At 46.6% G+C, this 129,626-nt stretch overlaps 2 protein-coding genes across 3 annotated transcripts; both read left to right on the forward strand.

The window, feature by feature from the left end:
- The first annotated feature begins 3,877 nt into the window (after window positions 1-3,877).
- On the forward strand, window positions 3,878-21,435 carry SLCO4A1 (solute carrier organic anion transporter family member 4A1). 2 transcript variants are annotated; one of them, XM_066199094.1, is made up of 12 exons: window positions 3,878-3,905; window positions 8,590-9,568; window positions 10,847-10,937; window positions 11,831-11,952; window positions 12,252-12,363; window positions 16,710-16,864; window positions 17,538-17,733; window positions 18,310-18,475; window positions 19,072-19,244; window positions 19,625-19,689; window positions 20,207-20,355; window positions 21,141-21,435. In XM_066199094.1, the coding sequence occupies exons 2-12, from the start codon at window positions 8,743-8,745 to the stop codon at window positions 21,288-21,290; spliced, it is 2,205 nt and encodes a 734-aa protein (XP_066055191.1). In that variant the 5' UTR covers window positions 3,878-3,905; window positions 8,590-8,742; the 3' UTR covers window positions 21,291-21,435. The 2 variants fall into 2 exon arrangements, with proteins under 2 accessions (XP_066055191.1, XP_066055190.1); XM_066199093.1 differs by lacking the exon at window positions 3,878-3,905 and having other exon boundaries at window positions 8,367-9,568.
- Window positions 21,436-50,076: 28,641 nt separating this feature from the next.
- NTSR1 (neurotensin receptor 1) lies at window positions 50,077-105,299 on the forward strand. The gene is made up of 4 exons (XM_066199034.1): window positions 50,077-50,763; window positions 87,272-87,473; window positions 97,973-98,063; window positions 100,453-105,299. The coding sequence occupies exons 1-4, from the start codon at window positions 50,095-50,097 to the stop codon at window positions 100,700-100,702; spliced, it is 1,212 nt and encodes a 403-aa protein (XP_066055131.1). The 5' UTR covers window positions 50,077-50,094; the 3' UTR covers window positions 100,703-105,299.
- Window positions 105,300-129,626: the final 24,327 nt, after the last annotated feature.

A 129,626-nucleotide genomic window follows, 5' to 3' on the forward strand; every position in this document is an offset into this window, starting at 1 on the left:
TGATGAGGCTGCTCTGCCTTGCCTGGGCTGGAAGGGTTTGCCCAGGGCAGATGTTGTGGAGCTTTATGTTAGCATAAGAATTCCCAGAAAAAAAGGGATTTCCTCACAGTGCTTTCAGAGCTACTTTATGGCCTCCTTGGATTGCTGAAGTGAATTCAGTCACTGAGGATTTAGATCTCTGAAGCAGATGTGGGTCTTGCTTATAGCAGAATCAGCCTTTTCTGGAGTGCCCATATAACCCTGAGAAACCTGTGATCTCTTTAGTGTTGCATATTCTCCTCTTATTTGGCAGTAAACCTTGAAAGGAGTTTAATTCAGAGGAATTGAATTAGAAGGAGTGAAAAGTAGGTAACCAGGCTGTGAGACACTGATTACCTGTCTCCAATATTCCTGTTTTTAAATAATTTAAATTTTGAAATACTGCCTTTTTTTCAAGAGGCAATGAAAAGAGTTTGCCTGCTACCACGAACCAGCCAATTTTTGTTCCCTTGGATTCCCTGTTGCTTTCTTGGAGAGCTCTTGAGGGCCCTGCTTGGATGCCTTGTGTGAACAAACACCACCCTGGCTCAGCAGCAATGATCAGGACCATCATTTCTTAGGGAACGTGGGTCAAACTGAGTCCTCAGTGACCTCCTTGAGCCGACGGCCAAGGACAAGGTTGTTCTGCTGGGTCCATTTCTCGTGGTGTGGGGGCTGTAGGATGTGAGCAGGTGCTTACCAAGGAAAGTGGAGAAGTCCCTGAGCCAGAAATGGAAATCACACTATGCTGCCGCATGGAAGTGGGAATCCCTTGAAGGCAGTTTCCAGATTTCCAAGTAAATCCGTCCCCCGGCAGCTGCTGTCTGAGGCTGTGACTCCTGGTGCATGAGAAAGGGGAGGGTGCAAAGCAGAGCAAGTGTCTCCCCTCTGCTCATGGGCAGCAAACCCCTCCAAATCCAGCAGATGTTTGGGGTTGACAGTGGGAACATTGCATGCCTGTTTATTCCTTTATCTGAGGAGGAAACACCATTTGGCACCAGTTTGTTCCCTGGCAGTTGGAATGACTTGCTGACCTGGTTGAGCACTTTCAGATGAAGGATGTGCCAGCCTGCAAGAGGGGCAGCCTGCAGAGCCTGTGGTGCTTGCAGGGAGTGTGCACTCACCTCTGAACACCTCTTTCTCTGTCCCTTGGTGTGGATATTGATGTGTGTCTGTGTGTGGAATTGCTGTTTCATACTGAGCTGGGGTTCTCAGAGAGGCCTCTTAATGCTGAGAGATATGGCTCAGCATTTTTCCACTTCTCACAGGAGTCAGCGGAGTCTCGCCTCTTCTGATCAGGGGAGATTTTTATTTATTTATTTAGAGGCATCCAGCCACGGGAGAAGCCAGCATCCACAGGCAGCACAGCCAGGATGCACCTGCCCATTTACAGTCCCTTGTGATTTGTGGCCAAGCTTGAGATTTTCAGTGCTTTCTGCATGAGATGTTGCTGCACCCTCTGTTGGAACTTGCAGTGCAGGGAGTTGCCACTGGAATGAATCTGAGGTTTCTAAGGGAAGTAGCATGCCAGGTTGGCTTCTTCGCACCCATCCTTGGTGGCAGTGGTCAGCAGCCCTGCATGCTGCCCCTGTGCTGATCTCCTGCTCTGCCCCAATTCCCCTTTGGCCCTGAGTTCCTGCCCTTCACCTCAGAGCTGCTCTAATTTTTGGTTATGGTGCTGGTCTGGGATTTTGAGTCAGAAAATGAAGAGAAGTCATCCCTTTGAAAGTGTTCATCATCTCCTCTCGATGACACAGATAGGGATCTGCCCTCTTCAAAGAAATCCCCCAATATACCACAGCCTGTCATGATCTAGGGTATTGCATGAGCAAATGCAAATTGTCTGCTAGCTGACATTCTGTTTATCTGAAAGTATGAAATAAAATGAAGTGTGATGCCTGTTTAGCTCTTCTTTAGGGGATGGATGGGGAGTACTTGGTATCAGGAAACTCAGAGGCTGCGGATGCCATGTCAGAAGTCTTACTGCCATGTGAGCCTGTGCCAGTGCTGGACCAAATTCCCTGTGCCACATCAGCTTTGTGCTGAATGGGTTAATTTTGCACCATCTGGCTTTGTGCTAGATCAAATATTGTTTCTGTTTTGGTAGCCAACATGAGGCCAGATTAAGCTTGGAGTAATATCCTCAGCTAATCCAAGAGAAATATGATTATGTACCTGTTCCTTTTCCAGATCATATCTGCAGTAATGGGTGACTTAGCAACACAGAATAGTCCTTGTGGAGACAGGAGAGAAGACTGAGGGTGGAGCACTTCTGCTGGGAATACAGGCTTTGTCAGCTGGGGTTGTTCAGCCTGGAGAAAATATGGCTCTGGGGAGACTTTGGAGCCCCTTCCAGTGTCTATAGGGAGCGGAGAAGGAATTTTTACAGGGCTATGGAGTGATAGGACAAGTGGGAATAGCTTCAAACTGAAAGAAAGTAGTTTCAGGTTAGAAATTAGGAAGGTATTCTTCACTGTGAGGATGGTGAGGCCCTAGCACTGGGTGCCCAGAGAAGCTGTGGCTGTCCCATCCCTGGAAGTGTCCATGGCCAGGTTGGATGGGGTTTGGAGCAGCCTGGGATAGTGGAAGGGGTCCCTGCCCATGGGCACAGGAACTGTATGGTCTCTGAGGTCCCTTCCAACCCAAACCATTCTGTGATTCTGTGACTTGAGAACTGTGGGTAACCTGAATGTGATGATCTCCTTGCAACAGAGACACGGGTTACGTACTTACCTTTAAACAGGTCATTATGAGACAAAAAATTGCAGTCCTAGTGCAGAATGACTTCCTAGGGAGTCACCTGAGGCACAGAAATAGAGGTGATTTAACTTTGCATTTTGCACACCCCAGTGACCTCCAAGGTGCTAATCTGAGGCTTACCAGAGCAGAACAGCTGGAGTTCTACTGCATTTTGAAGTATTGCACATTTCAAGCAGTGAGATCATTTGAGTGCTGTCTGGGAGGCTCTGCTGCTCCCCTGCTTGGCACGAATCTCAAGACTAATACCTAAGAGGATTAGGGAGCATCGCTGGATGTTAAGCAAGATCCAGGCTAAGTGGTGGGTGTGCACCGGTGAGCTCGTGCTCCCGGGGCTGTTTGGGGAAGCTGTTACTTGCTGATCTGGAAAAAACAAGTGGATTTGTGGGGAAATACCCTTCCCTCAGCTGAATCCTCGCTGTGTGTCTCTCATGCTCCCACCTGGCACCGTGTTTCCACCTGCCCATCTCGTGTTGTCCTGTGCTTGCTGCAGTGGTGAGTGTGGCAGGAGATGCTGATGAACGGCAAGTTTCTTTTTCTGTGATGATTTTAGCTCTTCTAATGTGCTCCACTGAGCTCTGTGTTGTGTGGTTGGACATCAATGAGTGGGCATCCAGCCCACCACCACAGGTCTGAGCTGGAGGACTTGTCACAGAAAGCTCAAGCTAAAGTCTGTCCTTGGCTGGTAGAGCAAAGTGACCTTGTGGTACATGATTTTCCCCAGAAAGTCCCCTTAGTGCAGAGAAGAGGGGCTGGGAGGCAGTTGTGTCTCAGGAAAAAGTGAAGTTCTAGGTAGTTTCATGGTAACATTCCAACTGGTTTTCTTGTTTCTACCTTCATATTGGTAAACCATAAGGATAAAAAAGTGTAAGTGCCTGTAAACCATGGTAGATGTCAACGTTATTAAAATACGTCTAATTCCGAACACAACATCCTTGAGTTGTGTAACACAGGATGTTGCATTTTTTGCATTTGAGTGCTTCGATCTTTAGAAGCGCCAGAGAATCACGTCTCACGTTCTTTATTTGGGTTTTGCTCATTTTGTTTAATTTCTTACATCATAAAGGATTTGTCTGAGTCTGCATCTTCTGCTTGGAAACAGAGAAGGGACCAGCTGCAGGAGCTAACTGGTAAGCCATGGGAAGAGCTGACCAGCAGCTCATGCAGAAAGACTGTGCTGAATATAGAACATTCTTTAATGGCTTGTAAGAATCCAAATGATGGAAAATAACACCATGCAGGGCGAGGGGTTGGGAAAGTGCTGGTGGTGTATCTGGAAACACCCAGCTCCATGGGCAGTGACAGTGATGGAGAGCACAGTGCTGTGCCAGCGCGGAAACCTTCCCAGCACTGGCCGAATGTATGGGTAGGAAAAAGACATTAAAGCAAGAGTGAGGTTAGGGAGGGGGAGTTAGGAATTATAGCGTAAAAGACCCTTTTGTCTGGTTAATCTGTGCTGTGGCAAAAACCAGTGTCCGGGTTAAATCTGCTCCGTACGTTGGCACTGCAAGTTTTTAAAGATGGTCTGAGGCAGCTGCAGCCAATTGTATTTGCACAGATAAGCTGGAACAAGTAAATAGACTCAGAAAATCTGGTTAGATTTATCTTCAAAGCATTTTCAAGCAGCTAATTGAAAATTATCCAAGCCACCTTCCTGATTTCTTGCATATTATTGCAATAATTTCCCGGTGAATGGAAAGCACTTGGAAAACATACAAAGGGTTTGTGAGTGCTAAGCTCTACTATTTGGAATTTATGTAATTATAAATATGTCCTTGCTCATGTGATAATTCAAAGCCAGTTTCTGCTGCTCTCTTCCATGCCTCGGACTCCAGTAGGGCTAATCATGAAAAAACAGGTCTCTGACATGAGGTGTGGGTCAGGATATTCCTATTGTCCCCCATTCCTAGGAACTTTCTCCCTCATCCTCTGTCTGTCCCTGCAGCACTGATGGTGAGCACAACATTTGGTACATGGTCAGCTGGCTGCTCTCTGGGTGTGTTTCTCATTCCTGAAACTTTTCCATGTGTGCAGGACCATGCTGTTCCCTCAGGAATTGCTTTCCAAAGGCTCCAGTCCGGTCTTGGTGCCAATTCCACAATAGCAGCATACTCTGTGTTGCCGATCCAAAGGGATGCTTTTTAAAAGTGGGCTAAAAACGTAAGGGTTACACCTGGTGTGAGCTGGGTGAAGCTCCTCAGCTGCCAGGAAAACAGTTCATTGTTACTCAGAGCAACTCACTCATCCCATTCTGGCTTTTATCTCCTTGCACTGAACCAGTGCCCTAAGGACAAGCTGTGTTCACAAGACTGGGAGGTGGATTTATCTCACTTCTGGGAGGCTTCCCCACTCCTAAAGCAGCCAGTGGATTACACTTGATCCATATGGTGTTTATCAGCCATGACAGAAGGAGTGCTGCTAATCCTCTGAAGCCAAACTCTCCGAGGAAAATTCAGTGTGTGTTACCAAGAGAAGTTAAATGGACAAACCCGGATGAATTTATCCCTCGCTGCAGTAATACGAGCTTGGTACTTGGATGTGGACTTTCCCAGATTCTAAGTACTTGATCAGTAAGTCCAGGCTGACTCATACATTGAGGGAAATGAAAATAGAGGAGACCCAGAGGAAAATAAAGGAGACCCATCACAGCCACTGGACATTGCCTGGGGCTGCTCCTCTCCTGTTTGCAGTAAACTTCCTGATCATTTTTAGTCCCTTACCCCTGTTCATTAGGAAATATCTCCATGTATGCAATAGAATTGGAAAAAATGCAAAGTCTGCTCATAAACTGTGCTCAGCTGTGGAAAGCAGAAGTTATGTGTAGATGTTATTTGCCACAATAATACCATATAAAAGTCAAAAACTGTAACGTGGAAGGGAAGATTAACTATTATTGGGCATGTTTCAGCAAATGGGATTATTTTGTATGTCAGTTATGAGTTAATTTGCAACATTAATCTCATCGCAGTCCTTGGCAGAAATACAAAATGTTTTTAATTGGTCCTGTGACTTTTTAAATGATCACCTGATGAAATGCTTGTAAGTTTTACTATTGATTTAATGCTAAATATTATGGAAGGGGGGGGGTGAGTCTTTACAGATTTCATCAGGAAATACAAATCATATGCTTTCATTGCCTTGCTACTTCTGCTATGTTGACTCGATAATGTTGGCACTCTGGAACCAGCTGTACAGTAGGGAAAAAAAAAAAGTAGAAATCTTGCAGCAAAATAGCAAAATGAGGAAATCTATGGCAGAGAGATAATAGCATTGGGATTGATTCAGTGTAAGCAAGAAATCACCCGCTGAGTCATTAAAAACAGAGATGAATGGGTGGCAATAAATGGATGACTTGGAAGAATATGAATGATTAGGAAGTGCATGAAGTTGCTTGGGTTTTTTTTCCCCTGAAGATTATATTTTGTCCTCTAAAGTGGCATATGGCTCCTGTGAAAGCTGATACCCACAGTGAACGTGTCACAGCCAATTTATAAATGCTTCAAGAGATGCCAAGCAGCTCGGGGGACAGCATGGAGCGGGAGTGGGCACCTTGCCCACGGCACCTGGGCACGAGTCATCAGCCCAGGTCCACTGGGATGTGTTCAGGAGGGGGGTGTTGGGGCTGAGAAGGCTTCTGGGTTGGGGGAAACATCTGCTGCCTGGAGGAAAGGCTGGCTGCTGTCTTGGGAGTGTTTCACCCTGTTTGCTGTTAACTCTCACTGACAGTGGCAGGAGTTGAAGGAGGGGATGATGTGGTCAGCTGGGTCCGGTGGCCCAGGCTGCTGCCACCAAGGAAATAAAACCTTTGATGAAGAGCTGTAATCTCTTTCCTGACTCATGAAATACCAAAATATCAATATAAATTCATGAGGTATCAAAGGAGAGATCCCAGTGTTTAGAGGAGTGTTTCCCCCAGGGTGAAGCTGGCCCAGTTTGGGAGCTCAGGGCTCCTGCTTGCATATCAGGTAGTAACAGAGATGTGCTTTTTCTGTCTGCTGAAATCAGTGAGAGCAAAATCAATCCCCAGCCAAGAAACCTTCTTTACGTGTGCAGTCAAGTGTAACATCAGACATGAGTCTGATACAAGTTTGATAGCAGGAGGAGGGTGCAGCTGCAGTCCTGGCTGCTGTGCAAGGAGGCGTTTGATTTACATGAGTATGAACCATTCCGCCCCTTAGAGCCTGATTCAGCTCCTAATAATCACTCCTGACTTTAACAGAGTGCTAAGGCAGGCTTATTTATTGCTTCCAATATTGCATCCAAAGATGAGAAACAAATTTAGAGCTGTAAGAGTCATAAGAACACTGGAGAGGCAGAAAAAAAGTGGAAAAAATAGAGCCTTGCACCAAGGCATCATTTTTTTGTGCCAGCACATTACAGCAGTCTGTCTCTGCAGCAAAATTTCAATCCCTGCAGTCAGTTTTTGCATTTACACTTTCCACATCGAAGTTATGTGGCTGTACTCAGCCAGGTAAGGTAGGAGTTACCTGCAGGAGTCCAGCGTGGAGCTGCAGGGCAGTGCCCTCCTGCCCGTTAGGCTCACCTGCCCTGCCCTGTTATCAAATCCCTTCTGGAACCTGGACCTTGAAATAGGAAATAGTCCATAGTCTGCTCCCCAGACAGGGTAATAAAGATAAAATTATTTGCAAATGAAAGTTGGACCTCATTTGTTTAACCTACTTTAAGAACCAGATGTGTTGTAACACTAACGGACATGAGTGTTTAAGATTTGGTAGCAGATAGCAGACGTGGGATGTCCTCTGCCCTTCTGAGGGCAGCACCTTGATGTTGCTCTGAGCATCACCTTCTGCCCAACCCTCCTGCCCCAGTGCCTGCAAGACCTGCTGGTGCATAGAAGCACATCTACTCAGCAATTGTCAATCATTTTTTTACAGCAACGTAAAAGTCTTCACCAAAGGCTGCCAACTGAACACAGTTCATTTCATCAGGGAAAAAAATGCCCTTTTCCCCTCTGCCATGCTGATGAGGCTGTCGTCTCAGGGGAAGCATTTTTGTGGGAACCTCTCGAACAGATATTGGCAAAATTATTGGGAATTAGGGGATGCTTTGAGGATGCTCTCTAATAAAACAGTTCTCGCCCAGCATTTGTTGCATATTTAAGACCAGTATTCAAGGGAGAACCTTATTATTTTCATCATTTATAGTTCAGCCAAGGCATTTAAGGAAAAATACTCTTGGCTGCTGGCACGGTCAGGTGCTGCAATGCACAGGAACAGGGTGAAAGAAGGCAGTCTGCATCGGTAATCAGGTTAGAGTCAGCTGCCTCTGCCCTCCAGCCTGCTCTGAAATGGCATGTAGTCTAATTAGTTATAGAAAGGATTTTACTGAATAGTTGTAAACAGATCTGAGGGCTTGGAATAAAATCAATCTGACTGTGGAAACTTTTCAGGATAATTATAAACTGTTATTGGCAGAGTGTGAAAGAGAGACCAAAGGACTTCTAGCAGTGGGAAACTTGTAGCTGTGTGGGCTGTTCTCTGCAGGGGGAAGACGGGGGATGGAGGTTGTGGGGGTCTCACCAGGTCTTTTTCAGAGGAGGGATAAGGGGCTTTAGTCAGTGGTGCCTTAGAGATGCTTTTCTTTTAAGGCTCTTGAATGTTTTGTTCTTTTCTGTAATGTCAGTAATGCCCTGACACCTGAGGTACCAGCACATCCCATGGTGGAAGGCACGTGACCACGTGAACTGCACAGTGAAATGATTATACTTATTAAAATAAAAGGAAAAAAAGAAGAATATTTGAGGGGTTTGAGCATGGTTTTATATAAAGGCACGTAAAAATTCTCTTTGCACAGATCAGAATGGTCTTGGCTCACACCTTCACCATCTCCCTACCGAAGTAAGTGCTGAAAGTTGCGTCTCCTGCGCAGGCCGGTCGTCGCTGCCCCACAAAGCCACCCTGGCCACCAGCCCGCCTCAGTCTGCCGCTGGACTCCGCGTTCCCGTTCATGGCAATGCCCCAGAACTCCACCAGAGAAAACGGCTTTTGTTTCACTCAGCCCCTCGACTTCTCCTGCCCATCCCCTCGTCCCGGCGAGGCCGGCCGGCCGTTGGGTGCGGTGAGCGGGAGGGATGGCTGCAGCACCCCCCTGAACAATGGCATCACATCCTCGGGGGCTCCCAGCCCCTCTGACTCCTGTGCCGAGCCCCTCTGCACACCCACCCCGGCCGAGGAGGAGACGCCGCTCCAAGAAGGGATTAAATACGTGTCTGCCGAAGGCGAGGAGCTGGCCTGCGGCTGGGGGGGCTTCACCCCCGGCTGCTTGCAGCTCTGCAACACATCCAAGGGGGTCTTGTTCTTCCTCTGCGTGGCCTCCTTCCTGCAGGGCATGACGGTGAACGGCTTCATCAACACCGTCATCACCTCCATCGAGCGCCGCTTCGACCTGCGCAGTTACCAGAGCGGGCTGATCGCCAGCTCCTACGACATCGCCGCCTGCGTCTGCCTGACCTTCGTCAGCTACTTTGGGGGGAACGGCCACAAGCCCCGCTGGCTGGGCTGGGGGGTGCTGGTCATGGGCTTGGGCTCGCTGCTCTTCGCCCTGCCCCACTTCACCACGGGGCGGTACGAGGCGCGCTCGGCGGCCCAGGTGGGCGTCTGCGGGGGCAACCAGAGCCTGCCCTGCTCCCAGGCTGCCTCCAGCCTCTCCGGCTACAGGTTTGTCTTCATGCTGGGGCAGTTCCTGCACGGGATGGGAGCCACGCCGCTCTACACGCTCGGCGTCACCTACTTAGATGAAAACGTCAAGACCAACTACTCCCCTGTGTACATTGGTGAGTGGGGCTGAAGGGGCAGCTCCAGCCCTTCAAAAGCAGGGTGATGAGAGAGAGAGATGATGGTCCCTCTGCCTTGGCCAGCCCACCCACACTGGGAACACCTCTCCCAACACTGCTCAGCTTTTTGTTCCTGTTGAGGGACGAGGTGGAAATCAGAGGGACGTGGCAGGTGTCGGGGAGGTTTTGATTATTTTCCAGGGGGGAAATTGTGAGCTCCGTTGGGTGTTTTTCCTCCCTCAGCTGGTAGATGAGGGTGGAAAAACACCCAACTGGGACTCCCCTTGTAGATGGGCAGTGCCTCCTGCTCCTGGCATGGGGCCAGCCCATGTGGCATTAGCATCGCTGGCAGACAGCCATGAGGCCATACCCCCATCTGTGCAAGGGTGCATAGAATCACAGCGTGGTTTGGGTGCAAAAAGACCTGTAAAGGTCATCCAGTCCGGTGGGAAGGGGCACCTTCAACTCGGGCAGGTAGCTCAGAGACACATCCAATCTGACCTTGAATGTTTCAAGGGATGGAGCATCCACCACCTGTTTGGGCAGCCTGCGCCAGTGTTTTATCACCATCATTTATATCTAATCTAAATCTTTAGATCGCCATCCCTTCAGGCCTCAGCACAGCAGGGATGGTCACTGGGCTGGCTCAGCAACTGCTGGTGCAAAGCACAGCCAAGAGAAGAGGCTCAGCTCACCCCTCCATATCACTGGGCACTCAGCAGCTGCCAAACACTTTCAGTCCTGTTCATGAAAGTGCCAAAAGGGGGATCTTTTAGCAATTTCAAAATGTATCACTCTGCCCACGCTGTATCAGAAGGCTGTGCAGCGTGGGAAGGAGATCACAAGGCTATCATCAGCAAGTTGATGATTTTTCCGTGTGTCCTGGTTTAAACAGCAAACTGAAATAAGTGTCAGTGGCGCTGTGTTTAGTGTAGACGTTTCGTGTTGTCAGTGGGGAGGGAATCCTGCTGCTCGTTGCTGCGGCAGTCAGGATGTGGCAGTGGCATCAGCTGCATCCCTGCTAAATAAGGTTTATTTCTGAACCAATTTTTCCTGCCCCGTACCATAAAACTTCTCAGGTTGGATACAAAAGCTTCCCTGGAACAGAAGTGTGAGAGGAAAACTTGTTGGAACGATCTGGGTTTGTGTCTTGGTGGTTTAGGGGGAAGGGTGTGAGGCAGCCAGAGGCTGAGCATCCTGAATCCAGGAGGGAATCGGGCTGGGGATCCCTGGCTGACGCGCTGCTGGTTGTCTAACACGACTTGTTTTCCCTTTCAGCTGTTTTCTACACTGCTGCAATCCTTGGGCCTGCAGCGGGTTATCTGGTAGGAGGAATGTTTCTAAATATTTATACTGAAATTGGCAGAGAGTAAGTCGTTAAAAAAAAATCTTGTTCCTTTCCCTTTCTGCTCTGTGTTTCCTTTGGGGTAGAAAAAAATAATAACAATGATCTGGAGCAATGAGCTGGTGGCTGGGTGGAAGTGTGCCTGGGGTGTTGGGTGGTGTGTCTGCAGGTGGGGAGGCTGGAAGGGTGGTTTGCATTAGTGCTGCTGCTGGAGGGAAATTGCTGACAAACCTGTCAGCTTAAATCCTTCCTCACGCCGCACTGCCTGTGCTAATGAGGCTGTGAGCAGCAGGTAAATTTTTTGAATGAGTTCCCTGATGAGGCAGTGCTCCCAGCAGTGCTGCTCACCCTCCCAGTCATCCCACCAGGATGCTTAGTCCCTCCTTGCTTTGTAATATTTGTAATTTATTCTTGTTTCCTTACAAGCTCTTTGGTAGATCATAGAATCACAGAATTCTTTGGGTTGGAAGGGACCTTAATGACCATCTAGTTCCCACCCCTCTGCCATAGGCAGGGACACCATTTACTAGACCAGATGAATGGATTTAAAAGGGACAATGGGTTTCCAGGGCAAGAAATGGGTTATTTCCACCGGTTTTCTTGCAAAGGGTGTTTTTGGGGTGGAACAAGGATCTAGGCAGCCCTCAAAGCACGGCTGAAAAGGAGTGAGGCGAATGTGCAAACCTGAGATTAAATGGGAATGAAATGGTGCAATTTCCTGGGCTTGTGAAGTGTTGTGCTCTGGTGAGGCAGGAGGGATGGTGAACGTGGCATCCCCATCAGATCACTCAGTCTCCTTGGCTGTCACCCCCCCGTGACCCCCTGTCCCCTGCCAGCCTCGGGGAGAGGCGCCCGGGGCTGCCCCGCTCCAACCACCTCCTCTCTCCCTTGTGTCCCTTGGGCTTCTCTTCCTGCAGGATCGACATCGCCCCCGAGAACACGCTGTGGGTGGGCGCCTGGTGGATCGGCTTCCTGGGGGCCGGAGCCGCCTCCCTGCTCATCTCCATCCCCATCCTGGGCTACCCCCAGCGCCTCCCAGGTACGGAGCTCTTCCTCTTGGGGCCGGGGCTGCGCCGTGCTCCCGCTTGCCCTGGGGCTTCCATCCTCGTGCACGTGTGTAGTGGGAGCAAAGGAAGAGCTTCCCGTGTTTAGGTTGTAATTCCTAAATGGATTTCACCCCTTTGCCTGACTATCTGCCTCTGTTGCTGCTTCTCCGCCGCAGCTGTTGGTGGAGGGAGGATGTCACGTTGCGTTTTCCCCCCTGCAAATCCGCGGCTTCGGTGGCATCCACATCCTGTGTCTGACACATTCGTCGTTCCCTTTGCCTCTCCCTTTCAGGGTCCCAGCGCTACATCGTTATGAGGGTGTCAGAGGCTCATCAGCTGAAGGATGGGAGCCACAAGAAAGCATCGGATCCGGACTTTGGGAAAACGGTGAAGGACCTGCCTCGGTGAGAAAAGCACACCACACGGAGCACTCCACAGAGGGGAGAGAGAAATGAGCCCAAGCTGAGCTTCCTTTCAGCCCTGCCAGCTCAAAGGTTTCACTCATCTTCAGCAAGGACACTTTCTTGTAGAGGAGGTGTCAAAGTACCTGGTCCTGTCAAGGTCTGGGAGCTCTTGGCAGAGAGGCTGAACTAGAGCTGGTGTTGGGGATCGTATGGGGGAGCAGGGGACAAGGGGCTGGTCCCATCTGCGTTTTCAGAAGCTCGTGTCCACCTGCAGTCCTGTGCCACACACTTGAGTTTCGCTGAGGGTGGCTTGATGCCAAGCTTTAGGAGATGGGAGATGCCCAGGCACTGCCAGCCCCCTCCCTCTCCCCAGCAGCATTATTTCTGCCTGTCTGCTTCTGCCTGGCCTCACCTGGCCCAATTGCGTGTTTCCAACAGCTCCTCCTCCCCAGCCCCTCGGGGCTTTATTCCTTTCCTCTATTTTTACTTGTGTTAGATCCCTGTTTTGTCATTTTTAATGAGAAACGAGATGAAACAGGCCCTGTGATTCTCACAGCTCCATTCCAAACCCAGGGAACAAGATATCCCACACTGTAACTTTCAGTTCCCTTTCTCTTTTTTTCTTGGTTTCCTTTTTTTCTTTTGCCTTCACATCTTTCAGCCACCTTTTATGTATTACTACTTCTTATCTCTCCAGCAAGGCAGTGACACAGCAACTTGCTTAATCCTGAGCTGCTGCTCAGCTCTGTGATGGGAACAAAGCAGGGGCCAAAATAAAATGCAATCTTTTAAACACAGAATTTTGTTACGGATTTTTGAAATACTTTATGATTTTTTTGTTATGTTGAATTGCATTTAAATGGGGGGCAGGGGGAGAGGTGCTGCTTTATTTATTGCTTGGGGTTAGCTGGCATGGAGGCTCTGGATGTTGCAGAGATACCTGGAAATTGATTCCTTTTGGAGCATGCAGTCAATAAGGGGATCTTCCTTTTTTTCTTCTCTTTTTTTTTTTTTTTAAATTATTTCTTCCAGGATTGTTTTTAGGGAGGAGATTTTATCAATTTGTGATGGCTGCTCCTGAAAAGGCAAACCTCAGGCTGCTGCCAACAATCACTTCTGAGCTTTAGTTGTGGTCTTTGTGGTGCTGGCAGAGGAGGATGGAAGCAGGTGCTCAGAACAGGAATTTTCAGCACCAGTCGAGCTGTGTTGTGTCAACACAACCGCTCACACCCATCTGAAATTCTTGGAGACTTTGTAGGAAGTTTACCAGGGGTTAAGGCAGTTTCATGAAGAATATTACATTGAACAGATTTCAGTGCTGTTATTAAATGGCATTCTTGACTGGGTGCCATTTTCCGAGGTCATGGCTTGTTCTCCTCACGGAAATTGAATTCATAACCTGCATTTAAATAACGATAAGGCTGTGGCTAAAACCAGCACAAATGGGGCAGCAGAGAGGGATGAAATTTAGTGGTTGGTGCTTTTCTTGCATGTCTGGAACAAAGCTCCCACTGTTTCTGCTGTCTGACAGCAGGAACAGAGACAATCCTCCTCCAGGAGCATCTTTTCACATCTCATTTATGAATAACAAATACCCAAAGGTAGGAACTGGTATCAAGACAATTCAGACCAGTGCAGTGTGGTTTGACAGCAGGAACCCAACAGACTTTTGTGGTCCCTGGTTTTGATTAATGAAAGGGAAGTGCCTTCAAGGCTTTCTGCTCTGGAAACTTGCATTAAAGAGAAGATCCCATCTGTGCAGGCAGCTCTTGAGGACACGTGGACCAGGCTGGAGGGTGAGGCCAAAGGACACTCACTGTTCCTGTTGTGTTAGTAAGGGATCCTGTGTCACACATTTTCTCACAGTGTGGGCAGTAGCAGTCTCAGGAAGATAAGCAGAAATAGTGATGAAATAAAATACTGTTCTGTGCCATCAGGTCCTTTCTAAGTGAGGTTAATGAATTGCTGCATTCACAGTGCTGCCTGAGAGCAGGAGCTTACAGGAATGCAGCCCATACAGCCTAATCCTCTGCCCTGGAGACACTGCTGTCTTAACTCTTGGGTTGAAAAGCCTTGATAAAACAGCATTTTCCTTTCTCTGCTTACATATGATTGCTCTCATGGAGTAACCCCTCCTGTCAGAGCAGAGGGCTCAAAGGGAGGGCATGTAGAGCTGTGCCAAGAGGAGGTTTTGTCCCTACAAGCTGCAGGGTGGAGTTAGTGAGGATCCCTCCCTGGCCTGGCAAGCCTTGATCTCCAGCACGAGGAGCTGTGGTCAATATTTCACTGGCCACTCCTGGATTAGGTGCAGAGTGGGACTTTGTTTCATTCATGGCTTTTCTGCAGCTTCCCCCCATTGCAAAGGGAGGTTGGTTTATGTTCCTGTGGGATGCACGTGGTGCCCTCTGTTCCCTGCTCCTGGTGACAGTGGGTGTCGTTTTGTGCTGGAGGAGCCCCCATTCACACACTGTAAAATTATATAAATACCCATCTATTAATGGCTCATTAGCTTGTGTCTGTACTCTGGTACAGTCTGGGGGGTCCTGGGCGTGCCAGTGTTTCTCAGAGGAGCAGGCTCTGATCATGCAGGTGGACCCAGCCTACTCAGAGAACTATTATGTGAGAAAGAGTTCCTGTATGTGCCCATATCAGTAAAGCCTTGGAGGCTTTAAGCTTTTTTAGGTGGTGGGATTCTTCTCTGTGCAGTTCTGGGCCTCCTGAAATCCCTTTGGTGCTGAGCACTGCCAGGGCTATTCAAGAGTTAGGAGATTGCTGGGTGTGTTTAAAGTCTTACTGATGGAAGAGAAAGGTTTGTGTTGTCTTTGGTAAGGTTTTAGGTGCCACAGCTCCTCATTACTACATCTTCTGTCTTCAGATAGATTACAGTGAGTAAATCCTTATTCTTAGTGCTGAAAGGAGTTCCTTTGCATTTTCCTACTTGCAAGTCCAGCCTGTAACTTTTGGGCAGAGGGCACAGTCACACTAGTGCCAGGGAGCAACTCTCTTCTGTAAAAAGGTGAAGGCACTGTCCATTTTCTGCCTCAGCCACAAGATCTACAAGCCTTTTCTCACTAAAATTGTAGGCTTTATGCTTCCAAATTAAGCACAGTCAAAAAGATCTGGAGAATAAAATAGTACATTAAACTAATCCCAAGAGCTAGGCAGTGTAAAGCCCCCTGTAATCAAAGTGTAGGAATGTGTGGTATTTCTGTCTTTCAGCTCCTTTGTTCTTTTGATGTAATGAAATTCTCCACTTCGTGTGAGTAAAGTTGCATAAATCTGACTCTGAGCCTCAGCACGTCTCTGCCTTGCTTGTACTAAGGCAGGTTTTCTCTGATCTCACATTTCCACCAGAGCAGGAGGTGGTGGCTGTGCCTTTCTGCTCAGGGAGCATCCCATGGCCTCGCTGTTGCAGGATTTGTGCCCATCCCAGAAATGGGATAACTCATGTCACTGGTCTGGGCTTGGCTATGGGGAAGTCACGGGGCTGAATTTGGAGCTTGTTACGAAACGTCCCCTGCAAAGCAAAGTCAGTCCTCTTAGCCCAATATCCGAGATAGTGAGAGATAATTGAGACCATTCCCTGTGCCCAAGGGCCTTTCTGCATCTCAGGGATGAAATGGTTGCTGGATCTGCATATAAATGACACATGGCAATTTTTCAGGCATATCTGCAGCTCTGCCCTAAATCCCAGTGGGTCGAAATAAAATGGAGTTACTCAATTTATACGTTAAGCTTCAAGTAGAACTGGGCTTAGATTGTGGCAGAAAGATTGCTTTCTGTTTTTCAGGTGTCTTGGAGGTGTTTCCTCCATACAGAAAGGCTTGCTTGGTATTTCCCCTGAGTTACGAAACATCCATGGTTATCAGAGGTTGTTATTGTTCTGAGAGTGTGGCTGCACAAGTAACATGTGTATGTGAAGATGTAGCACAAATTTGCTCTTGGTTGAGTCAGGAGTCCCAAGATATCTGCCAACAGGCACTAAAAAAACCTTGAAATGATGGAGATTTGGTGAGGAGTAATGTCCTTTCAGTATTATCCCATTTAAAAAGAGAAAGTGCTCAGCCTGACCCTAAATGTTGGAAAATTACTGCTGAAATCATCCATGTAGAAGTCGTGGGTGCCCTTAGTGTGAGTTATACCACTCACATACACTCTTTGTGTCACTAGCTGGAAAAGCTCTTTCAAACCCCAATAAGCTTCCTTTTGGTGTTTTTCCTTTCAGAGAGTTGCAGGATGATGGGGCTGCTGCCTCATCTCACCTGTGATCCTTCTGACTTAGAAAACCTGAAATCAAAACGTGCCTGTAATCGGTGATTCAATTCCAATATATTTGTCCTTCCCAGGTCAGTGCTGCTACTTCTGAAGAACCCCACCTTCATCTTCCTCTGCTTAGCAGGAGCAACCGAAGCGACCCTCATTGCTGGGATGTCCACGTTTGGACCCAAATTCCTGGAGTCTCAGTTTAGCTTAAGTGCCTCTGAAGCTGCCACCTTTTTTGGTAAGGAGACCACGTTTTTGCAATGTTTTCCCAACAAATAGAAGAGCACTTTTAGCTGGCTTAGAATGGGGACAGATGCTTTGCAGTTTAATTATGGACTGGTTATCCTCTTCAGCTGTTAGATAGGATCATTTCCTATCAGCACACCTACACCCAGTGCATTTCCAGAGCTGCATCTAGTGACATCAGGAGGAAATGTGTCACTTCTGTAGCCATCTGTTACCCTCTAGAGGAAGGCAAAATAATTGTAATTCCTGTTAGTGCATCACCAGGAAACATTGGCTAAACATTTCCTCTGAGGAGGGATGTCAGAGCTGGGGGGGATATTTTGTCAGCATCCAGAAACTGGGAGGATACTCACCTAAATGCCATAACAAAGACCAAGGAATGGTGTCCAACAAGCATCTGCACTCACGTTCTGCTCCTCAAAGAGTCAGTTTTAAGATCTCTGGGTAGGAAAAGCTGCCTTACCAGGCTCATGCCACATTACGTGAGCTGTTAGAGAGGATCACCAACTTCAGGAACATCCACTGAACTCCCACCAAGAAGCCACATAGAAAACAAGGGGTCATTTATATGCAAAATACACTGCAATTTATGTATTCCACCCTGAAAACTCCTTGCTGACATTTCTAAACTCACTTGTGGGGTTTTTTTCCCTCTTCTTTTTCAGGTTATCTGGTCGTGCCAGCCGGAGGGGGAGGCACATTCCTGGGAGGATTCCTCGTGAATAAATTTAAACTGCGCTGCTCAGGAATCATCAAGTTGTGTTTGCTTTGCACAGTGTCAAGTCTGCTGGCCATATTCATTTTTTTTATCCACTGCCCTAACATGCCCATGGCAGGAGTAACCCAGATGTACGATGGAAGGTAACAACAGCCTGTCTGTCTGTCTGTCTGTCTGTCTGTCTGTCTGTCTGTCCTGAGGGGCTCTGGTCCCTGTAGAAGGATAACTCAAACACACAGTGCTGGTGGCAGTCGTGTGGATGTGCTGGGGGTGCAAGTTGGTGCCTGGTCAGTCCTACAGGCGGATACTGAGGGTGAGACACAGAAAATAGATGTGCTAAGTTTTGCAATGAGATGGAGGTTGTGGAAGAGACTCCCTAGTTAGTCCGGGAGGGAAGATGAGCAGCACCAGCACGGGAGATGCTCCACTCTTCAGCTGCCTTTGCAGCAGTCCCCATCTCTGCCCAGTGGGATAAGTTGGACCAAAAGTGGGAATCTCCTCTCTGAATGGAAGTGTCATCCTAAGAGCTGGTCACTAAAATTCCCTTGGTGGCTGTGGGAGAGACAGCTGCAGGGCATGGTTAAAATTTGGTGGGATGAGAGCCTTCCCAAGCCTGGCTCTGTGCCCCTTGGGGATCCATCACAACTCCCACTGTCCCTTCCTCTCCCCATCTCCTCCTGTAAAGTGCTGCCCACTGACTGCTCCTGTGTTTCCCTCAGTGCTTTGCCTGGTGGGCACCTCAACCTGACAGCAGCCTGCAATGCCCACTGTGGCTGCTTGCAGGAGACCTACAGCCCTGTCTGTGGCACTGATGACATCATGTACTACTCCCCCTGCCACGCTGGCTGCAGGAGGGTGTCTGAAAACCTCAGGAATGGCAAGAAGGTAGGTCCGAAAGCACTGTGGATGAGCAGGGTAGTGGCACATCTCTGCAGTGATTTTTCTAGCTCTGCAAAAGGTTTGAACTTTGCTGCAAATCAGTGTAAAATTAGCCAGGGCAGGGTGGAGGCTCTCAGGTACCACATGAGATGAAGGCTCAAGGTACTCTGAGGTCACCCTTCTTTGCCTCTCTCCCTGGATCCAATCATCTTTTCCTCATTCTGGGTCAAAGTGTGCTGAAATCCATGGAAAATCACCCAGGCAGGCAGGGAGCTTGGTAAAGCACCTGATTTCTGTCCTAGTGCTCATTTTGTGTCTTGCACGAACGTGATGCATTCCCTCATCCTTCCAGCATGTTGCTCCTGGAGTCAGGCAGAGGCTTAGGAAGGGTAGAGGTGATCCTCAGCTGCCTGGCAGAGTTGATTTCCCTTGCTTAATTGACCTCTTTGGAAACAGAGGTGTGTCAAAAATGCAGCTTGATTTCCACTTCATTCTGGGAGTCTAACCAGCTGCTTTCTGCCCTCCCTGCTGTTCTTGTTTTTAAAGCTTTGACTGTCACCACGCTCTCCTCAGCAGAGCCCCCACCAGCCTTTCTTTCCCAGGTCTACCACGAGTGTAGCTGTGTTAACGAAACCCTCCTGCCTGGCCCTGGCACAGCAGAGGCAGGGAAATGCACCTCCTCCTGTGCCAAGAAGCCCTTGCTCCTGTGCTTCATGTTCATGGTCATCCTCTTCACCTTCCTGAGCAGCATTCCTGCTCTGACTGCCACTCTGAGGTAGGCACAGGATGGCCTTGCCCTCTGCCAGCACTGCAAGGAGCCTCAATGTCCTCCTCTCTGCTTTATCCTGCTGGATCAGGCATGGGATAGGTGTGGTGGGAACCACAGCCTGGAGACCTCAGGACTGATTCCTGCCCCAGTCTAGCTGGGAAGGGAAATTTCAGCCTTGGAAGCTTTGTCCTCTGCCGTGGGATGCACACATTTACAGCAGGGGTGGAGGGACATTACACTGGGGTGATCCTAAATCTCCAGAGGGGATGGAGGTCCCAGGTGTGCTGGAGGTCCCAGGCGTGCTGGACTCGAGGACGTGGAGTTGTGAAGCAGGGAGGTGCAGCCTGGAGCATTTTTAAACAAACCCCCTTTTTTTTTTCCCCCAGGTGTGTCTCTGACAGACAAAGGTCCTTTGCACTCGGGATCCAGTGGATTGTGGTACGAACACTAGGTATGGAGCAGAGGGAATTTGCGCAGCACAGTGGTCTGGTGGTTCTGGGAGGTGTGTGACAACTGTCACAGTGTGAATAAAACACACTGGGCTGGAAAAGAAGGGAGTAGGACACACAGTGGTGAAAAGGAGGATGCTTTCTTTCATTTGATGTCATCCAGGAGAACCTAATTCCCTTTGCATGTCATTTGAAAACTGAATAGAGGGTTCTGTAACACATCACAGGTGACAGAGGTTCAATGTCCTGCCAATTTGCCCTTATTTTAAGGAAAAGGAGCAGAGGTGTTGAAGTTCCTGTGAGCGTCTTTTGGCTCTTGTGCAACATGTTAGGTCAGGATGGCCAGAAGACCTGCTGGACTCTCAAATCTTGAAATTCAGCATGTTTTTGATACCTGGTGGCTCTGGATGCTGCAGGATGACTTCTCTTAGTCATGGTATCAGCTGAGCCTGGTGCTTTTCCGCAAGGGCTGGTGTGTAAGTGCTGCCCAGACTGAAGGTGCCCTCTCTCTGCCCACAGGAGGCATCCCTGGCCCCATTGCCTTCGGATCCATGATTGACAAATCCTGCCTGCTCTGGCAGGACCAGTGTGGTGAGCAGGGCTCCTGCTACGTTTACCAGAACTCGGCCATGAGCCGATACACCCTCGTGGCTGGACTGGTCTACAAGGTGAGGCTGCTGCTAAACTCCACTCCCTGATAAAACAGCCAGAGTCTTTAGGACACAATGTTTTGCTCTGGGAAAGAATTTTACAAAGTTGAGTTGCCCTGATCTGGCCCACCCCCAGACGAAATTAAATTTTCGCACAAGAAATTTCTCAGGGAAGGCAGAAGCCCCGTTTGCTTCTCGTCAGGTAATGGTGCTCCAGACACCATCATTCTGTTAAATTCCCATTATTTTCTAGGCTTACAGCTTCTATTACACCATGTGAAATACCTCCTTCCAACAGCAAGCAAAGTGATTTTTGCTAGAAATGGAGTAAAATATCTAAGTGCAGTGTATTAGTGAGAGTGGGGGATGGCATTGTGGGCAGGCTGTAAATAACCATTCCCCAGTCAATGCTAGAAAATAAGAGATCTTAGAGCTGTGGGTTTTATTTATTAGCAGAACACCATCATTTTAACTGCTCCCAAACAAGCACTTGCCCTAGACAGTAGTGTTTAGCAGCTGCTGTGATAAAGAGGTTTTCAAAAGCCTTCCAGAAGAAGGCTGAGGCAGTGTGGGCTCATGCAGCACTGTACTCCAAGTTTCTGCATGGGGCTGAACTTTTCCGAATTCCCATTGCTATAGGGCTGGCTAAATTCAGATTTTTACCCCCTCTGGCTCTGTGTTCTGTTCTGCTCCCCAGGCTGGCCAACATCTCCTCCTCCCCATAGTTTGGCCAGCAGAGATGTGAGGTAGGCACCTGGTTTTGGGGGAGAGCAGACAGTAATGGGGTGTCTCCATGGCTGCAGGTCCTCGGGACAACCTTCTTTGTAGTGGCCTGTTTACTCTACAAACCCCCACCCCCGGAGTCAGCCCCAGGCAGCTCGGATGCATCCGAAAATGGGACCAGTGACCTCCAGGAGCACAAGCCTTCACTGCCAGCTGAAGAGGATTTATAATGCTGTCCACGTGCAAGGGACTTTCTCAGCCTCAGAAATATCACGAGAAGACATTTTGCAGTCTCACAAAGGGGTTTTTAAATCAACAGTAATATTTTAAATTTCTATTCTTTTTTTTTAGTTGGAGATAAATAATTTAATTGACCACTGGTGTGCTTTGCTATTTTCTTAACGGCAGAAGCACATATAAAGTTGTGCGCTGGTGCCACGTGCAGTTATTTAATTTTATTTAAAGAAAGGGCTACTGTAGCTTTATTCTGTGTCTGTGACAAGCCAGGACCATGTTCTCCACTCGTGGAAGTAATCACTGGTAACTCCAATGGAGCATGTGGGGTTTAAACCACCAGAGGATCCGGGTCAACTGTATTGAATATCTCAATTGTAAAGCCAACTGTAGCAAAACTCCTGTTGGGACTTCCCAAGCCTGGGAGGAGCACTGCTGTCCTGCAGTCTGCATTGCAAAGGGGTCAGCTGGCCCTTGAACTGGTGCATGCAAAGCAGACAGCCCTGGCAGTGTCCTCCTCCTGCCCGTGACACACAGAATCACTCTGTTCAGGAGCAGCTTCTCTCATTATGCAAGTTCCTATTACTGGGAGAGGAGATTTGATTGGCAAATCCATCAGTACACTATGGGCAGCCATTCCCAGAGCTGCTGAGCACTGTACACTCACTGCCTCACTCATTGCAGGGTTTACACCGTGGTGACACTTCATTTGTTTTTTTTTTAATTTGTGTTGTTTAAAAGTGATGCCTTTTGTAATGTACTGTGCAAAACTTGAACTTCTTGCTGTTTGCTGGGTGTGGGAAGATGCGAGATACAGATCTATGCAATGTTTCTCTTGGGTTGTTCTGTAAAGACAGTGGGTTTGGGTAGATGAAAAGGTTGGAGTGAATTTAATTTGTCTCTAGACCAGTAGCCTGAGGGATGGGTCTGCCTTGTGGAAGGGGGATACTGGCTTGTAACTGGCCTCCTTGCAAGGAGAGAGGGCAGTGTTCCCAAAATGACCTTTGAATGTGCTCTTGCAATATTGATCAGGACCTTTCTGAGGGGCAGAAGTGGAACTGGGGCATGCGTGAGTCTGGCTTCCCTCTCAGTGCAGGTCAGGCCAGGTTAGTGCTTGGTGTGCCAGTGTTTGCACAGCCACATGATGCAGGTGCATCCCCAGGGGAGGCTGTGGCCAGCCCTGGAATCCTGCATTGTGTAACCTTGCTCACAGGGGACGGGACCTGCAACACTGCGCTGCAGAACTGGTGCTCCCTTTGTGCCAGCTCCGACTTTGTAGATGTATTTGTATATTTTGTGTATTTATGCTTTCACAACTGGACACAGGAGGGGCATTTGCTTCCTTCCTTAGCAAAGGACTGACTCTCAGAGTGTTCCCCTTGCAGACAGGGATGGTGGTGCTGGGACTGTGGATGATATTCAGGTCGATGGAGGAGAGCAGCTTCTTCCACCCACAGATCCCCTTCCACCGAAGGCACATGGTGGCATCCCTGCTTCCAAAGCCCTTGTTTCCCAGCCCCTGGCCCGTGCTGGGACAGATTGTGCATCCCCTGCCCCATCCCTGAAGTGCTCAGTGCCAGGTTGGGTGGGGTTTTGAGCAAACTGTCTAGCTGAAGATCTCTCTGCCCACAGCAGGGGATTGAAACAAAATCATCTCTAGGGTCCCTCCCAACCCAACCCATTCCATGATTCTGTTTCACTCTCTAGTAAATGCTGGAAAAACTTAAGTGATAAGGGCGAGATGGATGATGGCTTTTGGCTGCTTGTGGATGGGCAGCTGGTGCAGCTTTGATGGGGCACAGTGTGCAGGAGAGCCCTGTTTTACTAGGGAGGCAGGATTAGACCCACTGGTGCAGGATTTAACCCCAAAACTGCTCCAACACCTTCACCTGGGTTTGGAGCCACCGGCAAACACGAGCCTGTCTCCAGGCCTTGCCCTTCCCAGCTTAGACACCTTGGGTACAAGCAGGGATCTTAGATGGGGAAATGCATGAATGTATTTTGGGCATATTTTATGTATGATGTATTTATGAAAGGTTGAAGTTTTTCTTTATATGTATATATATATATACATATGGGTGTATATGTATATATATATATATATATATATGGATATTGCAATGCAATTTTAGTGTTTATAAAATGAACTTTATCAGAATGTGTTGTTTCCAGATCTAAACAAAAGCTCCCGGGATTTATAATGTTGCTGTGGAACTGGTACTTCAAGGATTTTAGTGAGCAGCAAAATGGCATTCCTGTTCCATAAACAGGCAGTTTAGGTGTACAGGTAATTTAAAATATTTGGAAGTATGTTTCCCAGTCTGATATGAAGTATTATATTGCTATAAAAGCATAGAAATATAACCACTCTTTCACAGGTACTTGTGTGCGTGTTTTTCATCAGTTGTCACCCTTTCCCAGCTGCAGTTCTTGGCAGGGGTGAATCCATGGTGCCATTTGCTGCAAGGTCATCGTGGGATCTCTGAGGAGGAAGGTTGGAACTCAGGTTCGTGTTTGATTTGTAGCATTTATTAAGCCCCTCATGGCTACAGGAGCTTCAGGCATCAGGTGACATCGAGGCCCTGTGGGTTGGTGCCTCCTGCTGACTTACCCTCTCCTCCTCAGACAGAGGATTGTTGCTTTTGAGGGTAGAAAGAGGTTTGTGCTTGCTGGTTTGTGCTTCTTCTGGGAAGAGGAATCATTTCCCTTCTTCATCCACAGACTGACCCCGTTAAAGCCATGGGGTGTCTGCCAGCCCTGTGCTGGGTAAATAAGGTCAGAAGTTCTGTGTCACCTGTGGTTTGCTCAGGGTGATTCACACTGCTGGGGACTGCAAACAAACCGTGGCTGGTGCTGAGGAGAGCCGCGGGGAAGTGCAGCAAATGAGCGCCCAGAGGGAGGGCAGGCAGGAGGAACTGGATGTTATTTATTGTGGGCAACATCCCAGGCAGTCGATGAGCCGTTTCTCTCTGCTGAGGAGTTTGTTTGGAAGCTTCCTGGAGGTTTTAAAATGCCAGTAAATAAAAGCTTTGAGTGGCACACAGATGGTTCTTCAGAGCCTCCCACCCTTCTGCTGCTGCCTCAGTCTCTCCTGTGCCTGGATGTGCAGAAGAGCCTCAATTGCTCCCTGTCCCAGCAGCTGCATCCTTTGGCTTCCCCTGCCCCATCCCTGCAGCCCCCAGCCAGAGACAGGAATGGCAGCAAATACTGACAATTCACTTTTTATACTTGGCTTCATATAACACAGAAAGGAAAAAGAAACACCAAACAAGAAAACAAACAGAACACGACTGGCATGTTGTGATGTGAGGAGGAAGAACCCAGCCCTCTTTTTCCAAGGCCGTGGGTCAGGGTTTTTGTGCAGGGCCAGGTGGGACTGGGGAAGGTGCCACTAGATGGCAACGGAGCACGGTGGCATGGCCAGCACCTCCGTGTGCTGGTGACTGCGGCTTCCCGGTGCTTTATGGAACGGACAGAAATCAAATCGCTGCGCCAGATTCCAGCTTTGCAACAGCAAAACCACTAGTACATGTTATGAGATCCAAATGAGGTCCAAAAGTAAAATTTTAGTATCTAGTGATCCATGATTCTAAGGAAAATACACAATTTGTAAGCAGAAAGCCGTGCAACAGGTAAGGGTTCGAAGAGAGCAGCTGTATTATTGCTTCAAAAGCTGGTAAATTCTTATCTGAAGTGTTCCCTTCCCAAGAGGGGATGGAGGGCTCTGAGCTATCATTCAGAGGGTAGTTTTTATATTTTGATTTTCTTTCTTCAGATGTTATAATTGGGGTTGCTATTAGCCTGATCCTTTCACCTCACTGAGACAAGCCTTCCTCTATTCTCCTGAAGTTAAAAGGATGTTTGGTTTGGAGCACAGGAATAATCCCAGGTGCTCTGGCCCAGGTGGAACTCCACGGTAAACCTTATACTGAGCCCAGTGGCCTCTGGGTCAGGCTCATAATTAATAATTTATCTTTATAACTTGCTTTAAAATCAAACAGAAAAAAGGAAAGAGGAGTAGTGGGTTAAGGGAAATATTTTACCAGCCAGGGCGACCTCAACCCAGCAAATGTGAGGGTGGCTGTGGCTCTGCCATGGGAGCAGAGCTGGGTTTCCATCACACAGTTGCAGGGAATTTGAGGAAGAACAATGTGCTGGCATTTTCTGCGGCCAAATAATTTTCTCTGGAACTGAATAAATGCCAGGATCTTCTTGTCTTCCCTCAAACTTTCATATTGACCTGCAAGCAGCAATTTCAGAAGAAGAAAATGAGATCATTTTGCTCCTTCTGATGGGGTGCTGCATGTCTTCAGCTAGGAACCCACTGTCCAATTTCCTAGGGATGCACAGAAGAATGGATCTCACATTAAATTAGAGTTTTCAGTTGTGTTACATGTCGCCTGCTTCATTATCAAGTAACGGTCTGTCAGTTAAGAGAGTCCTGAAAAACCTCCTAAAAGTGCATACAAAGGGATGAACCCACCACAAAATTTTTACAAACCTCTCCTTCTAGTAAGGGGGAAGCAGAGCTGCTGAAAAATGAATATTGCAGTAGTTCAGTGGAACACTGATGCACGAGTAACTATAGAAACTGTAGCTCCAGACATGAGTGTTCAACATACTAATGTGCCCTGCTTCAAACTAATGTGAAAAATGTGATCTCTTACTATTCTGCCTTTCTGGTTTAAAAATACAAAATCTGTTCCAAGTGGAGCAATGCTCTGAAAGTTGAGGAAGTCACAGATGAAACCTTGCACCTCAGCAGGGGGAAGAACTGAAAATCCCGAGCTACATGAGCCTCTGTGGCATTGCAGATAAAATCTGCCCTGTAGTGCATAGAATCATGGAACCATGGAATAGTTTGGGTTGGAAGGGACCTCAAAAATCATCTCGTTCCACCCCCTGCCATGGGCAGGGATGCCTTCCACTATCCCAGGGTGCTCCAAGCCCCGTCCAACCTGGCCTTGGACACTTCCAGGGATGGGGCAACCACAGTTGCTCTGAGCACCCTGTGCCAATTCCAACTGTACACTTATCACCTAAGCAGTAGCAATGAAAGCATTTTTAATAGAAAAAGTAAAGTGCTTGTTGTCTCTGCATGCCTTCATTCCTAAGGAGGGATGGCAGAGGATTTGTCTTGGGAGATGTAGACGCTTACTTTTGTTTTACTCTGTGAGGAAAAAAAAGTCAGTAGGGTTGAGCTTAATGCACCAAAAAAGGATGGATTTTTTTTCTTTTTTATCATCGAGGGCTGTCCATCTAACTTCTCAAAAACTTGCTGCTCCCTGTGCTTCTCCTGGGAGACAGCCCAAGCTGGTAAAGAAACCCAGTCAGGGCCTTCTGAGGTGTGGTTCATCTTTCTTTAACAATATCTTGAAACCTTTTTTTCATCTCTCTCTCCCTCTTTTTTTTTTTTTTTTCTTTTCAATTTTCTTTTTTAAATGTGATAATTCCCAATTCCCCACCAGCAATCTGGGAAGATCATTTGTGCAATCCCTTTAACACTTCTCTTGGATCTGCTCTAAGAATATTCCCTCATTAAGACATTGCAGTGTCTTTCGTTTTCTCTGTGCTGGGAGCTGGGCCCTCAGCAGTGTGTTACCTGCATCTGCATAAATCAGATAACCGGGAGGAAAATTGATGAAGACCCAATTTATCGGCGTTTTTCAGGGTTCTCACACTTTGTAGGTCAGTGGACTTGTGAGTGTTCCTGGCACTTTATCTGCTTCTTGTCTTGCTCTAAATCTTAGGATGCTCTTCTCTTGGAGATAAGGCTCCTCTCATTTTTCCATAGCTCTGTTATTTTGCTATCCTGCAGATCCCAGTAGCTCCACTCCTGGGAACGCCCAGTTGGGTTTTAGATTCCCTTTTTAGATTCCTGTGAACGCTGGAGAACATCTGCTCCTCCCTGAGCTCCGCTGGGACAACCCGCTCCAGCTCTGTGGGCACTGGGGAGCTGCCCAGAGCAGACTGAGAGCTGCCAAACCTCTGCCTCCGGTCTCAGACATTTAAAAGCCGTGGGGAGAACTAGAAATCTTCCCCTGCTGCTCTCCTGGGTGGGCACTATGGGGACAGGCATCTGCTCCCGGGGAACCGCCTCCCTCTGGAGCATCCCGCAGCCAGATGGGTGCTGCTTCCTGGGAGCACAAGCCGCAGAGCTGGAGGGGAAAAACCGAAGTGGCTGTACTCGTGTTTTGCTAATCTAATTAGGCAAAAGAACATCATTAATACTCTGTGTGTCTAATTGATTAACATTCCCGCGGAGCGCGGGGTTGCTCTCATTAGCGGAGCTGCGGAGCCGCGGATGCCTCTTCGCCCCAAGTTGCAAATGTGTTGTGTTATCTCGGTGGCAACATCTCCTCTCTGCCTTTGTGAAGTACTTTGCATTTTTACAGGGCTATTAGCGGTGAGGAGAAAGGGAGGAGATGGGGGAAAACCCCCGAGTACAGAACAGCAGAGAGTTTTGCACAATGAAGGTTTGTTATCTTTTGTGCCTCGTTAACAGTGAAAGGCTGAAAGATTCCTATTTTTTTTTCAATCTCCTAACAGTAACATCTTTTTTTTTTTTCCTATCCCAAAACATGACAACAAGATTTTTACATTCTGCATAGGAAAAAGAAACATTAACTGGGGCTGAAACCTGGAACTGTACAACTTGTTTCCATTGGAACTAATCAGATCTCTACATTTTCATTTTGCAGGTCTTCTTTCTTTTTTTTTTTTTTCCTTTTCTTTTTTCCCCTCAGTTTCATAAATATCTGTATGTTAGCTTTTGCTTATACCAGGAATTTTCAGTTCCTAAAAGGATGAATGTGAGGTGATTTATGTCTCTTGCCAGATGCACACTGACCAGAGGGATTTCCCAGGCTCCAGCAGCTGATCTGGGTGTAGGAACAGAGTTACATTTAGACCATCAAATTATTCCTTTTGCAAGCAACTAAATGCAAATTCTGGTCGTATTTTCCCCTTTTTCTTGTCCTACCTGAGGGATAAAAGAAGTTATAGAAATATTAAGACCTCCAGACTTGCTTAGAAAACTTACCAAGAGGCTGTTTTTTTCAGACAGCTTTGCTCTGTTTCCTAAGATTTTTTTTTCCCTCAGTTGTATTTACCTGGCCCAATTTTCCCCAGCAGGAGAAATCAGTCTGCAAGTTCCACATGGTCCATCTGAACCCATCCAGGGCAAATAAAAGCCCAGGGTGAGGCCAGTGCTGCAAAACCTCCCGAAATGTGGATCGGCCTCTGCATTCCCTCTCCGTGTTTGGTCTCATTCCCCCGAGTGGTGACAAATCCCCTGTGAATCTGGGTCACACCAGGACAGTGACAAAGGAGCAGCACAGGCTGTGTGTGCTGTGGCTTCTGCTCAAGGACAGCCCCTCTCCAGCTGGGAAAAATGGGTTTATTCTTCAGGAGTGCACATTAAAAAAAAAAAAAAAAAAAAAAAAAATCGAAGCAGATTAATGCAACCAATTGAGTTTCATGCTCACTTCCTATAGTCATTGTGGAATTTTATTTCTGTTTGTTTCAGGGGAGCAAAAGGCACTTCCAAGAAGCAAATAATTGTATTTACAGAATTATTTTTGTGTTCATGAGCTCCTGAGGGGAAGCAGTGGGAATGAATTGTGATCTGACTCACAGATAAACTGCTCAATGGACCCACTTCCCAGACTGCTGCTGCTAATTTAGGTTGGCATTTGTTTCTTGTTTGCCTTTCACGTTGCTCGTTTCCTCTCTAACGCCACCCGCCTGGCATCGCCTACACTTCTCATTTCAGCCGGACAAAGCATCCCGAGGCTCGAGATGTTAAGGGAAGGTCCCATCACAAATGCTGCCCCGTGCCAGGAGGCAGCTGCAGGTTATTAAGGTTTATCCTTGTATTTTTCTGGCTTCTCATTTCCAGAGTGACACAGCTGAGGGAACCCAGGGAATCATTTTTCCTACCTGGATAAGGAGTCCTGTTAGTGCAGTGGGAGATGGGACAGAAGGGGAGCAGCTTTGGGAGGTGATTTATTAACCCTCCTCCTCCAAACAGCTGCCCTGGGGGGCTCTCCCATCCACATCCCCTCCTGCCACCTCTCCATAGCCACGATGCAAGGAAGTAATCCCATATATACTCCTCTTATGTCTCTCTAGCTCAGGAAAAAGCACCCATTCTTTACCTGGAGTCCAGTCCTTTTAAAACACATATTTTTGCATGTTTTCAGCCTAAAGTAGGGCTGCTGTGGATTTAGGGGGTTTTACCCACATTTATGCCAGATTAGGTTTTGAAAGAAATAACATCTTAGCTTATTCCACCCAGGATCACAGCAAATCCTCTACCTCTTGAGAGCTTTAGTTACCAGATTTCGTAGAATTCTTATACAAATCCTGTCAGTAGATTAAAGGCAGATCTGAGCATTTTATACCCTGCAGGGCCAGGGCCCCTGGGTCCTCTTGTGGCCTGAAATAGGGGACAGCCCTCCCCAGGCACCCTGCAAAGGCTCAAAGCTCTCGCCCTCATCTCCTCAAAATCCCTGAAGAAAAGAAGCCAGGGAGGAGGTTTCCATCATCCCCTGGATCATCTCAGCATCAAGACTAATTGCTGTGACGCTGTGATTTTCCGTCTGCTCTATTAAGCCAACCTTGGGGACCACGGTCCCCACGAGGATGTGGCCTCCCAAAGGTTTCCTCTCACGTCTTCCAGCCCTTCTGGGGATGCCTCAGCTACCGTGGGGGGTTCCAAAGCAGCCCATGACGTGTGCTCAGGCACACCTGAATCCTTCCTCAAATGTCAGCCTCCTTCGGAAGCTTCCCACTGCAAAAATTCACCTCACTTTCCCTCTGGCATTAGGTTACATTGTGTATTGCAGGAGCCGTGAGCAGGAATATGCATACACACAGGGCTGGAGGAAGAAAGGAACACTTTAAATGAAAGATCAGGTTATGAATAAAAGATAAAGGAAATGTGATTACTGCAGAAACCAACTGAGAGCAGGCAAATGCTGAGGTGGATTAAGGAGGAAGCGCTCACTGAGCGTTGCCACGTTTGCTTCCCTAATATTCTGTTTATAGAGATAAAACCAAAAACAATATGTAGTCTGAAAAGAGCAACATTTAACCTCCCCCGTGCCAAGTGCTTTGATTTAGGCTTCTCTTGATGTGCCAGAAGTAATTAAAACTCCTGAACAGCTGCAGAAATAGTGGAAATCCATCCCTTCCTACCTGCAGCCCATTGAAGGGTGTCACTGGGAGCAGGTGGTTAAGAAGGCACCAGGGAGAGATCATTCCTGGTAACCTTTTGTCTGACAAGTGTAATGTTAGGGGCTTCCCTTCCCTCTCTCTGCTCCACAGCATTCCCCACCTCACTGCCTGGAGCTTTTTCCCTTCTCTCACACACAGGCAAGAAGTGAGACTGTGCAGCCGTGGGTGTCTGTGGGGAAATTCACCCTGTGCAGCCTCCTGACAATACACAGAGTCCAGAGCTGCATCCTTCTGCTCTCCTGCTGCCTAATTAGGTTTTACGTACCTGGGTAATGACATTAAACGGACCCAGACTGGAAAGTATCTTGGAAAAGACAAAAAAAGGTTAATTTTTGACTCAATATAACGTGACTACCATGGTAGATCAGCTTAAAACTCTGTACCAGACCCAAGTGCTGCTAAACCTTGACAGGTTCCGTTTTGAATTCAGGTAAGATCATGCAAACTTTGGTGCAAACACTTAATTTTAAAAGTTTTAGGTCTGAATTAAAACCCAAGGAGGGGTGGATCTTACATCTTCTTGCTCAGCACCTGAGCAATCCAGGTGACTTCAACCCCTGCAGGGTCTTGGTTCTCAGCCCCACCTCTGACCTGCTCCTAAACTGAAATTTCTGCACAAATCTTCCCAGAACTAAGAAGTTTTACTTGGCATTTTAGAAAATCACTCGAGGGAGACAGAGTTAACACAAAACACACCTCCCAGCCAGCAGTACATGTTTGAAAAATAGACTTCATTTCACTAACTCAGGTTTTTTAAGAACTATCCCTGCTGGAGATGATGGCAGATAGCAAAAACACATGGTGGAACCAGGAGCCGAGAGAGAAATGTTCTTATCTCATACTTACTCATTTATACCCTTTAAGTTCTTATTTACCCAATGTCCACCAGATGCTTTTCTACTAATTAATCCCCTTTGGAGGGCAAACCTTCCTTCCACCGCCTTCCCCACACACGGGCTCTTCACAGGTGCTCTAAACTCTCAGCTGTAATTAGATTCTGATCCACAAAGGCCAAATAAACAAAGAATCATCTATTTGGGGGATCCTGTAGCTGCAGGGATCAGAGGGGGCTCCCCAAATTGGTGTGTTTTCTCCTCCTGCCTGGGACAGCATCTTGCCAGGTCTCCATGGTATTTGTCTCCACACCTGGTCCTGAAAAGGTTTTCTGTGTGCTGTGCTCTCAGCTGCTAATTTGGATAATAGCATCACTGTAATTAGAAGGGGAAAATAAAAACCACGGAAAGAAAAGAAGTCCCGGGGTGTGTAGGGAAAACAATGAGGTTTCTTTGAGATTCCTCATCGCTTTCTTGATCTGATCAGTGGTTGCAGTAAATACACACACACACACACGTACATAAATTCGCACAGTCTAGCTTTTTCCACAGCCTACCCTCCACAGACAGAATGTAAAAACCATCATCATTTGATACTATAAAACTGCTTGACATTTTTCATCGTGAATATCAAGATTGTTTTCTTGCCGCTGCAAATCCCTGCGGATGCGTTATGCCCGGTTATCTCAGCTCAGCACATTTCACAGGGGGACATGTTATAAGAGTGGCAAGATTGACAAAAATAAAAATTCACTTGAATGTAGAAGGCAAATCTATTTCTTGTTTGGCAGGCTCTGGCAACTGGTGCTTAAACAGCTCCTCATGCATTTCGGATGCACTCACAGCACTTGGGCAGAGAAATCTCTGCCTCCCAGCCTGGAGGAGAGACAGGCACTTTGCACCACCCGTCTGATCGTGGAGCATCAGAGCTAAAGCTGCACAAAAGCTGCTGCTTAAGATCATCTCAGCCTGGGGAATTCAGAGCTGCCTTTGTAAAACACTCTACGAGGTTTGTAGTGAATCGGTTTAAGCATCGCCCCTACCCGGGGCAGAGCAGAGCAGAGCGAGGGGTGGTGGAGTTCCTGCTGCCTCAACTAAGCAAAAGAAATGGACATTTTGCACCAATTTTGGGTGCACATCCCTCTGCTAGGAATGGGGCCTGGGAGATCTAAAAGTCATTGCAGGACTCCAAATATTTTAAAGTATCTTGTCCAGCACTTCATTCTGGTGGAGATATGCTTTCAGCAGAAGATAAAAACCTACCAAGAGCTGGATAAGAAGAGAGCTGGTGGGACAGGCTGAATGCTTCCAGGGAGGCTGGTGGGACTTTGGTTTTGTATTCTCCCTGGACACTTCACCAGCCAGCTCATCTCCTGAGCTGGCCATAACGCCCAGAGACGTGGCAGCAAAAGTTGAGGTCCCAATCCATGGCCTGACGTAGCTGTGAGCCAGCAGTGGGTGGCACCAGGGTGTCAGCTACAGATACTCTCCAACTGTTCTCCAGATTTATGGAAAATGGGCAGGAGACCTGGCTGGCTCCCCTGGGTCTGGTGAGCAACAATCCCACCACTGAGTGAATCGCAGGAACAGAGTGTGCCTCATTAGAAGAGCTCCTCATAAGTTATTCATTGTTATTTAGAGTCAATACCAGACAGCAAAATTTAATCAGCCAGCATTGTGAAATAGCAGTGAGAGAAAACTGGCGAGCAGCTCCACATTTCCAGAGGCATTATGAAATGGTCCCTGTGGCTTTAGCTACTCATTTTGCCATGTTTGTTAACAGTCCTGCTCTTCCTGTGTTATTCCTGCCAAGCAGAGCCTGTTGATTTCACTCGTCTCCATCCCCCAGGGCAGCTGGGAAGGGTCCTTGCTCACCTGCTGTGACATGTCTTGGTGGGTGAGACCTTGTGATTGGTGGCACATGGGCAGGAGAAGAGTAACAGAGGGGTTTTGGTGAAGCATGAACTGACTGCACTGTGTTCACGCTCAAAGCCAGCTCACCTGGCCTTTGAACGTTTAAACAGACTTTCAAAGTGACCTGCCCCAAAACCACAATTATATGGATTATAATGCAAGAATATTACCAGTCTTCCCTCCTTTTGATCATGCCAGTTCAAGCCAGTAGCAGAACTTGAGTGCCATGGAGATGTAGCTTTTCTCTTTTCCCATCTTTTTCTATTTGCGTTTCAGGTCTGTAAACATGTTCTCAAGGCTTCGTTCACTTGACAATAACGTTGTATTAAGATCCTCATTCACAGCTCCTCAGGTTTTTCCTTTCCCTCAGTGCTGCTGTCCTGGGTGAACCAGAGAGTCCTTTAAACTGAAATGCTGATTAATTACCATCATTGCTAATAGATGCTAAATTTCCCAGTTGTGACTTGATGGCTTATTTGGTTTGAGAGAAGAGCAGAAAGGACCACTGAGCTCTTCTCACTGGAGTTTGAAAGGTGACATTTTAATGAAAGTTAGAGGCACGGAAGAGGATTATCCTGCCTCCAGTGCCAGCTCTGAAGGGTGAGCACAGCAGACGAATGGGCAGGGGGATCAGCACAAGATCACTGCTAAGCTGGGACACAGGGGGAGGGAGACACCCAAGCTGCCCCCCGAAGAAAGGCTTGGCAGCCACACCTTGCCTGCTGCAATCCTTACTTGGAAAAAAGCTAGGAGAAATCATAGAATAAACTCAGCTTCTGGATTTTCCCTGGAGCTCACAGGGGTTGCAATTGCTTTGGGGGAGATTGGCTTGTGTTCAGCACAAGTGGGGCCCTGACAATCATGTTTGACTTTCCAGTGCTGTTAATACCAACACACGACATTACTCGTACTGCCGGGGCTTCAACAAGAAGGAAAGGGAAAACATTCCAGTAATTGCTATCATTGGCTTGTGGCTATTTACAGCACCTTGAGGGGCAGCATGCCCTGTCAGAGAGCTTTGTGATCCATTACCTGAGTCCTTTCTTCAGTTAAAATTGTAGATACTCCCTTCTCATTTCCCTGATGTCCTTGGCAGGCAGCAAGCCATATGCTTTTTAATACCTGTTGGTTACAGAATTTCCGAGCGCCCCAGAAAGTCTGATATTTTTGTGTGCCTTTTTAAAATGGAGTGACACATTAATTCATTAATTCCAGGACTCAGGAGAAGCTCCTTGCTTCCCACCAACACAGTCTCAGGGCTGGTTCCCAGTACCCGTGTCAAACCATGCTGCATCTCTGTGAGACAAGGAAAAGGAGGATAGCAAATCCCCCTGAGCCTGAAAGGCTGATGCATTAGCTTATTGCCTCTCCTACCCTCACTAACTCCATAATCTGATGGAATTAGGAGAGATGGCCCCAAAACCAGGAGAGTGGAACGATTCCCTCCAAAGCCATAGGTACCCATGAACCGCTACGGCACATCTCCGCCTTTGCCGGGCATCTCGTGTGAGAGGGGAGGCAGCATTATCCCAGCAGATGTGGAGGAGCAGAGCCATATGTCTGAGTGCTTTATGGCTCCCGGGGGGGCTGCTGCAATCTCTGTCCTGCGGACAGCAGCCCTTGTTGGGAGAGAGAACACAGAGCGTGTCTCGTCAGGAGATGTTTCCACAGATGTCAGAAAGGGGTGTTTGAGGGCTCTGTGGGTGCCTGGGAGAGGTGACAGGGTTTTCTCACTGGCTTGGCCCATCTTCCCTTCTCCTATCAGCACTTGGAGGGGCTCCATCCTGCAGCTTCATCTGCTTGGCTTCCTTCAGCACTGCCTGTTCACAGCCAGCCTTCTGCTCTGCTTGCTGCTAATGAAGTAATCCAGCGTCTCTGCCAGCCACCTGGTGCCTTTGTTAAACGGGGAGGGAGCGGCAAACTGTTCTCATCTCGTTTCTAAGCTGACAACTTTTCTCATGTGTAGAGTCATAAATATGTAGGAAATTCAGCCGCCACATCGAATGCCTGATCCTGACTTAAACCTGGCTCTCAGAGAAAGACATGTCTGCTCAGAAAAGGCTTGTCCTGGACTTGGACTATTGTGCAGTGCCTGCTCTCTTATGTGATCTTTACTCTGTCCTCTCTTGAGTTCTCCCTAAATTAATAAATTCATACCTGTTAGTGCAAATTGAGTAGGGAACCCTGTACCAAATGGGGGAGAGATTTTGTGAATATTGAATCAAATGGAAGAACAATGAGAAGTCCCAAGGCATGCACTGTTTCAGGCAGGAGGTGATGGAAAGCAGGTGTGACAGGCTCTGCTGGTGGCTGCATTTGGCTTGGCACAGGGATTCCACAATGGTCTGGTGGGGAAATAAGTGGTGGAGAACAGAGCTGGACCACTCCATCCATCATCATTCAGAGGCAATTTTATGTACTACAAGTCTCATGCTCACATTGGTTTCCCACACATCTTGTCTTATTCATGCCATGAAGTTATAAATATTTGTCTGAGGAAAAGACTCTGGATGGGCCCTGATCTTTTTCCCAGCCTGCAGATAATGGTGTTCCTCCATTGTCTCCACCTCGGTGAGAGGGATCTGAATATGAACAGTGCATTTTGCATGCTGGAACAACATAAACTTATGGAGTCTGTCAAAGTTCACGTGATGATTGAATTGGGAAATTATAAAGGTGCTGGAAGAACATTAGATGACATCACATCTACAGGGCAACAGAGCTTTTAAAGAATTACCCCAAGCCATGACAACACTGACTGTGATTTGTTATTCATCGGCATTGGGGGAAAATATTTTGTCTAAAAACCTGCAGGACCTCTAGAACCGGAAGGACTTTCATTAAGACACAATGGAGTTCCAGCATTATCAATTTTCCTTCTTTCAGGAGCTTCTTCAAAGTCTAAGATGGTGTTTGTTGGTTTAGCTGGAATTTGGGCATCAATAAATAAAGATGAAGAATCCAAAAGGAAATGAGTTATTAACTGCATTACACACCCAGGCTGGCCCTTTGTACCCGAAGTGTAAGGAAAGTGGGGGAGTATGGGTTAATTACACTTGACCTTCTGGTTGCCAAAGAAATATTCATTTGCCATGCCATGAATTTGCCACTCTTTTTTTCTTCCTTAGTTTTTATTTTCATTTGCCTGTAACAGAGTTTTAAATACTGATTCCAAATGTAATATGCTTCCAAAGCAGCATTAGTGCTGAGTCTAAACCAAACATTATCTGATTAAATCTTGACCCAGATGAGTTTGTCTACTTTCTGTGCTTCTAAATACATATTTACCATATGTTGCCTCATATGCTGCTTTTGTTTTTTACTGATTCTTGGGTCCAAATGCTGTAATAATCATATGTTCCTTTTAGTGGTGAGTCAAACAAAGTTCCGAGTTTGCAACCACATTTGCAAGTCTGAAAGTTAAAGAGCATCAACATCCATGGTCAATCAACAGTCTAGTCAATCCTGATGCTGTCACATCTTCCCAGCTCCAGAATCAGAGGCCAAAGCCTCAGTGGACTTGGATTTTCCCTGTGCTGAGGCTGCCCGAGCACACAGCACCTTGCAGCCTCCTCAGGACCCCTTTGATGCTGCAAAGTCCTGTATTGGATAAATTTATCTAATCTTCAAACGGGAAGTAGTCCATGGCTCCAAGCAATCCTTGCTGCCTCAGGGAGGAGGTGATGCCTGCTCCTGCCTTGGATATCTCCCCTGTGAGGTTTTATCTCTTTCAGCCATAGGAAGGGCAGGGACAGAGCTGAGCAGCTCCTGAGGGCTGCAGTGCACAGGTCAGGAGACCCCCATGGGCACCCAACCCCCTCCAGCTGGGCAGTCTCAACATCACAAGTCTTTTAGCAGCTGCTGAGCCTCCAGCCCCAGGTCACACTTGAACTGTCAAATGAATCAACACAGAAATGTGTCAGATTGGAGTGAGGGCTTTGGTTGGACCTGGCTGGTCCCTGGCTCCTCTTCTCCAGCATCCTGCAAGGAAAATGTGTTTTGTCTGCTGGGGAGGGCTGTGTACCCCCACCTCTGCTTCAGCACAGGTTATAACCCTCTGCACACTCCCATGCAGCTTCCCTTTTTTGTCCGAATTTCCAGAGCAATCATGAGCAGGCTGTACGGATCCCATTTCTAGTTTGCTGCTTAAAAATATCTTGCTTTTTGGGCTGAGCACAAGGCTCACTAAGCTGCATATTTATACAGAGCATTCAGACTTCTTCATCAGCTTGAATCAAATTTGACAGTGCCTACAAAATCTCTGAGTATCTGGAAAATCTAAATCTTTTTAAATGTGTTTAAGTATTTGCACTGTTGAAATGAAAATGAACATAAATGCTGGTTTAATATTTATCCCTGTTTGTCCATGGATTTTATTTTCAGGTTTCTGTGACAATAACATAAATGTAAGTTATTGCTGATACATATTCACACTTAATTCCTCTCTCCCAAACCTCTCTGTACTCGTGCTACTTATTCTTGCTTGAGCTCTCCCTTCTTTTACCTGTTTCCTAGCAAATTATAGTTAGAGGTGAAGCATTTTCTAGTTGAAGCCAATTTCTAGAATTATTCAAGCATTTAATTTAAGGAAAAGCATGCAATTACAGCAAAGTACTTTGGAAAATTTTAATCCTTAACTGAGAAGCTGCCTTAGAGTTTCTGGGATGCACATCCCCTTATCACAGGCTGAACTGGAAGCCCACAACAAAACCCACTAGCCAACATTCTCCAGCTTCAGCCCTGGGGTTGTGTTGTAGCAGACTCAACATTGATTTGGGCTGCCACAAAGCTGGTCCCATTAAACACACCTACGAGAAAGCCTCCCAAGGGAGTGGGTTTCTGTCTGAATTGCAGAAGTTGCTGTGTTTAATTTAAACATTTAACATTGAACATCCTCTCACCCCACGCTCAGAATTGATTATAAACCCCAGGATTTATGTCTTCTTTCTGTGAAGGAAAATCCTCAGTGGGCAGAAGTGGGGAAGGAAAGTGAAGGCTGCTGCTCCTCTTTTGGGCTCAAATCCACATGTGCTGGCCAAACCCCTTTATGTATAATATTTACACATATTCTGCATCCCATCCATGGTCTGCCTTATTGCACTGCAGGTGCTCAGCCTGGCTCCAGGAGCGGCAGCTCTGAGCAGTAATAGCAGGTTTCCTGCAGGTTTCCTGCAACCTGCACCTCTAACCCTCTATCTTCATTTATTCCAAAACTAAAGCATTTCTCTCGATACCATCACACAAATTTAATTTCATTTATCTGTGTTGGGTTAGAAATTACACCCATGATTGGGGTTTGCTGTTGGAGTAATGGAAAAACCACTTAATGTCATTTAAGCCATCTGGGACAAAACCTCACTGTCAGGACACCCTGGAGGACAAATCCATGAGCTGCAGGAACCAGGGGGTTTCAGGGGAGGTTTGTTTGAGTTGTTTGCTCAGTGCCAAAAGCAGGCATGAGGATTTGCTGCTATTTTATAGGTTGGCAAAAAATTCTACATAAACACAAGCTGTAATAGTTAGGTTGAGACAGTAAGACACAAGTGCACCGAGTTAGAGGAAGGGAGTGGATTTTGGCCTTGTTGTTTCTCCACTCCTTTTGATTTAGATGGTGGCATAGAATCAAGGAACCATTAAGGCTGGTAAAGACCTCCAGGATTGTCAAGACCAATCTTAATGGAAATATGAAAACACGTTGGTGGTGATAGCTGAACCCGGCCTGTTATTTAGCTCCCAGTCAGCTGGGACGTGGCAAAAATCAGAAACTCCTGAATTCTGGCATCAGTCTGGGCAGCCAGGAAGGCAGGATTGGGCTCAGATGTGGAGCTCTGCCACTGATTCCAGATTTTGGGCAGAAGAGGAGCTCGCTGAGGCTGTGCCTCCATCGTCTCTCCACGAACTGGCTACATTCAAACCTAATTTGCCTTATCATGATTCTCATCTAATGTCTTTTCAGAAACAGCAGCAAAACATGTGACTTCATGAAGAGAAAATCGAAGATGCTCACAGGGGGTTCCTGTTATTATCTTCACATTTTGGGCTCTGTCTGTGTGATCAAATAAAGCAATGAGAATGATGATGGTCATTGCTGTCACTTGCAGCTCCTCTCCAGCACAACCTGCCCATGATCAATACCAGTGTTTCTGGAGAACCCTGTTCCTGCCGAGCCCTGGCCAGCCCATCCCCTGGGACAGCAGGACAAGGTGTTGCAGCAGGTCTGGATCTGCCCCTGCTTCCTCCTCCTGATGAAACACAGCACAGGAGAGACCCTGCAGATTGCTGTGCTTCGATTTTGCATTGCTGTGCGTTGAGTTTAGCAGGGAATGGGGGGCAGGAGTGCTGTGTGCACCAGACCCTGGAGGGAAACCCTCATCTGGGGGAGAATGCCCTGCTGATGCAGCTGGAGGTGGCTAAAACAAGGGCACTTCTGCTAGTGGGGAAAACTTCATAAATCAGAACCATGACTTCACATCCCCCTGCACGTCCTGGACAGTGAACTTGGGGTGACATTTATTTCTTTCCATCTTTATCAGCTCCCTGATAAAGGACCAGCAGGACCATTTCCTGTGGCCCTCTGGTGTGTGAGGAGTTGAAGCCCCATCTGTGAGGATCCTCTGGCTGGAAGGGTCACCTCCAGCAGCAGCTGCTGTTTGCCACGGAGCTGAGCAGGGCAGCTCCCCACCAGGCAGGAGAGGAAGAAAAGGATTGTCTCCATGAAATAACTGTCTCCTGGAGGAGTTATAATAGCAGGCTATCACCTGGTGAGGCTGGTGGGAAGGTGGGCAGAGCCCTGTCAGTAAAGAGTGATTCACTGGATAACTGTTTTACAGGAGAACTTGCAGCACTAATCACAACTTCTCAGTTGCTAATGGCTGAGAAGAGTTGAATGAAGAGTAAAAATAGCTTCATGTCTTCTGAGTCCTCCATGAGCATGGCACTTGTGAGGAAGTCTGCAATTAGGCAAGCTGAGAATCTATAGAGAAATGGATTTGGCTTATCTCTTCGACTTTTAGCACTTGAAGAAGAAATTCAGCCTGTCAAGAACTGAACATGAGACTATTGCGCCTCTCCTGGATTAGGAGCATCACCTTCTCCCAGATCCTCTGTGGTTAGGTTCAAAGGCCAAACAGGATCAGGAGTCACCCCACAAGCAAAAGAACCCACTTGAGCTCCCTGTCTCCAGCTGTCTTCTCCGTTTCTCTGAGGCTGGAGCCAGCCGAAGAGCTGTGAGCTGCCAGCAGGGTGATGTGCTCAATGCCCTGGTCAGTTCCCATCGTGGGCTGCAGGAGGGAAAGGACCCGCTGTGACAAGACCCTGCAGTGGGCTTTGCTGTGGGTTGGTTGGTTGGTGAGGGTGACATTGTCACATTTTCTGTCTCTATTCGCTGTCAAAATCTGCTCTAAACCAATTTTGCTAAAATTTGCAAAACTGCTTCTTCACATCATCCCTTTTACATCTTGAAGCAAGTGTGCATTTGATCAAAATCTTTCTTTTTATACTTGGAGCTCAGCCTGTGACATGTCACGCAGCTAATTCAATACCTACACATGCCCTTTTATTCCAATAAAAGACGAACAGATAAAGCGATCTCCTCATATTGCACCACAAGATGGATTTTATTTCTTGCAAGCTTGCCCTTTCTCAAGCATATCTCAGATCTCTTTATATGGCAGACTATCAGTTTCTCCTTCTAGCTGGCATATTAGGCTCACAATAAAATGTGTTTACATACTTATCAAGGAAAGCAGAGAGCCTCACAGAGGGCAGGGGTATATTTCTGAGCTCCTTGGAGGGGCTTCTGGGAAGTCAAGATCCCTGTTAAGGTACATCTGTACTACGCATCTTCCTAATGCATCCAAAGCTTAGCCCTCACAAAGGTGAATTTAGGACTCGCTGCTTGCTCAGCTGGTTTGCCAGTGGTTTCAGAGGCTCAGCAGTGCTGTTAATTTGTTATTCTCCCAGTTATGATCCACTGAGGTGTCTCAGGTGCCTCTCTTTCTCCAGGGAGACACTCAAATGAGACATCCCTCGAGACAAGCTTGTTTGGGGACAACAGGTGAAGAACTCCCAAAAGTCTTTAAAAAACCCTCAAAAAATCTTTTAAAATAACTCCTGGTATTTATGGTCAAAATCCCACATTTTTCATATACTCCATATTGTTATAGGCCCCATTGGAAAAGCTTTTCCAAGCATTGGCCTTGCTGTGCAAATTAAGCTGTAGAGGTGACAGAAAGTGTTGCCTGGAGACTTCTGCCCTCTAACAGTATTACTTATGCAAACAAAATCCGGGCAGATCCTGCCACCCTGAGTTCAGCTTGACTTTTGGCTTTTAATTCTTGAATTTCATCTCTCTGTTTCTCCTTGTGCCTCCCTGGCAGAGGAATATTTCTCATTGCACTGAGGTCAACCTGCTCATCTGTCCAGCACAGCTCCAGGTAAGACAAGGGCTTTAAGTGTCTCTGTGAGCCTCACACAATATCAGAGCCAAGCTGACCTGTGTCTGCAAAATTTGCTGAAGGATCAGAGCAAATTCTGAAGAATCAAATCATTTAAAGAAATAATTTTATTAATTGAAATCTGTCCAACTGCCTGCCAGTTCATCTCACAGCTGCTTTTGTGGAAGTTTCTGTCATTGTTTCTTCTTTTTTGCCACCTGGTGAAATTTGACTTCCTTTGATGACATGATCATTACTGAGGAAGAAGGACACCATCTAATTTTTCTAACCTATTTCACATCCTTGTCACACTGTGGCTTTACTGATGTTTAGCAATTTCTTGTATGAATGCACCCTTCTCCCCAAATCATTCTCCAGACTTTTTTCCTCGGGCATTCAAACCTGGGTTCAAGGCTGGGTGGGCAACTTTTTCTGTTTTGCTGTAAAATCATGCACTGCACTAAAAGTGAACTTGTTTTGGCTTCAACATCTGAAAAACTGCAGCCTGAGCCTGGGAAAAGAGAAGGCTCTGGAGTGATCTAATTGTGGCCTTCCAGTACCTGAGGGAGCAACAAGAAAAATGGAGAGAGGCTATAAAAGAGCATGGAGTGACTGAACAAGGGGGAATGGCTTCAAACCGACAGAGCACACGTAGAGATTAGACAGTAGGAAGAAATTTGTCCCTGTGAGGGTGGTGAGGCCCTGGCACAGGGTGCCCAGAGAAGCTGTGGCTGCCCCGTCCCTGGAAGTGTCCAAGGCCAGGCTGGAGTGGGCTCTGAGCAGCCTGGGATAGTGGCAGGGGGTTGGAACTCAGCCTTTAAGGTCCCTTTCAACCCAAACCACTCTATGATTCTGATTCAGCAGAGTTTCCTGAGGAGCCAGTGACCAGTTCTAGCAAAGACACCCCCTTGCTTTGGCATAAGGCTTTGGAATGATATTCACAGGTTAGGCAAGACAAGAAGCAGAGCAGGGAAGTCTCTAGAAGCAGAAATGAAAGGATGCTGAAAGAGAACACTTTGTTTTCTTTAAGATGAAAAAGCCCAACTTATTTTTTAACAGTGAAACAGTTGAAAATATTTTCCCTTGGAGTCAGAACAGTTTGTCTGTGAATTATGAGAATCTTTAAAAAGATAGCTATTGTCCAGAGATTTCCCCTTCTCAGTAAACATTTTTCCACTAAATCAACCAAAGATTTATTTCCCACAAGCTGGGCCCCTTTTTATTTTTCCCCACATTTCTTCAGTACCTGCAGTTCCCCAAACACCTCTGATGAGACTTAGGGAAAAAAAGATGTCAGGCACTGAATGCAGCCCCAGTTAGCACTGAAAGGCATTGAATAAGCTCTCTCTCTAACACGGGATGAAAGGAATTAACTTCCCTGGCCATTTTTTGGGTAGATATTTTTTCTTTTTCTCCTGCTTGCTTTGGTTGTTTTCTTACAGTTTAATTTAGAGCAATCCCAGGGCTGCTCTACATTGTAGAGCCTCTGGGGTTGGGGCTTTTACCTGAATATGGAGCCCTTTCCCTTGGGTTGGGTGCTACAACCTCTGAGCCATAATAGAAGAAGGAAAAGAAAACCCCTCTCCAGGGATTCTCTGCTCATTCTAACAGGGTTAATACTGTTTTTGTCATCCCTGGTTCAAGATGTTTGAACTGAAAATTGTCTGGGTAAATCTGACCAAGGGGAGGAAGGAAATCAGCCCAGCCTGAGGTATGAGATGTGGCTGGGAGGCATCAGGGTGGCACAGGGCTGGGAGCTGGTGCCTCTGCAGGTCTGCTGGGGTCAGCAGGACAGCGACTGCCTCGGAAACAAAGGACAGGGCGAGCCCACAAAGTGATCCCAGCAGTTTCCTGGCCACAGGAGTGAGAATAAACCATTCCTCCAAGTCTCACATTCACCATTACAGCAGCAGGTCCTGCAGTGACATCAGTGAGAAAACAGCAGGATGGAAACTGGGATTCTCCAGGCTGAGGTCAGGCTGTGCCCAGGCAGCTGCAGGGCAGGGATGGAGCTCAGAAGCCTCGGCAGCCTCTTATTCTTCCTCCTGGTGATGATGAGGAGGGACATTGTCATACCCTCAGAGACTGCAGAGCAGTGTCAGCACACCCTCCTCACACAGGGACAGGGACTCCAACATGGGTGTGGGAGCAGCCCAGGCTCAGGGTGTCAGTGCTTGAAAAAATAGGAGGATATTGGCTCTTAAAGGGAAGAATACCAGGAACGAGTCAGATTACAGAGAACCAACAATAAGCATTTGCACAGGTCACAGCGTGCTTTGGAAGACGTGATATGCCAAGTTTTTGAGTTTGAAATGTCACAGAGGGACCCAAAGCCAGTGTAGGGAGTCCCAGGAAAGTTTCCACTGGGAATCTTTCTGGAGCTGACCCTGCTGCATCCCACAGTGCTGTCTCCCTGAAAAGGAAAAGGATTTTCTGGGTGCAGGGGACCACGCTGAAGGGGTCTGAACACATCCTGTTGTTTGGTGACGCAGAGCCAAGGAAAAAGCTCTTCCAGCCCATGGCATTTGCAGCATATAATAAAAAAGCTCACACCAGGAAAGAGCACAAAGCATGCCCAGTGCTTTGTGTGTTTCCTGAAATCCAAGGCATTTAATCAGGACCTGGGAGTGTTTCAAACACATGGGAAGGTCACTGGGAAAAGACTGGGAAAAAGTAGAGAGTGTTTGGCTGCCAGGGATTTTTTGCTGCGCTGCTTTTTGTTTTGCATTTTACAATTGCCGGGCTCACCGAAATTTTGGGAAACAGCATCAATTACTTGGAGGAGGGCTGAAAAAATGAGGTTAATCTGCGGATTGAGTCCTGAGACTTCCTGCAAGATGCTGGTGAGGTTTGTGAGGCGAGGGGACGGCGCTGGGCTGGAGATGGAGCACCGCTGGCAGCCGGGGCTGCGCTCCGAGCCGGCACCGCTGCGCGGAGCTGTTGGGAGCACAGCTGGCAGAGCCGCTGCCAGGGCTGCAAAAGCAGATTAAACCCCTGGGGAGCAGAGGAACAGCCCATCTGCGTGTGCCCTGCTTGGGGCTGCGACGGAGGATCCCAGCCACAGCAAGTGCAAACTTTCCATTTAGACTCCTCTGTCAATGTTTTTTTTGGGTTTTTTTGGGGTGTTTTTTTTGGGTTTTTTTTTGATTTTTTGTATTCGCTCCTGGAAGAAACCCCAGGTTTTCCAAAGAGAAACCTGCGTGCAACGCGACTGTCTGTGTGGTGAGCACTTGTACTGCATGTATGAAGACAAAATGCATTTATTGCCATGAGGAATCAGATTTGGGCTTGTTGCAGTACCAGCCCAGGGGACCCCAAACTCCTTTATCTCTAAGCTAAAGCAGTTGGTATCTCCTGTGCCTGTCCAGTTAACACATCAGTCTCTGATGTTTGAGACAAATGCTACAGGGTCTGTCAGCCAGTACATTCATTCTCTTAGAAGGAGTTTTGCCTGAGTAAAGGACTGAATTTGACCGTGCAGCACACAGAATACAGGACCTGTAAAAGATGCATTGACACCTTATTTCTCAGTTCATCCTTCCCAGAGACTGAGCCTTCTTCAGAGTGATTCCCCTACCAATAGCACCATACACATCACAGCGTGTTCTGGGTTTTGGGCTGCCTTTTTCTTTTTTAAAGCTGCCCAAGAACACACATACTGGGGTGTGTGATCATTGCTCTGCTCTGGGCATGTCTGTCCACTTTGTCAACCCACGCACCGACATGCTCACACTGCACAGCCTCAGCGGGTGTATCTGCCATGAAAACCAGAGTCAATAAATTTCCTGTGTATCAACTGGGTTTGATTTAAAATACTCTTCTGAAATCAGTTCAGCCAAAGGCAGTAAATATTGTTTATTGCTCAGCCAAAGCAACACTTTATTTTGCAATAAGTTGAGTGTAGGAGTGCCTGTAAGTAATGATCCAGTCAATATTGCCACCAACAATGCTGATCGATGTTCCTTTTTCTACCACCCCTTTCTCCCTCACTTCCTTGCTTTTCAGGCACAGCATGCCCCCCAAAAATCCCTCTACACTCCAGGATTTTACCTTCCCAACCCATCTTAGACACTCCTGACTTTTAGGGGAGAGCCTGTCTATAGTGAGCCCACTGGGAACTGATTTTAAAGGTTTCAATCAGTCCAGCATCCCCTGCTTCATGAACCTGCTCTAACGGGGATTGGGGCTGGGTGCTCCATGGGAAAAAGGTTGATGCTGTCTGTCAGCACCGACCTCTTGCAGAGCTTTCCCTTTGCTGCTTCCTGCGCCCCTCAGAAAAATCCCGCCTGATGAAATCAGGCAGGAATAAGATTAACACGAAAATTCCTGGCTACTGGAATCGCTTGGAAAAAGAAAAGATGAAAAATACTTGAGTCTACATAAAGGGGAATGAGCCTTCACGTCTGAGGCACAGTGGGACCCTCGGCTCGAAGTCCAGGCAGTTTAAATAGATGAGGTCTTTGGGTGACATTTTCCTGCAAGATTTTAAGTAAATGCCTTGCTGTAACATTTGAGATCAGGCGTTTCTTTGGTTTCCATGATTCTTTTCCTTTTTTAAGCCGCAGACATACACACACAAAATATATTAAAACGAGCCCAGATTAGCTAAAAGGTCGGCTGGTTCCGAAACAAACAGTGGGGATTTATGGTGGAGGCTTTGGAGCGGCAGAAGGAAGTGGTTCATCCCCGCCTCTGCTTTGGGTGGAAGGGGAATGTGGATTAAAACCTTGCGGGGAGCAGAAGTGAAGGTGAGAAGAGATGCTTTTGTCATTCGTTTTGTTGAAAGGGAATTCACAAATTCCCCAGGGCATGCGCTGGCAGCGGGGAGAGAAGAGGTGCTACACAGAGAGGCAGGAAAGGGGTGGGTGTGGGATGGGAATATCTATGATGGGCTCAGGTTGGACCAGCCGCAGGTGCCAGCTCTGTAAAAGCGAGGTGAGGACAGAAGGGAGAACCTGCCTGGCCAAAAACTTTCTGGAAAGGGGGAGAGGTTGATCCGTGCCTGGGGAATGCAAGGCTGCATCCCCAGGGACAAGCTCTACGCTCAACACCCTATCTGGGAGAAACAGAGCTGTCTGCCCGTGAGAGTGAGAATCCTTCATGTGTGGCTGAGGCAGATCTGACAAGGAATTAATAGAATTTTACTAAATTAATTAGCTCATAGAAAAGCGCTGCTGAGGCCTTTCCTCGTGGGAGCACTCAGCCCATTTTTGGGGTGGTCCCTACCAAGTTTTGGGGTAGTACCTTCCCCATGCACTTTTAGGAAAGGAGAGATTTGGCCGGTACAAACTGCACCAGCCTGTTGGAGTGTTAATTGTAGATCAACAGCCACATTATTTCCAGGTACCTGCTATTTCAGTTTGCAATTAGAATTATTTTTAAACTGTATCTCTTGATAATCCCTGCCAGTAGTTGGCATGGAGGGAAAGTGGAGGAGGCAGCACATGGAGCACTCAGGAAGAGCTGCTGGGGCAATTCTCCCCTTATTGTCAGCTGTGCCTGTGTGCAGAAACATGAGGCAGCAAAACCCAAACCAGAGCATTTCTGCAGACAGTTATTGATATAAACGTGCACATTCACACTGCGAAATTAGACCAGCAGATGGGTATCTTGTTTGTGGGAATAGCAACTGCTTTTCACAAGGCCAAAACGAAGTTACAGCACCAGAAGGGACAATAACTCTTCATTACAGATAAAGATCCCAAAGGAACTCACTCGTTGCATCTGTGGGAGAGCTGCTTTAGTCCATAATTGTGGGTTTGTGCTTAAATCATGAGGTTCCGAACTCCCCCCAGCTTGGGGGTTGAGGGCTGGGGACAGTGGGGAGCCAGGAGGAGTTTGCATCCCAGCTGCAGCTCTCCTTCAGACATCAGTACACCCCGCCAGCTTACCTCATGTTCCACTTTCCTTTTCCAGGATAAATACTCTTGATCCATCCCAAAACCTTGTCCAAGGGTCAGCAGCAATGGGAGAAACCAGATGGGAACGGCAACTCTGGCAAACTCCTCTCAACTAATAGAAATTTCATAACAGAAGAGCTTAAATGGAAGGAACATTGGTGTTAAGAGATTATTAGTCATTCTCTAAACTGGAGTGGGATGAGTGCCGGAAAAATATTTCTCTCCAAATTGTTATGAATAACATGACTAAATAAATCTGATTTTGGTTAGTCTTCCATGGTGTTCTTATTGGATGGATCTAAGAGGAGCAAAACTGGGGGGAATATCGGCTCTTGGTGAATGGCTGGGGAAAGTTTGCTGTTTGTATTCAAGAGATGGTTTGATTGAAGAATTAGACGTTTTTCATCAGCTAAGTAAGCAATCTGGGTGAACACAGAGCCCACTGACTGTTGCAAACAAGGTACTCAGCATCTGCTAATGAACAGGAAAAATTATGACTGTCTGGATAAACCAGTGATGCCCTGAGTGGGATTTTCCTCCATCTTAATTTTAAAAGATTTTTATCCCAAAGGCAACTAAGTGGACAAACAGCTCACCAGAGTTTTACAGGGTGGCTGAAAGTGTAACCCCATCACAAACCACTCATCCTTGGGGAACCTTTCCCTGTGGAGGATCCATTTGTCACCTCCAGCACCACCACAACACCCCCACAGCCCCTGTCCCTGCAACAGGGAAGCTCATAGAGGAACTCACATCCCCAAAGATGAAGATATTAAGGGAAAAGTCACTGATAGGGACCAAAGCAAAGCAGCTGTGCCATGGCACTGAGAGTGCCCCAAGCAGGTCAGGGCACAGGAAGGTATTTTTAGGTGTGTTTTCCACTTCATTTACATGCATTTATCCTGGCAGCAGCAAGAGCTGTGTGGATATTTGTGAACCAGAAGTACCTACAAAGGTACAAGAGTGTCAGAGCACCTCTGATACCTCTCCCCACCCTGTGGGTGACGAAGGAGGGGGCTCAGACCCACGACCAGCCCCTCACCAGCCCTCACCTTCCACCTGTGTCTGTCTTAGTGAGGGATGGAGAGGGGGTGTCAGGGCTCTCCGTGGGGAGTGGCAGTGCAGCCCTGCCCGGGACCTTCTCCCTCCCTCTCTCCCTACACGGGCCGCGCTTTGGGGACCGAGCTGGGGCTAAAACCCCTCTCGGCGATGGGGCCGGGGGTGGTCTGCGGTGACTGGCGGGCAGGGGGCGGGTGTGCGGGGCGGGAGGGTGTGTGTGCGGGTGTGTGTCTGTACCGGTGTGTGTGTGTGCCTGTACCGGTGTGTGTGTGTGCATGTGTGTCCCAGTCTGCCCATTTGTACCGGTGTGTGTGCCTGTATCGGGGGGTGTGTGTGTCCCGGTGTGTGTGTGCCCGTGCCCCGGTGTGTCCTGGTGTATGTGTGCGGGTGTGTCCCACTGTGTGTGTGTGTCCCGCTGTGTCTGTATGACCCGGTGTGTCTGTGTGTCCCGGTGTGTGTGTGTCCCGGTGTGTGTCTGTGTGCCCCGCTGCGTGTCTGTGTGTCCCGGTGTGTGTGTGCCCCGCTGTGTGTGTGTCCCGGTGTGTGTCTGTGTGTCCCGGTGTGTGTCTGTGTGCCCCGCTGTGTCTGTGTGTCCCGGTGTGTCTGTGTGCCCCGTTGTGTGTCTGTGTGTCCCGGTGTGTGTCTGTGTGTCCCGGTGTGTGTCTGTGTGCCCCGCTGTGTCTGTGTGTCCCGGTGTGTCTGTGTGCCCCGCTGTGTGTCTGTGTGTCCCGGTGTGTGTGTGTGCCCCGCTGTGTCTGTGTGTCCCGGTGTGTGTCTGTGTGTCCCGGTGTGTGTGTGTCCCAGTGTGTGTGTGTGCCCCGGTGTGTGTGTGTGCCCCGCTGTGTCTGTGTGTCCCGGTGTGTGCCTGTGTGCCCCGCTGTGTCTGTGTGTCCCGGTGTGTGTGTGTGTCCCGCTGTGTCTGTGTGTCCCGGTGTGTGTGTGCCCCGCTGTGTGTCTGTGTGTCCCGGTGTGTGTGTGTGTGTCCCGGTGTGTGTGTGTGTCCCGCTGTGTCCGTGTGTCCCGCTGTGCCCGTGTGTCCCGCTGTGTCCGTGTGTCCCGCTGTGCCCGTGTGTCCCGCTGTGCCCGTGTGTCCCGCTGTGTCTGTGTGTCCCGGTGTCTGTGTGTCCCGGTGTGTGCCTGTGTGTCCCGCTGTGTCTGTGTGTCCCGCTGTGCCCGTGTGTCCCTCTGTGTCCGTGTGTCCCGCTGTGTGCGGGGCGGCTCGGCACACACATCTGTGCCGGGGGAGCGCGGGGCGGAGGCAGCCGTGGCCGCGGGCGCTCGCACCGAGCGGGGGGCGCGTCTCGCACTCGCACACGCGCGGCAGCCCCGGGACCGCCGGCTCCTCCCGCCGCATTAAAACCGGCCAAGTTCCCCGCCGGGGGCAGCGGCGGGTCCGGGCGGTGCTGCCCGGCGCCGGGGATGCACCCGAACGCCACGGCCCCGGCCGTGCCCGCCGGGCCGCTGCACCCGCACCCCAGCGGCTATGCCAACGCGTCCAACCGCTCCGACCTGCTCCCCAAAGTGCCCGACGAGGAGGACCTGGACGTCAACACCGACATCTACTCCAAAGTGATGGTGACCGTCATCTACTTGGCTCTTTTCTTGGTGGGCACCGTGGGCAACTCCATCACGGCGTACACGCTGGTGCGGAAGAAGTCGCTGCAGAACCTGCAGAGCACCGTGCATTACCACCTGGCCAGCCTCGCCTTCTCCGACCTCCTCATCTTCCTCCTCTGCATGCCCATCGAGCTCTACAACTTCATCTGGGTCCATCACCCCTGGGCTTTCGGGGGGCCCGTTTGCAAGGGCTACTACTTCCTTCGGGACGCCTGCACCTATGCCACGGCGCTCAACATCGCCAGCCTCAGCGTGGAGCGCTACATGGCCATCTGCCACCCCTTCAAAGCCAAGAGCATCATGTCCCGCAGCCGCACCAAGAAGTTCATCAGCTGCATCTGGATCGCCTCCTTCCTGCTCGCCATCCCCATGATCTTCACCATGGGGCAGATCTACGGCAAGGACCAGGATCCCGACTCCCTGATCTGCACGGCCATCGTGGACACCTCCACGCTGAAGACGGTCATCCAGGTGAGGGGCCGGGGCGCCGGGCAGCCGCCTCCTCCCCCGGCTGCCCAAACTTTGCGGAGCCGGGCGGGGCAGGAGGGGGAGGCTGGAGCGGGGACCGGCTCAGGAATGGGGATGTCCCGGGCAGCCCTGAAGGGACGCCCCGGCCCAGGGTGCGCTCAGGAGGGATTTGTGGAGGGTCTCGGCTCCGCTTGCTGAGCCCCTCCCCGCAGCCGCTCCTGCACCACCACGCTGAGCAGAGACTTGCAGCGAGGTAAATCCTGCTCCGTGAATAATCCGGGCCTGTGTAACCCTCTCCGGAGCTCCTTCCTATGCCCGGAGCTTCCCTTGTCCCGGTCCGGAGCTCCCGGTGCCGCACAGTCGGCCCCGTGTCGCGCCGGGGACTCTCGGGTCCCCTCCGAAGGCGGCAGATCATGCCCAGAAACCCCCAAATCTCCACCCTTTCTCTGCATTTTCTGCATCTCCTTCCCTTCTGCTGGAAAGCGGCCAGCAAGTTCAGGGGAAATTAAACCATCTCCCCACCTCTCCCAGTATCTTGTGTTGATCCAGAGCCCTTTTCTTAAGTGTAGTGACAGCCCCTAATTGCAGAAAGTTTCGGACACAGGGTGTAGCATAGGCTTCTGAAAAGGAGCTGCATCGTGGAGGCCAGAGGCTGCTATTTTTGCTGTTTTGGGGAAAACCGTAGCTGGTTTTAGCAGCCCCTCCTGACTTCAGCACGGCTTTGCCGCTCTCCACACAGCGCTAAATCCAACACGCCCATGCGTGGAATGGATTTCAGCATCAACACTTGCCGTGCTCCAGCGCTCTGGCGGGTTGAGGCATTTGTTTACTGGAGCATTCAGCTTGAAAAATGTAAGAGACACGGAAGGAGGGACAGAAGAGAGCAAGACACCAATCTCCACAGTCCCTTGGCTGCCAGCCTTGCATGTGATAGCTGCTCAATTTTTTATTTGGAACATGAATTTCAGGTGGGGTTAATCAGCGGGCAGTTGGAATTTAAAGCTGCATGTGTACTGAAGTCTTTGGGATGTTCCCACACTTGAAGGGAGGGAACTTAAATGGAAATGAATCAGAACCATTCCTTCCCACTAAAAGCAGGTGAGGGTATGTGCATTTAGATTTAAGACCAGGGTCAGTAAATGTTTAGACATAAATCTCCCAGTTTCCCCTCTGTACTGTTCCTGTAAACCAAAATCAAGCCCTGATAGGAGCTCTGGATTCCCTCTGCATTTTGTCATGATCCCTAACTTTCATCTGAGGTGGTGAGGGCTGCATTTCTCCTGTAGACGCCTGGAAGGTTTTGTCAGTGGCAGCCCAGTGTACTTAACCCAAATTCTCTGCTCTCTGAGGAGATGTGAGCCATCTGATTTGAGAACAATGGGACTGAAATGCATTATTTCCACTCATCTTCCTTCGAGGATTAAACTGATGCTCATTGTTACCATGGTAGGGCTAAAACCAGAGGATTATTTCCTATCCATATCTTTGGAGATTACACTTTAAACAATTCTCAGCGTACCTTATAGTCTTGCAGTTATTCAGGCTATACCTTATCCCATTAGCCAAGTCAGGAGTAGGAAGACATGAATGTATTATGTATATGTGAAATTCACCTGTGGGCTTTTCCTCATATATATATTTAATCAACTAGTGGGTTAATTTAAAAGTTAAAAGAAAGAGGCAGCTGTTGGGGGAGAAGGAAGAACCAAACCCCAAACCATGTCAATCTGCTCCTTCTCAGGGGATCTGGCTGCAAAAGTGGCTTTGCCAAGACAGGAAGGTTGTTTCGTGGTTTCACTCCATTCCTCTGAGCACAGGGAAGCATCACACAACGTGAGGCAGGGCCCTGGCCCGGGGAGGGCTCTGGAGTGAATAAGCAAAGCAGCTGCAAGGCAGGTTTGGAGTGCGTTAATGGAAACCATGGCACAGCGTGTGAGCCGGCGCTCTCACGGCATAAGCTGTGCAGAGGTTTAAAAAAAGACAAATGATGGAAGATCCGGGAGAGAAAGGGCAGTGCTGATGTGGAGTGTGACGTGCAGAGGTCTTGCTGGGTGGCAATCTGGAGCCCTGGTCTTTTGTGGTGGGTTCAAGCTGCTTCAGAGCATCTCTGCATCTCTTTGCATTCATTTTCTGCCTTTAAATTAAGGAGAGCAATGATGCACTTGCACGAGCTGGCAAATCACTTGTAATAAATCACTCAACATATTTCACTCCTATTCCTGTTTGGCAAACTGTCTAAAGCAAACTGGCACTTTTTTTTTTTTTCTTTTGGAAGCCATTAGCTCTCCAAGTGGTTTTATTTGTTGACTGATTGAAAGAAGTTCAAGTTCTGCTGTCCCAGAACAGGGCATTGCAACCATTTATATCATCAGAGACCAGTGTGAGTTTTGCTGGGATCTTGACAGGAGAATGATCCCCTCTGGACTGGAACAAGTTTCCTGGAAAAAGTATTTCACAGAATCACAGAATATTCTGAGTTGTAAGGGTCTGTTTGATTGTAGTAATATAACATCTCTGATTTTGAAAAAGTTCCTCTATATTTGCTTTGAGTATTTGAAAATTAATGGACATTCCTGAGTGAAATTAGACTGAATGTGAACAACCAGGATTCCTTGTGACAGTAATAAAAAAGTAATTATTCAAACAATACTCAGGATATTTGCTTCTTGCACGTATTAACTTGCACCACTTAAGCTCCACAACAACTGTAAGAGGTAATTACTGATATTTTTCTAGCAATTATGGATGGTTCAGGGCAGCACATGATCAGGAAGAGGAGTGAGCGAAATGTTCTGCAGGGTGACACTGTGTGTCCCCACGATCCATACGCCAGGCACATCTCACCTCTTGCCATCGAGGCATAAGCCCTGTGTGGCCTCTAATATGGAATTCTTAGAACTATTTCCCGGCTTTGCTCATCACCGTCCTTGCAGCTGCTTAAATCAGCCTGTGGATCTGGTTTATTGTATATTCTCCATTGCCAAGTGTTTTTGTGTTGCTTCTGCCAGTCAGCGATGTCTGCTGTGGATTTTGGCATCCACGTGGGATCTGATACCAGGAGTAAGTCCATTATAGCCACATTATTTAGGTCTAGTAAACTCTTTAGCTGGCAGACACCCTCTGAAAAGCACTGCTGCCAGTTTTAGGTTCTTTTTCCACATAGATTAAACACCTCTTAAAGCCATACAAGTAAATTCATGTTGTCATGGCACTTCAGATGGAGGAGGTTTTAAAACTCCTCGTTGTGGCAGCAATAGATATCAGAGTTCTGGGGCAGGATGAGAGGTTTTCCCTGTTCACTTATGAGTCTGTGCCTGTGGGGTTGGCTCTGGAACCAGCTCCCTCAGAACAGGATCCCCCTGAGTGTCCTGATCTACCATGTGCAGCCCTGTGTGCCATTAACATTGCACAGTCTCTGCCCTGATTTTCAAAAGGTCTGAATTTTACTGGCCAGATGCAGTGCAAATTGATTTTCCTGCTCATTGCTTTCTTGCCTTCATACCTGTTTTCTGGAGAGTCACAGGATCACAGCAGAACCTGGGGAAAGAGGGGAAGCTGAAGGAAACACCTGCAATCCTGTTGCAGCGTCAGTCTCCACACAGAGTGGGCAGCTCCTCAAGCTAAAATCCCAGGATTTCATCCAAGCCTGGACTGGGCACACATGCAAGGGGAGCTGGGTGTGGGCAGCTCCTGGCACCCCAAAATTCACAGGGGAAGATGTTTTCCCACTGGCGTGGCACAGCCTGTGCTTGGATGGCTCTGCTGCAAAATGTCCCCCAAGTTACAGCAAGTGCCTGGGTAGAGTGTCTGACACATGCTAATGTTTTATTTGCATGGACAGCTGGTGTGATCCCATTTATTAAAACACATGGCAGCAGGCCCTGCTCCTCCAGAAACTGCCACAGTTCCAGCAGCTCCAAGTTGCTCATTTGTTAGGGCAGCACTTGGGGGACTCCTTTGGACCTCCTCACCCTTTTGAAGGAACTCTGTTCTGCTGTGGATCTGCTCTGCCTCAGCCCACCCTGCGTGGCTGCAGCTCACCCATCCCTCCAGAGCCCTCGTTTATTATGTTTTATGAAGCCTGCTCGCAGTTTGGATGATTTGTAGAGTAAATAACTCTGCACATGAACAACTGTTTGCCCAAGTGGCTCCTCAGCTTTATTCCTGCTTGCATTTCTTCATGCAATGCCTTTGAAGGGACCTGCCAAAGAGCCCCAGGTGTGAGGGGGATGGAAAGGAAGGACCAGGAGTCTTGACATCCATTACCATGCTCTCTACACTCTTCCAAAGTCATCTATTCAATTTCCATTGAGTCTGAGAGGCTCACAGAGTTATTAATTCCATGTACGATGTTGCAAAGACTCCCTTACACTTTCCTCTGGTGAGGAGCACCTTGGCAGCGTGGTGGGATGTTCTCACTGCTCTGGTGCTGTGGAAGGCAGGGCCCTGCCCACCATCAGATCTGTGATGCCAAGTAGATAAACATGACAAACATTTCTCTGTATTACGTGAAAATAGCAAGCCATAAAACCAAGTGGCTGAATTGTCTCCAGGTTTGCTGGCAAATCCTATCCAGGATTAGTCAATGGTTCAAGAATCCTGTGTTTCGATGGTATTGACAAAAGGAATTGAAGCTGATTTTTCTTCCTTAAGTCACAGCCAAACTCTTACTGTGGCTTTTAACAACAGCGCTGTTCTCAATCACTCACTACGCCAGAGAAGTCCTGGGTGCCTCTCACCCCTCTGATGGCACCACAAGGGGCACCTCTGTGGCAGGACTGTGTCCCACCAGGTCACAGTGCTGCCACACCCTCAGGTGGACAAGAGAATGAAGCTATTGGGGTGTAAATGTGCCTGGATCCATCCCCACAGTGGTGGAGAGGGACCCCGCCCCAGCAGCGATGCCCATCTGCTGCGGTGGGAGCATCCCTAAAAAGCTGCCTTCTTTTCGTGGACTATTCAGGGAACCCAGGGCTTTAACTCAGCATATGCACGACAGCCCAGCCTGCCTAATCCCAGCCCGTTTACACTCTGCTCTGTCTCGCAGCTACATCTAATTTAAATAAGCTCTTGTGTTCCTTGCTTTACATAACCACTTGGCCTGCTGTGTTTTGCCAGTTCTTATGTAATTTCTTCTCTTCCCCCCCCCCAACTGATTTTAATTCACTTGATTTCTTTTTCCCTCCCCCTTCCCAAGATGTCAGCTGGGGAGATAATAAAAAAATGAGGAAATGTGGCCAATCGATTTAGCTCTTAGGTTTTCCTCTTACCAGCAGTTTGCGAAGGCAGAAGAGATGAAGGTAATCTTGTAGTTGCTTTTCCCAGAGAAAAAAAATCCAAAACCCTTCATCTGCCTTAATCTTTCAGATCATTTAAAACAGCTATTTAATTGTCATCTCCCTGCTTCCCCCCTCCTTTCCCTTGAAGACTTTCACTCTCGTCTCTGTGCAGCATCTGCTCGAGACTCACAGATGGCACTTTTGCTTCCTGACGTTCAGAAACGCTTCTGTGTCCTGCCCGAGGCAGGCAGGATGGGCAACATCCCCCCGTGGGACACAGGGGTGCCTGGGTGGGGGACAGAGGGGAATTTGAGCTTCCACGGTGTCCCCATTGCTTTCTCCCTGCTGGGAAATTGCCCCTTGCTGAGGGCCCCAGGGCAGTGCGTGAGCAAAGGGCTGGGGAACGCGGTGGGGTCCTGGGCTGACGAGGTGGGAAGCCTGAGCCTTACAGCAGAGAACACTAAATACCAAACCCATCAGTCCCAGTGCTGACTCTCCTCCTTTCCCTCACATGGAGCAGATGGATCTGTGTTTTTACATTCCCAGTCTGTCTGGTTGCTCTTTGCCCTCCAGGATGGGCTGCTCTCACCGTGTGAAGCTGGAGAAGCCTCCAATGCCCAGCTCAGCCATCGTGCTCCACTAACATCTCCCCCATGTCTTGCTTCCCATGGATACCACTTCTTCAATCCAATTGCAAAGTCTCTTAGGTGTAGGATTAAAAAAAAAAACAAACAAAAAACCCCAAAAAACAAACAAACAAACAAACAAAACCAACAACATATAATGATGATAAATCAGTTGAGCTGATGAGTTATTTGGGATAAAAGCACTTGTGTTTAGAAAAGGTGGTGATGGTGGAGCACTAACCCAGGGTAGGGAGCAAATTTCTGAGCTGCCAGTTCATTCCCAGTACTTTTCTGCATTCACTTGTTTTCTTGTATGGGAGGAAAATATTAGTGAGACAAATTGGTATCCCATTATTCAAGTGCCTTGTCTGTGGAGGTCCATCCTCCTCCTCCCTCCCTGGGGTGCCAGAAACTCCTCATCACCCCTGCTCCTGCCAGGACAGAGGGTGCTGTGGCACAGGGCTCTGCTGTGTGGCTCTCAGCCTTTGGAGAGCATGCATCTGGTGGGCTGGAGGAGCTGCTCACCTGCAGGTGCTTTCAGCATGTGACATTGGCTCCTCATCTCCTGTGGCTTTTTCACTTCAGTAATTCTCAGAGCACAGTGCACTGCTGGGCACGGCTCCATGGGGGCTTTTCCTCTCCTAGGGAAAGAACACAGAATGGACGAGGTCTTTGTAGCTGAACTTTTTCCTTTGAGGAAAAGTTCAGTGAGGTTTCTTTGAAGCTTTTGTGTTCTCATGGGCTAGGGGCAATTGTCAGCTGAAGACAGGAATCAAAGAGATGAGATTTTCCTAGTAGAAATGAAAAAAAAAAAAAAACAAAACCCAAGGGAAAAAATGTAAACTTTCATAAAGCCTAGCATTTGAAAGGGGAGAAAAAGCGTCTATTTTATGTAAAATGCTCATGAAAAAGCTGGGAGTACCTCTGAACTGAAGAGTCATAGAGAGAGTAAAAAGCATATTCAGAGTCACTAACTCAGGGAGGCAAGGGAAGAGCAGCTGTGCCAGAGGCCGTGCCCTGGGTTGGGTGGCACTGCTCATGGCTGTGTTGTCACCTGCAGGGGAGCAGCCCCTTGCTGGATTCGTCCATGGATGTCCCTGCTGCCTCCTCCTCCTGGGCAGCTCAGCCCTGCTGCTGGTCCCCTCCTGCCAGGCTCAGCCTGAGGTGCTCCCTGCTGCCTTGGCTCTGCTCTCAGGGCTTTGTGGGGTGTCAGGCAGCCAGAGGAGGAGAAATGTCACCCCTTAACCATCCTATTTTCTTCCTCTTTTAACCCTGAAAAAAGGGGTTGACCACCTCACCAGCTTCACCCAGCCCTGGCAGGAGGGACCTGCTGCAGATCTGCCACCAGCACTTGGATGTAGGATGACATCTGGCTCAGCAGACCCCTACTTTTGATCAGGGCTCCAAGGAGCTAATTAATATAGTCATTGCAATGCCACATCCTATTAATTTTAACTTAATCAAGAACAAAGGACATCTGCACTGCTGAACCAACTAAATGTGGTCTTAATATGTGGCAGGACTTTCGTACCACCTTGTTCCCTTGGAGAATTTGTTTAATAAGTCCATAACTATTTGAGTATGTTCAATAAGAAATTAACCCACTTTCCCCTCCTATTCAATGATTTTTTCAAAACCATCTTATAAAAATGCAGCCCACACAGCTGCTGGGAAAGTTTAACTCATTACTCGCATCACTATTGATTCCTCCTGCAAAGACCTTACATTTTATCCTCACGGGGGTAATTTATACATTTTAATATGCCCATTTAATTCCAAAAAGAAACTAAATCCTTTGAGTTTCCCATGTTTCATTTCTTATTGCTGTCAGTCACGGGCTTGTGACACTGTCATACTTGTTCCTTAAATCCAAGTGTGTCAAGTTTGATAAAGCACTGTAGGCAGAAGAAGGATGGGTTTAGACTGATAAAGAGATTATTTGACCTCAAGGTGCAATGATGGGGAGCTCTGTGTGCCCCAAACACTTGATAGACTGCACTCACTAACCCAAGGAGCAAACTCTGCCTCAGGCTTGTCTCCCTCACAGCTTTCAGGTGTTTCCTGGCCAATGCAGGATGGAAAATCCCTTGAAAAGAAAACAAGAAAAGGCAGGAATTTTGTCAGTAAGTGTCTTAGAGTGCAGCAGTCCAGAGGAGCCAGGCACATGGCCAGCCTGGCACTCTGAACACAGCCTGGAGATCAAACCGTGCCAGGTAACATACCCTGTAATACCTGAGGCTCCACGAGGCTGAAAGGAGCTGCAGCAGAGAAAAACACTGAGGAAAAGCAGCAATAAAGTAACCAAAAAGTTCACTTCTCCTTTGGGATGAATCATTTTTTCCTCCCTTGAAAGTCTAACTGAATTTTCTTTGCCACCATCCTCAGCAGCCCAAGGGGAGGCTCCAGCACAGCCTCCTGCCTGCTCAGCCTTTATGAAGAAAATCCATAAGCAGAGTGTGGGGATAGGGAGAGGGAAGCAAAAGTGTCCACAATACTTCCAGGACTCATAGAACTAGGGCTGACACCATTAACCTCACAAACCAGGTCAATTTCCCCCCCAAAAAAGAGTTTCTCAGGGCATCAATGATGGAACTTGCCACCATTTTTCCCTTCAGCAAGTCATGCAGATGAACAGAGCTGCGCAGTCCGCTGTTAGCAGCTCTCACACTTGGGGCTGCAGTCAGCAGGGGGACGGTGTTTGACTTAAATATGGCCTTTAATTTATTTATAACCGCATATCCACCACTCAGTATCATATTTAATGCAAATAACTTTCAAGTGAAATCCCCACTGAGAGGCACATTATGAAGATTAACAGCCTGGCTTTTCTATTACTCTGGTTTATACACTGTGGATTTGTGCCCTGTGCTTTGTAGGCAAAGGGCTGGCAATATTTGAGTCCAGAAACCTATATCTGAACCTGCTGTTTTGCAAAAATCAGTGCCTGAGAGCCTGCTTGTGATTCCACAGCCAAAGAAAAGGGCTGGAGGCATGAAAACCTCTGGGAAATGCTGACATCCAGGTAGGTGAGAACCTAGAAAGGCTATTTTTGCTGATCACGCAATGGGGCATTGGAGAGGGGTTTATTTCTTTTAATCATGTAATCCACTTTTCTTTTAAACAGGCTGTCAGGAAAATTAATCTCGCCAAGTTTAAGGTGATACTGAACATATTCTCATGCCCTGAAACTATCTGGAGCTGGTTTATTCCTTTGGATCTTTGTGTGGTGAATTTGTCAGGTGTAGTGCCACGGGCCCAGCACCCCATTATGGAATTTGCTAGTAGGGGGTTTGTATCTGTTTTGGGTCTGTTCTTCCCACTGTTCACCTTTCATGGAGGAGAAATGTGACCAACATCACACTGTAAAATGTAGCCAAAGCTGTTTGTTGCCCCAGCAGAGTGATGCCACTTGTTCCCTGTGCCATCATGCACAGGGATACAGCCTGTATCTCTGGCTCCGTCACTGCTGCACTTGCTGCTTGCTGAGAGCTTGTCTCTCGTGGCAAAGAGGAAGGGAAACCTCTCCCCTCCTTTCTCCAAGAGGGAGTCAAGCAGTGATGAGACTCCCAGGGGCAGCTGTGGCCTGAGGGCAGTGTTGGAGTATCAGGAGGGAACAACCAGCCCAGCTTGAACTGGAGAGAGGTCAGTGCAATGGCAGCAGGGCCAGAAACTCTGCCTGATGTGATGGTTGTTTTCCAAGGGCGTCCTGGAGCCAAGGAAATACCGTTTATTCTTTAGTATCTAGCAAGAAAGGGAGTCTGTTTGAAGACAGAGCACTAGCAGCTGCAATAGCCATTTTTCTGAGTCAAAGGAAACAGCAGACGCCTCTTAGACCTTGTGTCACTGCTGAATACTCTGCTTGGGAGCAGCAAAAAGCTCAGGGAATTTCCATCTGAGCTCCATTATGGGTACGTTTTCCCTCAGTTCATCATAAGCCAAAAAATGGGGGTGTCACCAACACCGAGTGTGTCCCAGGGCAGTGCTTGCAGTGAGAACAAAACCACAATTACCCAAAGAAAAGGGCTTTTCCAAGGGGCCAGGGCAGAGAGGGGATAATACAGCAAAGCAGAGAGGCTGTGGCTCCCAGCACCCACTGCCCAAGTTCAGCTCCCAGACACAAACCCCCCCTGCTCCTCCCAGATCCCATCACGTCCCACTGGTGCTTCCTGTATTGTCCTTTTTCAACAAGGTTTCAGCGTGGTGCAATCCCTTGCCAACCTGCTCTGTAGGATGGGCCCCACTGCAGGAGGGGCAGGCTGGCAGCTCCAGGAGATGCTTGGAAGGAAGAGGAGTGTTTCAGGCTAAAAACACGGATGGGGCTTTAGGATAGAGCTGTGCCTGAGGGAGCTGCTCTGCTTTTTTATGAGAAAGAACAAGCCTCGTGCTCTGCAGTGATATTAATGTTAGGGGTCCTGCAGGAAAAGAGAAGGAAGATGAAGTATGGCAGGAGCCATTTATTTTTGAGAATGAGATGCCAGCTGCATTACTGCTGTGCAGTTCTGTCTCTTCCCAGCAAATGAGTCTCCCAGCCCTGTCCCTCCCTGCCTAGCCCGAGTTCCTCTAAGAGGGGCTAGAGATGCGATCTGTAGAGAATGGTTTTATCAGGGGGAGATGAGGCAGAAGGTGTTTCCCTTTCATGATTGCTTTTATCTTCCCTCTCCCCCTTGTTATCAGTGGAGCTACTGCAAGGGAGACTATTACCCATATAGTGAACAGCCAGAAATAAAGCTTGCTGGTGTCTTCATTACTTTAAAAAGAGTGTGTTTGGGAGAGGGAAAATCGCTGGTCATACCCCAGAGGTTCTCTCATATCATATAGTGCTGTGCTAAACTTCATCCCTTAAATATTGCCCAGGCAAAAGTTGTTTTTAAGGGCCCTCAGGAGCTGCCCCCCTCATCGCAAGGTTATGTCTCTCTGCCCTTGCATAAACCACGTTCAAATAATGCTTCTGTTTTCTGCTCCAAAGGTGGCTGCTTTTTCCTCCCATGAAATAATGGAAAATTTTGTTAAACTCATCAACTATTTAGGGAAAAATGCAATTTACTCAGTTTCAATTAGAAGAAAACACCCAAAGCAATAAAAAACCCACTGGCAGCCTGTAAGAAGTAGCAGCAAAGAGGCAAGGGCAGAAACAGGGCAAGAAATGACAGTTTTATAAACCTCCTGCTGGGTAGGGATAGAAGAGGTCTTTGTGCCTGCAAAACAAAACTGTTTTTTCTTGAAAGCAACTATTGACTGGAGCTCTACAACTGCAGCTGGAGCTGCGTACAGCAGCCACACGCCTGCAAACAGACCGACTTCTTCCCCACTGAACTCAGAGGAGACAGGCAATGCTTTCCCTTGGTGCTCTAAATCAGAGCTGTGCTCTTAAATTCAAGAAAAAAACCCTAAAACATTCCGTGTGGTTTTTCAGGAGGAGTTAGTTCAGGTGATTTGCACGACTTCCTTCCCCCTCCCCCATTTTCACAGGGCTGCAGCAGCCTGGCTGTGCCAGGTGCTTTTTGCCGCGGCTGTGTCTGTCAGGGTGCAGTGCCTGATTTTTCCATGTGGATTTGCAGTAACACCTTTCCTGAGGCAGCTTCATGGCAGCTGAGAGGAGCTTGCTTAAAAGGCCACGTGCATCGATCGGGCTGCAGAGATGATCTTGACTTGTGACCTGTGGGTACTGTTGAGACCAGATTGAAACACAGCTGAAAATCTTCTGGGCATTAATTCCATTTCAGCATTGGGCTTCTTTCCTCTTTGGGAGGCTGGTCCACACCTCGGTTCCTGACACTTTTAAGGGTCAGTCCTGCTCCCAGGCAGTGAGTGATAGGACGAAGTGAAACAGCCTCGAATTGCACCGGGGGAGGGTCAGCTTGGATGTTAGGAAAAATTTCCATACTGAGTGGCTAAGCAATGATGATTCTGTGAAAACCTTTGATAGATAGCAGCTTTCCCTCTATTTCTGTCCTAAAAATCTGACAAATTTCCAAGCACACTTGAAAATCCTGCTTGTTCTCCATGGAGCCATCGCATCGAGCAACCAGATCCTCCTCTCCCAATCCAGCATCCTTAGGAGCAGTGCCGCTCTCCCCTGTGCCTGCGGCCTCTCAGGTCAGCATCTCAGCAGCAGGGAGACCACTCAGGTGAAGAAAGAGTCTTTCTGCCTGGCTGCCTTCACTTCTAAACAGACACCAGTCCCAAGTAGGGGGTTGGTGTTGAGGTGGGGCAAAGCTGGTTTCCCTCCTCGAAGCTGGGTGATGCCAGTGCTTGGGAATCATCCAGGGATGGGTTTGGCAACCAAAGACCTCTTCACCAGCGGTGAATCATAGAATCACAGGATGGTTTTAGTTGGAAGGGACCTAAAGACCATCTCATTCCAATCCCCTGCTGTGGACAACTTCCACTAGACCAAGTTGCTCCAAACCCTGTCCAACCTGGCCTTGGACACTGCTGTGCCCAGCATCCCAAGAGGCTGATGGGGAGAAAATCTGCCAACCCTTTCTGGGAATGAATTTGATGAAAATTATTACCAGGAAACATCAAGAAAGAAGCCTTGAAAAATTGCTTTCCAGGCTGTGGCAGTGCTTGTTTTGACAGAGTTTTGATGCTTTCATTCGAAATTCCATTGAAGCTTTGCTGGAGATAAGTGATCTCATAGAAAACAGAGCTTTTGTGTCTGGTCACAAAGAATGATTTGCGAAGACTGCTGAGGGAAATGGAGTACTTATCCAGGGAGACAAGAATTTCAGCTGAAAATAATCATGGCTTTTTCATTTATAATTCTAGCTGCAACTTGTCGGAAATCTGCCTCCATCCAAGCTGACTGGGCTGGAGATGGGGCAAACCAGTGATAAAATGTGGACTGGTCACCCCTAAGGGCACAGCTTGTTTCAAGACTAACTCACAAAATGCTTCCAGTTTCTCTTTCTGCTCACAACGTGGTGTGCACCAAAACCTGGGATGTTTTCAGGAGCACATGGTTAAGGCTGTAATGTAGATGTGTGGAGCTGCTGCCCTGCCAGCCTCTCACAGCTGTTGGGTGAAGTTTTGTGTTTAAGTTGTTTTAACGTGAATGAGACGAACTTGCCTGCAGCACCAGCACCAAGCCCAGCAAAAAATGGACTGATTAGATAAACTGAGATTTCCCTGTTATTAGTGCTGTTTAGATAACTTTGAAATGCGTATTTTTCAAAGTAAATGAATTACATAACCCTTTCCCCTATTTTTGGCTCTAGAAGGAGTCAGTGAATTTTCTGTTTCAGAGCAGAACATTTGTGCTTTTCACCATGATTCAGGGAACAGTTTTTTAGTCTGAAGCTGGTGTGTGGATGATTCACAGTGACACATTTTGTGCTGGCAGCAGGCCCCACCTCGAAAGCCTCGATGCACCATGTGGTCTGGGCTGTGACTCTCCAAAATTTGGGCTTGAAGCTGCACTGTGTCTGGGGGAACCAGGCTGATCCCTGGACCAGAGTGCAAGCTGGCATCAGAACTGGTCTGTGACAGCCTTTCTTGTCAGAGTATATCCTTATACTTGTGAAAAGTTTCATGTGCTGTTTTGCTTCCAGTTTTCCCTTTCTTTTTTTCTACTTCCTATCATGGTTTACATGTTGTCCTCCATTCTTGATGCTTTCTGGGCATCTTTTGGTTTGGAGCTCTGGAGTTTTTTTCTTCTTCTTCTTCTTCGTCTTCTCTCTCTCTCTCTCTTTTTTTTTTTTTTTTTTTTTTTTAAGCAAAACAGGCCGGGTTGGAGTGTGGGCTGAGTCTGCTTCCCAGAAGGCTGTGCTTGCTGCACTGGAAGGAAAATCATCTCCCACCTTAGCTGTCCCTGGCTTTCATCACTGAAAGTGAGAAGAGATGGAATGGTGGAAAAAAGAGTTGTGGAAACTGTGCTGTTTAACTCTCCCTTTAGTGTGTGTGATCCATCAAAGTAATTACATGCAGCTAAGGAACCTCAGACTGCTGGAACAATGGCATTCTCCTGTAGCTTTACGATTTCCAGCTAATTAAAACGTTATTGTTTCGTACATGTTAGTTTGCATTTTAAATAAGGAGATAGGGACAGAGTGGTTGATTGGTAACTTATTCTCTGTGTGAGTAAAGATCAGCACTAATCACCCTGTCATACTTGTGCTTTCCCCTTCCTTATGCATCTCAGACATCAGATTGCAAAAGAAGGGGAGAAAGAAGCTGGGCTTTGATGACACTGATTAATTTCCTCTGTTGGGTGTCAGGAGGGGAAGGTGACATGCCCTTGCCTGGGTAGTCACTGTCTGCATGTGTTGCATTTTGAGGAATGAAGGAATGTTCATCCCAAAACAAAGCTCTGCTTTGAAATTTCATGGGCTTCCATCTCCTCTTGCCTTTAAGTTTTGCTGTGTCTTATCACCTGCCTCTTCATTGTGCCAAGAGAGGGCAGAGAGGAGAGCAAGGCTGGGCACGTGTGGAAATATCCCTATTGGAAACATTGAAATAATCTCCATTAAAGCGCAGCGTGGCTCAGCAGCACCTCAGAGCCATGAGCTGCTCCCAAAACAGCCAGGATGCAGCAGGCACCATCCCCAGCACCCTGAGGAGGCTCAGCAGCTCAGGCTCCACCAGCCGTCCCCACTCCCTGGCCACAAAGCCCCTCAGCCACAGGGATGATGCTCGGTGGAGGTTTGGGCACATGAGTGGGGAGCAGAGGGGTGACACCCAGCCCAGCTGGGGATGGAGGGAGGATTGAGCTGGAATTCTGGCCATTTAAACCTCCCCCCTGCTCCAAGGGTTTCTGCAGCCCTGGAGCACGTGTGCTTTTGGAGGGTATTTTTAGCAAACTTCAGTTTGCTGAGGGTCACAGGGAAGTAGAGCATCAGCATCTGGAGGAGCTGTCATTCCACTTCCAGTCTTGCAGGAGTAACACATTGACTTATTTATGAGAGCAGTCAGCTCCCCTCTCCCTGCGTGTAACAATCTGCTTTACCTCTCCCAGCTCAGAGAAATAATTTTATTGTCAACCATTCTGTGCCTTTAATAAAACCTTTAAACAAGTTAAGCGAGCTTTGAGGGAAATGGAAATGTTCCCAGATTTTATTTTATTTTTTCATTCTTTCTAAAAGAATCCACTCTTTCACTATCTAAACCAGTGAGCAGTATTCACTGCTCTGGCCAAAAGGAGGGGGAGGAAATTACTTGTTTTACAAGACAACATCCAAATACTTTGTGCCCAGTAGGAGAAGTTTAATCTCTTAGCTGGAAAATGCCCGTGTCAAGAATGACTAATCTGAGACCAAATGATACCTGGAAAATGAAGATATTCAATCCTCCCTGCAGAGAAAGATCCATCAAAATGAAAGGACAGGCTGTTTCCTCCTCCTTTGTTTCAGTCCAGATGAACTTTCTTCATTTCTACACTTTTTTTTCTGGATAGGGGTGGGAGAAGCAAAATTCTCTGAAGGCACCGGTAGTTCATGTGGAGAACAAAGTTGCCTTGCTGTCACAACCTCTGCACTCAGATGCTGAGCCTCACAAAGTCACTGTTGCTTTGGGAGAAATCTTGACCTTCTCTCCATGGCAGGAACCCAGAGGAAAGTTGGGTCAGCAGGCTCCAGATGAGATCAGAGCAGGTGGGGGTTCCCCAAGGGCACGGTGCTCCCAGTGCTCACGGGCTGCAGTCGCTGCTTCTCCTTCCTCCTCCCTTTCCACTGGAGATGTTCCTTCTGCGCGTGGGAGAATGATGGGCTTTGTGGTTTCATAGTGAGCTAATTTGTTTTCAAAGGAGAAAAAGAAGCTTGGGTCAAACCAAGAAGATCGAGTTAAGAAATTTATCGGGGATGAGTTAAACAAAGCAATTAATTCGGGGTTGACCTACAGCACTTTGTGTGCAAATTAAGCTTCTAGTTCAAGCTGAGGTGAATCACTTGGCTTCATTTTGGGCCTATAACCCATCTTTTTCTTCTTTATCTTAGGACAGTTCTGAAATAAAGCAGAAGTTCAGCATATTTTCTTATTTAATATTTTGAAATGAAATGTGTTAGTGTTTCCAGGGAGAAAACAAGTGTTTATTTGAAAACACTGAAATAGTTCAACATTTCCTCTTTTTTTGTCAGTACTGTATATTGAATTATTGCAAGCAGCTTTTGGTTTCCTTCCAAAAATTCATTTTTGCATCAAATTCACCACTCTCTTAAGGAGATTATTTGTCTGTAACTGCTGCATTCCTAAGCAAGAGCTGTGTCCTGAGCCTCCAGGTTTGTAACTCCCAATCCCTCAGCCTTTGTGGGGTAACTGGTTCAGCTGCTGGACCTTGAGCCAGGGACCTCCAGAGGTACAAGCACGGGGTTTTATCCTCAATTTAGAGGCTTCATCCTGCAGGAGGGGTCCAAAAACACACTGCTTAGAGCAGCTTCAAGTTATAGCAGATAGTCAAAGCTCATGACACAGGTACAGGACATTTCTAGGGCCACAGGATTTGCTTCCACTTATTTTTATTATTTTTTCTAATTGTCACTGTGATGAGTCAAAGCACATCTGATTTGGCTTCATCACTCCCTAAGCCAGGTTCCACTTCTTTTAAGCATTTTAATTAATGCATAATAAATAAGCAAACCGATACTTAAGTTGTCCCCTAGAAGTTAGGCACAATCTTCTTGGCATTCTGTCTTGATTCATTTTGTTTGAAGTATCTGTCTTCAGTGTGTCTTTTTTTTTAATTTATTTTGCTTTTGCTCCTTCAGTGCTAAAAATCAAATGATTTTCCTTGCATGTGTCAGGTATAGACCAGAGAGGTCCTGGGGGAAGAGTTTTTAATAAGGTCTCTAATTTGTTCTAAATACATTAATCCAAATAGCACTCGAGCGGCTGGTGCCTCTCCCTCTTTATGTTTGGTTTGTGCTTTTTATTTTGGTTCTCAGGTTGTGAGACTGGCTGTATCATTAAAGATCAGACCAGTCCCTTTTTTTCATCTGTACGATCTCTGCTCTACCAAAGGCTGTGCAGCACAGCAGAATTTCTGGATGCCTATGCAGCAGCAGAGAAGCCCTCACCTGTGAAGTTTTGACACACTCGAATTAGGTTTGAACTCTACCTTTAGAATTAAAGCTGGTCCATGCATGTATTCATACAAACGACCTTTTTTTTCCATAAAGCAAAAATGGCTGTCTAATTACCCTGAAACAGGATTTTTGCAGAGCCAACACAAGTGCAGCTGAAGAGACCTGCATGTAGCTGGATGCCCACAAGTTTGGGCTGAGTGAGGAGGGACCTGCGCTTCTCAGCTCCCTTGTGTAAGCTGAAAAAGTAGTCAAAGTTGCCACAGACCTGTCACTGTAGCATTTTTCCAAATTAAGCAAGGAAATAGAAGGTAAAATGAACGAGAGCTGTAAGTAATGGAGCAAGAAGCAGCAGTGTGTGTTAACCATCCCCACAGGAAAACATCTGCAGCAGTGATAGAGTGATGCTGAGCAATTCCTCTGGGCGGGCTGAGTCCTGGCTTTGGTCACTGTGCTTGTCTCCATCACTCACCTGTTGATTGTAAACAGCAGCTCAGCAGGGAGCTGAGTTTTGGGAATGTTTAATTTCTATCTTAAACAAAATCCAGCGATGCCTCTCTGAGCTGGTAACTCAATACAGCCTAAATGGAGGGAATGACTCACCTGGTGAGGCTCTAGCACAGGGTGCCCAGAAAAGCTGTGGCTGCCCCATTCCTCGAAGTGTCCAAGGCCAGGCTGGACAGACCTTGGAGCAGCCTGGGATAGTGGAAGGTGTCCTTGCCCATGGCAGGGGGTGGGATTAGATGGGCTTTAAGTTTCCTTCCAACCCGAACCACTCTGTGAGTCTGTGATCCCCACCAGATTTACCTGCAGTGCTTCACCTTTCCCAGCATGAACTGCAGTATACATGAAGGAAGCAGCATTTGTCTCCTTGCTAACATCTAGTCTTGAAACCAATTAAAAGACAGGGGACAATTAGAAGGAAAATGTTCCATGACTCTTCTTTCTTTGCCCACGTGCCGCCTTTGCTGCGCGCCGCTTGCCTGAGATTTTGTGAGTCATTGCTACACAAGAGAGCTCAGAGTTCAGTGTGAAACCAGCACTTTTGTTCTTGCACACTCTCATTTAATATCCCTCCTCCTCCTTCAGCGCTTCCAGTGCCAGTGGAATAATTGAGAACATGGATGTTTTAATTTCCATGACTCGGTTTCCGAGTTGGCAGCACAGAGCAGCAGAGGAGTCACTTCTCCAAGGTACTGCAAATTCCTTTAAACAACCATGACAAGGCCCAGCTCTCTCTGCATTGGTGTAAAGGCAAGTTTTTGTCCTGAAATCCAAATTTTCCTTCATCCATTTATAATATTCATGCACTCAGTCTGCCAGCCTGGCATTTCAGCTCCCCTGTGGATGTTTTTATTGCCTTTAGTCAAGGCAATATTGCACAGGAGTTAGAATGAGGCATGGAAAGTCAGACTCTCCAGGGTCACTCAAAGGCTTCATTTTTAAATAAACCTTGCTAGAAAACAGAGAAAGTCACTGTGGAAATGCCTGGGAAGAAGAGGTTTAGGCCAGACCTAGTAATTTTCTGCCTCCGTCTATTTACCTGAAAAACAGGAGTAATAAAAACTTTCTTATACCCAGAAGGGAATGGATTGGTTTGCTTAATGAATCACTTAATATCTTTGTCCATAAAATTATGCATAAATTCATCATACTTCCACCATTTCAGCGCTGTGTACACTATTCTCTCTCCATGAAAATTCATTGCAGTACCTGAATGCTGAGTGCTAATGAGAATTCTCTGCACTTAAAGGGCTGAAATTAAAATACCGCAATTACCAAAGTATCTTCCATTAGATGGAATTATTTATGAGAACTTGTCACTTAAAAGACTCTCAGATTTTACTGAATCAAAAATCAAGATGTTTCAGGCCATTGTCATGTCTTTTTTACTACCAGGGTTGCACAGAATGATCTCTCCTACATTGCCATGAGTTATTTGGGAGAACAAAGTCCAGGTTTTTCTTATGAGCCTTCTCTAACCATTGTGGTGTCTCTGCAAACCATTCAGAGCTGAATTGCTACATTTCACCAGTTTTGATGCTCATCCTTCTCGTGTCTGGTCCTTCATGGAAAGTGAATCTGCAAGGGCTTTGCTGTCCTGGATTAAATTTAGTTCTAGGCATTGACCAGGGGCAACATGGCCCCACCAAATAATTACATTTTCCAGGTTTTTTGGCAGAAACAGACGTGAAATTGGCATCCCTGATCTATGGTCCATCTCACATCTTCAAAGGTTGGAGTTTCTGAGGCTGCACTCAGATCCCAACTGAATGGGGCTTTACTGCAAGCAATTCCTTTTCAAATGGAAGAGGTAAATAATGTCAGGAGTGAGCCTGTCATCCATTGTGAACCATTATTTTGTAGGCAGGGAAAATACCTTTTATTAAAATAATGAACTGAAATGAAAAGCAAGCAGACAAAGTAAAGATCTGGTGAGTTCCTGGGAAAGCAGGTCCTTCTTTGATCTCAGGTAGGAGCAGGCACCGCAGCTGTGTATCAGAAAATCAATCTCTCAGTGTAACTGTGGTGCAGAGATGCCCACACGAGAAGCCAAGGACACTCCTGGCAGCAGCAGAGGTACGTTTGAGGTACATATTTACTGTCCCTGGGGTGGGGGTGAGCTGGGGGTATCTAACATGCCATAAAAGCAGTGTCACACTCCATCTTGGGTTAGTTAAAGCACAGGCAGTGGGTCATCTCAGAAGTAGATGTTTATGCTCGAAATAAATTCCTTGGTTTAAGGGTAGAAAGGGTCACAGTGTATCTTGATTTTTTTATTAGCCTTTTGCAAATAGAAATTATTTAAAGAAATGGGTAGTGATAGTGCTGCTTCTCTGTCCCTGCCTTATTGTGGAAAGAAGAAAAACGACTGGAGAAACTAATTACATTTGAAGTGTACCTGATACAAAAAAAAATTTGAAGAAGTCATCAGTCATTGAAAAGAGGAGAATGTTTCATTATGAAGCCAATCTGCCCTTTATTGTGACTGATGTGTGCAGGTGTTTGCCTGCTGTCTGCCTCAGAGTTGGGCTCTGAGGCTCTGAGCCCTCTGCTCGACACTATGAGCCGATCCTGCCCCTCTTCCCACCCCACACTGACCCACATTCTCAAAATATCCTGGAGAAAAAATGGAGCATCTCTAGAACATTTTGAGACAGAAATCGGCCACCAGAGAGACCCACACCAACCAGGGCAGGGGCTGGAGCATCTCAGCTCTTCTGCTCCCCACCTGGGTTTCTGCTCAGGGCAGGGGAAGGGAGTTTGGCTCATCACCCCTGAGAGCTGCCAGTCCCCAGCACAGAGTTCTCCTTGGTCACTGAAATTGTGTCAAAGCCTGAATGGATGTGGGGGCTGCACAAGAGCAGCAAGAAGACACCTTGCTGTCACTGCCAGAGGGGACAGGGACCCTCCCATGGCCTGGAGCCTGCTGCCTTTACCTGGGACAGCTGTGGCCAAGGGGCTTGGGGCTGGCACTCTGTCACCCTGGGCAGGGTCAGCGAGCTCACAGGGTCACAGCCAGGCAGCACCAAAAAGGCTCTTTCCCCCCCAGCCCTGGGCAGCCTTTCAGCTGGCATCTCCCCTGTGCCAAGCTGGGCTTTGTCCTCATCGTGGCCACGCTCAGGGCGAGGGGAGCTGCTGTGTTTGTGTGGCTGTGGAAGCCAAAAAGCTCTGGCTGCCCGGGAGTTGGGGCCAGGCACTGCCGTGCCAGCCCCGCACGTGGCACCAACCCTGCCAGCAGCTGTCCCTGCCTTGGGCTGCCCTTGCTTTGTCCCCGTGCGGGGCTGGACGTGGCACATGCCAAAACAAGGGCAGTGCTGGCCAGCAGCCCCCGCCTCACAGCAGCTTTTTGCGAGGAGATGGAAGGAAAAGGATCAAAGGATGATTTCGCTGTTGAATTTTGTTCGGCGGCATCAAACAGAAGCTGGTGATGTGTCTGTTCACTGTTAGGTAGCAGAGCCAGATGCTCCCAAGTGCTTCAGATAAAATGGGCTCCATTTCATTCCTTCAGCTCGCTACAGAGCTGGTTTTTAGTAGTGAATTAAAAATACAAAAAAAATTAAAGACTACATGCTCGATTCTTGACTATGAATATTTATGGCAGTATTGGACTTGCAAATCAAAGGTAATTTAAATGTCAAAACTGGTGTAAAGTCTCTCCTTTGGAGGATAAGTCAGAAAATTAAACTTGATTACAAGCCACAACATTTGGAAATTAGCATCTTAGGGTGTCAGTGATAAACACTTCTGCACATCCCCTTTTTAAGGAATATATTTTTAAAAGATGAGAATTAATTTTAATAAAAAAATGGTCCCTTAATTTACAGTGGGGTAATTAACAGGGAAATCCTGGTTGCATTCACTACACTGTGATTACTTCATCTTGCTAAATCACTTCCTCTTTTGTGAGGAATCTGCCTCCACAACTGTTTGGACAGGAATGGTTCCTACCTGAGACAGTCTTGTGTCTGGGCAGCCTGCCTTGGGGATAAAAGCAGCAATTTCTGCACTGAAATTCCTGTGCTTCCAAAAGGAAATTATTTTGGTTAATGCATAGCAAAGTGTAAGTAAGTGCCAGCAACAGCAGCTGCAACGTCTCTGTGAGCAGAGGGGGATGAGACCAACAGCCACACTCAGAGCCTTGAACAGCACCGTGGCTTACTGGGTGCCTGCAGAGATTCAGCTCCTGATTCCTGCATTGCACAAGTCAGGAGGTTGGAAGCTGACACCTGCTCCAGGTCGACATTTGCAGCCATTCCCCCATGGAGCTCTGTGGTTTTGGGGAAGGTAAGCCTGTAAAACAACCCTCCTGTTAAGAGCCTCTGAATGTGCTGCAGAAGTTTGAGCTGCCATGGGGAAATGGTTGGAGATTCTTCTAAACCTGCGATCAGAATCTTGATTTGAGGAATAGTAATTCATACCCTTGCTCCATACAGAATCCAAGGAAATATTTAACCCAGCACCTCAGGCTTCCTTATCCATCAGATTTTTAGTCAACCTCAAGTGCTGGATACAGCCAGGTGGGTACCCCTACCTTTTGGGGTAAGGTCCAGAGAAATTTTTAACAGCAAAGAAGCCATTCCACAGGCAAAGCATCTTTCTCATGCCAGTCATTAGCTGGCTGGATTATGCTTTAGAGCAAAGCAGGTTACATAAAGTCTGTACCCAGTAATGACTCCTCAGCAGAAACAAATCTGACATTTGGCCTATTAGCCTCATTTGTAGTCTGGTCCGATAGCATTTGGTCTCACATGTTCATTTTGTACTTTAATTTGGAAAAAAGAAAATCAATTCTGAGAAATGGGAAAGCATTCAGGGCTTGCCTGTGCTGTGGTTTGCAGGAGAGAGCCGTGACCTTCTTGATCTGTTTTGCCTTGGGTTCATTTTCAGAAAGACCATGTGGATTTGGGGTTACGGGGCCTTCCAGCTGCCCAGTCAGCCTTTGGACCCACAGCTCATTAGGACCTGACCTGTTCCATTCAGTGGCTTTTAATTGGCCAACAGAGACATTGTCACCAGGGACAGGTGGCTCCTATCTCCTTCCCTCCCTATCTGTGCAAGATTTAGGATTTCTCTCTGCACGTCACTTGAATCCAACGTGCCCTTCCATACTGTCCCCACTGTTTGAGTATTTCCCTACTGATTTGTTTTCATGGCTCTGCGAGGGGGCAAGGCAGCAGCCTGAAACCAGGAGACCCTCTGAGCTCCTTGAAGAGGCCAGGTCTCTCTGGAACCCCTTGCTTGTCTCATCTCCCTGACAAAATGGCTTTTCTCCAAAAACCTGCCCCCCACGCACACCTCTACAGGATGACACCTGTAATTCTACTGTAAGAGCAGCAGAGTGCATAGTATTACTGTAAAAATATTAAATAGGCTCTTTCAAGTAGTCTGAAAGCCTGTGCATGAATAATAACCCTGGTGTCTCCTCAGGAGCTCATGGCTATCCATACAATAATGTTTCCAGACCCCAGGTGATGTCTCCACAGCAGCCCTGAGTTCCCATTGCAGCATAGATGTTGGGTGGTATTGGCTGTGGGTGGAGATGTCCAGGATGACTTGTGTCCACTGGAGACCCTGTCAGAGCAGCTGTTTTCCCTGAAAACCCCCAATCCGCAGTGCTGAGATACCCAAACCATTGCTCACCCTTGTGCCCCTCTGTGGCTCCAGTTCCCAGCTGGTTCAACCCTTGTGTCCATCTTGCAGAGAGAACGACCTGTCCCAAAGCTTCAGGCATGGAAACGGCTCACTCAAATGGAAATGCACAATTTCATCCAGTTCTTAAGCCTTCTTTGAAGAAAAAAAGGAGCACTGAATGTCTCTGGCTATGAAGCTTTTATTTGCATTCCTTTCCACATTTATCTGAGCCATTTGTATTTCATCCTTACAACACAGAAGAAAAAAAGGAAAAAAAAAAAGTGATAGACACATTGACTGATAGTGAATGGGCTTTTTTCCACCCTCTGGATTTATTCCTTTTCCTCCTCCAGCTCTTCACATCTTCAGTTCCCCAGCTCTCCTTTTCTGTAAATATCCTTCACAATGAATGGACTCAGGAAATGTACTCAGGAACACACAGTTCTGTGGAGAAACCAGCAGCCACACTCAGATCACATAGACTGGGCTAAGAAAGCAGCTAAAAGTTATTCTAATTATTAAAGCTCCTTCCCAGAATGAGAGGCTGCTCAGGATGGAGGTTGTTTCATCTCCTGAGGTTGCTGGGGATGCTGGGGCCAGGAGCAGGACCAAGCAGCAGCCACCAAATTCAGCAGGAGCCCTGGGAAGTCAAAGGGGCACAGTTTCCTTCTGACCTCCCTGCCTTGCCCCAGGAACACTCCCTGGATTTGACCACGATGTGCACAAATTTTCTGCTGGTCTGTTTTTTCCATAACAGCCATGGCACGTACCCTGCAGGAAAAGGAGCTCATTTCGGCAGCTCCCAAAGTCAGCAGGAGCAGACCTGCAAAACAACATAATGACAAGTCTGTTGATTTAAGTGGCAAGTACCGACACATTCCCGGGAGCACCAGAGGACCGTATTGCTCCCGTTTCACATTGTATTCCTATTTTTCCCCACTGGCATTCATCTTAAAAACTGGGGGCTGCAGTGTAATTAATGGGTGAAGCAGAGCTAATGTGTGATAGAGACAAATCTGGTTTTGTGTTCAGTTTATCTCTTGCCCACAGCAAGAGTGAAAGAAAAAAAAAACAACAGAAGGATTTGGCCACTCTAAAGGAGGTGCTCCATGAAATACAAATGTGCTTTCTGACTTCCAAAACAGAAAAAAATGCAGGGAAGTGACTGAAATTTTATCAGGTTAAGTAAGATCACAAAGAACCTGACACCTCCATGAATAGTGCCTTGATGATAAATCAGTAAAAGAAGTCTATAAACAAAATGTGCGTCGTGATTTGCCTTGGTCACACCGCTCAAGGGCAACAAAGGGAGATAATTTTAGTCTTCCTCAAGATGCCTCAAAATGCCTTGTCAATACTTTTCCTTGGTAGCTCATCCAATCACCCTGATTATGGGATGCTTTGAGGGGCAGCAGGGGAGGGAATCAGGGTTGATGAGCGCAGCCAATGCTGCTTGATCTCGACCCTTGGCCAGGCAGAACTTGTTGAAGGAGAGCTGGAGATCTCTCCAGCGCACTTCAGAGCCTGATGAGGTGAGGGACAGACAGGTACTGCCTCCTGGGAAGGACTGTCGTGGAAATAGGGATGTCAAGAGGGTCCTACAGCATTTCCTGAGAGAAAGCTCAAACCTCACTCTGCTAAATGGCACCACGGTCCCAAAGTCTTTATGTCAACCAGGAGGTGGCTGCCCCAGCTGTGGAGAACTACTTCAGGCTGCAATTAATTTGTGTAAACTGGGAAAAAATAAAAAAGAGGGAAAACAAAACAAAACAAACCCCCAAAGGAAACAAAAACAACCAAAGGAAATAAAAGTCCACACTGCCACAGCTTAATAAAGCATCTTGGGGAGGAACTGTAGCATTTTCTCTGTAAATTGAGGCATGTTCCAAACTTCAGCTTTAAAGTTCAGACCCCCAGAGAGATTGTTAGATTTTAATTGCTACCTTAATCAACATTTATTAGTGCTAACCAAAGCTCCTCATGGGTTTAAAATTCAACCCAATTGTCAACTACTAATTACTTTAAGCAGACAAGCTGTTATTTTACCAGCTGTATTAATGAGACTTTTCAGCATATGTGAAATATTACAAAAAGCTTCAGAGAAATTGATCCTGAAATGTAATTCAACAGATAAATTTTTTTTGTATGACATTACTTGTCTCTCAGACACTATAGCATCTCTTACCCTCCTCCACCTCAACCTCACTTGGCAGAAATGCAAAACTGGAATTGGGTCTTATGTACTTTTCAATAGGAGAATGATTTTTTTCTTTCCATTTGTTTGGGATTTTGTTTAACCTAGCTTTCCTTTGAATTGTTCTGAACTGGGTCTAACATGTTTTTCAATAGGAGAATGATTTGTTCTTTCCATTTCTTTGGGTTTTTGTTTAAATTAAGTTTCCTTTGTACCCTCCTGCCTCATGCATCAGGCTGAAGGCTCTAGTCCTCGGCTGGTTAATAACAAAGTCTTTATCTTAAATCTTGAGCATCATTCTGGGGAATGGAGCTGATTTATTAATTACCCTGTGCTCTAATGAGTTTCTGTTCTCCTGTCAGCCAGCTGCTGGTTGCATCCTCATTTTTTCCCCACCAAGGGCAGGACAGAGGGGCCGCTGCAGCTTTGCCCACCCAGCCCCTGTCCCCAGAGAGGGACCTGGCTGGGACACGGTGACAGAGTGGAGCCCAGCACCTGACTGCTCCACACTCATGCCCATTCCAAGTGTGAAACTGGAGTCTGGCAGGCACCACGTGAGCCAAACAGACCCACACTTCTCTCTGTCATGATCCACCTACCAAGAGAGTGTGGGAAGAAACAAAGCACCACTTGATTCAACTGTTTGCTGCTCTTCACAGGCAGAAATCTTTGCTTGTTATGCTCCAGTGCCTGTGTCTTTGGCTTGGTTTCCCTGCTAAAGCTGACTGCTTAGTTAGAATCCTGAAACAGTCACTGCAAGTGACTTCATACCCATGTGGGCAAAAGCCATCCATTTTGATTATGAGGGATGAAATGAGTCACTATTGCCAGAACAAGAAAAGTTGGGGGATAATTGACTGTCACCAGGGTTTGAATATTTTTTCTTGATGTAAATATCCAAGCATAACAATCTCATTCATGGTAACAGTCATCCAAGCATGAACCAAAGAAGATGGAATAACAACCACAGGTTAGAGAAGCAAGGATCTGGATGTTGGCTCACAAAATCATCTGCTGTGAGTTATTTATGTGGTGATAGTGCCCTCAGACACATATGCAGCCTTAAGGCTGTGGTGGCTGCCCCTCCTGCAGCATCCCAGGCTGCAAGAGCCACACAGGAGTGTCAGATGTGCCGAGAACTTGTGGCCAAGACCACAGGAAAGAGGCTGATTTCCTGGGGTTTGTCAAGGACATCATCATCCACGCTCAACAGAGAGCCTCAGTCTGCTCCATAGGAAGCAGCATGGAGACACTTGCTTTGGATGAATGTCCACCACGTGAGCCACCACAACTTGTGCAACCCAGCAGGAAAGGAGAACCAAAAGAGTACAGACAGAAAATAACTGCAAAATCTGGATTGGGATTACTCAGCCGTCAGGAGCATTAGGCACTGTATGAACATTTATTACATTATTTAGAGGGCTGACAGGAAGCAGAGCTGGAGAAACCCAAATATCTTGTGAAAGGCAATGGGCAATATCCCTTTGGCAAAAAGAAGCAGGAGCCAAAATACCAGCAGATAGTAAGAACTGAAATCCAACTGCACTGGTAAATTATTTAAAGCGTATTTCCAATCCGTCATTTGATGTTGAAGTATTATTTCCCCTTCAGTAGAACATAGCTGCTGGGGAGGGTGACGGGGAAATAGTAACAAAGGCCTGTGTGTTCAAAGGGAAAAGCATGAACATTATTCACTGAGTTTTTGTTCAACCAAAAATATTGCCCTAAATAGTGCAATGGATCTGAGGAGCAAGGCTGAGGCCAGCAAACTGACAGCATATGAATTGACTTTATTCCTGTTTGCAAGCAAAATTGGGTAAATTGAATTAATTTACCTTGTAGCTCACTGTACCAGTCACAGGAAATGAAGAAGGAAGGAGCTGTACTCGATGATCCTTGTGGGTCCCTTCCAGCTCAGAATACTCTGTGACTCTGTGATTTCCTGAAGGAGGAAATGGGGAGGATTTGCTGCTTTTGGGTTACTGATGATGTGATGGAGGATCATCACTGCTGCTCTGTCACTTCTTCTGTCCTCCCTTACTAGGTACAGGAAGGCAACAGCTGTCCCATGACAAAACCATTCCTTTTTAAATTCCACACATCCCTTTAAATCAGTGGCAGAAGGCCCTAAATTAATAGAAGTGAGATGTACAAGGCCCCAAATTGTCATCTTCATCAAGCTCAATCCTAGAGAGAACTTGGGTTATTTGTTTTTTGATATTTTTCTTTGGCGTTGGGCTTTTCTGATTACTCTTCCATTTTTCTAAGTAAACATTTTCCCTTCAGTTTTATTAAGAGAAAAAGCTGAGTATTCATGGCATACAGGGCACTTTGAGTGCACAGTGATAAACCTTAGAACCTTCCAATCTGTCTGTTCTTCAGCCCATTATTGCCAGGATTTCCTGAACTTCACAGTTTTTCTTTCTCTTTGGAAGGTGGAATCAGTAGAACCATTCAAGTTTTAGTTTGGTAAGCAAAGACCAGGAAAGGAGGAATTGTTCTCTTAAGAGCAGTTATAATGGAGTAGGCTCTCTGGCATTTAGGGAGATAATGAAAAGCTCTGAGGTCCCCAGGAAGTTCAATATTTAGGTATTACCCTTGTGTACAATCAGGAATAATAAGATTTATATGAAACACTTATGGATGAATCACATCTTTTGCTGTTACTTACAATCAGTGAATAAATCTGAAAATAGTTCAGGTCACAGCATTGTAATCATGCATAGAAATGAGGTTAAATGATCCTTCAGGTATCCAGTCATGTTCAGAAATGCCACAATTATTCAGTGCTCTGACATCTTTCCCAACCCATCATGAGCAAGGGACCCATTTAAGCTGTTCTGCATCAGATGTTATTTTTTATGTACAAATGTTTTCTCCAAGGAGGGAAGTTTATGAATGGGAATGTTTTTGCCATAAATATGATGGATGCTTTTTGTCAGTACGCAATTTATTTCCATCTGTTCTGTATCTGATTAACTCCTGCAGAGTATGTGATTAACTCAACTTCTCAACATCATTAGCTGCTCTGCATTCCCATTATAGTTCATCAGTGTGGGACCACACACAGGCTTGAAAATGGTACACGTTGGTTATTCTTAAAACCTTAATCCACACTGCCTGGTTATTCTCTGTGATGGCCACGGATCTACAGAGAGAAGCCAGGAAAACATCACTACTGTGGAGCAGACACAAAATGCTAATGAAAACAGAGTTTAAGCAGATCCTCTTTCTGATCTCAATGCTAGAGCTAAATTAAGCCCTTTGGAAGGATTCATGGCTGGTGTTATCCAGCTGGAGACAGCGCTGGAGGCATCCAGCCAGCACAGAGAGAGGAGAGGACCACTGCCCTGTGCATGGTCATGTCCTCGTGCTGTGCACCAGGTTGTAGGGACTGGCATCTCATAGATCTCCAGGTACAGCACAGACTGCAGTCAGTGCAGGCTGCCACCCCGAGCCTTGTAGTAACACGGATTTTCTTCTGATATAAATCTCTACCAATACAAAACCTGGAACTCCTCCACAGCATCGAGCAGCCAGAGCTCAAGAACAAGTCTTTTGCATTATCCTCTGAGTTGTCTTTGCAGGGGTTTTCCCTCAATGAGTAAGGCAAGTAAGTGGATGTGTCAGGAACAGATGCTCACATGTCCTTGCTGTGCAATTAATTGAGCTCCAGCCTCAGTGACACCAATGGCTGCAGGGCAGCAGCAGCATGGGGACAGGACCCAGTCCAGTGACTCCAGAGCATCCATCTGATAATTTATCTTCAGACTTATCTGTTCTCTTTCTTCACCTCAGCAGCAGTACCTGCAGTCCCCTGATCCCAGACCACATCCAAAGCAGAGATAAAGCCGGGGCTCCTGCAGAGGTCTGAAATACAGAGGTTTGGCCAATTCCAGCTTCCACCTGATGCCAGCTTAGGTCAACAAAACCTGCTGAGTTATTTAATCAGCAATGGATTGGACGGGATGAGCCTGTGTTCCAGGCTTTTCTTTGGGATTTTTTCCCCCTGGATGAAAAACTGTGGATGTCCTGCTCGTACCTGTGTTTAGATCAGGCTCACACTCTCAGCACTGCCCCAGCTCCTGAGGTTTAGCTGCCTGTGACTGCAATCCCCACGCAGCTGTGTCCTGGCTTCAGGCTTTGCTTCTGTAATTCAAAGCTGATCATACATTTTGACATCAATACCTGTGACTGGGAGCAACGTTTTACATCATTGTAACCTTTCTTTGAAATGTCTGGGCTTGATACTCAGCGCTTTTGAAAAGGTCTCCCTGAGGCAGAGGGAAGGTGCTCCTCAGTCTCTCCGAGCTTCTGCAGCTGCTGGGGGTGACCAGGGGAGCTCTTTGGGATGAGATCAGAGCAATTCACACGGCCACACGCTGTTACCTCGGATAATGTGTGTGGAATGTGTACTCACCTCTAGCTGGGTAGGAGAGGTACAGGGTGTACCGGGAGATAACAACCAGAGGCTTTTGTGGCCAATTCTCAGGGTGTTTCAAAGAGAAAAATACTAGCTGGGTTTTGCTATCTTGTCTTTGATCATTCATTAAGCTAATGATGGGATATTATATCCTAGATCTGCACAGATATTTGCATCCTGTCCCTCTTCAGGAGGGGAGGAGAGGGTTATTTCACACAGCGGAGCTCAGTGGGGTCTGTGTCACTCTGGTGCTGTGAGGGGACTCTGCAGGGATGCAGGATTCCACCCCACCCTCGTGCACCCACCAGAAGTGTCTGCACAGGGCACAGCCACGTCAGCAGCCAGCCTCTGTCCGAGGGTGACAGCTGTGTCACCCCTGCCACGCTGTCAAGGCTGCTGGAGAGAGCAGCCGCCCGAAATGAAGCGTGACAGGCAAACCTGCCCCGGCTAAAACTGGCAGCGTGTAAAGGTCGAGCTCCTGCTCAAATGCACTGGTAGAGCTCCAGATACACACACAAGCTCTGGCACTTGGCCAAATATTTCTATTTATCCGGGATTTGTGCTCCCTTTATCCAAGGTAAGGACCAAACCTTGCAGTACTAGTCCCCTCAACAAATTCCAGAAGAGATGAACTCCCTTACTAGGCTGTAGTTGTCCATCTTCCACGTTTTTCACTCTGCCAGTTGCTGGCTCCAAAAGCAGGGCGTATTTTCTTCTGCCACTCACAAACACTAACCTCTCCTGCCCTGTTGTAGCTAAGGAATGGCATCTACCTGATAATCATGAGATACTTGGCATGGAAAGCTGGAGAGCTATGTAAAGGTGGGGTTAATTAGATGGGAATTTATTTACTGTGGGGGAAAAAAAAACCTGTGGATTTTTTTTCATCAGACACATCCTGTGAGCATCAAACACGAGTGCCATTGCCAAATGCTCCCTTTGGCATCCCAGCACGATGTACCTTCCTCTTCCCTGCTTTGTCTTGCACAGATTGCTGTATCCTGGAATGCAGTGCTGTGCTTATTAACGGCTGAAATTATCCACTGGCTGGTTAAAAAAATGCTAATTCTGGCTACTGAGTGAGATAACCAGTAATTTTGTGAAGTACATTTAGTCAAATAAGATTTTTTGGCAGCCAAATGTTGTTGTAGCAGAATGTGCTTCCCTGATTGACATATGCTAACAATACTGCCTCCACAGTCAGGGGGAGGATAATTTACTTTCCATTTCCATTGGAAATGAGGTGAACCAGAATGTGGTGTATTGTTAAAATGTAGCTCTGTGGTTTAATAGATTTGCTCAAAACAACAAATCAAACGATGCGCTGTATCCTCAGTCCTCTCCCTCATCGCTTCCAGGAAGCCAGCAAGGACACATCTCCTCCTGAGTCAGTTTTCAGCTCCTTTGGGGTTTCTCACCTGTTTCCCCAGGATTCTCTGCACTGAGAATCCTCCCCAGCAGCAAAGAGGAAGGCTGCAGCCATCTCACAGCATTCCCCAGGTGTGCACAGGGAAACGAGCTACCACAGAAGCTTAGTGGGTACAGATGAGGTTTTACCAGCTCCTCACCATCCACACTTCTCTCCATTTTAATTGTCCTCCCCACAGCCCCAAAGAGAAAGGGAGAAAAGTCGCTCTGGCCATCCCAGCTCAGTGCTGGAAGGGGCTGTGTCCCTGGAGAGCTGTGCTAACAGGGACCAAGGACTGGCTCTGCTGTCACCTCATTTATCAGGCTACACGGGAACATCTCTGACCTCTGACACAAAGTCCCTGTCATAACCCAGGGTTAAAATTATCCCCTAATCTCAGCTGGCCCCCATGTCCACCCCTTGCTCCTGCTGGCAGAGCATCCCAGCTGCTGCTCCATGGGATGCACTTCAATGTGCTGCTGCTCTGACCAGCATTTCATCCTCCATTGCCTTTGGGGGATTTTTTAAATTTATCTGGAAAAAAAGGCATGAGGGAAAACACAAGACTTGTGTTCAAAAAAATTTTATGTTCTCAGTATTGGAACATTTTCTATTTTCTCATCAAAACTCTTTCAATTAAAATGTTTTGAGTAGTTCTGATGCTTGGCTGATTTTTCATCATAAATACTTACAGTGTTGAATTTGCCACTGTATCTCCAGAAGAGCCTTTAGCCTAACGTTTTTACTTTTAACCACTTAAGTTCTCCAAGACCTCACTCATTTTTTCTGTGCCTCTCCAAAAATCATGTGCTGATGGACCATGGGAACAGTCGGCTGTAGGTGGCTCAGGTGATGGAGTTTTCCTGGGAGCAAAAGTGACTCATAAACAACTGTAATACTCATAATTTTTACCCTCCTTGCCTTCAGATATATCTAATAAAAAGAGAGCTGGCTTGCAGTAGGGATCCAAACCCCATCTTTTTCCAAAGCGACCTTTTGAATCTGTTTTCCTCCAACAGTTGCCTTGGAGCACAAAAGAATAAATCATTGCGAGCCCTCTGATTTACAGGACTTTGTTGAAGCCCTCTGGGGAGTCCCCGTGTGGAGTTTCTGTGCTCATCTTCTCCATCACAGCTGCGAGGGAGCTGATGGCTGCTTTTAGTGGTAACCCAGGGAAACCACACAGTCAAATAATTTGAGGGACAGTTTGGCAAAAGTGAATCACGTCAGCAGGAAGCTCAGCAGAGTCAGGGGAGCAGTTTTCCATGAAAAAGGTTTAGGAAGCGTCACAAACCTGAGAAATGGGTTCTGCTTTTGTGTCCCTTGGTTTTGCTGTCCGTTCCCCCACATCTCTCCCACACTCTAGTTTGGAAGGAAGAAGCAAACTCACAAGGCTGAATCCTCTGTCTCACACAAAATCTGATTTTTGTTGAGTTAACTCTGAGGCTGACTGCTGCATCATTTTCCCTTCTAGAAGTTTGTTTCGCCCAAATTTCCATTTATCTTCTCATGAGCTTATGAGGCCCTGCCCTCAGCTTTGCTCCATCTCCTGTGTCCTGCAAAACCCTGCATAATTGTAATGATTCCCATTTCATACAAAAACCACCTTTGGCAGCAGATAGCCAAGAGAAAGGTGGGATGAACATTATCATTAGAGAGCCAGGAAAGCTCAGTGCTGGGGCAGGGCAGGACCCCAAGGCCTGATGGAGCTGACCTGAAGGTCATTGTCACCACCCTGGGGACAATGAAGGTGTTGTGCCTCTGAGGACTGGGTGGGTCACAGAGGTGTCTCTGCCGCAACTGACATCCATCAAGTGATCAGACACCTCAGAGGTGCCTGTGGGGGTTCAGGGTGTCAGTAGAGGTTTCTGCTGGAAGCTCACCCTCAGGTGACATCTGTGTTATCATTGTCCTGCTCAGCACAGCCAGAGAAGAGTGATTTGGGTCTCTGGCTGTCGCCGCTCACAGCAGTGGGAAGGTTGTTGTTCTGTACAAAACACGATCTGGTCCTGAGGATTAATCCCATCCCACAGATGCTGCCAGCCTGGTGCTTGAGCAGCATTTAGGATTGCACTGATTCCAGCAGTGACAGCAGCATGGAACTGGGTTAGTGTTTCATTCTGTCCTACCATCGGCTAACATTGCAATATTGGATTTTTTTTCTTTTTTCTTTGTTTGTTTTTTTTTTGTTTTTTTGTGTTTTTTTTTGTTTTTTTTGTTTTTTTTTTTTTCCTAGTGAGGATTTAGCACACAGTCACGGGGTTTGTGGTGTTGTGTTTGTGGGGGTTTTTAGCCTAGAGAGCAGCCAGGGCTGAGCCTTTCCTTGCACAGCTTTGGGCTCCTGCACTGAGCTCGTTCTGCCCATTGTGGTGCTGGGCTCGGTGGGTTCACTTTGGTGCAAGCACATCAGTTTTGAAGGAGAGGAGAATCAGACTGAACCATGCTTGGTGAGAGCAGAGGTGAGGCCAGACTCCTGTGTGTGCACCCAAACAAACCTGAGCACAGGATTAGTGTAGATCCAGCATCACACAGACTGTGCTTGCCATGGTGAGCCAACATAAATCCGAGACTTTCAGGTCAAACAGGAGCCTGCACATTCTAAACTCTCCTTCCTGGGGCCAGAGTCATCTGTAAAGATCTATAAAGCTCCAAAGGCTCCCAGGGGTGTTCACTGAGAGCTGTAGCCACTTTAGCCCACTGATGTTAGGAGACACTGTAAAAAAATCCCATTAAACACCTCTACAAATCTTCCTGCTCCTAAACTTTTGAATATGTAGTCCTGGGATCCCAGACCAGCTCCTCTTGAGCAAGTGGGGAATTTTCCACTGAGTTTGAAGAGTTGTTGGAGGCACCAGCTCTAGCAGTGTGCAAAGTCACCTGAAAATGAAGTGTTGCTGCACTGCTGTGCAGAGTGTGCTGGGCTCACAGTGAGCAGCTCAACAGAAAAACAGGGAATATAAAGGGTTTGCTCAGGAAAATTGGCTTTTCTAGCCCTTATGTACTTTGGGACTTTGTGTATGCAAGTAATTCGTAATTTTTTCAACAAATTAAAACATTCTGTTATGAGGGAAAATATTGACTTTTAAAATTTTTTTATTTTTAATTTTTTTTTTTTTACTGTATGAGAGTTTTGCTACAAATCAAAGCAGGGAAAAATCTTTAAATATAGCCTTTGAGAGAAAGTATGAATATTCCCACTTTTACCATAACAATCCCTAAAAGGGAAAGTCAATGCTATTCTAGCCAATTTCTTAAGCTCTTTAAAAGACTTCACAATGTAATTATGGAATGAATCGATGCTTTTAAGAAAGCTTGGAAAAGACTTCTAGTGTTCTGCAAAATTATATCAAGCAAGTCTAATTTCCAGCTAGGGCAAAATTTTAGGATGAAAACCAATAAATCCTGATTCTCATGTGGCAGAGTGAAGCATTTCCAGAGTTAAGTGCTGCATTTTGCTGATGTGCAGACATTGTTCAGCAGTGGGGAAGAAGAAGGGCATTCTGCAGCTAAAGCCGCAGAAATTGGAGTGAGAAACTACAGGGTTCATTTCTTAGTCTGACCTGGTAAATCTGAGCAATGATTTCACCCCTGTGTGCACCAGCTCAGCCCGGCTGCGTTGCAAAGGTTAAATAGCTGGTCTCTCCTGCTTAATGATCTGTCTTAGGCTGTGGAGGCGACTCCAAGAGAAAACTCTTCTTTCCATACAGGAAGCTGTGAGATCTTTTGGAAGCGTAGAAAACTGCTTTATACTTAACAAAAGAGGCCATTAGCAGCTTGTAGTGGTGGGGTGTATCTAGGAATTCACTCAGCCCGCAGAGGAGCTCTGTTATTATTACCAGCATAAACGGGAGAGGATGTTCTCACCATATGGGCGAGAGACAAAACCCAGCTGGTACTTTTGCTTAACGCGTTGAGCTCCAGAGCACAAAGTTGAACGGAGGCTTGATCCATCCAAAGAAAACCTGGGCAACAACAACGGCGCCTGTTTTCACCCAAAAACCACTTTCTGCTTCAGATTTATGGACAAAGAAAGTGAAGTGCTTCTGATGTGCCTCTGCTCCCATTTCCTTACGCGCTGCTCATTTCTTTCACGGGTGCCCTGCAGCATCTTGGGGGTGTGCTTGGGTGATTCCCACTCACCTCCAGCATTTCTGAACCCCTCTAGAGCACAGACCCCACAAATGTGCATCGGGCACCGGGTGTACAGAGAGTCCTGTCCACCGTGGTGACGGCCCAGCAGGGGTGGGTGGGTGCAGAGGGGATATCTCCATCCCAGCAGATGGAGCACCTGTCTCTAGATGTGCTTTTGCAGTCTGCAGAGGGATCTGGTGTTGGCTTGCAGTGCGGGGTTGTTCTGTGTCGTACATCCCTCAGGTGAAAGATAAGTCACTGTCTGGGGAAGGAGTCAGCCTGCCTTGGAGCCCTCCCACTGAGCAAATTCCCTCTTGAGTTTCGTGGTTTCATCTTTTTGTCATTTTATCACTTCTAATACAATTGCTTTCACAGCGATTTGAAGCACGGTTTAATTCTTGTCAATATTTTGAAACTCTAAAAACTTGAAGGGCTTCTGATTTGTTCCACACTCACCTGAGTGACGTGCTGAATCTTCTCCTGTGCCATCCAGCAGAGAGGATGAGCCCTTGGGCTTAGCAGAGCAGCTCCCCATCCCACCATGGCCACCTTGCAGATGTGCAGGCAAACCCTACACGTGCCTCTGCCTCCCTGGGCTGCCCTTTGCAAAGCTCAGTTCCACTGAGGTTTCTAAACAGCCCAAAAGCTTTCCTGCATTTGTCGTGAGCTGTGACTTCTACTTGATTCAATCACTGCCTAATTTGATCCTCCATTTAATTTTATCAAAACAGTAGTAATCAAATAATTTGTACTAAAAAAGCATTATGATTTCCACTTGTTTATTCTGATCAGTTTTAATCCTTGAAGGCACAAGGTTTATTTAACTTAGTTATGAGGTAACAAAACGCTGTCATTAAATCTACAAGGAAAGGACACAAGACAAAAAAAGATAGTTAAAAAGATCCTGAGGAGTGCTCATAATGCAGCAGAAAGACAATAACACACTGTTATTTAGAAGTCACGCCATGCATGATGAAAGCTAAGCAGCATCCTGCTGGTTGTGAGATGAAAAGATCAATGGCATGTTTCAGTCGAGACACTTCTGGCAATGAACTGCACTGAAAAGGGGAAAAGAATGTAATTAGATATGAATGATTTTGCCTTTTTTGGGTCTTGACCGACATGAATGAACCTGCGTCAGCAGTGTTTGAGTCCTCCCTCTGTACAATAAGCCTTCAAAACCAGCTGAGTAAGAGCAGGGAAAGATTTCCACTGCAGGCTGTTCCTCTGCTGCCTTGAAAAACAAAACCCAACCTCCTGCTGATGCCATCCATGACTGTGCCCCGTCTGTCCCTTGCAGGTCAACACCTTCATCTCCTTCGTGTTCCCCATGGTGGTCATCTCCGTGCTCAACACCATCATCGCCAACCAGCTGCTGGTGATGTTCAAGCAGGCAGCCCAGGAGAACCAGGTGTGCACCATTGGTGGCCAGCAGACCATGCTCAGCATGTCCATGGAGCCCAGCAGAGTGCAAGCCCTGAAGCACGGCGTCAGGGTCCTGCGTGAGTATCGCCTTCCCCCGGTGTGGAGCTGGCTGGAGGTGTCTAAAACAATACAACTTGGAGAGTACCAGGTGGGAATTGGAAAACACTTTCAGCCAAACACACCCTCTCCTTTTCGTCTTTGCTTGCTGGTTTGCAAAGCTAACGAGCAGACCTGCTCGCTGTGGAAAAGCAAAACCAACCCAGCATTTTAATGATTTAGTTGACAGCAATTTAAACCTTGCTCGTATTGTTTCATTACTTCCCTTTTTCTGCGGAGCTTTGCTTCAGACAGAGCTTAAATAAAAGATCCTGCACTCAGGAATTGAGCTGTACGGCAGAACAGTGGATGTCTTGATTAAATAAGCTGAGGAAAAGACCAAAGAATCTGGTAGCTTAACCTTACAGAGGATAAAGCAAAAGCTGTTCAAAAATAGTAGCCAAAATAGCTCCCAAAGTGTGCCCATAGTGGTTTTAAACATCAGATGGGGAGAATTTGTTAGCAAAAAGCTTTATGATGTTCTGGTGTTTTTAGAAGGGTTTGGGTTGGCAGGCACCTTAAACTTCACCTAGTCCAAAACTAGACACCTTCCACTATCCCAGGTTGCTCCAAGCCCTGTCCAACCTGGCCTTGGACACTTCCAGGGATGGGGCTTCTTGGTACTTGAAGTGCTTTGGCCCAGACCATGTTTCCAATGAGAGAAATCCCTAGAGAAGGCACCAGGAGCCTCCAAGGCATTTTTCCAGCTGTTTTCCCCATGCAGCACTCCCTGCCCATGCCATAGGTGAGCCACCACGTGCATCCCAGCTTCCAGCTGGGGCACGCCTACTGAAGAAAAGGAAAATAAAACACAGGGGACATTAAATTCACCACAATTATCTTGTTGGACTGTGTTTGTTTACTGTCTCTGCACCCCAAAGAACTGTTATCCACATGGTGGGTGAGGAGGGAGCCTTGCTTCCCCTACGGAGCCTACAAGGACTCTGCTCCTTGCTATCCTTTTCTGTTTTTTAACACTTCTGCCCGCTGCCATGAAGTGAGACGCTGCCTTTTCTCACTCGTGCTGCACCACCTCACACCTCTCTCTCTCCTTTTAGTATTGCCATCCTCTTTGATCATCAAGAAGAGAGAGCTCTTCATGAATAATAGCAGAGAAACCTAAATCTACACGTGGCATCCCTCAGCACTGGAGGAAGTGCACCCCTCACCCACAGGTCCACATCTCTGAGGCACTGAAAAACAGCCCTTCACTTTCTGAACAAAAAGCATAATTTTCCTTTTCATCTTCTTCTGCTTCCTCTTTTTCATCTCCAGGCAAATTTTTGGGTTTGCTGCGTGCTGCAAAAGCTGAGAATATTTGGCAAAAGTGAGGGTTTCAGTCTGCAGCCTGAGATGGTTCAAAAGTGGGTCAGATGTGGCACCATGGGGCCCCCCCCCGTGCAGCAATGCCCAGGTATTCCAGGCATCTCCTCAGGGCCACCCAGGCAGCAGGACTGAGCTCCCCTCCCTGCTGGGAAGGCAATGAGAGGGCAGCTGCTTGTTGCCTTTCTGTGCTGAGGAAGATCCAGCAAATAAAAAAATCCCCCCTCACTTTTGTCTGTGATTCACTCCACCGTGCAGAAATGATTTCTTTATCTAGCAAATAAGAGTGAAATCCTTCTGCATTTCAGTTTTTCAGATGCACTTGATTACTAGAGGTGCTTGATTCACACTCACATTTGTCACCTGTTCCTCATGAGTTATATTTTAATAACCCAGGTCTCTGAGCTGTCTGAAAAGTAGCAAAAACTACACAAGGATGCACATGATTTATCCTGGCATCCATGACAGCCAAAATCATGAACAGGGTCTGGCCTCATTATGGAAAAGGGTGGGAAAAGAAGAATGATACTTATAAAAGTCCCCTCTTATAAAACTGTTGGCAGACTATCAGGGCTTCATGGGGGTAAAAGTATTTTCCATTTCCAAAGTGAACTTTGGCCTGAGGTACAGAGGTGGCTGATTTGGGTTTAAGGGTGAAATGTTTCAGAACTTGTAAAAGTAGTTCTTAGAAAACAATTTTTTGTGGTTCCTGGTGTGCAGAGCTGCTAGATAAGATCAGAGCAGAAAAAAATTTCCTTGCTCCAAATGTACTGAGATTAAGTATTTGTTTACATTGAAATAAGAGCTAAAAGTGGCCAGGCTAACAGCCTCATTCTAAACATCCACAACAGTGTTTTCCTTCTTTTTGGTAGCATTTGTGTATTTTCTTGGCCCTGTCTGACTCTGGTCATGTACAAAATAATGAGGGTGATCAGAATCAAGGAATGTGTCAGGCCTGTTGCCTGGGAGCCACCTCATTAAGTCAGTAAGCATGAGATTCCTGATTGTCATTCCCTCTCTGCTGTCAGAGTTCACCAGGTGTGAGGATTCAAATTCAGAGGGCTCCAGGCACTTGCAGCTTCCCAGCATTTTTTCTCAGGATAACAGGGCAACCAGTTCTGGTGTTAAAAATATCTTCCAGTGAGAGATTTCATATCCTCCTTATTCCTTCCAATTCTTTCCATTAATTCCAATTTCTGTTGCTATTCCTTGGCTCTGTTGGAGGCCCAGGATGCTGAGTCTCCCAAAGCTGTGTGATGCTTCACAGAAGTGTGAACATTCTCTGATTGCACAACCTGATAGGCCCAGCACTTGATAAAATTCTAAATAATCCTTAAATACTCACATTCACACACACACACTAGAATAATCGTAGAATCATGGAATGGTTTGGGTTAGAAGGGACCTTAAAACTCATCTCATTCCACCCCTGCCATGGGCAGGGACACCTTCTATTATCTCATCCAACCTGGCCTTGGGCACTTCCAGGGGTGGAGAAGCCACAACTTCTCTGGGCACCCTGTGCCAGGGCCTCACCACCCTCACAGGGAAGAATTTCTTCTTAATATCCAGTCTAACCCTTCCTTCTTTCACTTTAAAGCCATTCCCTTTGTTCTGTAACTCCAGGCCCGTGTCCCAAGTCCCTCTCCAGCCTTGCTGGAGCTCCTTTAGGCACTGGGAGGCCTAAAGTCCTCCCTGGAGCCTTCTCCAGGCTGTACAGCCCCAGTTCTCTCCTCTGCTCAAAAATCTGGGTGTATTCGAGCTTGGCTCAGGATGAAAGCTCTGTTCAGCCAAAATCTTTTCTGGAAAGGGAACAGTTTGTGGATGGACTGGCACCCCCACCAATACTGTGCCTGCAGCCCCTTCTCCTCCAAGCAGCCCCCAGCACCTCCTGGCTGCCCGACGGGTCAGGCCCCACTGATGGGGAGGAAGGACGGGAGGAAGGCAGGAGTTACTGAATGGCACAGCTGGGCTCTGATAACCACACTGAGACAAACTGATGGACATCAAGGGGAGGCTTTGCAAGGGGACGTTGGCTAAGCCTATTAAAATGTCATCAGTTCCAGGTAGCGTTTGCTCTGTTACTGAAGCTGCTTAGTGAAAGCAATTATAAAGCACTTAGAGGTTTAACCAATTAAAAGAATACCCTTCAGTCTCCCGCAGCTGGCTGGGTGGTGTCTCAGTAAATGCTTTTTAGCCGATGAAGTCGAGCTGCGTTTTTTACTGAATGTCTGTGAATTTTTAAATTATAACTCTGGGACCTCTGCATTTTGTCAAGTAATGCAAGACAAAGGCCAAGAATTAATGATGTATCCATGTATTTCATTAATTAGTGCATTAATGATTCCCCTTCTGAACAAATACTTTGAGGAGTCCATTCATTTCTCCTCACCAATGCTCCAAAGTCTGAGTTGTTCATTTCAGGAGGAGAATATTGCCCGGAGATTTAGTATAACCAGCCTACAGACAGAAACAGTAAATAGCTCATACTTGCAATCGCAATACACAGAAGAGCATCAGTCTAAAACTCCTTAAACAGTTGTATTTCATAATTCCTATATTATAAGGAAAGCAGATTTATTTGTTCATGAATCATTTCTTTTCAAGAAAGGAACAAAATGCATGGCAGTTTGCATCTCTAATAAAAAGTCTGAGCAACTCCAAGTGGAGTTCAGCAAAACCCCTGTGGCATAAAACTTGAGTGGAAGCTGATTTTAACAGCTGAAGTGTCACACTGAAATTTGGGAGGATAAATTACCTATTTAACAGTTGTATATATTTCCCAGAGACGTTTGTAGTTGTAGGTTTATTTAGCAGCCTGCCAAGTGAGATAAAACGAGCAGCATCAGAGCACTCTATAAACACCCTCCAAGGAGCAAAAACCAGGGGTGGCTGCACCTCTTGGGGCAGGGAGTCTCTTTTTTCCCCTCTCCCAAGATGCGTCCCTTTGCTGGCACCACAGCTCTGCCTGGCACAGCATTCCTGCAGGAATTTCCAGGTTCTTGTGGTTGCATCTCTGCAGAAAACTCCAGGATTTGCCATGTCCTGAAAGCAGATTTTCCAGGTGTTAAGCTGTGACAATGTGAGTGTTTAAAAAGTTGACTAACGTGATTCTAAACGTGAAGTCTGGCCAGGGCTTTAGTCACTGTAGAAGAATGCAGTGAATATAGCTCCAGGGTCCCTTGGATGAGCAGAAACCTTTCTGGGAGGAACAAAGGATATGTGAAACTCAAAACTGGAGGAGAAAGAAGAAAGGGCTGCAGAGGAAGCCAGTTCAGGTTACACCTGATCTCACCAAATAGAAAGAGACTTGAACCTGGTGAGGGTAAGATGGGATCCCTTCTCTACCTTTCAAAGGGGAAATTCTTTCCCTTTCTTCTTCCTTCCCCTCCAAACATCCAGACATCCCCAGGAAAAATGGCGTGGATGAAGTTTAAAAGGAATCAAGCAACCTATTCTCTAATTTCCAGAAGATAATTACCTTAGAAGGAAACTTGGGAAGAGACCCCGGGTTGCACTGGGACAGTAGTGATGAGTGATGTGCTGCTTGCTAATGTCTGTTTTCCGGCCAGCTTTTATCTGTATTTTCTGCCTTTCTCCTTATGGATGAAACTGGTGCCAGGGGATGATTTAACCACTGGTGTGAGCTGGGGCAGGAATTCACGTCTATTTTCAAATCTGTCATCTGAAACCATTAAAATCAGGACTGGAGAATATAGACTGAGTGAAATATGTTGATTTTGAATGCCAAAAGGTTTTTCCTTTGCGCTTTCCACTGCGCTGTCTCACTTTCACTAATAAAGAAGAACTTAGGGGTTTTTTTCAATAATACTTTCAAGAGCATTAGGGGATGGTATCCAGCAGATGCTGTGTGTTTTCAGTGCTTTCTAAAGGAGCTGAGGACTTCCCAAGCTCATTGTTACTCCCAGTTTCTTCTTTGTTTTCCTGAGTACTCCTGGTTCATGTTAGTGTTTCCCAATCTCTGCTGATTGCTATTGACTTTTATGGAAATCCTTTGTTCCACAGCCTTATGACCCAAATACCAGCATAAGTAGTTTTAATTTTACTGGGCTCACACCTACCCTGGCAGCTCCTGCAATCCCTACTTTGGGGCCCGCTGATATAAATATTGCCAGCAGCCTGCCAGGTAGAACATCATGTTAATATAAACAGCACCTCAAGGTTTAACGAGGCAGTACCAGCTGTGCCTGCACTTGGCCCAGCTTTCACCCTCTCTCATATCAAACAGCATTTAGTGAGAGGTTCTTCTGTAAGGGCATCAACTAAATAAGTGTATAAACTGCAGGAGCTTGGGGTATACAAGGACTGTTTCTCCAAAACTCATCATTACCCTGACACGAGCCTGATAACCTTTTGTACACATCATTAGCACCAGCTGGAGCGTGTGCACCCCTTGGGCAGCGTTGGGGCTGAGTCTGAAACACAGAAAAGGCTGAGAGCCGTTGTTCAGGGAGGTCAATGCCTCCCCAAACAGCTCCTGCCTTTGCTCAGAAATTCCACCGTGCTGTTTCACGTTTGTATGTGGCTCAATTCCCCTTTAAAGGCAGAGAAAAAGAAATGAATTGGCTGAAATAGGACAAATAAATAAATTGGACAAAACTATCAAGGGGAGATGGATCTGATCCTCTCTGGAGGTCTTGGCAGCAGCAGAAGTGGTTGTAAGAAGGGGCAGCATCCCTTTTCTGCCTCTCCTGGAGAGAAAGGGGGACAGGACAGAGGGACACCCTCACCGAGGGCCACCCCGGGCCGCAGGGCTGTGACTCAGCTCTCCCAGAGGGGCTGGAGGAGATGAAGTGAGGAGGAGAACACCAGGCCAGCCGAGCACTTTGTGCAGCTCCCCGGGCGCCCGTGTGAGTCAGCGGCTCCTCACCCCGGGCTGTCCCAGGCTCTGAGTCACTCCCGACCTCACACGGCCCCACAGAGGGATGGGGGCTGGAAACCCCTCCTGAGCATCCCTCCTGAGCTCAGCCAAACCAGCCAAACCACGGGCTTCTTCCTCATGGTGCCTTTCCCCCTGCACATGCTAACCCAGGGGTGGTCCTGGAGCAGGGCAGTTCCCAGCCTCAGCCCAGGACACACACGAGGCAAAATAAAATACACGGTGTGATCTAACAGAATTTAACTTCCAGGATTGCTCCCACATCCAGTTCAGTCTGAGAATCGAGACTGGCACAGTTTAAATCTCCTGTGCAATGAGAAAGATGTCAGTCAGAATTGATGTTTCTCTCTGCAGGGCTTCCTGAAGGAAAAACAAACCAGGGCTCATCCTCTGCTTCTCCTCCTTCCTCCCCCCTTCTTCCCTGGCAGGCAGTTCAAACAGGCAGAGAAAAGAGGCATTATAAGACAAAATAGAAAGACACAGGATGTAATAATTCAGGGTTTAATACACATTTAAATTGGGAGTTTGATTTAAAAGGGAAGTGAGGGCATAAATTGGAGGAAGGATCATTCCCTGCCACTCCTGGCACACGGGGGTCATCTTGCTGGGGTCCCACGTCCACTCCCCAGCCCTGAGGTTTGGCACCTCATTAGCTTGAATATGGGAAATATCAGAAGCTCATAGTGCTCTGCTCCTATTAGAACCTTATTGAATTAATTAGAAGTGAGGGATGTGTCTGGTGTATTTTTAGTTCGAAAAATAAAGGCAGGAAATCTCCAACCTCACTAAAACCATCCTGGACAGTCACACATTGAGTCAAACCCTTCCCCTGCAGTGCTCAGCTCCAGCAGGCTGACCTGCTCCTTCTTGCTCCACCAAAGGAACCCATATGTCAAGCTTCTGATGATGAAGAACACATCCTAGGAGCTCATAACAACAATACAAAATCATTTTGGCAGACAGTTAGCCCAGGATTCGTTTTACAGCTCAACTGTTTTGACAGGTGCTCAGGGGAGAACAAAACAGCAGGAAAAGGAACCAGGTATCTGGGAGAAAAGGATATTTTCATTCTGTATTAGGTGAAAGTTAACAGAGCCTCGTGTTTCATATTCCTCCCAAGGGAGAGGACCCAAGAGGGCAGGACTGCCACCCTAAGTCTGCTTGATCCCGTGTATGATAAAATGAAAACATACGGATTAAGGGTGGCAAATTCAGGTCGGGATCTCCTAATCTGTGCAGCACAGAACTGCTCCGTGTGTCACCCAGCTGGGACTTCCAAATCAGACCATAAGTGTCTCCAGTGCACTTCACATGTTTAATAGAGTTTTAATTGTGGAGTGATTGCATGTGATATTACAGAATTATCACAGATTACTTAATTGCTGATGTTAAGCAGATACTTCTCTCAATATGTGTGTTTGTTACTATAGATCCATATTATTTGGCACAGCATTGCCTGAGCAGCAGAAGCAGAGATCATTTACCAGGAGAAAACCACTTTCATTTAACGTGTTGGTAAATTTAACAAGCAGATGTGTGAGATTCTTATAATTGGCTGTCGAAAGAATCTGGATCCTGCCGTTCCTAAAGAGCTGCACGCAGGGCTGAGCAGCTGAGAAGTGCCAGTGCGTGGAAGTTTCTGCAAAAAATTGTGATGTGCCTGAATGAACCTGTGTTTGGAGCCATTTGGGAAGCTGCTTTTGCAGCCTGAAAATCCAGCTAATCCTGTGCAGGCGCTGGGAGAGCAGATGGGCTGGAGCTGTGATGTTGGCTCGTTCCTGATGGCCTGAGGCTGACGGATGGAGGAGGAGAGGCTGGAGAGTTTTGCTCCTCCTGCAGCCCCTGGGAGGGATCTCCTGGAGAATCACAGGGGGACTGCTCCATCCAGGGCAAACTAAAGGCCCGTCTGACAGAGAAATTAATTTTTGGAGGTGGCCAAGAGTGGTTGCTCAGAAACGTGAAGGAGCAAGGGATGACAAGAAGTGCAGGGAAAGGGACCAAAACTTGCCCAATTAATCCTCATTGAAATCACAAGGTTTCATTCTCTTTCCTGAAAGAAAACTCTTCCTTTCAGGAAAGGGAATGAAATCCTTAAATCAGAGAACAAAGTCTAACAAACGCTCTGGAAAGGAGATATGATCAGAAGAAATACCAATCGAAAAAACACAGAAAATTTGGAAATGGAGTGATTACAACCAAATGGACTGAAGAAATGAGGGGCAGCGGAAAGGACCAGAACTTGACAATGTTACTCCAATGCAAATCCTGAAATCAGGGGGAAAATGTAAATAAAGAGAGAGGAGAATAATTGCAAGAAATGAAATGTCAAAAAAAAAACCCCAAAAAAAAGAAAAAAGGAAAAAATTCCAAAAACAAATGAAAACAATAAAAGTGAATGGGATGACAAGAAGTGCAGGGAAATGCACCGATGCTTGCCTAATTAATCCTCATTGAAATCACAAGATTTCATTCCCTTTCCTGTCAGGAAAGGGAATGAAATCTTGAAATCGGAGTACAAAGTCCAACATGCTCCCATCGAGCTTGCCAGGGGATGTCCCCACCTCTCCTGTGCCACACGACGTGCAGGGGCTCTCCCATCAAAGTCCCATCAAAGCTCCTCAGGGAAGGACCAGACACAGGTCAAATTCATTCACTTGATGGCATCTGCAGGGCTGCAGGCTGCCTAGTGATGAATTACATCTGTGATCACTGTGGCCAGAGAGCAGCCAAAACACAGTTTGAAAAAATGAATTCACTTGGACAAGAGAATAAAAACAGACCCTCCAGCCTTCTTTCCAAAACATGTCCCTTCGGTTGCTTAAATCTTTATTGGATAAATGGCTTTTGCAGCATTCTTGGAAGATGCCGTCATGCATTATGGAGCAGAGCCTTCTCCATTGTTAGCTGTGTGTTTAATGAGAGAGGGAGCTCAGGGAATTGGAGTGGGGCATGAGTATGGAGCTGGACACCAGGGATTATTTAATTTCTGCTCTCCTGTGCCTCCTGGCTAAACATCAGTGATGGGGAGATGCAGCCACAGCCAGACTTGTTCCTCCTGGACTACATTATCCAAGGGAAACACATCTTCTGCACATCTTCTCCTTGAGCTATGACATGGTCCCTGTGGGATAACGGCATCGGGGTTTGGGACATTTCCAGATAAATATTTTCAATTCCAAGGCAGAAAACATCGCAGCCTTTGGCCCCACGTGCCAAATCCACATTGCACTTGTGGTACCTCACTCTGGAGCAGAGCTTTGCTGCTTCCCAGCCCCTTACAGGTCACATAAAGGGCAAGAGTGATGTGTCCCTTGTTGTCTACAGAGAAAATTTGGGACCAAAAATTAACTTAATTATTTCATTTAGTCTTTATTTTCTTCTTGCCTTTTATTGTGTTATGTTTTAACTGAGATTTTTTTTTATTTCCTGCTAGGATTCTTCTTTAATCCTGCTGTTCCATAAAGAGGTTGAAACGTATACAACAAAAGGAAACAAATCTTTCTCTTGATTGCCTGATAGATCTACTTTTTTAATCCAGACTGACAAATGCACTCTATCAAGAGCACTTTTATGCCTCACAGTTGCTTCATTTTATTTTCCATTGTTTGACATCCCTTAGAATCTGGAAAGGAAAAAAAACCCCATACTGTCTTTCTCTGCTTACCCTTTAATTGATCATTTTTGCTATGGCAAAGTCCAGACCCCAACACGTTTTAATCTCAGGTATGGCACGAATGTAGAGCAAAAGGATGAGCCCTGTCACTAAAAAGAGCAGTTTAATGATGCTCAGCACTGTGGGGACTGTGGCCAGTGGCTCCATGTAACAAACTAATGGGATTAGAGTGGCCCTGGCTCCCTGTCTACCTGGATGAAAAACATACATCAGCTGTCTCTGTGAATACTTTGGATGAGACACCCAGTGCCACAAGGATGTGAAACACAGATGCAAACAGAGTTTCCTTTAAGCCAATGTCTGAACTAGGTATCACCAGTCCTTCATCTGTACCTTCTGTTGCTCCTAATGTCCCTGCCCCAGTGCTTAGTGCTGTTCTCTATTACTTCTCTTTTACTTGTTTTTACAGACATTTGCAGGCTGGTTGTCCCTCAGGGTTATTAATTCTTCTCACTACAGCAATACAAGAACAAGTGGGGCTGCAGGAAAACAGTTACAGCGGTTAAACCCAAGCAGACAGGTCCCTTTTTCACCCTGATGGAGAATTGCTCACCAAGTTAAGGGGTTTTTTTCCTGCCTTGCAGGTGCTGTGGTGATCGCCTTCGTGGTCTGCTGGCTCCCTTACCACATACGGCGCCTCATGTTCTGCTATGTCCCCTCCAGCCACTGGACAGAGTGAGTCACAGCGAGGGGGACACGGTGTTCCCATGCCAGGACAGGCTGGGGGCTCAGGCTGGGGCTGGGGACACCAGGGCACCCTCAGGGGTGGAGATCTGGGGACAGATTTCCACAGAGGCAGGGAGCTGTTCTCCAACCAAGGGGTCAAAGTCTCAAACTCCTAATTGCTACTTTTTTTTGTTGGTTTTTTTTTTGGTTGGTTGGTTGGTTGGTTGGTTGGTTGGTTGGTTTTTTGAGTGGTTTTTTTTTTTCTGGATATCTCAGTGTTTGCCAGGCAAATTAAGAGTCTTTGTTTAACCTAAATCCCCCAGACACGGTGTAGGAAGCAATATCTTGAACCAAAACGAATCATCAGGCCCTCCTCCTCCTCCTCCTCACCCCCGTGCTGGCAGCAGCGATGGGGCTTCACTCTGGCAGCCCTTGGTGAAATGACATTTGGACAGGGGGGTTGGTACATCCAGAGTGGATTGCAGTCTCCGTGCCAGAGATATTGATCCTCAGCCCTAAGATGCAGCAGCTCCTGTCAGCACACAATTTAGCTCCACGAGGCCACATTTCCTCTCTGACAGGGGAGGTGACACAGGTGGGGGAATAACTGTGCTGCTTACTGAGCCTGGGCCAGGTTATTTACTGGGTTTTGCAGGGAGTGGATCAAAATGAAATGCCAGCAGTTGCTGCTGATTAGGAAGTGTCCAGATTGCCAGAGAATTCTGGGATAATTGCAGGAACACACGTGCACTGCTCACAGATGTGCAAAGGCACCCCAGGTGCTCCCTGCTCCTTTCTGAGGTGCCAGGCCAGGTTCTTCAGCAAAGCAGCCACCAAAGTAATTACTGTTTTTAAATTTGCCATTAAGAGCTAATGCTGTCTGGGGACACACACTAAGGAAGCCTGAGCTGCTGAGGGATGCACTCTTGTGTCTCCTCCCACAGTGTTATATGCCTGTTCTCCCTGAGACCAGAGCTGTTTCTTTTGAGGGAGAGAAAAAAACATGTTCAATACCGAAAAGCAGAACAACAATAAAAAACTAAAATTCTATCACCTCTAATCACAAAATATAATTAGGATATAGCAGTCTACTGAATGGGACTGTGGATCCAGCCATAGTAAAATCCAAAATCTATCTTCAGTCATGAAAACAGAGCTCTAGGGACACACTGGGACAAACTCTTGTTTCTCCTTTGCTTTCTTATATGAAAAGCACTTAAGGCACTGTTCAATTATGTAATGACTGCATTTGCTTTGAGCAAGAGGGCTAGAGAAATCTGTCTGCAGTAAGTGGGAATTTATGCATCATGGCTGCATTCACATAGTATTTTTTTATTCTTTTTAAAACCATGAGTGATTTTAGGAAAACACTGAATTTACAGAATGATAGTGAACTATCAGTCTGGTGGCTAACCAAGAGTTTGCAGCAGCTTAGCAAGCTCATTTATAAACACATGTGCCTTGCCCCTGAAGAAGAGAAATTTTTCCAGTATTAATTCTTCACAACTACACAGAGAAACTCTGCTTGTAAGAACTGGATGGGCCATGCAGTCCTTGGCAGTGCTGAGGGGGTGTGGACGGATGGGCAGTGTAGTCCAGCACTCCTCTAATTTATCTTTTGTTAGACACTGCTCAGACTAGAAAAAAGGTCTGCAATTTTCACCAAGATAAATGATTCTGAGGAACATCTTCCTGAAAATGAGACCCATGGTGTTCATAAATGCTTTACCAGCTCAGGGCTGTTGTTCTCAGTTGGCCCAAGGAAAGATATCTCCAAAAGAATAAAAGACAATAAAACATTTTCAACCAGTTCTAGTTGAAAACATTAAATTGTGGTGGTCAGGATGTGTTTCAGAAGCATGCTGTCATCAGCTTGCCCCCAGAGCAGGAAATGCTGTCCCATGTTATGGACAAATCCCAACCCAGGGACCCATTGAATGAGCTGATGCTGCTCTCACTGCCAGAGGGAGGAGAGAGCTGCATCTGTTACTGGAGTTTGGCTCTTCTGCAACCTCTGTAGATCAGAACTGCAGCCAAAAAAAGTCAAACTAATGTGTATGTATGACACAGAAGCAAATTTCCATCTGGCTTCTCAGTTTCCAGAATGACTACTTCCAAAGATAAAATGAATGCATGAGGCAAACATCTGGTGTCTGACCCCAAGGCTTAAGTAAGTCTCTAACTGCTGGTGTGGGGCAATATCTTCATGGAGGCATCTGATCCATGTTTGACCACCTGCAGTTGAAGATGTCGATGGGTTGTGGTGGCTCAGGCTCCACTGGTTCATGTTTGCAGCCTAGAAAGGTTAGCAGGAAATCAGCTCATGTTTTTCTCACCCTTTGAGTGAGACTTTGAGTTCTTCACACTCAGACCTTTTGTCTTTCATTTGTTCTTCCAGTTTCCTTTACAACTTCTACCACTACTTCTACATGCTGACAAATGTCCTCTTCTATGTCAGCTCAGCAATCAACCCCATCCTCTACAACCTGGTGTCGGCAAACTTCCGCCAGATCTTCCTCTCTACGCTCACCATCCTGTGCCTGCCATGGAGGAAGAAGAAGAAACGACTGGCCTTCACCAGGAAATCCAACAGCATCTCCAGCAACCACACATTTTCCAGCCAGGTCACAAGGGAAACTACATACTGAAGCCAAAGGAGGAGGAGGAGGAACGCAATTCATCGTGGAGTCAAAACTTGAGAGAGGCCTCTGTGACTTTCATGCATGGTCTCCAAATTCACGTAACACAAATGTGTTTAGCAAAGTCATTTTTGTTGGAAAAAAATAGGCTTTGTTCTGCCAGTAACTTTGAGGTTATTTTCGAGCATTGGCCTTGCCTCTTGTGAGTAATGTCTACATGTATTGTAACTTCAGTCTGGCATAAATCCAGATGTGGTGTTAACTGGGAAGCCAAAATGTGTTCAACTTAGGCAAAACTGTTCTGCATTCCATCCTTTTCTCAGTGCAGAGATGCCGTGTTCACATCCAAGGGTTTGAGATCATGTTTCCTGGTGGCACCGAGCAGAGAGTTTGATGAGGAGAAAGAAGCTTTGAACAGAAAAGGGATGTTCTTGGAGAATGGATATGCTCATCTGTGGGATGTTCAATGAATGAGAAGTTAAAACTCAGGGAGCCAGGTGGTTATTTTAGAACTATATCTCCATTGTGAGTAATATAACTGAGGTGCTCAAGAGAGTCGCTCTGGCTCCTTGAAATTAAATAAGAACAGATGATGCCTTACCTAGGCTGGGGTGGTTGTGGCCTGGGGAATGGGGTCACCTTTGACTTTAGGGCATCCACAGTGCCTGGCTTTGGTACCACTGCACTGATAGCAGCAGAGTCTCTGGCAAAGTCAAGGATGCAGAGGCTGTGCCCAGATGGAGCACTGAAAATGAACAGAAATGGAAATTCTTCCTTTTGCCATACAGCCAAATCCTATTTTTTACCAGGGAGAACAGTTTGCTGGCCTGCATTAAGAGATGAGAAAACTCTGAGCTCATGAGGGCTCCAGGCTGCTGAGATAAGAGCAATCTGCCCCAGTTCTGTGGAACCTCCAGATCTTTCCCATTCTTATTCCATATTACTTGTTTCCTCGCCATTTCCACAAGGCTGACATCTCAGTATACAGCAGTTGTAGGCAGTAGGCCCTCTTGTTCTACCTTTTCTTTTATTACTTTTTGCTACCAGAACTGTTGGCACACTTATCTGTACCCCCAGTGTTCAGATAGTGCAAATGCAGAGCACTGGAAAATCTAAACTGGGGAGTCTTTTCTCTAAACCCACTTTTTTTTTAACAAGCCAGAGGAGCAGAAACAAGACTTGAAAATTCTCTTTGAAATTTCCCAGCTGGTAAGGAGAGGTAGCATGAGCTTTTCTCCTATACGGTTCCACCTCTAATGGCCCCTTATATGATACAACAAATTGCTCCAGAGTCTTTAGTACCAAAACAACAGAGCTCTGGGACAAGCTGAAGTGCTTTCTCCCCAGATGGTGTACCTAGAACTGGCCAGTCACCCTGTGCAGCCTCTGCTGGTGGTGACCTGGTGTCCCCTTTCACACCACACATCATCAGGAGGGCAGGTCTTGCCTCTGGAAGGTGACAAAGTAGAAGAGTCAGCTCAGTTTGGCTTTCTGGGCTTTGCCCATCCCATGTCACACTTGAGCTAATGAGCACCAGTGGCCCCTAACTGAAGCCACGGTGCTGGAGGTGTGGATTGGCCCAAGTGAGGGTCACACAGTGATGGAGACCACTTACTGAACCACTGGGGACATCTCCTGCTACAGATGGTGCATCCCAGAATCACACAACAGGTCAAGTTGGAAGGGACTCACAAGGAATCATCGAGTCCACCTCCCTTGACTTGTGGTTTAGGTCCTGTTGAGCTCAGCACAAAATGAGCTCACCCATTTGGGGGCATTTTCTGGGAGTTGTTGGTGATGAGTGGCTTCTTTTGGGGCATTTATAACCTGTACCCAGCTGGCCACCATGGCAGCCCATCAGCCACATCTGCCAGGGATGGGAGGTGATTTTAATGCCTAATACGGAACCCCTGCAAAAGAAAGGGCTCAAAATAAAAGTCAGTGGAGCTTTAGTTTCTTCTGATTCAGCCGAACTGCAAGCTCTGCTCTGTCATGCCTTCTTGTGATTTCTTGCCCTGGTTGTACCAAGCAGAGAGCAGAGATTATTTTTGACCAAGCAATTTTGTTGCTCATGGACTGTTGACTCCTCTTTGACAAAGAAAACTAGTAGTGGCACACAAACAAATAAATTGAAACAAAGAGGCAAAAGGGAGACTCTTCAGAGGGAAATCTCTTGAGAAGGAAATCTGTGAGAAACCAGCAAGTATTTTCTGTGTCTGGTGTGTGTGAAATGGCATGGGCAGGTTGGAAGAAGATCTGCTCATCCTGCCTAGTGGGAAAATCCAGGTACCATGAACAGGAGAGGGGAGAGACCTGCCCTGAGAGGAAGAGGAGTCTTGATGTCACACATTTAACATTGGCCTTCCAGGCAAGACACTTTAAATCTTTCTGGAGGACCCAATTTTTTTCACTTCACCTCTAAATACAGCCAACAGCTGGGAGGAGCTTTCTGAAGCTTCCCAGGGAAGCTGTATGGAGGGAACTGCATTGCTTTGACTTTCATTATGATTTAACGCCCTGCATGTCTCATTTGCCTTTGAAATATTAAACATTATTACTTCACTTGTTCAACAACAGCCTGCTGAAATGTGCTTGATAATCTTAGAAAACACTGTACAGAAATTGTTGTTCACGTAAGATGCTTGGTTTAGATTTTCACTACTGAGATACACAGGCAGCTTACAGAATATTTGATCACAGCTCAGAGAAACTGGCAGGCTTGGTTTTGGTTTGACATTACAGTGGGGAAAAGCTGGAGTAAAAGTGAACTTATCATAAACTCTTTCCACAGTGTTTGTTGGGCCACTCGAGTGCTGAAGAGCCGGGGGAATTTGGGGGATTTATCCGAGTGGTTTGCTGACTTCTACAGCTCTGTTCTTGCAGCTTAACAGGAAAGCAGACCTGGGTCCATGGCCTTAATCTGAGATTGCAGCTCAAAGCTACCTCTTCCACTGGCCAAATCTGACAACCTTGAGTTGAGCAGTGTAAATTACAGCTGCTTTCATCCTCTCTTCCCTCCTCTCCTAATTTTGCTATATTCAGTTTAGAGATGTGGTTTTCTTGAGCTCAAAGAAGTGAGGATAACTGACTGCAACCCCTCGTGGTTTCCGGAGAATCACTGGACAGTTTGGGTTGGAAGGGACCTTAAAGACCATGCAGTTCCAAACCCCTGCCACGGACAGGGACACCTTTCCCTAGAGCAGGTTGCTCCAAGGCCCATGCAACCTGGCCTTGTAAAGGAAAGCTGATACAGGGAAGAAGAAAAAGGTACAAACTGCCCCATATTTACCAGAGAAATGGCTCTTTACATGCCTTTCAACAGTGATTGAACTGCTAACACAACAAGGTTTTTACATTTAATCTGGTGTGAATAGCTTTTGCCATTAGACAGAGTAAAACCTCCCATCCCTTGTGTCCCTGTCTTGGCTGCACTCTCCACGGAAGCAGAGGTGAGTATTGCGGCCTCTGCTCATCTATGCAAATTCCCTGTGTTTGGAGCTGTTTGTTTTTACTAAAAAAAGAATAAAACCTGTGGAACCCGCAGAAGTGAAGTGCTGCCAGATGGATTCTGAGAAATTCCATTCTGAAGAGAGTCTAGCAAATGATCTCTTCAAACGTTTTGTTCCTCTTCACACTGCCCTTGCCAGAGCCATCCGTTTGGCAGAGTGTGAAATCAGGTTTATAAAGTCATTTTTCTATTCAGGAATTTCCCCCAGACAGGACAGTCTCACCACAGGCCCAGTCCATCAGTGTTGGAATGCTCTGCTGAGCTTGTCTTTTTTCGTAAAATGCTTGAGACCTCACTTCAGCGAGCTTTTCAGGAGAAAACTCAATGGATAATCAGCGAGGAGGGTTAGCAGGGCACGATAATAGCAGGACCTTTGCATTTCTAGCATCCAGCGTTCAGTGAACCAACCCCTGAGTGTGCTGCTGCTGCAGACAGCTCGTGCTGCAGATTTGAACTCACATTTCTGCAGCTGCATTGCTCCTGCCCTTGAGCAGGGACAGCAAACACCCACAGGGCGTGGGAGCACTTCCCTGTGTCAGTCCTGTGTCCTCCTGGCTGTGTTGTTCGGTGACTCTTTAACCAAAGCTGTGTCTGCTAGAGCTCTGTCTGGTTCTTCACATCACAGCTTGACCACTCTTCCTGTTCTCAGTCTGGATTTGCTTAGTGCAAAAGCAGAAATTGGTGATCCAAAATTTCATGATGCTGTGTCCTGGCTTTGTGATCCAGAGTCCTTCCCCAGCTGTGCCACCTGATAGTCCTGCACATATTGTATTTATGGCAAATATTTTTAAAGTGCACCTTTTTTTTTAATTATTATTTTATTCTGAGATACAATATGTTGATGTGCTTTATTTTCTGTGGCCTGTTGCTCAATGGGGAAAAAATGAATGTTAAAAGTGTGTCAGTGTCTACTTTGTAATATTTTCTGTGACAAAGGGAAAGAAGAGGGTGTGGAATCCTTCTGTTCGGCAATGGGAAACATTCTTTCAATGTTAAACGCTTTATTGATACTGTATTTACAGATCAAAGTGTAATGAAATGGTTAATTTCTGATATAGCCTTTGTACTGTACGGTATTTTATTTTGTCATTTATTGATCCTAAGAAATAAATATCCAAATTAAAGGCTTGGGCTGCTTTTGCTTGAAGTGGCAGGTGTGCCTGTATCACACAGCCTGGTTATCAGCACAGGCACCATGGCTGGGGTCTGAACTGGTGAAATCCTATTTTGGATTGATTTTCCTTGAGCTGAGATTTGCAGCTCCTCTGCAGAAGGGCCCTGAGTGCTCCTGTCCTTGCACTCTGGGCTCAAACAGCATCCAAACAGCAGCTGCCGCTTCTCTCTTCAGGTCAGCAAACAAACAAACGGGGTGGGGGGGGGAAGACCAGCCAGGTTTGACATTTGCCCTGAAAATCCTTCTGGAGTTGTGTGAAAAGGATCAGGTATGTGCTGTCCCGCTCTGCTGTTGGGCAGAGCAATCGAGAGCATCCAGCTCACCCAGGGCTTGGAGCATGTGGGGTGCAGGAGCCTGAGCTGTGGGAATGGAGCTCTGAGCTTCCAGACTGAGCTGCTCCCAGTGCTGGGATCCCAGTGGCACTGCTGAGCTCTGAGCTACAGCCTCGCCTGTCTTCCCTGCCTGCTTCTCCCTCTTTCAGGGAAGATGTTACAGATGTTGCATCTTAGCCATGATCTTGCAGCAGCTTTGCCCAGAAAACTGAGCAGGCTGGGGCTTTATTGCACTGGGAGCTGTAGGGACACAGTGAAGGAGTCAGCCCTAACCCCAAAGAATGATGAAAAAGAGGCAGGTTTATTGTGTCCTAGCAGTCAGATTTCCTCTCCCATCTTCCCATCTTCAGAGTGATCCTCTTCCTCCCTGGCATTTATTTTTCTAACACAAATGTAGTTTCATGGGGACAGAATGCTTGGGTATTACTCATGATATTAAAGTGTCCTTACACTAAATGAACAAAAATCAGTCACCTCCATCCTCCCTGCAGCTCCTGGTTAATGTTCTCTTGTGCAATAGCTAAGCTGAGCCATAAATCCTTCATAGTTTTTAACCATTCAACCCTTTTGTTTTGATTTCTGGTAGAGGGAAAGGTTGCTTGGAAAGCAACAAGAGAATAAAATTTAAATATTTGAAATCATTCATGCCTGGAAGAATCCATCTTCTAAAACCTAGCTTCAATGCACTGCCTCTCCAAAAGCATTCTGGTGCTGCTTCCAGATGAGAAGGGCAGGACCCTCTATTGTCCCGACAACATCAAGCATTAAAGCACCAAAAACATTTATTTTATGGATCCTTTTGTTTGGTATTCAGCCATGCTCTGCTCTGCTCCAAGGTGTATTTTCAGTCTGCAGCTCATGTCTTCAGCAGTGGAAATCCACAGCACGTGGCAGCATCTTTGTTTCCTGGCTGCAGGAGATTTCTGTGCCGGGCACGGTGCTCCCAGTGGAGCCTCCATGGCTTATGCAGGAATCCAGACCATGTTCAAGCTGGAGTGAAAAATGTTGCTGTCTGCTCGTGACATGTCTAGCTCACGGCTGACTCCTTGAAAAAGCCAAATCCTGGGAATCAGAGCTTCCCATTCCTCCCAAGCCACCCTCCATCCCGGTGTCACGCAATCATGCACCACATCACGTCCCGCAAATGTGAAGGAAAACAGAAGATGTGGAGAGTCAAAGAATTCTTGTTTTTTTTTCCTTTAGAAAGGCACAAAGACTGTGCCTCGAGCCATGAGGGATGCTTTCAGCTTGGCCCTTATTTCTCATTTCAATTATAAAAGCAATTTCCATAGTTCACGAGGGGAAAATTACAGGCACCTTTTGGAAAAAAATGTTACGTTTTAGTAAATGGCTTCATAAAACTTAATAAACATCCATGCAGAAGTTAATTTATTTAAAATTTCTTTAAATCCTGCTCTGCCTTATTGAATTTGTTTGAACTGTAGATCAGGCTGGAGTATATTCACGAGGGCATTTAAGCAATAAGGCAGCACATCACAGTTATTATTCCAGGCCTCCTGTGGGCTGGGAAGCACAAAGCAGAACCTGAAGTGATTCTGGGCACTCAAGTGCAAAAGCCCTCCAGAATCACAGGCACAGGCACGGCCTGAGTGCTGCAGGGTGGCCAAACCAAGCTGCTGGGATTGTTTTTCGGGAACAAAAACATGCCAGGGGAGCCCACAGCAGCCAGCCCAGCATCCATGGGCTGACAGCCCCTTCCTGGGATGGCTCAGCCAAATGCCAGTGGGAGAGGATCACAGAGTCATGGAATCACAGGATGCTTTGGGTAGCAAGGAACCTAAAATCTCATCTTATTCCAACCCCCGCAATGGGCAGGGACCCCTTCCACTATCCCAGGTTGCTCCAAGCCCCATCCAACCTGCCCTTGGACACTTCCAGGGATCCAGGGGCAGCCACAGCTGCTCTGGGTAACCTGTGCCAGGGCCTCACCACCCTCAAGGAATTTCTTGCTAACATCTAATCTAACTAGAAAAGCAGGAAAGTTAGTTAAACACCATTATCACTGGTGCTACAAATCAGGCAAGCCAGCCAGGACTTTCAAGAAAGAGGAAGAGTAAGGCAAAAAATTTGTAGCGAATGTGTAAGTGCATGTGTGGGTGCTGCAGCCACACCAGGGATGATGTTTTGCCCAGAGTTGTCCAGCCTGGAGAAAAGAAAGTTCCACGGAGACCTTAGAACCCCTTTCAGTACCTAAAGAGGCTTCAAGAGAGCTGGAGAGCGAGTTTTTCCAAGAACTTGGAGTGCCAGGACAAGGGGAATTGGTGGAAGGAAGGTAGATTTAGATCTCGCCAGCACCCCAAAATTTCACAAACATAATGGAGATGTAGTAGCCATTTTTACCAAGATTTAACAGCATTAGAACACTTCCAACAACTCAGCACAGTCCATCCCTTTGTCCCTGCAATGGAGCTCTTGTTTTAGGGACAGATTTCAGGCACAGGAACTTCTGGGATTCCCCCAAGGGCCGCAATGAAATCTCATAGACCGGAGCCTCAAAGCCCAGTGTTTCCAGCAGTCAACCCTGCTTCATCTTTCCCTCCATTTAGCATCAGCAGGTAGATCATGAGCTATATTAAGCCTCCATTCCACGACACACATTAGCAAAACATGCCAACATTCAACCATTAGGAAGCAGCTTCTCGCTGGCTGTCAGCAACAGCAACAACCTTGTCACAGCACTTGGCAGCTCTCAGAGCGTTCCTGACGGCGCTGTTATCCTTGGTGTCTGCTCCGTGCAGATTTGCAGGAGAAGGTGAAGCATTGTGTGCTGAATTTAAAAAAATACCCGAACAGCAAGAAACTCCATTAAATGGGAGTGACCTCAGCAGTGCCAAGGGGAGCTGTAACGAAATCTGTGACACCTGACATTTCCCATGTTTTAGTTATTCTGTCCAACTGAAAAGCAGCGACGACTGCCAACAACATTATTAGTGCAGCTCCCACACAAATCATGAATTCTTACAAAGTTTTGCATTACTGCAATAAATCATTTTTTTTGTCTTCCTTCAGACCGGCAGTTGGAATAAGATTAATTTCTCTTTACCATCAACACAAGCATGAATTACCATTTTTCGTGCCCAGTCCAGGAAAACGCTTTATGTCACGGTTGGTGTTTTCTGACTCAGAAATTGAGACTTAATTCCTCTCCTTCCTCTGGGCTTGAGCCACATCAGAGCAAGCAAATATCACAGGGATTTTAAAGGTGCTCACCAGTGATACTACTGCAAGGCAGCCAGACTGGACAATCTTCTTGACCAAAGAAGTGAGCACCCTTCAGGGGGCTGATCTAGGAAAATATGTGAACACAAATCTACTTTTGAGATGAAAGAAAATACAAATTTGTGGAGCATTTCTGAGCCTTGATGAATGCCCACCTGCACGACTGGTATAAACCTGTTTCATCTGCAAAGAAACCCAGTTTGTGTTTGCAAGTCACCCAATCCAGCTCTGTTTGTTTCTCTTTTCTGAGGCTTTTTTTTTTTTTTTAAGTATAATTTAGCAGGGGAAAATGATGCTGTTCGTTCTGTTCACAGCTCCAGTCTTAAATGCCAGAGGTGCTGATCAGATTAAAACAGAAATCAGAGTTCATAGATTGTGTCTGGAAGGAATAAAGACTCTGGTGCTGATTTTTATTGAAAACAGGACAATATCTCTTGCTTATTGTATATGTTACAATGACGAGGGGGAGAGCTTTTATCACAGCATGGCTCAATGCTTTTTAATATGTTGTTCATCATTTGGAGCTCACTGGCATTTGCTTGCAGATTTCATTTTGTATCTTAAAAAGTTTCCATGGAATTTTGGAGATGGGGAAAAATACATTCTGCCATGCTGCCAGTCTCACTCCATGGATGCACCACTACAATCAGCTCCTTATGACTAAATCCCAGAATGGTTTGGGTTGGAAGGGACCTTAAAAATCATCTCATTCCAGTCCTCTGCCATGGACAGGGACACCTCCCACTAAATCAGCTTGCTCCAAGCCCTGTCCAACCTGGCTGTGAAAAAAATCTTCATGAAGAGCCTTGAAGAGCTTTGTCTTAGAATAGCTGACTGGTGAAAATTCCTCTCCTCTTGCCCTAGGGTGATATAATCCCCGGGAGATCAGCCACGTTGTTATCATTTGATCCCTGGGGAAGATTCTTCTGGGAGAACATTTCATCATTAACCTTAATGAAGAGTCAGTGTGTGAGTGGCAGCTTCATTCTTGTGGTGAACAGGAAAGCCAAAGCTATGCTTAGATGAACATTAAAATAAAAAATTGGGGAGGGCTATTTCTGCTCCACTCCTCAGAAAATGCAAAATTAATGAACCCCTGTATGGGGAGATAGAGGCAGAAAAGTTTCTGCAGAGAGCAGACCTCACTTTGTTTTCCCCCCCAACCCAAAAACTCTGACTTTTCAAAGCTCAGCTTTGAGATTGTGCCATATTAGCTTAGGGTGTAGGATAAAAGGTACAAAGGATTTCAAACGTCTTCAGAAAGTGTGGGCACCATCAGTGCACAATGACAAATCTGTTTGCTCTGTGTTTCTCCATACATCACGCCATCCAAAGGATTCACGGACTTTTCCCAGGGAGAGTACAGTTGTGTCACTAACATCAGCATGCAACAGAAAAATCCCACTGGAAAATGGAAAAGAGGGGGGGAAGAGAATACATTCTGCTCCTGTCTGATTTTTGCATCTTCACAGATCAGTCAAAAGCTCTTCAACCAAAATGTCACTTCCACTCGTTTACAACAATTCATCCCCCTGTGCTATTCCTTTTCCTGGAGATCAGCTCCGGGGCTTGGGATCTGCCTGTGTCTCATATCCATCTCTCCAGAAGGCACCACAGGGTTTGAAGATTGGTTGTCCTCATCAGGAGGAAAAGCCTGTTTTCTGTAAGAAGGGGCCATGAGTCATAGCATGAGTTTATGAAACCAATAGACTTCTTTTGAGGCTGGCAACAGAGTGCTGGAGAATTAGGAGCTGTAGGACCAAAATGAAATAATAAATCAGAGGATGTGATGGGAAAGGTGTTTTGTTAGAGTGAAAATTTTTAAAACGAGGGTAAGGCATACTTGTTTGAAATTGAGCCTATTTCTTGTGATGCACAAATCAAGTTTCCCAGGAAGGTTTTTAACTGTGCACAGAGAAATACAGAATAGGATTGTGATAAAAGTGAGGGGAAACAGGGCTGGTCAGATGATCACCCACTGCAGTGGGATGAAGCAAGGACACAGGTAAAACCCTGTCAACCTGTTCAGTAAATCATCCCCTCACCAAGCATCAGAGTAAAGCAGAGAAGCAAAGAGTTAACTTTGCTCACATCTCCCAGCAAATGCCTGTTCCCACAATCACTGTCTCTTTTTGGCCAGAGTTCTGTATTTTTTTAGCTGTTCTCAACTCTCTTGTAGAGCAATTATTCCTAAGTGCAACTGAGGACATTTTCCCTTCTACTCAGATGAAATTTACTTCAATTCAGTTTGGTAGTAGCTCCTCAGAGCACCTAAGAAAATCTCCTGCCTTTAGAGTCTTCCTTGTAGCTACCCAACAATGGGAAAGCTGCTAAAACACTTGGGAGAAGAGAGCAGGACAGGAGAAAGAGGATCAGAGCTGCAGAGGCTGAGGAATGGGATGCTCACCTGGCTTACAGGAGAAAGAGAGAAATGGGATAGCCAGGAGAGAGATAAACGCCCAAATCTGGGAAGGTTTTCAGGATTTCTTGCTGCCAAATACAGTTCCAGAGTGTGTTACTCTGCCTCCTTACTAGTACCCACCTTCCCACATTCATATTTTCAATCACAGGTGTTTTCAGAGTCATCCCTACTCTCCAAATATTAAATTTGGAAAAAAAATGTTCGGTCCCAGACCCTCAAAATGAGGGTGTGTTTGGTTTCATTGATTTCATCTCCAGTGCAAATATTCACATCTTCCCTTTTATTTAGGATTAACAAGTAGAAGTCTCACTTGAGCAGCTGTGGTTCCACCTCATGAATGTTTAAATTGAGGATAATTTGTGTTTCTGTTCATATCAAAGTATCTGCTCTATAAAATAGCTAGGGTCAACTCTACATTTTTTACTGTTTATGAGTAGAAATATTTCTGGCTTATTGGTGTTGTGGAAAGCTTTGTTCCTTGCTCTGTTTAATTTAGTAAGATTGTAACTTTAGTAAGATTTTAATGCTGAGACTTAAACTACACAAATTTCAAATAAATTTGTTGATTGATCAAGGCACAAAAGAGAAAATATTTTAATAAATTGAATATCGCCTTCTGTCTCCTGTTCTCCCAGCAATAATGACTTGCAGTCAAAAATGCAATTCAACTCTAGCCATAAATATTCATAGCTAAGAGTCCTTATTTTCCTTTAAACTGTACTCTGCTACAGGAAAGTCTGATGTTTCAAAAGTCAGACACTGAGACCTCATCATAACCAGGTGTACCCAGAAAAACCATGATGCAGAAAAGTGGAATTCATTTCAAATAAATCATGAGCTGCGGTGGGAACAATGCTGTACTCTGATGCACGACATTTCCAGAGCTGCCGAGAAATCAAATCCAAGGCAAGCAAAACTGGGATTGCACACCCAGATATGGGATATGAGACGGTGTAGCCCCATCATGGGGATTGTGCAGCCACATCGGGATCTCACCTGAAGGAAAGCTCTCCAGTGAGAAGAGACCAGCTCCTTTTTAAGCATCACTTTGAAAAGGTCAGTCCTAGCTCTGGGTATCAGCCCTGGAACACCTCAGGAGGTCACCAGGTGCATGAGCATTTCCTTCCTCCCACATTTTCTCCTCTCTGCTCCCATCCCTTGGTTGGGGATCACGTCTCCTTTAAGTCTCATCAGGAGCTTGCAGTTGACATTCCCAGGAAGCAGCTGGAGACCAGGACACCTTTGGCCAAGGCTCCCACCCTCAGATGCTGCGCCAGAGGCACTTTGGGCTGTTTGCTCGGTGTTCATGCACAGCGTGGCATAGGCAGGGGAGAGGAAGAAAGGGTGTCTCATAAACCCCGTGACAAATGGGAAGACAACGGTAATTCACTTACTCTGCGCAATGATGTTACCAAAAAGGATGAAGAACTTAAGCAGATAATTGTCTATCCTTTGTAATCATTGTTGATTCAAAACTAATACAATTACTGGTGCAGGTGATGTCTCAGTTGTGATTCACAGGGGGGAGACAGCACTTCTTGTGCCCTATGAGCTGTTAATTCAACACGACAGGCTTGACCTGAGGACACCAATAATATTGTCATCTCAGTTGTCTGATGGCACAAAGCTGAACTGACCCATCCTGTCTCAGAGGCTCAGGGAATTCTGTGAATTTGGTGGAAGTGGAAATCTCTGGGGTGACAACTGTGTACAAGGGGAGCTTCTGTCCTTTTTTCCCCCCATGAATCATAGCCATGGTCTTCTTACACTGTGGTTTCACCATTCAAGTCTTTCCTATATTTTAGCTCCAGTAAGGGAAGGGATGTGAGCAGGGAAGTCACCTGCAGAGTGGGCTTTGGAGCACAGGTAGGCAACATGGCTGTGGCTGGGTTGTTCACTGCTCTGCCTCTGTCTCCTACTGCCAGCAGGACAGAACTGCTCCGTTCTCCCCTAATTCTCCCTGTCACTCTGTGGTAAAATCCTCACTCATGCCTTCCAGTTGTTCCTTCCCATGGGAGGAGGCTGGGCTTGTGCCCGGGACTCTCCTCTTTGAGCAGCCTCAGTTTAAGTTCCCAAACCCTCCCACACAGCCCCTGCCAGGTCCCTCTGTGCACAAACTGCAGCCCAAGCACAGCCGCCTGTGGGACCTGCTCCAAAGGCCAATGTTTTGGCACCTGGGATTTTCTGAAGAGGGGCAGATCATCCCAATCCTGTGCAGAGCTGCCGGGCTGCTGTTAAAGCACCTGCACATCTCAGGAACAGCAGGAGTCTAAAGGCTGGGGAGGGGATCACAGCAGAGCCTCAACAGCACCCAAAGAAAATTATTCCCAAACAAAGATCAGACACAAAATACCAGCTAGGAACCAGAGCTGTGGGATGCCTCTTCTCACAGCCTCCTCCACTCCTGTTGACAGAAATAAACCTGCTCAGCTGTCACTTCAGAGCTGGAGATGGGCCATGGGGAGGCAGGACATGTGGGGGTGGATGAGGAGGAAGGATTTTTTTCTCTGTGAAAACATCCAGTTTCACCACTGACAAGTCTGACAGGTGGAAACCAATTAAAAAAAAATCCTACTCACCAGTGCCTGGCTTCTTTGGAGAAGTTCCTCTGTTTTGCCCACTCCTCTGTAGTAACTGCTGGGTGCTGACACAGGGCAAGCCTTGTCCCCCTGGTGGCACTGCCTTCCTGCTGAAACGGGCTGGGATGAGGGCTTTGACAGATAAGGGGTAATGTGGTCACAGTCCCACATTTGCACATTTTTGTGGGCTCACCCTGTTTGGGACAACGCTGCAGAAATGTTGACTGCAGCCTTTTGCTCTCATTTTCCCATGAGATACTGACAAAGTGTCTCAGGAAGGCATCAGCTATTTCAGTTTGATGCTTGGCAAAGCAAGGACAAGGATTAGCCTATCCTCAACATTCCATTTTCTATCACATACTCAAAAGGATCTAAATGAAAGTATCTGTAAGGCAGGTCCTGCCAATTCATCATCACTCGGGTTTGACTCAAGTGCAGAAAATTGGTTCGTCCCCTCCTAGGGTCAAGTCTGAATTTAAACACAAATGTTCCTGGGAATCTGTATCAGAGATGCTAAACACCTCATAACAGAAGAAGCAGGATGGCAAAACAATGTTATTATTCAGCTACATTTGCAAAATTCCCATGCAAAATAAATGTGCATTAGATGACTGCTGCAGCATCTCTGAATCACAGGCACTTGGATGGTTTAAAATTCCCTCATGAGCTTTGCTCTGCCAGCTACTAAACAAGTTTCCCCCTGTACCCTGAAGAAAGTAAGTGTGGAGAGCTGCCAACACTTTGTAGGGTAAAGCTTTTCCCGAGAAAAGCTTTTCCAGAAAATCAACTTGATTTTTGTCACTTCAGAAAAGCCCCAGGAGATCTGAACCCTGCAGGCCCAGACAGAAGCAGTCTGAGTTTAATGTTCCAAGAACAGATCAGACACCAAGTGTATCAGCTCCTCCTCAGCTCTGGAGGTTTGGGAAACATCACCACGGGCTCCCTGGTTGTGCTGCATTTCCAAGCCAGGCTGGGCAGTGAAACCAAATAAACATCCACCCCTTTGCCAGGGATTCTCCTCACAAATGGGTAAAACTTCATAATGAACATCTGGGTAACCTCAGCAAACACCGTCAAGTGGCCACAGCAGTGCAAGGGATTTGGGTTTTTCAGTAATTATCATGATGGGCTTTAATGCCCAGAAATCAAGTTGCTGTTTGAATTTCTCCCAACTTTAGGGCAGGTAGGACCAACAGCGTTTTGTGACAGCAGCAACAACACTGTGAGTTATTCTTTCTTAAATTAGAACATTAAATTTAAAGTATTAAATTAGCTGTGGAGATCCTACTAAGGGCAACAACAGCAAGCAGCTCCTGGCTTTCCCTGGCCGACAGCAAAGATGCCACCTCAGTGGTGAAGTCTCAGCTCAAGCAGGGGAGCCTCTTTCTCTCTCTCCAATGCTCTCATCACAAGCTCTTTTTAGTGTAGTGTTTGTTCACCTCTCAGGATGCTGCCCACTCATGTGAATTCATTACAGATCTCACGCTTTGGAGCCTTTTAAAATGTTTCCCCTTTCATGAGTGCCACTTCTCTTCAAGGAGCCACTGTGGCCTGGTGAGCAAAGTCAACATCCACCATCAGCCAGAGCTGCACGGTTGCACAACCCAGCTCCCTGCAGTGCAAGGATCATTAGCACAACCTGCCTTCATCACCAGTCCCTACGTGAGAGCATTTGGGACTGCTTGGCAAATCACACAGCCAGGCCCCATAACCCCAGCTAACCTATTCCTCCCCTAAAAAAAGTATCTGTGGGGTGATGAGTGGCAGAAGGTCTGATTTGCCGATGTCTCTTACCCTGCACTCATGAATTTTCATCCCGACGCCTTTCTCACAGGACTTCTTGAGAGCCAGGCTGAGTTTATTGAATGTGACAGGAGATAACAGCGCCTTATAATAATTGTGCTTTTTTTCCATCGTGAAAACCATATAATGCAGCAACCTCCAGCTTGCTGATGAGCAAAGGGACACCTGCCTAAGCCACAGGCTGTGATGTGGGCAGGAGAGCTCTGCCTGCCCTCATTCCATCCCACAGAAAGAGGATGACCCAGGAGGTTGGAGCTGACGTCCAAAGCATCTCATGACTCACTTAGTCCCCTCATGGGCAGCCAAGAAGAAATTAGAATGGGAGCAGAAACACACTGGAGTGCACCTCCCTTCTGAGGGACACCCTGCTAAGAGAGGGAATTAACCAAATGGTTTGCCCTGCCTTGTTATTCTGATTTATTCCTGCAGACAGGCAGTTAAGAACTGGGTAATTCCAACAAGGGAATCCTCTTCCATGGGCAAGAAAAAAAAAATATTGCCTTCATTTGTGAAACTGATATGAATTGATGGCTGAAAAGTTCTCCAAAACCAAAGGGAAGACTTCTGCCTACATCCGTCTCTCTCACATGGGCATCACCACCATGTGTAAAAGGACAGGAGACGCAGCAGGTTGGACCCTGGAAGTATTGAGAGCACAGGAAAGGGACCCACACGCGTTTGAGCTGTGTTGTCCCATCTGCTGGTTTGGTTCTTGGCTGCACAGTGGCTCCCAGCAGTGGCTGTGATTCAGGCTGCAAGCACAGAAAAAAAAATGGCTGCACATTTTCCAGCAAAAATTCAGGAAATTTGGTGAAGATTAGAGCCAGAGAAGGAAGCAAAATTGCTCCAAATTCTGCTTTTTGCATAAAAACACCAGTTTAGCAATATCAGTGTCCTAAATGAATCCTCACATATTTAATTTCTTCCTTTCAGCCTCACTGTTCTCCAGTGACTTTCAGTTTGCTCCACTTTTAATATTTTTTTCTCCAACAGTAATGAAATGTATGCTCTTTTCACGAGCCCTCAATTTCCTGCACATGCTAAGTAACACTCTTGGAAACAGATACAGGGAGTGTGTTGCTGTCATTTGAAAGCAAGAATTAATTAAGGTGCCTACAGCCATCCCTCAGGTGTAGTCCTTGGCTGAGCACAGCCAGAATGAGACAGTGGAAGGATTACATCTGGTAAAGGGAACATGGATATCACTCCTACAACCTCCAGCACCGAAAAGCTCCAAAAAGGACATGCAGCACTTCCCATGCACACATACCGGAGCATGCCCCACAGGTAGAGGCACAGGCATGAATTTTGTGAGATCATGGGAAGGATTACTCAAAAAACCCAAAAACCCCATGGATTCTTGCAAAGGCACATGGCAGATTGTTCTTTCTGATTTGTTGCCCAACCCAGACTTTCAGTCTCTTTGCTCTTCCCACTTTTCCATTCTTTGCTTGACATGGTAGTTTCACCTTGATCTCAGGAAGGACTGATGAGCTGTGATGCTTTTCCCTCATAGCAGCTCTCTGCACCAGCCTGACAGCAATAAGGCAGAGCACAAGAGACGTAAAAGGTTTCTGATTTTAGGAAGATTTCAGACTCGCAGCTGATTCTCGGTGCACTGATCCGGCAAAACATTTTATGATGCTGCATGTGAAGGACATTGTGTGAAATTATTGTACTACATTTAATTAGCTCTCTGTCTCCTTTTCAGGTCTGCTACACATATATTTCCTTTCTTCCTGTTCAATTAGTCTACACTGCTCTCTTTCAACTTGTGTTTTCATTTAGCAGTGTAGCTGATTCTGTAGCTGGTTGTTTACTTAGGAAAGTGGAACTGAGGCAATTTGTACAGAAATAAAAAAAGGCCCTTCTGTCTTACAACATGCATTTCTAGTGGCAGTCACAGACACAGACTCTTTCTCCTTCACCCTGTAGAGCTCAAATAGCTGAAATTCTCCCTGACTGCACTGTGTGAAACAGAGCTTCAGCCCAGTTCAGATCTGTGCCATTCCTACCTCCTTGGCAGCATTCTAAAATCTGGAGGAGCCGAAGTCCACAGCCTTCTATCAAAGTTGTGCATCTGTTCACCTTTGGATAGAGAATATGTTCTGGTCCATTTGCAACTCAATACCATGTGCAGCAGGGCTGTGTTAATCCAACTGTTTGGACACTGTATCCTGGTTTGGATTAGCAGAAATTGCTATTCCTGTGTCGGAATGATAATATTCTCAATACTTGTTTTTTAGTGGTGTTTTTCACTAAGCAGGAAGATACCTTGGCAGAAGCAGAAGCAGACACAAATAAAAGCATTAACATAAACATAACACATCCACAAAGTGATGCAGAAAGTGTTGGCAGCAGAAGGATCAGAGGAGCCATAATCCAAAGAGAATCACTTGGGAGGGGTTGGGAGGAGCGGGAAGGTGGCTGGTGAGATTATGTGTGCAATGCAATCAAAGACAATCACACACTAATTAATACTAGTTAGCAAAGCATATCCCAGTGTCTTTTCTTATAACCCTTGAGGTAGCCCAACCTGAAACCATCACCACTGGATGATGGTGACATTGGAAATAGTAATATATTGCCTCATAAACTGATGCCAAGAAAATCTATGCAGATTTGTTTTTCCTCCACAGTGAAGCAGAGATCTGGTCCTCTTGAAGGTCTCAGTTGTTGAAAAAATAATTTGATGGACTTTGCCTACTCCTCCCTTCTCTGAGTTTTGCTAGGATTTCCTTGAGATGTAGATTCAACAGCCAAAGCAGCTCTCAGAAAGCTCAGATGTAAAGCCAGGCTTCCAAAGTTGGAATTTGTACACAAAGGAACAAATATTTATAGTTACTTTTGCCAGAATCTTGGCACAAACCCTGAGTGTATTTGTTGGTGAGGAAGAGAAGTGAGTCAAGGTAGCAGTACATGAAATTGCATTAACGCTCTCTCTCCTTTGCCAACCTGAATTAAAGCTTGGGGCCAAAGGTCTATCCTTCACCTGATTTTATTATCTGGGCTGGATTTAATTGTGAGCATCCGTTATCAGCTCCGTTCATTCTCTTCATCAGGCTCCAGACACAGACACACACAGCCACAACACAAAAGCCTTCCCCTGCTATTCCAGCTGTCTCCAAAGCACTGAAGCACCAGTTTTCAGGGCAGTATCAGCGGATCCTGGGATGCCAGAGGGCATCTTCAATGAAGGTGGACAAAAACATCCAGCCAGTTAAAAGTCTGCTACATTAGAGTCGCATAAATCAATGTTGATGTGGCTGGAAAGGAGGATGTGTCCTACTATCAGGGGATTAGAAAACATGAGGGAAGGATCTGTTACTGAAAAGCCAGTGTGGGGAAATTATAATCTTTTCAGTTTACCCAGTTTTTTCTGTAGGTCTGTTATTTTTTATTGCCTATTTATCACTCAGATCCATTATGTAATTCCTTCCCCATTCCTGGAAGTGTCCAAAGCCCGGTTGGATGGCGTTTGGAGCAACCTGGGATAGCGGGAGGTGTCCCTGCCCATGGCAGATGAATTTTAAAGTCCCTTCCAACCCAAATTATTCCATGATTCTCTGAGTAGTCCTGCTGCCTACACAATTGTTTTGGGGTTTTCCCTCTCTGTCCCCTCACAACCCACCTTCTGAAGTTCCCATCGCAGGCTGGGACCAAATGATGGTGAAAATGTGATTCTGTAACACGAAATTTCATAATGAGCCCCTTTTCACACACCCTTCCAAGCACATGAATTCAGAAGTGGCAGCCTCAAAACAGCAGCATTGCCACAAGTTTGTACTGAAAACCGAGGCCAAAGACTCAAAGAGTCTTTATTTATGATTTCCAGCAAATGTTAGTAAGCACAGCCTAAACTCCACATCCAGACTGTAGGGAAAGCATTTGGAATACATAAATACCCCTGGTCAGTGGCACTGCCTGTGGTACAAATGTGCCTGTAAGAGACCAGCTTGTAAATCTGGGCCAGAGCCAGCTGAATTCAAAGGATGATTTCCTATCATCTCTGATAGGCTTTGGGATCAGGCCCAGCTCCCCTTAAATCAGGCATCTGGCACTTAAATAAACTAAAAGGTTTCTTAGTTTGTGGTTTTCAGTCAGGCTGGCTAGCAGCAATATGTTGTGCAAAGAGAAAGCTCTCATGTAATATTCTTCCTTGGCTATAGCTTTGTCCCAAGATGACAAATTGTTTCCAAATAGATTCACATGATATAATTTTGTTATGGATGCTCTGTGCACGTTTCATGACAGGTCTTTCTACTTCTATAAATCCCTTCCGGGAGCATATTTTCTATTAAGTATATTGATTTATATGTGTCAGAAGCCATATGCTTAAAAAAAAAAGGACAAATTAAGTTCACTTCTTTTTTTTAAGAAAAAAAGAAGCAGGGAATAACAGAGAATAACTGTAGTATGTGGAGGGTAATTATCTGCTGAAAGAAGAGATAAAACTTGTTCCAAAACAAGATCAGGTAGATGGGGACAGATCACCGCAGCATGAAATTAGCCCTTGTTTTTTTCTGTAGAAATGTCCTGTCAGAGATTTGTCTGCTCAGTTGAAATCTGGTTTCTGCTCAACCCTGAGAGAACTGATCAAGTATTTGCATGACCTGATGGGCACAGATGGAGTTTTCTTCTTGGCCATGCAAGAGAAAGTTGTCAGCTGTGCCACGACATCCGTGGTCTTGGCTGACTTGATAATCAGAGACTCATAAGTGTTGGAGGGATCTTGTCAAACCCTCCTGACACTGCTCCTCCATCATGCTCTGACAGCCTCTGGAGTTGGTTATTTCAGTTCTTCTACACGTTCGACCTTCAAACATCCCTCAGCTGCTCTTGTTTCATGAGGAACAAAAGGGGACAATCTGGTACAGGAAGGACCAAGCCCTTTACTGCCACAGGACTCTCAGCCTGGCTTGTGCATCACTGACCTGCACTTTCCCTTTCTCATGCCTAGAAATAAATGTATGCATGAAATCCCTGGCACTCAATCCCGAGAAGATCTGGTTTTGGCCAAGAATTTTCTGCAAGGAATCCCATTTGTTAAATTCTCTGAATCCTAATTAGAAAAGGCAGTCCCTAACATTTATTGTTTTTCATGTACATCTTTGGCTTTCACGGCCTCTTCATTCCCAATGGCCCAAATAGTTTCTGTCATGTCTTGCTGATAATCTGACTGTGATAAAACCTCTCTTAGTGTTATTAATCTCTCATGTGGAATCATGTGAGCTTGCCAAAGCCTATATGGAGAGCCTTTGAAATCAATTCTCCCACTGCAGATGGTTGGACTCGATGACCTTAGAGGTATTTTCCAACCTTAATGCTTCTACGACCTGTCTTATAGATCAGGCTTTAAATATTAGAGCAAATGTCAAGATTACATTCATCCGCACAGGGACTTACTGCAAATTATAATTATTTACCTTAGGTCTGTGATTGCCAACAACTATTAAATCAAAGGCACCCGTAACTACTTAAGCTTTTATCATATTGATTAAACAACATGGACACAAGGCAAAAATTGATTTCTGAGCACAGTGAAAAGCTCTTCCTTCATCTTAGGGATACCCCTGAAAAGATGCAGGCTGGCCCAGGCTGTGTTAGGGGAATGGGCTGCCCTTTGCAGTATCTATCCTCTCCCAGGCTTGTCTCCCCGTGCTCCTGCCTCTCCCAGATTTGCAGTGACATCCCCAGCAGGAGCTGCTGAAGCCTTGAGCTCTCTGCCAATCATTTGTTGCTTCTGATGAGCATTGAACGCACTGGGCAATCCCGGGGGAGGGTGGAGGGCAGGGAAGCAATTAACAATCCACCCACTGCAGAGATGGAACCATTTGCTCCCAGGAGCTGTGGGGGCAGCTGGAAGGAGGGTTTTCTTGGATTAGGATGCCTCTTACTGCTCTCTTTTGAAAGAAGGGCTGGAGGGAAAAGATGAATTGGGCTATAGCTGTGATTTCGATGTTTCTCAGTCTCTCCAGCCTGTCTTTTCAACAATGGCAGGATGTAAGATATACAGTAAGGGCAGAAATGTGGGCAATGATATTAATGAGAGAAAAGTTCGAGCCAAAGTATTCTTAGGAAGAAACAAAATCTCTCTGAGTTGTCGTATCTTTTCTTGGCATCTTTCTTTGTCTGATCTTTTGGCTAATGGCCAGCTCTCCTTCTCCTTCCCTGCTCCTGGGGAAGGTGTTTTATTCCAGCAGTGGGCAGTTTTCTGGGGTTTGGATTGGTTCTGCTCAGTGCAGAACTGGAGTCTGCCTCAGAGGTGGAAGCTGTACTGGTGCTCTTGAGAGAAGAGACTGAAATGCATCCAAGCCATGGACATACGATATTTCTGTCCCGTCACATCCCGTTAATGAGAAAAGTTGGCAAAATGTTGCTGTTATGGTAGAAGTTCTTTCTGTCAAGTTTTATTTAGTTTACTGTAGCACCTCTAGACAACAGCAAAGCCAAGATCCCTCTGGGTTTTGTGTTGCTCTAACTTGGACACTCCTTGCCTACATTTGGTTTCCACTCTGGCCAAAATCCCGAGATTTGGGAGCATCAGATCAAAAGTTTCATTTTGGGCTCATCACTGTGACAGGCGGGTGAGTTTACTCCTTTCATGGGTTGAAGATAAGCAATTCTTTTTTTCAAGTATCAGCATAACTTTTATTGAGTCTTCACAAGCAAGATTCTATTGTTCAGTCAGAGTTATTGTTGCTAGAAAATGAACGGTTGTGAGGGCTGGGACTGGAACTTTCCCTGGATTTGAATTGAATGATAAATCTAAATTAACTCTGCTATAGAGATGAAGGGAAGGCAGCAGCTGTCAGAAATCTGTGTCTTTGTGGAAAGAAAAGTGGAAAGAAAAGCTTCCTGCTGATGTGCAGGTGGTAGCTCTGGGTCTCAGTGCGTGGTTTGCCAAAGGGAGTTACACCAAGGTCCAATGAATCAAACAGCTGTAACTGCATTGGGAGAGACTAAACCTCCTCTATTACAATTTAAAAAAAAAAATCCAGCCAAATTATCTCTACCTTGCTGTTTTCTCTGGCTCAGAGTATGGCCTTACTGTGAGGAGAAATAGCAGGATCAAAGATGAGCCTGTATAACTCTTGGAGCATGATTGCAACAATTTCCAACACTTTGTGCATCACTTTGCACTGCTTTCTCTCTCAGCAGATCCAGGGCAGGTGTGGGAATTTCCCCTGGATGTGTGTAATGGGGCCATAGCAGTAATGACTTGCAGTGATCTGCAAGACAGAGAGCAGAAAATTGCCAGAACCTGAAAATATATTCCAGTGAGCACACCAGGGAGTCCAGGGTCATGCAAAACCTGTCCCAGCCAGAGATTAGACTGTGCACTGCTGAGCAACACAGACTCTACAGCTCTAAATTCACTGGGACACGTGAGGATAGAAGACAGAAGTAAAGGCAAACTACTCAGATTTTCCAGATAGAGTTGTCTCTCCACCTAAACTTTATCCCTAGAGAAAAAGGGATTAGGGGATTGGAAGAGCTCTTGACAGAGCTGGGATCTAGATGAGCCATGTCACGTGTCAGTGGTTTTTACCACAACTGCAACATAGAAAGTTCATCATCCTCTCCCGCCTGCAAAGTGAGTTTGTCATTTCCTCTGCTCAGAAAGGGGAAAAAAAAAAACAAAGACAGAAAGATGGAAATGCTGTTCTGCTCTTGTAGCCCATCTCCTAAAACATCACATCAGATGTGATAGCTGTGAGTGAAAGTGGGTCACTCAGATACAGCAAGTGACTTTAATTAAACTTCTTGGCAGGATCCAGGAAGGCGCTGTGTTCACACCTCTAATTTAATCTTTTTGGGGTGGTTGCATAGAGCCACAGGACCTCCCTTTCTGGGGGTCTTATCCTCCTTATCCTCTGCTGGCATCCTCAGTGCCCTCTGCTCCCCCTGACCCCATCAGCTCTTTTCCATAGAGAAGGTGTAAGGAGAAAAGCTCATTGAGCTGAGTGCCAGGGGGCTGGATTGGTGGGATGCCTCTGACGGCCTTTCTCTGCTCTCTGCTCTCCTCAGAGATGGTGAAGAGAGGCCAGGGTGGCACTGAAACCAGCAGCCACCACTGCCCTGTGCATTGGGGTGGGAGATTTTGGTGCAGGATGAGAGTTTTTGAGCCAGCCCTCTGCAAAATTTGGCAGGATGATGCCTCGTGCTCTGAAGCACTGAGCTGTGCCACGGTGCCTCCTCCATCACGTTGGATTAGATTAAGCCCAGCAGCAGGGCAGTGCATTACACAGCATCCTGGGGTATTAACCTGAATTTGTACTCAGCCTATGTGCATCATAGGATAATGGCTCCCTGTCAGCAGAGCTTGTTGGGAAAAGGAAGACTATTAATACAGACATAATGAAAACAGAGAGAGTGGGAATAATTACATTTCCTAGTTCTTTTTAGAGGCCTAGTGTGGCTCAGGGAGTGGCGTGCACAGCCTGGACACGGCGAGAAAGGAAGAAAGGAACAATTTAGAGAATTCAGAAGTGGGAGGGGGAAGAAATATTGCCACAGAAATTAAGACCAGACAGACAACCCTTCTTCTTTTTTTCTTCTTTCCTGAAACTATATGCCACCAACTAAATAACTACTCACTACTACTCCCTTTGGAAACAGGCTAATTTAGAATTTCAGTCCCTGATAGCAAACAAGCATTTGTCGGGTTTATAGGAACAACAAGGTTTTTCTTGAGAAAGGTCTAAAGTCCCAGGCACCTTATTTCTGTCTTCCAGGCTTCTCATCAGAGGAATCAAACTTGATTTAGCACTGATTACTGTCCGTGAGTCGCCTGTAATTTAGCCATCACTGATTTAGAGAGGTATCAAGCAAAAGTGGACGTGGAGCAGAAGCCAATGTACAACAGGTTTTTCAATCAAAGAAAATAATTTATAATACAGAAAGCAGGGCCCAGATGATTTAAAAATGAGCACACTCTTGGAGAAGTAGTGAAAAACTCGTCAAACTATCTTCTGCAGATTTATTTTTAGCAGGTGTATATTATATATTCAGAAGTCTCTGGAGGGATAGATTACACAGAACAGGTTTTTAGGATGCCACCTGACAAGTCAGTCCTGTAGTTAAGGTATTAGACTGGTAGTGAGAATAATATGCTTTAGTTCCTGCTCTGCAAGACCTGTGACGTCGTATTTATTCTTCTGATGCCTCCAAAATAAATAAAATAAGAAAAATCGTAGTATTGTTGCCCAACCAGCGGGTACTACGGTCATAAATAATTTGTGCCTCTAAGGCACCCAAGCAGTGCCATGGCTGAAGCCTTATTAGAACCAAGACAGATGTTTCATGCCCACCACTCACCTCTGGGTCACCAAGTCAATCCAGACCCTCTAAATGGAAGTGACAGTCACAGGATAAATTGCAGGGCTCTGGGAGAAATGGATCTGTCATGTGCTTCTGACCCTGTCACCTGCCCTCTGCCCACAAATCCATTTATACCACCCTTCTCCACCTTTGCAAGCTCCAGTCTGCCAGCATTTGACAGCTGAATCCTGGATTTGATGAGAAATCTTTAGGAACTTCTTTGGGATATCTGCAAGATGAGCGCGATTCTAATTCACCAGTGCTCAGGAATCTGGGCACAGGGTGGGAAGGGTGTCCCATTTTCTCTTTAAATTATTGCTTTGCATTTGTTGATTCCCCATCCCTGGAAGTGTTCAAAACCAGTTTGGATGGGGCTCAGAGCAACCTGGCCTAGAGCAAAGTATCCCTGCCCATGGCAGGAGGATGGAACGAGGTGAGATTTAAAGTCCCTACCAACCCAACCCAGTCTGTGATTCTGTGATTTAAAGAATATTCAAACAAAAACCCTGCAGACACCAGCAACCAATTTCATTTCCCGTGTCAGGGAATAAGTTACCACATATTACCAATAAATAAAGGGAGAATGTAATAATTCTAGAGAGAAATGTTGTTCCAAAGAGCTCAAGTGGACTCGAATGGAATAATACAGCACAAAAAAAAATAATAAAAATCCCTGTGTCTACACTCATCACCAGCTCCTTGTAGCAAGCACAGCATCAGCCATCCTACCCCAAGGCAGTCCTGTCAGGATCAATGACATCTTTAATTAATCCAGCCAAGACAAAAACAAAGGAAAGAAATCTCTGCGTTCAATATTTTCCTTGTACTTTGTACACATCACAAAGATGAACTCTGGGGAAAGCAGTGTAATTAAAGCGTTTTGGTTAAACCCAGACATCCATCAGTGCTGCCTGCACCTCCAACTGCCTTGCAAGTTGGATGGGAAGCAGTTGTCTGCACCACAGAGGGTCTTTTAAAAGCCTGATCAGTCACAGAGGTTTTATCGGGTCTTTCGTAGGGGCTGACCATCAAATTTGTGGTGTCACGCACTCTTTGTGAGGGTATTTGCTTGTGTTCATTCAGTACCTGCCCTCTGCAACAGTTTCTCTGGAGAAATCTAAGAAAACAGATTAATCTCTCAGTCTCTAGAGCCCAGTTTTATTACAAATTTTCTCCTTTGCTGTGCACATGGAAGGTTTGAGAGTGAGGCTGCCCAAGGCCACAGTTTAATTTGGGTGAATCACACACCTCAGCAGACTTGAGAAACCAGCGTATTGGCAACACCACCAGCCCAGAGACAGCCCTGCAGATCATTGCATGGTCTGAGGTGGGCCAGATTGTTATTAAACATGATCTCAGCCCGGCTAATGCTTTAGAAACGAGAAGTTTATTAGGCTCAATATTGACATTCCAATCTCCAGCAGTTGACAGAACAAGCACAAACTCATCTTCTGGCTGACTGGGCAACCCTCTGCTCCTCTCACGTTGACAGACTCAGCTGAAGCACATTTGCAGTTTTCTTGGCAGATAAGTCAAGGATTTTTGCCATCTGAGCTACCTCAGACCAAATTAATTCACTGCCTCGTCCATGCACAGACAGCTCAGGACACGGGGCACAGCACCTTGGTGCCAGGGAGCACCCAGGGTTAAACAGGACATCTCAGAGCCAGGGGACCCTGTGACACTGCCACAAGGGAGGTGTGGCTCTATCCCTGTCCAGCTGTGGCACTGAGAACATGCAGATAATGTGGTTGTGTGTTTGGAATCCAATCCAAACAACCTCCTCAGAAACCAGAGCACTACATTGAAGCTGATGGGATTGTGAGGAAATGCTGCCCACTGTGTATACAGGAAAGACAAAGGTAAGAGCAATCGAAAGCATTTTCTCCACAGATTCACCCTCCCCAAATGCCTTTCCTGTTACTCAGGGGAGGTTTTTTTTACTGTATTTGGAGTTGTTGATGATTTTCTGTGACCAAGAAGGCTGGGGATGGACTCAGTGTTCCTGTACCATGGAGTTCAGGAATGGTGCCATCAAGACCTTTCAGACAGCTCAGATGACTCTAGGTAACACATCAGTTCCCTGGAGTACACAGAAATTCCAAGTCTGAGGGGCTGAAGGAGCTTGTCTCCTTTTAAACATGATCTTGTTTTACTACGAGTAGTGCCCTGTGCTTGTTGTAAAGCAGTTTAACAAACTGTACCTCAAAAAACCTCTTGCTACTGCCACTTCTCACCTTGTTTTCATATTGCACAGGGTCACTGGATGAAGCAGGGCTCTCTCAGACTCCCTGGGTTTCTGTGATTCCTCAAGAGCAGGCAGAAAAGCAGATCTCTCTGGAGAGAGCACACGCAGGAGGTCTAGACAAGGATTTTCTCATCAAGGGAGCTGCCTGCTGTGCCTCTGCAATATTCACTGAAAATTTGTGTATATTCCTCATAAATTCATACCAAGAAAGATCCAAGGCAGACATCAACCACTTCTCATCCTAATGGAAAAAAAAAAAAAACAACTCTAAAAAGCTGCAAATACTGGCTGATGACACAAGTGAGAAGGGCAGCAATCCAATTAGCCAACCCATTAATTATTAACATAGCATTTGTTTCTTCACTTTCCTGAGGAAACACATAAAACTCTAACATAAAAATCAAAATGGATGATAAAAGCAATCCCTAGGAGTGCATTTATCAACTCTCACTTTCAAATTTGCATAGAGCTGCCACCTGTAAGGAGAAAAAAGTCCTGTTAGAATCTCATTTCAATCAAACCCACGCCATGAGCAGAGGGATCCCCATCCTGCTGAATGTGGGTGTCTGGCAGCCACTTCAGCTGGTTCCTCTTCCCAAACACCTGCTGGTGATTCCAGCAGCTTCATCTGCAGGATTTTTGGCTGACTGCTTGACTGGGATCTTACAGCTTGTCATCCCTGTGAGATGGGGACAGTCCAACCTGCCATCCCCATCTGTCAGAGACTCCAAGGCTTGGCTGTCCATTCTTCTGCTTCTCACGGCACAGATTTGCACAATTTGGTCAATTTGCACCTTTCCTGCATTCCCTGTGTAAGTCCCACTGTGACAGTCCCTGCACATCTCCTGCTGAGAGGCAGGCCGGTGGAAACACGCTGAAGGCAGAGGGTAGAATGACTCTTCCTAAAGAGTTATTGCAGGAATTTTGTGAATAGACAAGGCGGGGAAACAGGTTCTGCAATCTCACTTGAGTTTCACAGAACCACAGAATGGTTTGGGTTGGAAGCGACCATAAAGCTCACCCAGTGCCACCCCCTGCCATGGGCAGGGACACCTTCCACTATCCCAGGCTGCTCCAAGCCCTGTCCAACCTGGCCTTGGACACTTCCAGGGATGGGGAAGTGTCCAAGGCCTTCTCTCTTCCAGTTTAAAGCCATTCTCCCTTGTCCTGTCACTATTTTATAGTTTAAGATTCAGACTTAAGGCTAACCCATTTCTTGAATCCCATCTCAGGGTCTTCCCTGAAACCTATTTTCTGAGCTGTGGCTGTGATGGGATAACTTGAAAACTGCCCCTTTGTTATCAGCATCACCATTTTGATCCCATTTTGTTACCTCTCCCCAGGTAGGACAATATTCAGCCCCTGCAGCTCGTCTCACTTAAACTCCATGGAACGAGCAAGTCACTCATCAAGCTGAGAGCAGCCAGAACGTGGCCTTTAGAAGAGGCTGGAATGCAAAGGGGAGAGCAGAGGGCCTCCAGGGGGTTTAAAGTGTCTGTCAAACACACACCAAAGCTCCAGTTAAGTGGGCTGTGGAAAGTTTAATCGGGAGGCATTACCCCAGACTGAATTCATTTGTTGGTGTGTAATGTTAATGAACCTCGGCTGCTCTGGCTGAAAACAGAGCCTGTGTGTGCATTATTTGGAGTGCATGCATTAGCCAACACTAGTGCCTTAATGAGTTTTTCAGAGACTGTGCCTGAACTGAAAGGTTATGAAATAATAAGTGATAATGGCCTCCTCTTTTATTTGCTGCTCTTTCCTAATTTATGGGACATTAAAAGAATGGTAAAGAGAAATAACTTCTTTTCATCAGAATTATCCGTGTTTTGGGCAAAAAAGAAGTCTGTATTTCACTATCTATCTGAAGCTCTCACATGCAGAGAAGTTCAGCTTTGATGGAATTCCCTTTCTGAGGGACAATCTGCCTGCTGAAAACCAGACATTTTTCATAAAGCCTTCAGAATCTGCCAGCTTCCTGTAATCCACTTGCTGATGCTCCAGCTCTCTTTAAAGAGCAGATCTGCATGCAAGCTACATGCCAGGACAAAGGAAACAGTGCAGTTCCAAGAACTGAAAGCCATCAAATCTTTCTGGCAATGCATTGAGGTTCATGAAAAGACACGGACCTGGAGAAACAGGGCAGGATTTCATGAGGAAGTGGGGCTGATTGACGGGAACACAAAACAGGCCAGGATTGTAGACAAAGCCAACGTCAGACTTAGTGGAGAGAAGGAGAACAGCTCTTGAAAAACAGGGAGTTTGTTTCTTAGCAAAGATCTTTGCATTTTGTTAAAGAAGAT

The sequence above is a fragment of the Chamaea fasciata genome, unplaced genomic scaffold, assembly GCF_029207755.1.
Source record: "Chamaea fasciata isolate MVZ Bird 193981 ecotype frontalis unplaced genomic scaffold, bChaFas1.0.hap1 SCAF_17, whole genome shotgun sequence".
NCBI lineage: Eukaryota > Metazoa > Chordata > Aves > Passeriformes > Sylviidae > Chamaea > Chamaea fasciata.

Coding starts and splice junctions, on each gene's coding strand:
- SLCO4A1 (XM_066199094.1), top strand. CDS start 8,743: ATGGCAATGCCCCAGAACTCCACCAGAGAAAACGGCTTTTGTTTCACT. Junction 12,364..16,709: donor ACGGTGAAGGACCTGCCTCG/GTGAGAAAAGCA, acceptor TGTCCTTCCCAG/GTCAGTGCTGCTACTTCTGA. Junction 17,734..18,309: donor ACCCAGATGTACGATGGAAG/GTAACAACAGCC, acceptor TGTTTCCCTCAG/TGCTTTGCCTGGTGGGCACC.
- NTSR1 (XM_066199034.1), top strand. CDS start 50,095: ATGCACCCGAACGCCACGGCCCCGGCCGTGCCCGCCGGGCCGCTGCAC. Junction 50,764..87,271: donor CGCTGAAGACGGTCATCCAG/GTGAGGGGCCGG, acceptor TGTCCCTTGCAG/GTCAACACCTTCATCTCCTT. Junction 87,474..97,972: donor GCACGGCGTCAGGGTCCTGC/GTGAGTATCGCC, acceptor CCTGCCTTGCAG/GTGCTGTGGTGATCGCCTTC.